This window comes from Prionailurus viverrinus, chromosome A2, assembly GCF_022837055.1.
Source record: "Prionailurus viverrinus isolate Anna chromosome A2, UM_Priviv_1.0, whole genome shotgun sequence".
In the NCBI taxonomy this organism is placed as follows: domain Eukaryota; kingdom Metazoa; phylum Chordata; class Mammalia; order Carnivora; family Felidae; genus Prionailurus; species Prionailurus viverrinus.
This window is the reverse complement of record NC_062562.1, coordinates 13,761,042-13,880,483: the sequence shown is the minus strand read 5'-3', so window position 1 is coordinate 13,880,483 and position 119,442 is coordinate 13,761,042. Positions and strand designations below refer to the sequence as shown.

Below are 119,442 nucleotides of genomic sequence, written 5' to 3'. Positions count from 1 at the left end.
GCAATGAGATTACTGAGTTTAGTGACAGCAGCTGTCTCTCATTTGCGGTGTGTGGAGATGTCTCCCTAAGCCCTAATCCTGCTTGCCTCCATCGGAGCTCCACGCATTTCCCACGGAGGCCGATCATCTTGTGGGTCTGCCCATGCCCTGCTCCTGCTCACTCACCCTTCGTGGCTCTCAGGTGCCCTGGGCGTTAACTACCAGCTCTTCCCTAACCCCCTTAAAGAGACAGCTGAAGCAATTGAGGCTAAGAGAGGGGAAAGTGCCTTGCCTCTAGTCTTGGCTGGTTCACATCTGAGCTGAGAGAAAACCCACCCCCTCTGGTTTGCGCTAGAAAAGCGTCTCTTCTGGTCTGGACCATACCTTGGAAAATGGAAGTGGGAACAACCTCCAGGTTGTTGGGAAGGGCTGTGGGTTATTGAAGGATGGCATCCTGAGCCTTCTTAAGGGTCCCACCACTCTCAGAATGAAACCCACTTCATCCTTTTGCCCCGTGGTCCAGCCACACTGCCTTCCTTGTCCTTGACTCTCCAGGTTTGGTCTCACCTCTGAGCCTTTGCATTGGCTGTTGCCATTCCCTACCACTTTTCCCTCTGTCTTCATTCCAGACTTGGCCTAACAAGTCACTTCTTCCCTGACACCCCATTCTTTCCCTCCTTGCTCTTGTCACAAGGTGGGGTTCTAGTGCCTGGGGTATGGCATGTGCCTTAATCTGTGTGAGCAATGGGGCCTGGGGCTCCTCCTACCCCATAGCCACAGACCTGTGTGGCTCAGTTCAGAGGGGACAAGGCCTCAGGGAACAGGGCAATTGTCCCATTTGTTGGCTGGAGAAGCTGCTTGAGACTCACCCCTGAACAATTGAGGAGCCTGTGCTTGCCTCAGTGAAAACTCACTTGAGGGCTGAATTTTGAGCCCCCAAGAAAATGCCCCATAAATGTGCTTCTTGCAGCCAGTGTTGAGGCATGCGGCACCAGTCAGGATGTCACAGGTGGACTGGGACAGGTTTGGGCTTAATTTCTCTAATGTCAGTGTTAGCAGTTCTGTGTCTTACCCATATGAAGCCTAGCCAGTTGTGGTGGTTGGAGAGGACAACCAACACCCCCAGGCCAGAGGCAGGAAGGTCTTAACAACAACAACAACAACAACAACAACAACAACAACAAACTGCAAAAAATAAAAGCAGCTAGGAAAACAGGCTTATATTTTATGTACATTAGAATTTACCAGTGATCACAAGTCTCACTTTATGCGTAACTTTTGAAACTGTGTCAATATCTGATAACAAATATTGATGAACACCTGAAATTGTTCATTTCAGAGCTGGCAGGGCAGCTCTGTCTGTGCTAGAACTCACATCTTTAATAATGTCCTGCAGCAAAGACACCCAATGTAGACGCCAAGCTTGAAAATTCCAGAAAAACCTACCACTCCAGGGTGGAGGCTGGAAGGGGCTAAGAACCAGTGGATGGGCAAAACTCACTGGACCCTCACCCTGCTCCCTCAGCTCTGTGGGTAAGTAGGCCACAAAGCCACAGGTTCTGGTGAAGATGGGAGGCCCAGAGGCAAAGCCACAGTGCCCAGTTTGGGGAGATACTCCACCCACTTTTGGAAATGAAGTCTGAAAGAAGCCCAAGAATCAGGTGTCTCATTGTTTCCCCATTAACAAGGGATCACCCTACTACACCTTCCCCAGTCTCCAAGCTGCCCCAAAGCTGGGACAAAAATAATGCAGGGAAACCAGGACTGGGGGGACAAAAGAAAAATACAGCCAACACATTGTCCATTTCTTTATTTTCCTTCAGATTCTAAGACTTCCTCATGACACAATGTATAGCCATTGATTCCAGCCTCTGTTCATTGGAACTTCTATTCCGGTTTGGTGGTCAACTTTTTACATTTATTATCAAAGATTTAGAGTCACAATAAATACAAGTGACAACCTCTCCACCCACCCCCCAAAACCCCACTTTCCAAATACCCTGCACTAGTGTAACTGTCTATTACACTTTCATTGTTAAGTATTATAAAACTTCAGCTGTCCTTTAAAAAAAAAAAGCTCAGTCCGAGTTTTTTAGGCAACCATCATGTGCAGCATAGCTCAGCATCAAATAAAAACCCTATGGTGGAGCAGCAACAACTGTCTTTTTCATGATCTACACCCCTGTGACGAGAATGTTTAAATTATATAGAAAATCCCTCCCCATGACTGTCCACAGGAAAATGACATGTAGGACACAGGAGCCGCAATACAGCAGGGCTGTACTCAGTTGCCTTTCATTCCCTCTGCGCTGGGGCCAAGCCTTGCTTCATGAAGGTCTCAGGGTACAGACAGGACCAGAGGCTACCCCTGGAAGGAGGGCAACTGTCGGCCTTGTCAAAGGTGTGGGTCCCAACATCACGGTTGGGATACTGGGAACCAGGGCCCCATGACATGGGCAGGATGGCCAGAGAAATGGGTGGCTCCAAGTGGACACACAGGTATCTATGTGCACATGCATGTATACACATATGGCCATTTCAAATATGCAAACCTTCACCCTTCCAGAGGTGGCCAGCATCTTGAACAGTTTCCCAGTTGCCATTGGGAGTTCATGTCACAGATAACTCTGGACCTTTATCGTTTGGGATTGAGGGCTCCCAAATTCTCACTGCTCCTAGGAACCAGGTCTTCTTGGTCTGAGGCCCCAGGGGCCAGGGAGAGACCAGAACCCCAGCACTGTGGCCAATTTTGAGGGATGAGCTTTGCTGCTGGGAAAACACCCTTAACATTAATATCCTTTCTGAGTATGTCCAAACCCCACATGCAGAGAGATTTAATATGCCTTTCCTGTAACATCGTAAGTCTCATCAAAGAACTTATTTGGGTCTTATCAGAGAAGTTATACCACAAAGGGAGAAACTAAAAAAAAAGGGGGGGGGGAGTAGGAGTTTTGATACAGTAGAAATGAACAAAAGGTTAAGGCATCTCACGTTCTTGTCCCCTTTAAAGAAAAGTTACATGTCACAGTAAGTGGCCCCTGATGGGATTATTCCCAGGAACCCTGGGCTGGAGGAGGCAGAGCCAGGGCTTGTAGCCCTATCCTCCACCAGTGGTGGTCGGATTTGTACTGAATTCATGAGGCTCCCTTAATAGCTCAGAGGCTGGTAGAAGTCCAGCCAGGCAAGGTGAGCAGAGGTGGTTCCTGAGCACAGTGATGAGCGAGGTTCTAATGGGCTGGGGTTGAGGCCCAACCTGTGCAGCACAGCTCAACTCAGGCCCTTGAGTCACAGACCCATTCAACTCCAGCTGGAGTGTGACAATCTTGGCACACCCCTCCAGTGCAGAGGTGACTCTCGCCTGGATGCCTGATCCCAAGTTACTGCATAGAACTGAGGTCTGTTTGCCCACGTAAGAGGCCAGACCAGGTGCTCCTTCTTGAAGGATTTGGAAAACCTGGCCCATGTCATTGAACAGAGAGGGCTAACAGCTCAGGGTAGTATAAGACAAGTATTTATTTGCCAGGCACACAGAAAAATGTGAGGAATAGAAATGCTTGCATACTCTTAATTTTTTGGTGTAAAAACACCTCCCCCCCTAATGTCAATATCCCTCCTATCCTCCAAATCCCTGGATCTTGGAATGAAAGCCACTCTTCCCCACCCTCCCCTCCTTCAGCCCATGTAAGTTATGCACTCAAAACAAAAATCAATGAGCAATATAGGGTTTTACACAACAAAAAATTAGAATATTGCAAAACTAAGTCTTCTACCGCAGGTCAAAATGTTGCTAAACATGGATATTCACACAACATGAGAGAGGGGGTTAAATGAGCCTTTATTAGAATGTTGTAGCAGTGTGTTTTGAAGGCGGCGGCCCTACAAAATAAGGATTTTAAATTAAGTCCCTAACTGCATGGATAGGAAAACTAGGGCTGGGGCTGAAGTGGGGAGCAGTGTACCCCATCTCCACATCGACACACGTGTGTGCATGCACACAGGACACCCTTGCACCTGCACAGAGACAGCCCCGTGCACAGCACACTCACGACGGCTTCTGTCTATCCTCATGGAACTGATTTTTAAAGAGTGGGAGAAACCAAAATTAAACTAAGAGCAGACCTGATCCTTTGAAAGACATTTCTGTAGACTCGAAAGAGGGTTTAAAAAAAAAAAAAAAAGTCTGAAGGCGAACCCTGGCAGCATGGCCCCGCTTTAAGGAAAGGTTCTAAACTAGACCCAAACAGAAACCCTGACGTCTTGACACACCTGACAGGAGCATAGGCCAGGGTACCTTAGGATGTTGTCCATCAAAATAAGTAGGAAAAGAAAAATTTAATAAAATAAAAACCACAACAACAACAAAAAACACAATAGCCTGCCCCTCTAATTTCCCACTCAGGCTCCAGATGTTGCTGCCAGTTCTCTCCTCCCTCCACTGGCGGTACGTGGCTTCCGGGATTCCAGGCTCTCTGTCTGGGTCAGGGTTGCAGTTTGTTCTTCTGCTAAGTGTGGGAGGTCCGGGGTCTCCGGGATGAGCAGCAGCAGAGGCCTTCTGCTAGACTGAGAGCTGGGCAGTCAGTGGCCCACCCTCTGGGGTGTGGGGGCCGTGCTCGGCAGGGACCCCTGTGTCTGCACGGTTTACTTTAAACTCCATCATCATGAGGTGATTAAAAAAAAAAAAATCTGTCAACCTAGAGATTGCCATGAAGGAAGGCAGTCAAAGACTTGGAGGGCTAAGATGGGGAGAAGCAAAAACAAAACAGAACGCTCCGCTCGACTTCAGAAGCCCCGGGCGCCGGTCTCGCCGAGCGTGTCACAGTGTCCAGGGTGAGCCGTCCATGCACCCTGCCGGGCTTGGGGGGATTGGGGGGAGAGGGGGGCTGAAAGGAAGGGCCGGAAGCAGAACCAGCCCCTGAGGTCCACTTTTCTGCTGGTGTTGGGCAAACTAAAGGCAAAGAAAGGAAAAAAGCCCAAGGGAAAGGTCCCCCAGTGATATTCCTCGTCCACCTGTGAAGCAGCCCCTCAGCTGCGACGAGATTTTGCAGCCAAGAATGGAGCCCTTGCTTCTGCAGCATGGCCGGCGCTCGCTCACTCATTCTCTCGGGGAGCATGATGTCTTCCCGAGTGGAGGGTGGCAGGGCCAGGTGGGAGGGAGGAGGGAGCCTGTTCTCCACCGGGCCCGGCTCGCACTATTTCCACGTGGCTGACTGGGGGATGGAGCGTGGCGGGATCATGTCCAGGAGGTACTCCCGCTGGCGGTCCACAGCTGAGGAGGTCTTGTGCACTGCCAAGCTCGGGCTGACAAACGCAAGGGCCCCACCTGCAAAAGAACAGAGTGACAGTTTTAATGGTGTGGTAATAATCTCATGACATTAAAGGGAACACGGAATGGTGAAAAGAGCAGGATACCTCTGTAGGGCACTCAGTTACACACAAGTGACACACCAGTGGAGATGCAGAATAGGGGAAAAGCCCCGAAACACAGCATTTGTTCTCTTGGGGTAGAAACACCGTTATATTTGTTTTGTATTCTCGAAATTTCCACAATGAACAAGCCATCTCTTTTACAACTGAAAAATGAAGAAATGACCCCCAATCTCCCAAACACAAATAGGTTTTTGGCTGGCCTGGGGGTAAAGACTGCCCCATTCCATTCCCCCTATCACTGTGTTACCCCAAGAGTGCTTTTGGTGGAGGTTAATGTACTTTGTGGAACAAGTGTTTTGAGGTCAAATGCAATTGGGAAACCTCTATACATTCTAAAGAGAAACATGACTGAGTCCTGCCAAGAAACCAAGGGTTAACTAGGAATGCTGGGAGAACTCTTTTGGGAAATGCTGTTTTTAAAACTATTACACACTTACCTCTAGTCCTACTGCTGAACACAGCAACTATTTATTCCTTCATATTCCCTTTCAAATATTACCTTAAATATGCAGTTGTACATGGCTCCTACCACTGTGTACACATGCACACACCTGCATTGGACTTTTCCCACTGATTTCATATACTTTCAAAATTTTCCACAAAAGGAATTTCCAAACTGCTCTGAGTTCTTAGCTGCATCTTAAACATGACACACAAAAGTATCTCTGCCCGCTTTATGTTTACAAGTGCTCTCTCTCTGCTCTACAGAATAGGTTCTTCGGCAATCAGACCAATGTCCTCCCTTTCCTGAGCTACATCCTGTGGAAGTCTGATATTTGGCCGTATTTCTAACTCTATGGTCAGCTGCATGCACAGCAGACTCCTGTGTTTTGTTTGCAGACAGCCTGGCTTTCCCAGTTCTGCCTAGGGAGACAGATCTCATGATGGTGCCTCCTCTTTTGACAGGGATGCAGCGAGCTCAGGTGGGGGGCAGGGCACTCACTCCCACAGTGAAAGCACTCACCTGTCTCTCTCAGCCCTCTGTGTCTTTTTCACTTTCCTGTTTTTAATGGAAATATTTAACTGCCACCTTAATGACAGCACATAAATAAAAAATGGGGCAAGTGGTGTGGGGGATGACTCAAGGATAATGGGGGCTGTGGCAGACTAGGGAATGCTCACCTAAGTGTATCCCTCCTCCCTTGAGTTGTTTCTCAAATGTGGTCTCCTCAGAGTCCTCTGATGCCCACCGTGGTCTTGCCCCTGCTCCAGGGATTTCCCTCCTCCTCCCCCAATGTTTTTGGGGTTTTTTTTTTGAGTTTTTTCTTTTTTTTTTTTGGAGTTTTTTATTTATTTTAGAGAGTGACAGACAGACAGAACATGAGCAGGGGAGGGGCAGAGAGAGGGGGAGGCACAGAAGCACAGAATCCAAAGCAGGCCTCCAGGCTCCGAGCTGTCAGCACAGAACCTGGTGCAGGGTTCGAACCCATGAACCGTGAGATCATGACCTATGCCGAAGTCAACACTTAACTGACTGAGCCCACCAAGGCGCCCTACCACATTCTCATTCTAGCTTGCAACTTTGCACCACCTGACCTGTCCAAGCCAGAGGGTGGGAAGAGTGAACCACAAAGCAGGGAATGAAGAATGCTGCCTGGCTCAACAATAAATTAATTACTGCACCAGAGAAGGTAAAACATAACAGCAAAAGCAGGCATTCCCTATGGCAGGAAGGTGGGGGAGTGGGGAGGAGGCACGGCACCCAGAGTTGGCAAGATTGAGTGTTTGTGCTGACAGATGCCCACTGGCTGGATGGTGTGTGCGTGTGTGTGTGAGACACACTACCTAAACTGGGTCTGCTCCACGTTTTGGGTCAAGAGCTAGAGTCTGAGTATAGAGCAAGCAAACAAGGTCAATTAGTTATCCACCCAGGGCTACCAGCTGTTCAGGGCATCTTATTTAGTGAACAGAGATTAAGCTGAAGAGTCAGAAGCAGGTGTTCTCAGGGGACAGGTCTGGGGTCTCAGGGCTCTTTCTATCATTTCTGTTCACCTGTATGTGTGCATGTTTTTCTTTTCTTTTTGAGGTTTATTTCCTTTGAGAGAGGAGAGCACAAGCTGGGGAAGGGGAGAGACAGAGGGAGAGAGAGGATCCTGAGCAGTCTCGGAACTGCCAGCATGGAGCCTAAAGCAGGGCTTGAATGCACGAACTGTGAGATCATGACTTGAGCAAGATCAAGAATTGGATGCTTAACCAACTGAGCTACCCAGGTGCCCCTGTGGACCTCATCATGACAAGGTCCCCACTCTAAGCCCTGTGGGGGCCACCCACCTGTACTCAGGGGTGCCTTCTTCCAGTTGGTGGTGGCATTGCCCTTGCCGGTGCTCACAGCTCTCTCGGAATGTCTGCCGGTCCTACTGACAAGGGCTGTGGCCGAGGCTGCATTCTGCAGTTTGGGTGACTGGCTGAATGTGTGCAGGACACCTCGGGGCGTTGTGGCTGAGCCCCGGGACAGCTGGCTGGAGGCCTACAGCAGAGAGAAGGTATGATGGCTCATGTAGGGAAGGGGATGACAGAGGGCAAGACGCTCAGCGCAGCCTCTCCGTGCTCTGGCCGACCTCTTCCCACCCACACAGGGTCCCTAAAGTCCAAAATCAGGAGACCAGGTAAGTTACACCGGGGGAGAGGGGAAGGAGGCAGGGAGAGACAGACAGACGCAGGCAGCGTGACAGTCGGCGACTGACGTGGTCACGGTCTGGGGCGTGAGGGCTGGTTGGTGGCGCGGTGCAGGGGCTCCCGGCACCGCAGTTCTGACCTGTAGCACAGCCCCGTTACTCCAGTCGCGGGCCTCTCCTGAGCGGAACGCCAACTTACGCCGGGGTTTTATGACCTACACAAACGGGGGGGAGGGGGGGGGTTGAAACCGAGGTCAGCACCATCCACAGGCCGGCCTAGGGTGACCTAGAGTGACCAAAGGGCAGCAGCTGTGGCCGCATGAGGCCCAGTCCCCATGGGACAGGCTGTTTCCCGAGGGCAGCACAGCCACCCACTACATAGGGATCTTGAGAAGATGTATTTATTAGTGAATTACAAATGACTTCCAAGGACACAAAAAGTTGCCAACGGGGTGCTTTGGGTCTATAAGGGGTGGGAAAGCAAAGCATTAAAAAAAAAAGCAGCCAAAAAACTTGATTTCAAACTTGCTTCTCTCCTTAATTTAGCTAGAACATTTCTTCCAAATGCCCCTTTTGCATCTCAATGTGGCTTTCAGAAAAGTCGTTTTAGACAAGAAGTACTTGTCAGCTGGAACACTGCAAGTGAAAGCTACAAAATCTAAAGAAACTGCAAATTAGTATTTTCACCACCAAAGGCCACCATTAAATGCAATTTAGACACACAGTTAACAACCAGGCAGATGACTGCCCAGTGTGAGACAGAATGTCGGAACATCTTGCTTGCTAGCAACAACTCCCAGCCAAGGGAACAAGGCCCCTCTCCTAGAGGCAAGGCCGCCCAGCCCATGATCCCAGGCCTCAGGGCCGCAGCTCTGGCTCCCTAAGGACTCTCACCTGCTTTAGTGCGGGGTGTGGGGCAGTGGCAGGCTCAGCCTTGGCCTGTGCGGGGGCGGCACCCTGCTGTAGGAGGCGCTGCTCGATCTCCTGCTCCTGCTGCAGCGCCTTCACAAAGGCAGCCTTCAGCCGGCTGGTGTGCTCTACCTTGAGTGCCTTCTTCTGGTTGGATGCCATGCAGTTCTCACACATAATGGCACCACCCTTCTCCTCCCGCCAGCGGCACGTGAAGTCCGTCTTGCACTGCGCACACATGTAGGGCTCCCGGGACAGAACAACAGCGGCTGACATCCTGCCTGCTGCAGGGAGAGACAGGTGGGTTCATGTCAGAGGAACAGGATGCCAGAGTCAGAGCCCCTACCATCCCAGGGCAGAATGAGGACACATGACAGATCTAGAGCAGTGCCCTGGGCTGCATGGCCCAGCTGGCATCAGGAACCAAAATCCCAAGTCGACAATGTCTGTTTGGCACACACATACCGGGTGCTGTGTGTGGACACTAGGCCAGCCCTGGGGAAGGTTTGCCAATAGAAGGGAATTTGAGAAGCTTTGGAAAATGCCATGGATCAGGTACACTGGGTACCAATTCTCAAGAACATCAATGCTCTCAGATTGGTTCCTTCCAGTTGCCTTTCCCACCCTCAGTGCAACATTAAATTTCAGGGATGGAGGTTTTTCCAACCCTCCCACACCTCATCAGTGAAAAGGAAATGGTAACCCCCTCCAGGTCCCACCTCGCTGTGATGGGCAAGTCAAATAAGGACCAATCATCCAGCAAGTACTCATGCTGACAAGTATCCTACCCAGTGTCTTGTGCATATACAAAGGTGTTCAATTCTCACAATAACCTCCTAACAGAGCACCCTAGTCCACTAAAGGTTTTTCTGAGGAGAAAACCGAGGCTGAGGAGATGAAGTGACTTGCAGAGTCACACACCAGTCAGCAGCAGGGCCAGGACTCATACCTGCTGCCCAGGTGAGAGCACACAACTGCTCTGGGTCCTTGGCCCCCTTTTCTGAGATGGGAACGTGGCATCCCCTCGGTTGGCCATAGGAAGGGTGACTGGGGAAAGCCAGGTAAAGTGCATGCTCAGGCATGGGATCAAAATTATTTTTGCCATCCAAAGTGAAGGGGTACTTTTGGCATTTTACAACTATCTTTTTGTGTCTAGTACTCAAGGGCTTAACTTTCTTTTAACATCAGAGACCATGCTGCTGAGAGACCCTTGGCCTGCCCAAACTGCCCCAAATGCTGAGGGGCTGTGCAGGATCAGACTGGGGAAGCCCCTCACCCCACAGAGCAGATGAGATGTCACCAGATCCAGCCACCCAGGGTCTACTTCAGGCCCCCAGCCCCAGGCCCTCACCTGCAGCTAACATGCTCTGGTGAAAAGAGCACATCCCCTTCCAAACATCCAAGCCTGGAGGACAAGGTACCTTCTCCTAGGCAGCTGTGGTGGGCATGAATGGCACCAGAGTGGAGACGCCGGTATGAGGCTGCACACAGCCAACCAGACGGAGGCTCTGTGAGGTATCAGGAGACACCTCAAATAGGGCTCAGAGCTTCCTCCCACACTTAGGACCAGTTTTGGGCAATACGAGAGGGATACTGACTCCTGATGAGAGAACAGGTAGAGAAAAGTCTGATCTGGGAGAGGAGGTCCCCAGGGCAGATGGCTGCAGATGGACGGGCATTGTGTCCTGACTTGGGTCTCCCACCCACCCATCCTGCACTGGCCTCGCAGCAGCTCTTTTGCCAATAACACTCCATCATAAAGACATCAAAGGGATCCAAACACATCCAAGCCATGTGACAGCTCATACCTTTCCCTGCTGAGCCTGGCTCTGGGGCCCCTTGACAAGTAGAGTCTACCACCCCCATTTTACAGAAGCCAATGTTGGTTGGGCCTTTGTGGTCTCCTACTCTCAACCTGACTCATGGTCAATCCTTGATATGGCCCTGTGGTTGGGGACTGTTTTAAGAGCAATGGGGTTGGGCAGGTGGGTGGGGTGTAGTAAGGAGGCTACAAGTAAATCTGAGGTGGCCGCCTGGGTGTTCTCTGCCCTGGGTCTGGTCCTGCCTACATATGGAGGGCTCTGCCTCTCAAAGGCACTGAATACAACACCTGAGGAGGAAATTCTGTGATATGCTGACTAATGAGGGAGAAGAAAGCACTCCCGCCAACACCCAGACAGCAAGCAGGCACTACGGGGGTCACAGCTCCCTGTTATACACACCTGCCTCCCTCCCTCTCTGCAGAAGCAAGCAGGCAGAAGGTGCTTTTCCTCTGTACGGGCCCCAATTACGGTCGCCCCAGAGTCTGTGCCCTGGGAGCAGTCGGCATGTACTAAGGGACAATTCAAGGTATGTGGTCTAAAGCCTACTGAGCCCTTCCTTGCCCTGGACTGGTTATGGCTCCACCTTCTCCTCAGCTCTGAGCATTTGCTGAGATCACATAGGGAGAGGATTCAGGCTGGCTGCCCAAATAAAGTTACCACAAATCAATCTCAGAACAAGAACATCTTCACATCAGCATCTGGTAGAGGCCTCCCAAGGGCCAATATCTGGTTTCCCACCTCCATTTCCAGTGTTACTTTTGATCACTAACTGATATATGCCCTTTTATCCCTAAAACCTAACATGCAAGTGGTGCTTTCCAAACTGTTTCCAAGGAGGATGTTCAAGGGAATCTGGCCCAGACATAGGTGTCCCTCTCCCACCTTGGGGGCTCAGAGCACTCAAGGCTCTGGAAAGTTCTAGCCTGAGAGCCCTATCTGGAAGCAAAGCCTGTCAACTTCCTGCAGACGTTTCTCCTCACCCTCTTCTGCCTGCCCCAACGTCACAGAGATGTTGGGGAATGATTCTCACCCCCCTCAGACCATGTGTGCAGGGCCTCAGGCTTCCTCAGGGCCCAGCTCTCAGAGGCAGCCTCAACAAGAGAAGAAAGGTGACTGTCATGTGTTTAAGAAGTTATCTAAGGTGACAAATGGTGGCTTCATTTATTGTGGTGAACACTGATTAATGCACAAAACTATTAAATCACTATAATGTATACCTGAAACTAATGTAACACTGTATGTCAAGTATACTTCAAAAATAAGTATTTTTAAAAATGCAAGAACTAAAACAAGCAAAAAAGTAATCTAAGCCTCGCAGCAAGCAGAACTGATACTCTAACACGTGCTGTGCATTCAAAACAACCTACGTAAGAGAAACTTCAGTGGCAAGAGATGAAAATGGCCCCAAAGCCCACTCACCTTGCGTCTCCAGCAGGTTCTGCACCACTTCCTCCAGGCCGACCAAGTAGATGAATTCGTTATTGGCAGCGCTGGGCAGGAAGTTCATCTCTGGGGCAGGGGGCTTGGGAGGGGGGATTTCAAGCAGCGTCTTCTCTAGCTGTTTGCGCAGCGCAAGCTTGGCAGCTGCCTGACGACTGGCTGGAGAATCCGCAGAGGTGACCACAGAGGCCACGCTGGTGGGGGTGGAGTTCGCCTGAGCAGAGGTGACTGTTGTCCCTTTCAGCGATGCTGGGGAAGGCTTTGGGAGATAACAACCTGATCAGTGTGCTGGGGGTGCCTGACCCCACAGCCCAGGATGGCATCATTAGCTGCACTGTCTTTAAGACAATAACTCTGAGCTTCCTGACATCGGCAAGCAACAGGCAAAGCAGCGTTAAACTCATCACTCTATGAGATTGACCAATCCTGCAAACATACTTGAGGTTTAGCTGATATCCAATAAACTACATGCATTTAAAGTCTGTAATTTGCTGTGTTTTGCCATGAGGACACCCATGAAACCAAAACCACGACTAGGGCAGTGGGCACCCCCACTCAGGCAACACAGTCACTGTCCTGTCACTATGGCCTAGCAGCCCTCCTCCCAGCACAGGGCTAGGTGACCTCCTTCATTGCAGCAGTACGGCAGTGGATCACTAGAACACTGGTGGCATTTCCTTCATGAGCATCTTTGTGTGTGCTTATCTGGAGACTAATGTTTTACTCAGCTCATGTATCCTCATTGGGGTTTCAGGGGAGACCGGCTTCTGGACCAATCCCTGCCCCTTCCCCCTCTTGATCTTTGGTGCTCCTGCACTACTTTTCTTGCCTTCATCTGGATCCCAGTGGCCAATGCTCCGTTTTCTCCTTGCTCTAGTTCACCCAGCCCCCAACCTTGTCGAGCGCTTTCCTCAAAACTCTGAGTTGACCTCATCAGTGCCCTTCTGGAAATCTAAGGAAAGCAGCATACACCACCCCCAGGAAAATAGACATACCCAACAACTTGCACACAACACATCACAGGACCCAGTGAGCCTACGATGCTATCCCAGGACCACTCTCACAGAGTTGAGCAAGCCTCCCAACAGAGAGGAAGCCAGCCATCATAGCACACTGGCCTGGCCTGACTTCAGAGAAGGCAGGGATGCTGCCCAGAGCTCTGTTGGCCGGGGTCTTATTTGAGGGAGGCAGACAAAGATGCACCACACCATAGGAGGAAGAGAAGCTAACACACCCATCAGCAAAAGCCACTGTAGACCCAGTAATTTATCTGTCAATAAAGTTCTTGCTTCCAGCCTGCCCACCCACCCTGATCCCATCTTCTTGGCTCTGCTGGGTGGAAACAGACCCACCCCATCTCAGAGGCTCTGTACAAGAGGTGAAGGGACTCATGGCTAAGAATAGATGTGCCGGTGCTGTGAGGACATTTGTAGACATGCTCCCCTCGTGCTCATGCTGACAGGGAGGAGGGTGGGGAAGGCTATGGTGCTCCGCATCTATCTCCAGGCCTATCAGATTCTTCACCTGGCCTCATCCATCCCCCAAAACATGCTGAGTCCCATACGCAACCTGAATCTTCCCCCCACCACTCAGCTCTGCACCTCTCCCCCTCTCAATTGCTACCCACCTCTGCTAGACCACAGTTCTGAACACAGGACTCCTGCTCGTGACTTTCATACTGTGACAGGTCCCAAGGAACTCTAGTCTAAACCTCCATGGGGTATACAAGGCCTTGCCTGGTTCTGAGTGGGCAGGCCACACCATACCACTCCAGTGACAAGACTATGCCCCAGGACTGTGGGCCCTTGATGTGTTGTGTCTGTAGGGCATGTGCCCCATCCTGACTCAGCACAGCCCTCACCTGTGGGATGTTGACGAGCAGACTGGTGTTGGGGACATTGGCGACACGGATGAGGCCCTGCTGGATGATCCTCTGTCCCTGAATTTGCACACTGGGCACAGAGGCCCGAGGGGCCAGGAGGAGCGGTGGCGGCCCCGTGCTGGAATGTTGTCTGATGTTGTGGATTTGCTGTGGGGTGGGATAGGGGATAAGATGGTAAGAGGGACGATGGAGGGAGGGAAGATTTGGGCCCCAGAGCCCCCAACCTGATGACTGGGAAGGGTTGTTCTTGTGAGGTGGTTGGTTGGTTGGAGCTGCTTGGACACTCTTGCATCCTAAAAGCACGCCCTGCTCACCTGAGCCCCCCTGACGAGTGGGGGCATGACGACCTGTGAGCTCGCCTGTGGCCCCAGCTTGGAGGACACCTGCTGTCCGCCGCGGACCAGGGGTGGTGGGATGACACTGCCAGGCATTCTTGTCGAAGAGGTCTGTCAACGGCACCGAACCCCAGTTTTACATGTTTTTTTTTTTTTTTTTTTTAAACAGGTTTGCTGTTTTGTAAAAGTACACACTTGTTTTAAAAGGCAGGGGGGGAAGCACTAAAATGTCTATTCTAGGCACAAGAAAACAAGGACCATGGACTCTGACAAGAGCTGTGCAGACTGGGCTCACTCAAAAGTGAATTGCACCAACAAGGTAGCATATTTTCACACACAGCAGGTGTCCAGCCAACCCAGGCTGGGTGTCACTTGCATGCTGGTCTGAGCTGGGGGCTCAGGCCTGTTTGAGGGAAGGTGGGCCCCTGTCTAGACCTAGATCTCATGTCTGAGAGTAGGAGCTCTACCCATTTCATCCTATGGACAGAGGAGGTCCTGCTGCATCCCACAACCACCCTTGGGAGTGTCAAAATGAAAGGAGCCTGCTCTGCCTAAATCTTGGTTCTTCTCCAGTTTTGCTAGGAGTCCTCCTAGCAGTGACTATTTATTCATGATGTCAACAGTGGCCTAAGTTTGGGCCTCACTCAAATCTAATCAGAAGGAATGGGCAGCCTTTCACAGGAACTGGATCAGGACTGCCCAGGATCACAGAGGGAACACTGACCTGAAGGGATGGCTTGCCAGAAGGAATGTTCTGGGTGCCCCGCACAAGCGGGGGAGGGGTGGTCACGGCACTCCCAGCAGAGCCTGTGGGCTGCAAGAGAGCAGGACATGTGAGAGATGAGGGAGTCGTCAGTCCTGCTCCCCTCACACATAATCCAGACAGAGGAAAATTGGTTTTCTTCCTCTTCCAAAAGCATCAGTCTCTCAAAGGTTCTGCTTCCAGTCTGTTTACGTCTGTAGCAGGAACTGACATGTCTGAAATGGGCAGGGGAGAAATGTTCCAGCCCCCCTCACCCCTGGGGACGCTTGGCATCTTTTGTGGTTCAAGAGCAGGTTCTGGCTTCCTGGGGATATAAGGGCTGGCAGTGGTGACTGAGCCAAAGGGCCCAGGCCTAGATAGACTAATCCCAACCTCGGTGAGAAAACACTGAGTCCAGGCACTTCTTAAAGTAACATATTCCACTAGAGAAGGGACAGTGACAGACTTGGTTCACTTCATCGAGACTTAAACAGCTGACAAGAAAACAAGTAATAAGCAGGGCTCTGTCCACTGGGAGATTAACAGATGTCAGGCCATGTCCACTAATTGACTATGTGCAAGTGGGAGCTCAAGCAAAGCCTTAAGTCAGACCAATGAGTATCCTCCTGTCCTGTTCCCTTAAGAAGACATGTGTTCCACATACTGTCAGCTCATAATGCCCAAGACACATTTACTTTCTAGCTTACTGATAAAGTGGTTGAAGTAAATAGAAGGGTAGCTTAAAAAAAACCCAAGAATACAAACTTGACCTTGGCCTACACAGTAAGCTGCATTAAGAAGCAGCATAAGGATGGGGAACCTGGGTGGCTCAGTCAGTTAAGCGTCCGACTTCAGCTCAGGTCATGATCTCCCAAGTTTGTGAGTTCAAGCCCCATGTCGGGCTCTGTGCTGACAGCTCAGAAACTGGAGCCTGCTTCCAATTCTGTGTCTCCGTCTCTCTCTGCCCCTCCCTGACTCACGCTGTATCTCTCTCTGCTTCAAAAATTAATAAACATTAAAAAAAATTTTTTTAAGAGGCAGCATAAGGAACCTCAGACCCCAGGGGAGATAGCAAGAGCAGAAGCCCTAGGACCGAAACTCTGGGGCCTGGGCAGCACTTGGCATGCCCCTGTAGCATTAGGGAATCTGTCCACAAAACCATGGTAGCCACTGATGCCCAGCATGGCCATCCACAGGGCAGAAGGCCTCTCTGTAAATGGGCTTGTGACAGTTCTCAATCCAGAAATGTTCTTCTAACAGCTTCAAAGACATCTGTTTTCTTAAGGCTTATAATCTATAAGGAGTAAGTTTTACATACTCAGATTGAGAATATTCTAGACCAAAATGCACTGTAATATCCTTTTACTCTGACATCGTTTTCGCTAAATCCAAAATTCAAACTTGAGACTGCAAATTTCCACTTCAGATCTTGACCCTCACACCCCTGAGAAAACCTGTTCACCCATGACCAGCCGCTCCAGCTCCTGGTACTGAGGTGGGCCAAGGTAATGATTGTGAACTTCTGTCCCCTGTTCTAAATGGCTCTTGTTGGCCTTGAGGAGAGAACAGATGCACACACACCTTCTGGGTGGTGGTTTCCTTTTGTATTTGACTCTGCCGCAACTTTTTTAATAAAACAAGTTTTGCTTCTTCTAATCTTAACTCTTCTTTCAGTTGCTTAATCATCCTTTCTCGTTCTTCAGGACTGCTTTTCTGTAAGGGCAAGAGAACAAGGGTTGAGGGGGAGGGCCACAGCCAGGGAGCACAAGCCCCATGTCACCAGGTCCGTTTCAGGGTGTTGTCAGGCAGGGTCATCCCCCAATACAGGGACAAGCTCACCATGAGGGCCTCAGTACTGGTCTCCTTCAAGGCCTCCTTCGTCAGCCCGTTCACCCTTGGGCTTGCGGGCTGCTCATTGTCGGAGAGCACGATCACATCAGGAGAGGGGGCTCTCCTCTCAGACTTCATGTCACTGTGAAGCAGGGATAGCAGGTTGTTACCAGATTGCCTGGATGCTGCCAGACACCGTTCCCCAGAGCCCAGAACCTATACACCACAGATGCACAAATTTAGTCACAGCATAGAGGTGGAGAGCATGGCTGTCCTGCTCACCTTCCCAAGTCTCTTCTCCTTGGGTGTCCTCCCTACTGTACACCCAAATTGACTTCTCTCACTGCACTCACCATAAGGCACCCAAGCCCACAGCTAGGCCTCTAGCTAGGACCATTCTTGGTTGCCCACCTCTGTGTACCCAGAGCCAAGGACAAGCTGGTGTGTTCAAGGGTGATACGGCCATTTTGGAAAACACCAAAGCTTCCTTCTCTACCATGTGGTTCAGTGTTGGATAAAAACACTCAGCTCTTGATCCTGGGGCTGAGGCAGGGTCTTGGCCTATTGTTGGGGCTCCTGTGTGTTGGTGTGACAGTGTCTAAGCCTCTACTGTGTCGCAGAGTCCACACACAAGGTCCCAGAGACAGTGCTTGCCCCCCACCAAGCATCTCCGTTTTGGCCAAATGTGAACTTTCCCTTAAAACCTGGCCTCCACTTGTGATGAAAAGGATCTGATCCTTCCTTTCGTCAGTGGGAAAACCAGTGGAGGACCAAACACACCCACTAGGTGGCACTGTGACCCAGAGAACAAACTGATGAAGTTAATTGGGAAGAAGAGCTCTAAGTTGTCCCACTCCTCCTACCAGACCCCCAAGGAGAGACAGAGTTATAGAAGGAGAATTAGTACTTTAATAGCCCAATGAGCTGCCTTTTTCATTCCTGGAATGAGCTGTCTTTAGGGATGGACGGGCTCAGAGGACCAAATCCCAAGGGTTCATGTCTACCTCTGGACCCTTATCCCCATCCCCTAGAGTTCTCCCCCTGTTCCTCCTAAAGGGTCACATGGTGGTTACACCTCAATACTCCTAACCTTGATCGGATTTAACCAGTGTAGCTGTTGACTGAACTCTCACAAGAGATCAGGGGAGTGGACTAAAAGGTGCTATTTCAAGGTATACAGTCTCCTCATTGGGGTTATCAACCCACATTCTCAAGTCCAGAAACTGGTTGGCTGTTTATAAAGTAACTCAGAACATCACATTGGACCTCACCAAACCAAAGACCAATGCAATTTGGGAACCACCACTCATCTGTGTGTCTGCGGACTCCCCAATCTGCCCAAGATCAACTCTCAAGGTGACCTCGGGACTCCAGTTCCATTTTCTCTGGATGCATCCACAGATATTGAGGGGCAGTGCAAGGCCCTAGCATAGGAGCTGTGGCCACTGGTCCCAGCTCAGGTGGGCTCCCAGGTGCCTTTGTGCAGACAGAGCAGCAACCCAGACAGAACCATGTTTAGAGTTGCAGAGTGCAGGCAATTCTTCCAGAGCAAGAGTGCACAGAGATCATGGCAATCACTTTTTATCATCTTATTGGGGGCATGCAGTTTTCTAAAGGTGAGAGGTCCAATAAAACTCAAATTTGCCTAAGGGAAGAGGGCAGGGTGAGGGACCAAGACCATCTGGAGGCTGAAGCTCCCTGAGATGGCCACTCTGACCACAGCACTCCCAGGTCTCATATTGGCCTGAGACTAATCAATAACTCATCCAAGAGATGACGTCACCCCACCCCCATCAATGATCACTCAGCATCCCAGCAGCCAGCAGGGAGTGAACTTCCTGTATGCTAATCATCCACCAAAAAGTCATGTGACAAAGGCATTTCCCTCCTTGGTCATGTGACCCTTTTAACTGTGCCTTCCAACATGAAAACCATGGCAACAGCCAGTTCTAACCGGTTCGTGACACGCAGCCTTCATTTTGAGAAGTGAGGTAGGGTTCAGGTGCTGTCAGAAAATGGAGGCAACCCAGCTCACCCCGGGGCTGCCCAGCTGCAGGAACTTCATATGTGGCACCAGCCCACAGGGAGCTGTTGGTGTATTACAGGGATCAGGGTTACCTCTTCCAAACACAGAGAGGCCACCAGCCCCTCTGGTTTCCAACATGGAAAACTTTGCTGAACTCAATTTTTAAAGTAAAGGTGTTTCAAAAGTCTCAGTACTTTATCAGAGTGTGCTTTTAATTCAGGAAAAAGAACACCCCTTTGACACAGGCTGAAAATTACTATGGCCATTCTTTAAAAAAAAAATTGTTTTAAATTACAAAAACATTTAGGCAGAAGAACAAAAGCAGAGGAAATCTAGCCCAACATTGCCAGGGAAATGGCATTGTGGCCAGGTACGCTGTTCTACTGCTTTTAGTCCACGGTAGCCGCCTGAGCACGAAATTTATTTGGGAGCCATATGATTTCTGGGCAAATCTAATAAGCCCATTCTGCCCATCTTGGGAGTCATGATCAAAAGAGATTTTATGTGACCTATGAAAATCCCTGGAAGCAGACCAGGCTATTATCAGCAAAAACAGTCTCACCACCTTCTCCTCTATATGTCAGCCCTGGCTAAAGAAACACAAAAGTTCTGTTACTTACTTGAATCTTCCATCAAGTTTCCTAGAGAGAAGGCAAGGATTATAATCTTATCTCAAGACAGACCCCATGTCCTCAGCACCAGGGTACCATCCCAGTAGTCAGCACAAGGTTAATATTTAGTGTCCCCCTTAGCCTGTGCCAGGGGAAGCAGTCTCATCAAAAGAACACAGAAACTGTGCTTGGCAGCTCTGACCTTTGTTATTCTCTGAACAGGCATGCCTGATGTAGGGTCTGACTGTGGGAAAGGGGACACTTCATTCATTCATCCACTCGTATTTACTGAAAACCCACCTAAGAAAGCAGATGCTATGCCAAGCAATGAGGATAAATCCCCGGATAAAAGGTAGTTTTATCCTCAGGATCCACCAGGAGGAACAGAACCCCCAGGAGGAGGAAGGGCAAGCAGGGCCCAAGAAATGGACCACCACTTGCCTAGGCTCACTGAACAGCAGGGACAGCTTCACTGGAGCTCGAAGAAATACAGTATCTTGTTACCCCAAAGACCTGCTCCATCACAGCCTACATTTCACAAGATCCCCAAGATTCTTGCACACACTAGAGAAGCTGGGGAGGACTGTAAACAAAACAAGGCCTCAGGACAACAAACTCCTCCTCAGTGCCCACTTGAAGAGACAGGTATAGTCAGCTACAACCATTCCCTACCAGAACTCTCCCCTACTCTCCTCATCTTTTGGGCCTGGCTAGGTGGGGAAAGGCAGGTAACTATTAGCTGTGTTTAAGAGCTGGGTAGGGGGCTTTGCTAGACCTAGCACCAGCCTCACTCACTCTTGCAAATATTCACTTTGGCTCCACCTGACCCTCCTTCAGTTGTGTTCCTCCACTGGAGCCCATTCACACCTCCCAGGCCAAACTTATCCACTGCCTTTTCCAGCTCCCAGCCCCTATAAACCCCAGCTCCTACTCACAGATACATGGTGCTATGGGTTCTTCCTGCCTTCACGATCAGTCCCTTCATGGAATGTCCCTCCACCAAACTCCTGAGGCCCCCTTGTGAGCCTCAATGCACACTTCAACACACATTTCAAACCATGTACCCTCCGAAAGGTCCCTGGCTGGCCCAATCCTCCAACATGCCAGCCCTGGGAGCATGATCAGCACTCCCCTAGTCCACTCATGCATGCCTGGGGAAGCCTTAGCTATGCTTGGTACTATTCATCCTGGGGGCAGAGCCCAGGACAGAATTCTGGGGTTCCACTGAAAGGCAGCACAGGCCTGAGCAGAGGCTTCCTTGCTGGTAGCCAGCTTACTCACCCTCACTCCAGCAAATTAGTCCAAGGAAAGTGACTTCACCTTTCTACTAGGTCAACTCACCATCCTACAGCCTCCCAGGGTGACAATGTTACTGTCTGACAAGCAGGTTTCCCCACTGCTAGCTGGGACTGGAAGCCATCATAGGCACAGTAGCCATGGCCCCCCAGCCCCACTTGGAGCCTGTCTCCACGAGGCCGAGGCACTTCAGCTCCCAATGAGGACCAAGATATTCCCAGGGTGACCCAACACGCAAAGGGCAAGAGTGAGGGAGGACTCCAGCCCTGATGTGACACCATGGCCCCAGGAAAGGGGGTGATGCCCCCTACCTCCACAGAGCCAGAGGGGCAGGAACCTCTCTCTCTAGTGCCACACTGGCTGGGAGTTGGGGACAGGCAACAGGGCCTCCTCCAAAGCCTGTGGCTGCACTCATGAAAGCTCACCATAAATAGGCACTATGAACCAAGCCTGCACACTGGGGACTTCCCCCACAAAGCCACCCGAGTTTCACTTGGTTCTACCTCTTGTAAGTGAAGACCCGGGGCAGGACATTTCCCTCCCTGTGCCTCCTAAAAGGACCAGGACAGGAATTCCTGCCCTGCTGACCCTCAGGATTGCTGGTGAGGTGAGATCTCATTGCCGAGGCTCGGACACCCTATGAACCCATCAGGGAGGTTCAGGCTCCAATCTTTCCTAAACAGTAAGGAGCTGCTTGCCATGAATGCAAGCTTGGCACACAGCAGACAACTAGCCATTGAGGGTTAACACTCAAATATTCTCAAACCCAGAAAGGGCAGCAATGTGTCTGTTCTGTGAATTGCTCTGTCACAGCAGCTGGTGCAGGGCCTGGCACAGTAGGTGCTCAGGCAACGCGGCTGGTGGGCATGCCCACCTTACTCTTCCTTAGCACCTGGTTCCAGGATGAAGTCTGTGAGCTCATGAGGAATCCAGTGATGCCTGTAGACTGACTGATGTGGGCGGCTCTTTCCACATGCACAGATGCCACGTTGCTAAAGGATGTGCAAATTCACTTAAAAGGATTTCTGAATTCTGTGTCGTCATGTCTTTTCAAGCAACAGGTCTTGGAAGTCCAACTCCTAACTTGTGAGTCAGGACTTTGGTGACTGTTAAGAAGGAGCCTTACTACTCACAGTCAACAAAACCATGTACAGAAGACCACACCTCTCCATGCTCACACACCCTTCCAGTCCTATCTCTAGGATCTGGGCTGGTTTTGTGGCTCACTCTCTGACCTACAGGAATGCAGAGGAAACAATGCTACAAGCTTTTGTGGCAAGGACACAGAAGCCTTGCAGTTTCCGCTTAGCCCCTCAGAATGCATGCTCCAGTAGGATCTGACCGTACTGAGGATGCCAACCTAGCTGTATGGATGGAGGGTCAACAGACACACAGAGATGGGGCCAGCTATCCTAATGAGTGACAATGCCACTGGGGACATCCAGTCTGGTTGACACAGGACTGCAAGGAGGAGAGCCCAAGAAGCAGTACCTAGCTAGGACCAACCAACAAGCAGACATGACAAGACAATGCTACACTAATGCATCTATACCTTAAACAATTAAGCTAACGGGGCTGATAGCCCAGCTCTGCCCTCCCCAGGGAACCAGCCCACACCATTATAACTCCATATTCTTTCTCAGACTGTCCCCAACAAGGAGACCCATTCTAGAAATTACCCTGGGACAAAGCAGGGAGAAAGAAGGTGGAAAAGAAAAGGTTTACCTAAGCAGTCACCCCTGCTGAACTTTAAAGCACTCCCAAAAGTTGGGGGCGGGGGGCAGTTCTCTGAACATGGAAGACCATGGCAGATGCAGACTTGAGATGATATGGAAGCACAGCTCCAGAAAGACCTAAGACACCAGAGTGGCTCAAAAAAGGAAATCAACAGAGTGTCCCATAGGAGAGGAGAGGGCCATCTGTGGGTCTGGGAGCCACCATAGCTTAAGCACTGCATTGAGTGGTGTGAATCAAAGCCAGAAAGCAATTCCACATGCTTAATCTAATGAGTATCCCCTTTCCAGAAACACTTCTAGAAAAATCCTACGAGAGAAAGATGGTTACCACAAGTTCCCAGGTTAGTCCTACCACCTCAAAACATTTCACTGGCAGATCCTGCACATGCCTCTGGGATCTTTCATGGCCATCTGGACATGGGACTGCTCATTAGGACCCCACAACACCCCACCCTGCTTTCCCAAGGGGCACAGTTCACTAAGGGACACTTGATGCGATTAAAGAGGGAACTCTGTTGCACACAGATACGGGCTGTGCCCCAAAGCTAAGGACTTGCCTGCCCAAGGGATGGTAGGCGCTGACGGGTGCCTGGTCCCCTCCCCAGACCCTCAGGGCCCTGGAGCCCACCTGCTTCCTGCCTGCCCTGGCCCCTCTTCAACTCCCTGGACTCCCTTTTTGGCATCCATTACCATTTCTTCCAGCCCTGTAACTTGACACTCTGTTGGCTGGGATGTCAAGAGAAAAGCCCAGAGTCTGCTTTATAGGGGCTGGGAAGTCAGAACATATTTTGCTTCTTGGCCACAGAGGCCATGGAGGTGAGCAGCTGGGGATGAGAGTTTTGAAATCCAGCCATCATTCTTCCTGGAGATTTCAGGTCCAGTTACCACTCTGGGAATCCATTATGGTGCACCCTGCAACAGCTACAGCTGAGCATCTCAGGAGAAAGAGAAGGAGCTCCTGGAATCGGGCTCTGGCCCTGCAAGCCCAACCCCCCTCCAGGACCCCCAGCACAGAGGAGAGCAGTCCCAAGGTGCATGGCCAGAGCAGAGGAGTGTTGTGCTGTTATGTTAGCAAGGCCAGGAAGCATTCAGCCTGTCCTGCTGGGGCTCCTTCTAGGAACATACGAGCCCCCGAAGTCACAGCCTGGCCAGAGAGGCCCAGATGACTTCACTATAACTGGAGTTAGCAATAGGGGCCAGTTTTAGGGGCGTGGAGAGTCACTAAGGGCTATAGACACAGGGCAAGGATGGGTTAAAGAAAGCACTCCTTGGGGAGAGAAGCTAATAGTGGCTCCACATAAAGACCCCAACACCAAATGGCAATGGGGCAGCCTGGAGGGTTGGCATCCACCCAAGGAGGTCACTGCAGCCTAACTCTGCCAGCAGCCACATGTCTAGCCAGGATCTGACACCACTAGAAGTCTAAATCCAATTCAGTATGCTTTGCTCAGAAATTTGGGAAGGGGCACTTCTTACAAATGACCAGTCATAGAACTGAAAGGCTGACCTATGTTAGGTTTGGAAAATCACCCAGGACATTTGCTGACCCTCTACAATGGCCATCTCCGTGCCAACCACCAAGATGTAATCTTGTAATCTGTGTACTCCTCTCAACTGACTGACTGTCACCCCATTCAGGCAAGTCTGAAAGGTGTGACTTCTTGAGGTCACACACCTATGGCGGCAGATAACCTGGGCCCACACTAGGCCCAGGTTTCTGTGGACCCTTGGTAATCCTGCCCAATTCTGGGACACCGAAGGCTGTGCATTGCACAGGGACCGAGGCCCCCACCACGGATCAGAACAGTTGTATGCCCGTGGCCTAAAGGGCTCAATGACACCCCAGAAAAAGAAGCAGTCACAGCATGGGAGAGGATGGGTTTCACATGACTGTCAACTCTGACACCTCTAACTCGGATTATCAAATATCATTTTTGGACTAGTTTAAAGAAGGAAATGTTTTTATTTATACTTAGGATCCTGGACAAGCCAGCAGCATCCACATGCTGAGTCTCTGAGGTGAGAAAGAGAGAACAGTGTGACAACATGGATGTAGCCCTTAGACTGACTGGGCTACAACTCTTACCTGCCTAGGAAATGAGCCGGGGGGGGAGGTGGATGCAGCACTCAGGCATCCAGACTCCCAAAGGGCCCAGGGCCTGGGAGAATGAGGAAAAAAGGAACAGGGGACCCTAGACGCCACAGCACCAACACTGGCGTTCCCTCCTTCCTCCAGTCACTGGACCCACATGCCAGACCAACCTTCCTCCAGGTACGAACACAAAGAAAACCTAGGAGCACTCTGCAGCATGGAGGGAATCCCTACATCACATAAACCCAAACACATCTCCTGGCATGCCAGCTCCTTCACCACCTCACAGCAAGAGAAAACTCACCTGTGTGCAGATGAAAACCACCCCTGAGAAATAAACATTGCTTTCCAGCTTGGAGCAACTACAAATTTTTGTGATAAATGGAAAGTGCTTGCTTTTGCCTGAAAGTTTATTGCCCCCTTAAAAAATCTGTGTTTCAAACAGCTGGATCCTCCCCCACCTTTCCCTGGCAAATCTCAACTTGTTCTCTCAGCACAGCTCTGGTGCTTCCCACACCCCACCAGATCTGCTCCAGCTGCTGTAAGTGCAGCAGGACCATGGGAGGCTGGGCTTACCTCTGCAGCTATGGGGGCTCCACTCAATCACCAAACCTCAATGACCCTCAGTTCCTTCATTTGCAGAATGGGATTCTGTTGACCTCCAGGGAATGTTGTAAAATGTAAAAGGCACAAAAAGTGCACCTAGTCCACAAATGACAGCCCCACTTCTCTTCCCCATCCTTGCTGAATGTGACGTGGACAGACAGAACAGTTCCCATCACCTTTGCAGCTATAATTTAGCTCTGAATTGACTCATCAGGTCACCTGCCTGCAGTCAGAAGTCCCTGGGAACAAGGTTCCACACTGAGGGCTTCTCTTCCTTCTACTGTCTGACTCCAGCAGGCCATTAACCACTGCTGCCTGAGATGTGAGCACACTGCTCTGGTGGATGTCCTGGGCTCTGCCCATGCCAGATGACCTATCCCCAGCCCACCTAAGCAACTCTGCATTGAACTGGGCTCTGCCAGGTCGTTTTCATTGTAACACTGAGACAACTGCCTTTTTCACCAAATTAGGACAGTAGAGCCAAATTGCCAGGATTCAGTGACACCATACTGTAGGCAAAGCCCTGAATGAAGTACAAGCTATTGACTTTATTTAACTTCAACCCTGGAGTATGTACCTTTTCAATTTTTTTTTTTTTTTTTTGAGAGAGCATGAGTGAGTGAGAGGCAGAGGGAGGGAGAAGGGAGTGAGCGAGCACGGGGTGTGAAGCCCAGAGTGGGGCTCGAGCTCACCAGAAGTGGGACTTGAGCTCACCCCAGGTGGGGCTCAAACTCATGAACCGTGAGATCATGACCTGAGCCGAAGTCGGACACTTAATCGACCGAGCCACCCAGGTGCCCAAGTACGTACCTTTTTAATACTCTGTGTCAAGATAAAGCACTCCTGCTGTGTACCAAATGACAGCCATCCAGAAGAAAAGCATGTGTATGAGCACTCACAATGCATGAAGGAAAGACTGACAGACACATTGTGGTTATTTAGACTTTTGAGTGTTTGGCAGACATTTCCCCCAAAATGGTTAAAGCAAAGCCTGTTTCTTCTAGGAAACAACCGACAGCATTTGTTGCCAATGATAAAAGTCCAAGCTTCCAACAAACAAAATGTAGAATTTTGGAAAATTTGTGTTTGCTTCCATGAGCCCAAGAAGTCAGATATTAGCTAATCTGATTTTGTGATATTGAATAATGCAATGTATTATTTCAAAGGTCTCTATAACTCTGTAAACTACTATTTTCTAATGTTTCATGGTATTACAAACTCAAACATGAGTAAAAGATCACTCGGGGAGAAGTCACAAATCACCGAGGCAGAAGAATCCCGAATAATTTGTGCAGCTGCTCTGCTCTTCGGGAGGTGTGTGTATGTGTGACTCTTCACCCCTCAGGTGTGAGCTGCACCTGGTGACTTCCTTCCAAGGAGTCCAACATAGAAAGAGAGAAGAGAGTAACTTTACAGTGGAGATACCTGACAGATGCCATGTCAACCAGGTGATTAAGGTCAACATCACAGTGAAAAGTCAAGATGATGGCATGTGCTGTAGAGACAATATGGCAAGAAGAGTACTGCACCTCTGTGGTCCTCTCCAAACCCATCAACCCAGGCCAACAATGAAAAAACACCAGACATATCACAACTAAAGGATTTCCCACAACACACCTGACCAGTCCTCTTCAAAACTGTTGAGGTCATCAAAAATAAGAAAGTCTGAGAAACTCTCAGCCCAGATGAGTCTAAGGAGACATGATGACCAAATCCAGGACACGATTAATAAATATTTTCAAATTTCCAACACAGCAAATGGCCAAGAGATATTTTTCACATAACCAAGATGGAAAGGGGGTTGCACCAATGCTTTCAGCAAGGCATTGCCAAGGTTTCCCATGGCAAGGGCTAGTGTGAGCAAAGGCTCCTGAGTGGAGTCCTCCTGACACATCATGGCCCATATGGCTGTCACTTGCTGCCAAAGTTGTGTTCTGAAAAGTGAGACACGCTAAAAATTTCACAGAACTCACCCAACAGATTCGCCATAATTTCCCTATAAAATCTATTCAATTATAAGCCAACAAAATTTGGCCCTGTTTATGGCCTTAAAAGCAGCAACTGTAGGAGCGCCTGGCTGGTTTAGTAGGTGGAGCATGCGACTCTTGGTCTTGGGATTGTGAGTTCTAGACCCACACTGACTTTTGAGATTGCTCAAAAATAAAATCTTAAAAAAAAAAAAAAAAAAAAAAAGGTGGGGGGTAGTGGTAACTGTACAGGCTCTGCAGTTACCCAATTCACAGTGAACTTGGCACCATTTAGGGCAGCCTAGACACCCTGCATATGCAGATGGGGAGGCCAAGCCCAGACTTCCCTCGGAGGTCAGTCAGGTGCCCCAGGCTCCTAATGCCAGGACACTAGGGGTGGTGTCCATTCTCATACCCCATTCCCTTCCTACCTCCATTCTCCAGGTAAAGGCATTTCCCTCCCTCCCTCCTCCAGACATGTTTACCTCCACCATCACAATCAGGTGTCCCACAAGCTTCTGGGCTATACCCAGGCCCAGAGCACATCAACTCTCTCCCCTCCAGAAGGTGTGTCCCATGGCTCATCGTTCCCACCAGACAACCTGGCCCTGCTCCCACTGCCACTGTGGGCCTTCTCAGGCCCTCTCACCAAACCCAGTGCCTCCAAGGACTTGGAGCCCCTAAGCACCCCAATTTCTGGTGTGTGAGCTCCATAAAATGTGCTACCCAGACCACTCTTTCCCACACTGCCCACGGACACTGCAAGTCCTCTTGAAGGAGGGAACAGTGGATACCTGGACTTGTTCCCTTTAGAGAGTGTGGCTGTGTTAAAGTTGCTTCTGAATGCTATCAAGGCCCTGCACTAGGGAACTCTGCATGTCACCAGGTCTTAGTCCCACTAAGATCCAAATAAAGCTTTTCAATGTGGTTATTTACATCAGGACTATTTTTATGATTTAAGCTCTAAAAATAAGCAGTCTTATGGCTTGGGACCCAAGGAAAGGGATTAGTAACGTCTGGTATGTCTCCTCTCCACCCAACAGACACTCCCTACCTCCTCTCCCATCCCACCCCCAGGCAGGCCCCTCTCACCAACATCTAGGCTGCTTTGGCCACTTCAGTGTCTCTGAAGGCAACTGACCTTGCCTAGCCACTGTGTCACCACCTTTTTCCCACAGAGGTCTGTGACCATTCACCTGCCTTCCTTTCCCTCATTATTGGACAACTGTAAGTCCCAAGACGTCTTCCTATCAGCACTGTGACACACCTTACTAGACCACACTGGGAGCTTCCGAAGCTTAAGAACGACCAGCCTCACATCAGAGAAGACAGTGAGCTTCACCAGGGTAGAGTGAATGGTCCCGGGCCACATGGGGATGTGAATGGAATGAAACTGCTGGACGCCAATTCTTTTTCCACCACCTGCTACTCCCCTTGGGCTCACAAATTATAATTCACATGCTCATCTCTTTGACAGAAAGAAAACCACCCTGGAAATCTCTTACCACTGGGTCAGCTCTCCTTTTCTTCCAGGCGCTTTCTGCTGAGAAAAGTCTTCTCAAGGTGGACTCCTGGTTGCCCCACCTGGAGTCACACAGGCCCTTGGGAGGTCCCAGGCATTTACCCCTGTTTTTTACCTATTCTACACAGGGCCCTCTTCATCCCACTGTTTCACCAGGCTAGGTGGCTGCAAGGGACAGGACAGGATCCCTCAGGCCAGTGTGCTTGCCACCCCCACCATCTAGGTTTGTTATGGTTTTGGTACAAACAGTTCTCAATACAGCACAGAATTGGCTGCAAGATACAAAACAAAGCACATGAAAGCAGTTTTAAGTGGCATAGTGGAGGGCTGGTAAGAGCCCTCACATATCTGCCCAGGTAAAACATTTAAATGACCTGCTACAGCAGCTAAGGCACCAGTTAAAGGATGAGGAATCTGTCAGGTGACAAACAAAGCACTAGCAGGAATATGTGCTGAAGAGGTATCAGAAACTTCAACTGCAGAATTAAACCAAATAATTTCAAAATAAAATGACCTGCTTAATCTATAATCCTGCTTAACTCACATGTCTGAAGAGCCCCTGATTGCTAAAGGAGGAGTCTTGACAGGCGTTTACCTCACTGACTGTACACAGTGGCCTTCTGGTTCCTGTCAGGACCATCACATCCCTAAGAAGGCAGGCACCGTCCAGTGAGAAAGGGACAGCCCTTCATTACTAGAGGAAGGTATTGTATATGTGCTGCCAAAGCGAGCACTAGAGGAAGGTATTGTAAAGGCAAGGGGCAGGTGGCTCCTTACCTCTTATCAGGCTGGCTTACACTAGGCCCCATGTGAACTAAGTCTCTTTGGGAGTTAGAAAGAGGACATCCAGAGTCTGTCACTCTGATACCCCAGCATTATTACCTAATGATTTTTAGAAGTACAGGTGAACCCCTCAAATTTCAATAATTTCAAACCTAAGATAAGATATAGTCCAGAATAAAGGCATGTGGACAAAAAGACAGAACTGGGATGAAGAGCCTGGAGGGAAGGGATAAGGCAGAGAATGAGGAGATAAGAGAGGCCACAGCTTACGCAGGGAAGGAAGCACAGAATCAGAACCAGATTTCCAAAGGAATATACCTCTCAGTTCCCAAGCTAAGAAAAGCAAGCTAAGAAAAGCAAGCAGGCTATGGAGAGTTCTAGTCTGAGTTGATGGAGCTGCTCCTTGAGACTGCCCAGCCCCTCCTAGAAGTCACCTAGCAGTAGAGAATTAGAAAGTAAAAGGCAGCAGCCAGCCCACAACAGGTGCTGGGGCTGGGCTGGACTCCAGAGAACCTTCCAGAAGAGTGCAGGAGGCCCCAGACTCAGGGGAAGTGATGGTCACACAGTAGATAGGCTTCTGGCTGAGAGACTTCCAAAGCTTTCACACAAAAGGGGAGGGGGAGGGAGAGATGGTCATTCCCTATGAGGAAGACTGTCAGAGAGTCAAGAGTGAGGGTTGCAACCACACCTGCCCAGGCAGTGCAAAAACCCAAGCCATCACACCCACAGCTGTGTTAGATCCACCCAATTCCCTCAAGGATGCACATTCCAGCAGACAGCTGGCCAGACCAGGCACAGCTATGATGGGGCACGGTCCTGAAAAGAGAATAGATGGGGGCTCGGGTCAGTACATAGCTGGTGAGAACTGCCTTTCTATCCTCAAACAGCCCATGTGGCAACGACCACCCTTTTATCATCACGGGGTAAAGGTGAAAGTCACACAAGAAGGCTAGGACCTGGACCCAGACCTCTTTGTAGACCCCATGGCTAAAACTGTAAAGAATGACAATACCAAATTGAGTATGAAGCAGCTGAATCCCCACACCTGTGAGAGCAAAACAGCCCAGGTATTTTTGGGGAAAGGCCTAGTAGGTTTTTTTTTTCTTTTTTTAATAACAATTCAACATGCACCTATTCTGTGACCCTGCAATTCATCCCCTACGTATTTACCAAGAGAGAGAAATGAGAATTGATGCCCATGTGCAGCCCTATAGGAATAATCATAGCAGTTGTACTCACACCAGCCCCAAACTGCAGACTGCCAGGTGTCTATGGACAGGTGAGTGGATACACTGTGCATACCCACATAGGAGTCATTCAGGAAAATACTGGTACAACAGGGATGAATCCCAAAGCACATGGAATGAGGGAAGTCAGGCCCCACTGAGCACACGCATGATTCCATTTCTAGAATCCATTTTTGAGAAGAGGCAAGATTAGTCTAGGGTGAGAGAGTACACCCAGTCAAGGATGACAGGAAATGTATAAATGGCCCCTTCTTATGGTGATGACTAGGTTCTGTATCCTGATAAGGCTTTGGACTACACAGGTGAAAAACACACCAGGAGAGGCTCACTGCGCTTTACCTCCTTGCAAGGCAGGCAACCCAAGTGTTTACTTTATCTTTCCTCTCCCAAGAGGCTGCTTGTAAAGAGCATCCACCCAAACAACAAGAACTCTACCTATGACCTAGAATGTCATCTTGGAAAAGTTAAGGAATACACACCTTTTCCTGCAGGCCCCATTTCTATATAGAACAGAAGAAGACTGTCCACATAATCCCATGTTATAGACAACAGGCAGCTGTGGCTGCACTATCATGTTACTTTCAGATTCATTTTCGCTTTGGAAGAGACATCAGACGTTAATGTGAGTGTAGATGATTGTGCCCTCACACAACACACCACTGCAGGACACCCAACTCCTGTTTCAATACCAAATGATGAGTAGTGACATCCCTAGGCACAAAAGAGGTGACTAGTTTATTTACAGATGTGTCACCTCCTTGGTGAATGCCAAAGTCTCTAAAGAAAGATGGAGCAGGGGTTCTGTCATCAAGAACACCAGCTTTAACAAAAGAGCCCTGCTTTGCAGGCTTGGTAAAACAGAGAGTACTTTTATGCATTTTTAGTATGCTCAAGTTCACGAGTGTCTGACAAGGGAGTGTGGAAAGCCAGAAAAACAAAAGTCAGGGACAGCTCTAACACCTCAGGTGCTACTGCCAGTCCCCAACAGGCCAAGGGCCCCTCAGTGCCAGATAGGAGCCCCTTCTACCCACAGCACAGGGCAAGCCCTTGGTTTGAATGAAGCCCCATCCTGTGGGTGAGATGCATGATGAGAAGAGAGGAGGGAGACATGCAGTTACCCAAAGGCCACACACCCCAAGAGAACCCGACAGGAAGTCATCAGTACATCTGCCCCACATCCACTGAGGCCCATGTAGCAGGCTACTGAGAAGTGGAAGTTGGCCTACTAGTCTGCCACTACCCCGCCCCCCCACCCGCCCCCGTGGGACCCAGGGAGCCCCAACGAGGTAAAATGAAGAAGTATAGATGATCTGCTTCAATGCCCATTGACTTCCATCCCCAATGAGCCATACCCCTTAACTTCTAGTCTTTCTCCCCAAGACCTCTGTACATTCTTTCATATTACAGCACACCAGAAAGTAGCTGTAGTCAGATCTTGTCCTATCATGTCTACCTCCAGGGACCACCACGGTGCCTATCACAGTAAGCCTGGTCCTGGCGTGTTAACAATCCTGGGAGGGCTGATGTCTCAGAAAAAGGCATATATAAACACGTTTTCAGTAAAGCATGGGGGTGGCCATTCATGGAGTTCCCACCCTACAAAGGCCCAGAGCAACAAGACACCTAGTCCTTACCTTTCAGGTGCAGGACATCTAGAGAAGAGGCTCATATTTTATTGAGTTAAATGCTCCTCCACCCAAAACGAGGGGGGAAAAAAGTTGTTCTCATCTATGCATGGCCCAGATTATTTCTAAAGATCAACAATTTGTGACAGAAAGAGATTTTCTATAGCAAAGTACAGGAGTAGAATCTACTTATCACAGAAACAAAACAAAGAACTCAACATAGCTTCCACTGCCTGCCCCAGCTCTAGCCTCCTCCAATAGTCCTGACTTGGGGGGAGGGGGGGAGGGGGGAGGGTAGGCATGTGCCCATGACCTTTGGGCTGGTCTCACAAGGCCAGCAGGCTCAACTTCCACCTCTGTGGATTTCTGTTTTCTTGTAAGCACATTTATGGATGCCAGAACAGAAACCAAACTATTTTAACCTCATTAGTTTTTTTAAACATCCATATTGAGATCTAATTTACATACCACAAACTTCATTCACTGTAGGAGTACAATTCAATGATTTTTAATAAACTTATTGTGCAACCATTACCACAATCCAATTTTGGAATACTTCCACCACCCCCCAAATTTCCCTTTTGCCTGTGAGATGTTAATCACTGCACCCCCCCCTGCCCTCAGGCAACCACTGATCAGTCTCTACAGTAAGTTTGCTTTGGACATTCCCTGTAGATGAAATTATACAACAAGCAGTCTCTGGATCTGTTGTCTTCCCACCAGCATAGGAAGTGTGAGGTTTATCCACGCTGCAGCATAAATCCGTAGTTCACTTTTTTATTGCTAAATAGTAATCCGCTGCATGGATATAACATTTTATTTAATCGTGGCTATATGGACTGTTTCCACTTTTTGATTATTATGAATCATGCTGCTATGAACATCCATGTACCTGTCTTTGTGTGGACACATGTTTTCATTTCTCTTGAGTACCATCCTTGGATAGAATACTGGGTCATGTTGAATGTTCATGTCTAACTTTATAATAAACTGCCAACTGTTATGCATTTTACATTCTCACCAGCAAAGTATGAGAGTTCCACTTTCTCCACATCCTCACCAACACTTGTTACTGTCTTTAAAAAAAACAAACAAACAAAAAAACCCACAACCATCTTTGAGACTTGTTTTATGGCCCAGCATCTGATCTCCCCTGGAGAATGATCCATGAGAATGTAAAAAGATATATTCTGTTTTCTGTAGTCACCAGGTCTTCTATAGATTCCTGTTAGACCAAATGAGTCAACAATGCTCTTTGAGTCTTCTAGAATCTTACCAATTTTCTGTTTAGCTGTTCTACCAATTATTGAGTGGAGTACTTAATTCTCTATAACTGATGAATTGTCTATTTCTACTCTCAATCCTAGCAATTTATTCCTAAGGTATTTGGGGGTTGTTGTTAGGCGCATATACATTTATAACTGTTATGTCTCCCTGACATATTGTTATAAAATGCTGCCCTTTGGCTACAGTAATATTTTTTGTCTTAAAGTTGATTTTATCTGACATCGATAGTCACTCTAGCTTTCCTATGGTTACTTATGGTATAGCTTTTCCCATCACTTTACCAAAGGATTTTAAGCATCCTTAAATCTAAGGGGTGTCTCTTACAGATAACATATAATTAAGCTGGATCTTGCTTTTTCATCTAGTCTGAAAATCTCTGCCTTTATAATTGGGGTGTTTAAACCACCTTTTTTTTTTTTTTTTTTTTTTTTTTGAGAGAGAGCGAGAGCGAGCAAGTGCATGTGAGAGCACAGGAGGGGCAGTGGGAGACAGAGAATGTTACGTAGGCTCCACATCCAGCACGGAGCCTAACAAAGATGATGCAGGGCTCCCTCTCACAGCTGTGAGACCATGACCTGAGCCGAAATCAAGAGTCAGACACTTAACCAACTGAGCCACCCAGTACCCCTAGACTACTCACATTTAACACAATAATTGATATGATTGGGTTTACAGGTGTCATATTGCTATTTGTATTCTACACCCATTCTTACTTTTATGTTCCTCTGTTCCTTGCTGATGATCTCCTTTGGTGTTAAACATTTTTTAGTGTACCGTTATATTATTTTGTTGATTTTTTAAGTCATATTTTAAAGCTATTTTGTTAATCATTGCTCTAGATATTATAATAATTTTATTAATTTACCACAACATACTTCAGATTAATATTAACTCGACTCTGGTAAAATGTAGATACTTAACCCCAACAGAGCTCCATTTCATTCCTCCTGTTTTATACTATCATTGTCTGACAGATCTATAAACATATAAACACAAGAGATTTTTGTATACCTTGGTCAATTTCCAGAGAGCTGAAATGGTTATTTTTGTCTATGCTGACCAGTGTTAGTTACAGTTAATGCTTTACATGATATGTGTTATAAGAAGAAATGAGAATAAAGTATTTTATATTAGACCATGTATTTACCATTTCCAATGCTCTTTATTTCTTCCTGGGAACTTAAGTTACCAACATGTCATTTTCTTTCAGTCTGAAGAACTGGCTGGTCTGACCGTGACAGATTCTCTTGGTCTTTATCTGAAAATGTCTTTTTTCCCTTTGTTTCTGAAGGAGTTTTGCTGGACACAGAATTCCAGGTTGACAGTTTTTGTCTTTGAGTACTCTGAATGTCACTCAACTCCTTTTTCGTTTCCATGGTCTTGGATGAGAAGCTGGCTGTTAATCATATTAATGCTCCCGTGTATGTGAGGGGTCCTTTTCCTCTTGCCACTTTCAAGATTTTCTTTTTCTCTGACTTATTAACAATTTGACTATGATGTGTCTAGTTATAGATCGCTTTGTATTTAAGCTCCCTGAGGTTTGTTGAGCTTCTCCTCACAAATTTTTGATCATTATTTCTTCAAGTAGTTTTTCTGTCTTGCTCCAACTATGACTACAGCCTGGGGCTAATACAGCAATCATCCTTCCCCATTTGCCCATCTCCAAGACTGTCACTTCAACCAACAAGGCCATGGGCCCAGGGTTGCTATCCACCACTCTCTTAAATTGAATGAGTCCCTTCTCACCCCTACAGAAAAGAGGTTGGTCTTCACAGCCTAGGCAGAACTTCCCTACCAATAGAACTGGGGAGATGGTATGGAAGGAGTCCCAGGCTAAATGCTACAGATTCTCACTATTCTTACCTGAAGTTTGGCAGTTTCTTAAGCACAAACACTTCTCAGATTGCTGTATGCCTCTGGTCAATTTCTAGAGTGCTCAAACGATGGGCTTTTTTTGGGCCAATTCTGTCCTGTTTTATGGGTTTTTTGGGGGGGACTGGAGGGGGGGAGGAAATTATTCCCCAGCTTTGATTTATTTTGAAAATAAAACATACACAAATTGGGGGAGCTTGGGTGTCTCAGCTAGTTAAGCGTCCGACTTCGGCTCAGGTCATGATCTCGCGGTTTTTGAGTTCAAGCCCCGCATGAGGCTCTGTGCTGACAGCTCAGAGCCTGGAGCCTGCTTCAGATTCTGTGCCTCCTTCTCTCTCTGCTCTTCCCCTGTTCATGCTCTGTCTCTCTCTCAAAAATAAATAAATACTAAAAAAAAATTTTTTTTAATACACAAATTGAGGGGCATCTGGGTGGCTCAGTTGGTTAAAACCTCTGACTTAGGCTCAGGTCATGATCTCACAGTTCGTGGCTTCGAGCCCTGTCTCGGGCTCTGTGCTGACAGCTGGAGCCTGGAGCTTGCTTCAGATTCTGCTTCTTTTTCTCTGCCCCTCCCCTGCTCATACTGTCTCTCAAAAATAAATAAACATTAAAAAAATTTTTTTGAAGCACTATCAACAATTGCCAAAGTATGGAAAAAGCCCAAATGTCCACCGATGGATGAATGGATAAAGAAGATGCGGTATATATTATACACATACACACACACACACACACACACACACACACACACACACACACACTGGAGTATTACTCGGCAATCAAAAAGAATGAACTCTTGCCATTTGCAACTACGTGGATGGAACTGGAGGGTTATTATGCTAAGTGAAATTAGTCAGATAAAGACAAATATCATATGACTTCACTCATATGAGGACTTTAAGACATAGAACAGATAAACATAAGGGAAGGGAAGCAAAAATAATATAAAAACAGGGAGGGGAACAAAACATAAGAGACCCTTAAATATGGAGATCAGAGGGTTACTGGAGGGGTTGTGGGAGGGGGGAATGGGCTACATGGGTAAGGGGTAATAAGGAATCTACTCCTGAAAACACTGTTGCACTATATGCTAATTTGGATGTAAATTTAAAAAATAAAATTAATTAAAAAAAATTTTTTAATATACACAAATTGGGAGCCTAAGTCAGAAAAACTGTCAGAGATAGAGAGGGGAACTGTAGAGAGGGAAAGAACGGACTTTACCCCTTTGTCTGCCTATGTATGCTACATATCACCCCAATGTAGTAAAAAAAGGTTTTATCTTGGTGATTTCAATTCACCAGCCACTCACTGCCTTGAAGAAAAAGAAAATTATCTCTCCTAGAAGCCACCAAAAACTCCCTCCAGTCTTCAACAGCCCAATTAGAGTCATAAGACAGCATGAAAGAAAATGAGGCAGTTTTGAAACAGAGCCAAACAAATTCTAGACGCAGAATACTATACAATAGTGAAAATGAATTAACTACTGCTCAATTCAACAACATGGGTAAATCTCACAAACATTATATTGAATGAAAGCAAGCAAAGGGTACAGACTGCACAATTCCATTTATTTAAAGTACAAAAACAGAAAATTATCTATGCTGTTAGAAGAAACTGGTTACCCTCAGAGGGTAGTGATAAGTGGAATAAAGGGGGCCTCAAGGTTGTTTCTTGATTCTACTTTACAAGGATGTATTCAGTTTGTGAAAATTGGCACCCATCTGTACTTTTCAGTATGTGTACTACATCTCAATTAAAAAACAAAAATGAAATTCTCTCAGCACAACAATCTAAAATTGGCACGTTAGAGGCATCTGGGTGGCTCAGTCAGTTAAACATCAGACTCAGTTTTAGCTCAGGTCTTGATCTCACAGTTCATGCGTTTGAGCCCTACAGTGGGCTCTGCACTGAACCTGCTTGGGATTCTCTATCTCCCTCTCTCTGCCTCTCCCATGCACGCATGCATCCTCTCTCTTTTCAAAAATAAATAAATATTTAACGTTTATTTATTTTTTATTGTTAAATGTTTATAAACAATAAACATTTAATGTTTATTTATTTTTGAGAAGAGAGAGACAGAGCATGAGTGGGGGAGGAGAGAGAAAGAGGGAGACACAGAATTTGAAACAGGCTCCAGGCTCTGAGCTGTCAGCACAGAGCCCGAAGCAGGGCTTGAACTCACAGACAGCAAGATCATGACCTGAGCTGAAGTCGGACGCTTAACAAACTGAGCCACCCAGGTGCCCCAATAAACAAACATTTAAAATAAATGAGTAAAAATAAAACTGGCATGTTAATCTTACACGATTCAGTGAACCTGAAGCCAAAGAGCTTCAGCTAACCTAAACTATGGCCAAATACAGCCGTGCCGTGCCACCTTTTGATCTGGCCAGTGAGGGATCTCACACTAACCTGGGAACCAAGAACAACCACATTGTGCTATAGGAAGGTCCTTAAAGGGATGTTCTTGAGCCACATGCTCTCAACAAGGATCCAAAGACTGCCTGTTTCTAACAGAAACTGGGGCCATACACTCCAGAACAGATTACAGTTTGGAAAGGCTTTGGGGTACTTGTTCCTGTAATTTTTGTCAAAATGCACAAGTGTACTTCTCCAATGAATTAAACAGAACATTCTACGTGGGAACTTGGGGAGATACTAGCTCTACATATGGACATCTTATTTTGAGCAAAGATTGAAGGGCAGTTGTTACCAACACTTGCTCTCCACCCTAGGACCAATTCTGGGTACACGTCTGTCACCCATCAACCTATAAGCCAGAGATTATCACCCATTTTACTATTGAAGAAACAAAGACTAAGATCATATGCTCAAGATCAGCCAGGGAGTATGATGTGACCCCAACTATGCCTGTTGGCCACCAAGGCCAAACTCTGTCCACATTCTCATACTGCTTTATAAGTGTCTTGAGGTGTTTCTAGTCCTGGAGTACTGATCACCCAATGCCCTGTGTGCCTAAATTAATCTCTGATCCCTGCTCCTTTGCATCCTTTATGTGTTGTAACGATATCATTCTCCATCAACTTCAGAAAACATGGTCTAAGTGACCTTGGGTTGGAAGCCAATGGGCATAGTGGGAAAAGTCTGGAAGCAAGAGGCCCAGAGGCCAAATGTAGCCCCAGGCTGTATCAACAGAAAGATCTGGTAACCTCTCCCTCACAATCCACTGGGCTGCCCTGCAGGGCAGCAAGGTGATAACATGAGAAAATGCACACCAGGAGCCCAGGATCACGAGAAATATCCAGCAGATGGAGTGCCTGGGTGGCTCAGTTGGTTAAGGGTCTCACTTTGGCTCAGGTCATGATCTCACAGTCTGGTCCATCGGGGGTTCGAGCCCTACTTCCGGCTCTGTGCTGACAGCTCAAGCCTGGAGCCTGCTTCAGATTCTGTGTCTCCCTCTCTCTCTGTCCTTCCCCGACTCATGCTTTCTCTCTCTCTCTCAAAAATAAACATTAAAAAAATTAAAGAAAGAAACAAACAAACATCCAGCAGATCTTCACAAACAGCAGGAGGCTCTTTCTCCTCCTCAGCTACCTGATATAGTACCTGAGACACTACTGAAGACCAAGTCAGAGGGAGAGAAAGAAGAACCAGACTTACAATTTTATTTCTGGAACTTTAAAAGAGGCCTCTGGGACAGGAACAGCAAAAAGCACAGCCAGACAGAAAAAGGCCTTTTTGGGTAGTAGAAACACAGAGCACACACCCCCTCAAACTAAGATGCTTCCCCAGTAGAAAGGGTTGGATTTTCCCATTTATCTCAAAGAGGTAAAAATTGTAAAGCTGAGAAATACCAGGCCAGATAATCTCTGAAGTTCTTAGGATTCCAAAAGTCTGAGCTCCAAAATGATTTTAACATGAAGACTACAGGGTGGAGTCCCTGTGCGGGGTTAGTCAACACTCATGAGAAGGCAAAACGTTCCCAGCTTCCCTAGCTCTGCACCTGCCACCCTCACCCCCACTCTGGGCAAACAGACATGGAAGGGAGTCTGCAGGGGAGGATTAGGGGGTTGGTGAGGGGTGGCCAGGAGACTGTGGCCATACCAACACACCCACTGTGGCGTATCTGGCTCATAGGACATCTAAGCGTAAACGTGCTAGAATGGTTCCCACCAGAGCTCCAAGGGGAGCGGTGACAGCAGAAGTTAGGCCCAGATTTCTCTTTATAGAAAGAAAAGAATGTTTCTGAGTGAAGAAATGAGGGAGGTAGGGAAAGGGGGTAAAGTGAGTCTTAATTCTTTCAAGTTTTTTCCTTAAGAACCTCACAAAACTGAGGATCTGAATACTCTTGAAGTAATCAGTACTGACTAACGAAAAATCAACAGACCACACCACAGACTTGAATAGTGACCTCCTCCTTCACAACGTGCTGCCTAAGAGGAGTGGTGGCGCATGTGAGAGGCATCTCTGAGCTGGACTCCAGACTCTGCCCCCAGCCTAGTTACCCAGATCCAGTATAGAATCCCTGGCCTCCAGAACCCCAGATCTGTAAAGCAGGGACATATACTGAAATGAAAAACTCCCAACTTTTTCCACAAGCCAAAAGCACCAGCTGAAGAAACAAATGGTATCAGTTTAATGAAGACTCACTGCCTTGCAGGGCAGCCAATGGAGGAGGATACTGCCCCTTCCTCCTGTGAGACCCACACCCCTTGCCATTGATGTCCAGGCCCCAGTGAGGAGATCCCTTGTCCAGGACAGCACAGCAATGCCAGGACTAGAACCCGTAACTCACCAAGGGATGCTTCCTCAGGCCCATCTCCCCACCGCCTTCTCACACCCACAAGACCTGGTTCCAGGTCCCTCCTGCTCACCTGTATGAGGTACGCATGTCCACGGGCCCGTCGCCCGCCTGCCCTTCACATCTGCCCATGGCTGTCACCTCTGCCCCCCTCAGCAACCCTTGGGCTGGGCCTGCTCCTGGCTCAGGCGTCACTCTCATGTCTCCGTCAGTGTTTAAATCTGAAGACAACAATCCTCTCTCCATTTTTATTTTCTTGCTTTCCACATCATCCTCTGCTGGGTCCCGTTCAAGCGCTCGTTTCTGACTCCGTGTTCGGCATGCTTCTTCAGTCATTCTGAACTTTGGAAGGAGAAAACATGACATTTAAACTTGGCACAACCAAGTTGCTACCTTCTTAGAAACTTCAGTGTGTCAGCTTGAAGAGTTTTCCTTGCCCCATGATGATAGTAGAAGTCGGTACAACAAATGCAGGCCTCACAAAGTGTGCCCAGGACCTTTCTTAACTGACATGGGAAGGCTGGGCAAGATCCATGGAGCATCTGGGGAGCTGAGACCTGCAGGGACCTGGACAGGAACAATGGAAAGTGGCTGATTATTAGAAGGAAGAGGAATTCTCTGTGCTCCAAATTCAAAAGCAAAGAGAGGAAAACTGTTCTAGATCTGAACTTCCTGCCTATGGAATTCTGAGTACCTGCCCTAGGTTGGAGATTTCTGGAATCCGGGAAGGGGAGACACTGCTGTACCAGAAGCAGGGTCACTGCCCAGGTCCAGAACTGCACTGCACTGACTCGGGTTGACCATTCTCCCCTTTAGTGAGGGGCGGCCTCCTTACTCCCTGCTCACCTCAGGGGAGTGAGAAGTGGGGGTCACCTTTAACCCTTTGACTGCCAGCAAGGTAAACTTTGAGTGGGGTGAGAGCTGGCCCGTCACCATGCCAGCACCCTGTACCTGCAGCACACACATATCTTGATTTAAAGAAAGAAAAGAAGAAAAAAACAGCTGAGTCAGTTTTTGATCCCATGACATCACTGGGCTCCACATGACCCTTCCCAGGATTCAGTCTGAGAGACAAAGCACTTTCCAGAAAACCAGTCTGAACCGGTTCCAGACAACAAGCTGAAGTGTTGTTAACCCTCACAGAGACAGGACGGAGGACAGCGCAATGATGTCTGTCTGCAGGGAGGCTGCTGGCATTCCACAACAGAGTCTGGGACACAGGCGCTCGCTCTTAAAGGAGCCACTCCAGCCCCGATGTCCCAACAAGGCAGGACGCAGGAAATAAGACTGCAAGAGTCAGGGTCTAAAAAAGCCAAGCCAGAGTTCATGAGGGACAAAAAAGAATTTAGCTGCCAGGCTCTAGGAGGATTCCCAAAATGCCAGTTCTACACAGGATGGTAGGTGCCTATGTCTACCAACACAGGGTCCACAGAGGAACACACTACAAGCCCCTTGAGAATCTCAATTCATACCTGTGGTGTGCCTACACTGAAGGCCTCCTGGCTCTGTGTCCACACAGGCAGGGCATCTGGCACCCCAGTTTCCTCACCACCAATACCCTGAGAAGCCTGTCCTGGAGCCAACCTTCTGGGAGACTAGGGGCAACACAGAGCAATGAAGGGGCAACATCATCATACATGGGATGCATTCCTAAGATGACTCACTCACAACCTTGTTAAGGAGCCGATTTCTCAAATGAGCAACAGTGCAGGACCATGTCCTAGTGGCCTCTTCGGTGGACTTAGAGTTAAAGGAAAGAAATTGACTGCTGTTTCATGCTCCTGGCTCAGGAGGCAGAGCAGTCCACATGCACACGTGTCGGGCCACTGTGGCCTGGCCAGGGCACTCAAATATCTACTCCTACAGGCAGTCCAAAAGGGTCAAAATGAGCAAGTCTCCCGGTGGTCATATTACCCCCAGAATGCTCTCCACCCATGTTGACAGAAGGTGGGGCTGGAGAACTCTGAAGCCCAAGGGCATGGGCTACTGACAAGACTTCCATCTGCCCCCAACCCCTCCTGGCACACTAGCCTGTGCCTGCTGCCCACCCTGTACCAACTGCTCAGTCCTAGTCACCCCCCCAAACATCCCCTCATCTCGTCCTCCCACACTCTGTATGGATATGGTCTCCTAACTGCCCCAGAGAAAAGCAAAGGATACCCCATGTCCCTCTTAGCCTAAAGCTCTATGGCTTCTGTCCTTCTCTGATATGTCTTGACAACAAACCCTGTCAGCCTGCTCAGTGAATCTATCAGTCCTCTCTGTGAGATTGCAGATAAGTCATTGCCCTGAGATGAGTGTCAGTCAACCTCCCCTCCCTCATTGTGGGAGGCATGGGTCATCTTTCCTTTGAGGGCTGCCTAAAAGAGAAGCTCCTTAAACATTTGGGGAATTGGACAAGAGTAACAATTTCAGTAGCTGCCTTGGACAGCAGGTAGCTGTGTTCCCAGGGCAAGAGAGGAGCCTGTCAGGATCAAAAAGGAGAAGAGACAAGACCAGGAAAGAGGCAAAAAGGCATGCCCACTAGAGTCAGAAGAAATTCTGTCCCTAAGGGAGAAGTTCCCAGTCTGGGCTGGTACAGACCAGGGAAGAATGGGACTGAGGTGGAGGAGGAGGATGCCCCCACCTCAGTCCTGTACTTAAACTCCCCCATGCTTCCCCACTCTGCCTCTGTTCCAGCCTGGCACACCCACCTAGTACAGTCTCTGGCCTTATAAGCTCCAGGCTCCAATCCAGGAAAGTCATCCAAACCCAGACCCTGCATGAAGTCCTTCCTCTCAAATACCCACACAGATTGGGCGGGTGGGGACCAACAACCAGTTCACCGTGTGCCAGGTCACCAGACTGACAAAGTAGTACCCAAGTGACCTCACTTCATTGTCACTAATATAAAATAAGCAAGCATAAAGGGCCAGAGCAGAGCCTCATACCCACACAGGGCTGCTCCTCTTCTAGCTCCAGTGACCACTCTGGGCCACAGGGCCCCAACAACACCCTAGTTCAGGTAGCTGATCAGGGTCCCCAGCAGAGGGCCTGGAATACAGCCTGTTTATGTTCTGTGTGCAGTGTCAAGCAAGGTAGCTCACTCTAAAGCCGAGGGACTGGAAATCTGCCAACCCTGGACCCAGAACCAATGGCCAGCCTGGCAGTACATGCATGCCCTGCCCTCTGGCTCCAGCAGGGCATTCTCGGGAGGGGTGGCCAGCTGCATCCCTCCCCCACCACAAAAAGGAACAGCACAGCTGGAGGGGGCAGGGCTGACTATGGCAGAGGGTGCGTCCAGCTCTGCACCACCTGCCCCGTGCCCCCCTCCATCTTGGGTAGGGCCTACTCCACAGCAAGATGGTTGCCTTAGAAGCCAGAGGAAGCATTTGCTCCTGGGGAGTACAGGTGCTAATAAAGAATACTCCTCCCTCCTCTCAGCAGGAAGGACCAGTGCCCTAGCACATTAGGGCTAGTGTCCATCACCCTGCAGGCACAAACCCAAGATCAATGACAAAGCTATAGGGAAGAAACCAGCCTTGAGGAATGAAGCATGACCTACAATTTCTGCAAAAAAGCAGTGAGGAGTTACCTCAGAATACTTTCTAAAGAGCAGGTAAAGGGGCGCCTCGGTGGCTTAGTCAGTTGAGCATCTGACTTCAGCTCAGATCATGATCTCACGGTTTTTGAGTTTGAGCCCCACACTGGGCTTGCTGCTGTCAGTGCAGAGCCCACTTAAGATCCTCTGCCCCCCTCTCGCTGCCCCTCCCCCACTTATGCACCCACACTTTCTCTCAAAAATAAACAAACATTAAAAATAAAAAAGAACAGGTAAAGAGGCTGGATTATTGTGATGGAAAGTTAGGATTTGCTTCAAAACCCCTAGCCAGTGAGGGTTCTACCACAGGCCCATTCAGGAACTGCCAGCCCACAAAGAGCAACCCCCTCTTACTTAAGGGGGATCCTGTCCTGGCTGTTGCCTGAAGACAGGGGCAGATCCTGACAACAGCAGCCCATTGTAAAGATGAGGCTCCCAGGACTGCAAGGCTGCCTGAGGCACAGGCTGCTACCCAGGAAGCAGGGCTGGAACCCAGATGGCCTCAGTCCTTTCTTCTCACTCTCACAAACACAATTAAGTCACGCAGAGCCTGCTCTAATGCATCCTCAGACAGGGCTGGGCGGGCAGAGAGGTGGCAGGAAGCAACCCAGGTCTTCCTTGCCCCAAGAAGGGAGGTTCCAGTCACTCTAGCGGCTACATAGGCACAGCACAGAACGACCGACCTCAGGTCGAAGAGGCAACCAAATAACAGGTGGAATGTGGACAAGGGGCTTTGGGTCAATGCAAATTGTAAATGCCTCTACCAAAAGATACTTTATTTTTTAGTAAAATGCCACTGTCTAACTGATCTGAGAACCTCAGGTGGAAAACCTCTTCTTCTTTTTTTTTTTTTTTAATTTTTTTTTCAACGTTTTTATTTATTTTTGGGACAGAGAGAGACAGAGCATGAACGGGGGAGGGGCAGAGAGAGAGGGAGACACAGAATCGGAAACAGGCTCCAGGCTCTGAGCCATCAGCCCAGAGCCCGACGCGGGGCTCGAACTCACGGACCGCAAGATCGTGACCTGGCTGAAGTCGGACGCTTAACCGACTGCGCCACCCAGGCGCCCCTTGGAAAACCTCTTCTAAAGCAACTCCAAAGAGGTGAATGATGCAGGAACCAGAATTTTTAAACAAGACTCAGGAAACCAACAGAAAGCACCTGGCACAAGTTGAGCACATAATGCCAGTAAACATATTTTTTATCATAAAAAAAGTTAACTTAAAAAAAAGTAAACAAACACAAGTCATGGAGCCATAACTCTGAAGCATTATCATTATCTGTACCAGGAAATGCTATTTATATTACTCTGTTACTAACATACCAGCAGGAATACTATCAATAACACTCCTGTTTCAGGCATGAGAAAAGTGGACTTGGGGTGCTCTTTCCAGAGCACAGAAGAGTGAGCATGAGGAGGTGGAAGAAAAGAGGGTACTAAGTGTGGACTGTCCTCAGGGGGAACGTGGAGGGGTGGGGATGAGGGGAGATCCAATTTGTTCTAAAGGATCATCTGGTTGATATGGGTATAGACTGGAGTAGGAGATGGCAGGGAGAGCAGTTTGGGGGAGACTTCTGTATCTTGTGGCTCAGGATGGGAAAGAGACTGAGAAGTGGGGAGATATGACCAAACCCTAAGTATACTTTAGACAACACAACATACCAACAGCTGGACAGGAGGCAAGAAAAGATTGCTTTGTTTTATTTTTGCCTGAGCAACTGGATGGAATTGGTTTTCTGAAATGAGGTAAGAGGAGATCTGGGAGAAGAAGGTTGGAAGCAGGGAAATTTGGACATGGTGAGTAGGAGTCTACCAGACCCACACAGAGAGGCCGAGGAGTGTCTACTGACAGGTGGAAGCCTGCACATGGGGCAGCCACTGTTTTCGGCAGCACAGAGCACCCCTCCCTGTCAGGAAAGAAGGGCCAGTGAAGCGTCCAATGCCAAGTTGGGTGACGATGAGGTCCAGACACTGGTTTCACTTGGCACTGGCCAACCTCCACACTGCGACACACAGGCCCTGCCAGGTGTGCAGTTCCAGCAGGCCTGCAGCCAGGCACCCACCGCCAGAGTGCCCCTCAGCAGATGCACAGTGCAGGTGGATCTTTGTGCCCTGGTGGTCCTGAGGCTGGGGCTATCTATGATGCCCTTCTGCATGATTTCTCTCGTCTCCTGCCTGGACCCAGGAATCCCATTGACCCTCCCAGACACAACAGCCTGCAGAAGCTGCAGAAGAGAAGTCCCAGACCTGTACACCCTCTGCTCACCCTCTGGAGGCTCCCTACATTCTTGAGAGTCAAAGCCAGGTACCTGGGGAGGGGACGGGGAGAGAACAACTAAGCTATACTGTGGTGTCAGCAGCCTCTGGTTGACAGGCACTTATCTTCTCTTCCAGAACAGAGAGTTCACTCTGCTCAAGTCCTGAGCCACTTCCTGATGCCTCTCTCTGAACGATAGTAGCAGGGATGCAGTGGCTGTGTTCTGGAAGGAACGCACGATAAAAATGCCAGCTCTCAGGTTTTAAACGTCAAACCCTGTTAAGGCTGAGTACAAGGGATGCAACTTAACCTGGGGAACAGAAGGACGATCCCAACAGCCAGCCTCTACTACCAGACACAGGAGAGAACAGAGGCCAAATCTCAGGCAACAATGGGCTGAGAGAACTTGTTAGTCTTTCAGCCTCAGTTTCCCTACCCACACCTCACAGACATGCTATGTGAAGAAACAGAGTGATATTAGAAATAATTTGAATGAGGGTCGCCTGGGTGGCTCAGTCATCTGCGCATCCGACTCTTGATTTCAGCTCAAGTCATGATTCCACGGTCGTGGGATCAAGCCTCCATGCAGAGCATGGAGCCTGCTCGAGAGTCTCTCCCTCTCTGCCCCTCTCCCCCATTCACACGCACTCTAAAATTATAAATTAAATTTTTTTTTTTTTAAAATGACTTGAATGAGGGGTGCCTGGGAGGCTCAGTTGGTTAAACATCCAACTTCGGCTCAGGTCATGATCTCACAGTTTGTGAGTTTGAGCCCTGCATTGGGCTCTGTGCTAACAGCTTAGAGCCTGGAGCCTGCTTTGGATTCTGTGTCTTCCCCTCTTTCTGCCTCTCTCATGCTCATGCTCTGTTCTCTGTCTCCCAATAAATGTTAAAAAAAAAATGACTTGAATGAGAAAATCAATGTGTAGAACAGTATAATACCATTCACATGGCTTAAAAATGCTTATAATCTTCAGAAAAAACTACTGAAAAAGCTTAATAAAATTAAAAGTGAAAGAAATTAGGCTAAAAGCCACAGCACTCATTTCTGAAGAATTCAGAAACTTTCACTTTCTGTATTAAATTATTTCTCCTAACAGTGACTTTCTATCAGTCTTGTATTCAAAGAACACAAAGATAAAAAGGAGAGCTAGCTAGATAAAATAACACTCCCACATGCAGATGCTGAAAACTTTTTAAAAGGATAAGTGTATAGGGATGAGACAAGGGGAGAGGGCCCTTTGGAGGGAAATGCTCCCAGGCCAGAGGGAGAGTGCTTTATAATGTAGGAAAATCAGGAGGCTGGCTCCTCCAACAGGCAGAACCAAGAACATAAGACAAATATGCAACCTTCAGTGGACTGAGAGGTGCCACTGCTGTGACTTTCCCACTCATTATTATTAGCAAGTGTCTCAGCAGCTTAAAAGTCCATCCCCTGTGTTACTTACTAAAGCAAATCTCAAGCTCTACACAGTAAACTCAAACCCCTCAGCTCATCCCCGCAACCCACCTTCTACCTGGGCCATCAGTTGTGCGGAATGGCTGCCAGGCCACAGCATCAGTGTGGGCTCGCTCTGAGGGAGCCCATGTCTCACACAGTTCCACAACAACAATCCCCATACTATTCAGCAGCTTCATCTCTTCTCCCAGCTTGTTGCTAGACTCCTCCATGGCAGCAGCTTTTTTCTTTCCATTCACCTCCATATTCAGTGTGGAGCAAAACAATATGGGTTCGGTACGTGCTACTGAGTTAAACCTGCATTTCTGTAGATTATCCTCATGAAACGTACGATTCCTGGGGTTTGCCTTATAGGTCAAAATGAAGCAAACAAGTACTTTCATTAAAAACTCTGCCATTTGGACTTTCTGAAAGGCGAATATATAGAGTCCCACAGACTGAGGCTGAGACAAGGAACAGGAATCTGGGGAGATGGTCCAGGCATGGGTATAGACATCAAGGGCCAAGCCGCTGAGCAGGGATGGTCTCAGACAGAGGAAAGGAGCCACCCTGAGTCCTGTGCTACAGGTTTGTTCAAAAGAAGAACTAAGTCTTACTTACTCACTGACTGAAGCTGGGTTCTTAACCCTTAGTGGTCTGAAAACCTAAGATACTCCAAAAATATAGGCACTTTCTCTCTCATACACCATTAGGAAGGCACTTGGTTTACCTGCCTGGCCAGGAGCTCCATGGGCCCTCAAAGACCTGGACTAAAAAGATGCTAGGGAGACCCCCTCCTGCAACAGTCCAGTGACCAGGGCAGTACACAACATCCCAAAACTTAATCATGAGATTAAAAAAAAAAAAAAAAAAAAGACAAAAACCTGATTTTTAAATGGTAGCAAGTTAAACAGTTAAAAAATACACAAATTCTACCTGAAGCCTAACCCCTCACCTGAGGGAAGACCTGGCATTTGCTGTGGCTGTTTTCTGAGTTACTGTGACATGCTGGAATGAGGCTGTCTGACCCCAGGAGAAAATGGTATGGCCTGGAGAGGGCTTGGTGCATATCTGAGGTGTGTGCATTTTAATTTTATGTATGGTCAAGTGCTCTTTTACTGAGAGCAATCTTCTGGATTTATCTAGTGAAGGAGTTGGCAAACTTTTTCTTAAAGGGACACAGTAAATATATTCAGCTCTGCAGGTCTTTCTGTCTCTGTCCTGATTACTCAGCTCTGCAGTTTTAACAATATGTCCTCAAATGGGTATAGCTCTGTCCCATTCAAACTTTATTTACCAAAACAGACCACCAGCCTGTGGGACATAGCTTCCCAACCCATAACCTAGCACTTTCCTGGACAAAATTTCACACAACCACATACAACGTGTATGTATCATGCTCCAATTGTGCCCTAATACATCAATAGTGTTGAAACAAATCTGCTTTTCCAAAATGAGCATTATCACAGAACTGACTGCAAAGAAAAACAGGTTTCAAAAAACAACTTGGACATGTAAATTCAATCTGAGCCCAGGAATCAAGGTTAACCCTTTTTAAAAGTCAGAAGAAATTTAGTTTCGAAAAGTGCAGAGGGAAGAGCACTCACTGAAGGGTCAGTCTGTCTCACTACGTGGGTCAATTTTATTCCATCCTAAAAGCCCTACACACTCTCAAGATAAATAGGTCCCTCGTATAAGGAAATTATGTGCTATAAACTTGATTACTGCAGTGAACAAACTTTAACCCAGTTACAGAAACAAGCAGTTCCTCAGCACTCATGCCTGAGCATCAGACCAAAGCTCTAAGGAAGAGCATAGGGAGATGTGAATAACCTTGATGGGCACAGGGCTGGGAGGGGGTGGGGTGAGCCCTTCTTGAAATAGGGTTGTTTGGGATGCCAGTATGGCTCAGTAGGTTGAGCATCCAACTCTTGATTTCAGCTCAGGTTATAACCTCATAGTTCGTGGGTTCCAGCCCCGAGTCAGGTTCTATGCTGAAAGCACAGAGCCTGCTTGGGATTCTCTCGCTCGCTCGCTGCCACTCCCATGCTGGTGTTCTCTCTCCCTGCCTCTCAAAATAAATAAATAAACTTAAAAAAAGAAAAAGAAAAAGAAAGCAAGAAAGCAAGAATAGGGATGTTTGAGCTGGGATACAAAGTATGACCTGAGGGGCACCTGGGTGGCTCAGTTGGTTAAGACCTGACTCTTGATCTTGGCTCAGGTCATGATCTCAGTTCCTGAGTTCCAGCCTCACACTGGGCTCTACACTGACAGCTCAGAGCCTGCTTTGGATTCTCCCCAACCCCTCTCTGCCCCTCCCCCACTCATTCTCCACCCCCCACCCCCCCGTCAAAATGAATAAACTTAACAGTAACAACAACAACAAACAGTGTGACTTGAGCACACTGGGGCTGGTTTGCTAGAGACTTGGGGGTCCCTGGGAATGTTGTGCAGTAGGAAGGGAGGTGCAGGGCCCAACTTCTCCAGGTAAGCAGGACTTCACCCTTTGAGGACTGGGAAGAAAGGGGTCATCTGTGCCAGGGAAACTCTTGAGAAGGGGACGGGGGAACAAACAGGGGGATGATGCAGGTCCATACCACAATACCCCCAACTGTCCCACTCTAGGAAAGGTCCTGGGCAGAAGGCTGCACTGTCACAGCATCCTGTCCCACTGAGATCTCTTAACAACGACAATCCTCACTTGGTGCATTCTGCCTGTGGCTGCAGCTCCATAGCCTACTGCAGCCCGGGGACAGCAAGAGAGCCCCAGGAACCTTCCTGGGACCTTTCAGGGGCTCAGCCTCCATCTGGTCACTGCCTTGGTCCTTCAATTCTTCTGACCTTTATATGGACACTGGGCCTGACTAGTGGGCATATCACTTCACCCCCCAATCTGGTGGTGCCCTGTCAATCCTACACTGGGGCTGTCTGGACCTGGAGTCTCAATGCAGGTTTTCCTAGCCTTCTGCTTCATGTTAAGAGAAACCAACACAACTCACCAGGTGGACAATCACTTTATTAAAATGAGACACATGACCAACAAATTCTTCTATCCTACTGAAGGGACTCACTCACTCTTTCAAAGGCTTCTCACAAGGTAGACAATCTTACTGTCAGCCTCCAATGGCCATGGCGCCTGGGCTCCAGTTTCTGGGGAAGCTGAGGCAGTGAGAAGAGAGGGAAAGGGACAAGGAACACACAGCACCCCAGACTTGGGATCATTTGACCCCACTCAATGCATACCCTATTGGTAGAAGAAGCACATGGGAAACTGGGGCATTGACAAGACAGCTCCCCATATCCCAAGGCTGCAGTGCCCCAGGCTAGTTGCACACCACACAACCTTGCACCACAAATATACATATATGTACACCCACATTCATGCATACTCAGACACAAGTGCCCACACATGCACACCACATGCACTCACACACGTGCACAGTTTTCCTCTCCTCTTCCCACTTCCAAATCTTGCCCAATTGTGTCAGAAAAGGTCTTTCTCTGTTCAATTCTGAGCAAAAGATCAGCAGTTCTTATGTGTGATCAGTATTCATTCCACTCCTGATCCACCTGTCCCGAAAAGGAAAACCCTAAAGTACAAAAATTAGATTAGAATCATCAACTTCTAAAACCCATGAAAAAACCCAGAGCCCTGAGGGACCTCAGGTGGATCCCCATGCACCTCAGCCACTTCAGCCCACACCTTCCCAAGCCCTATCCAAGACAAACAATTTCACACCTGGCTGGAGCAGCAGAGTTTTCAAATCACTAGCACTGAAACCATGCTCATTGCTACTACTTTGTGCACACAGTAATTTAAGCTTCCAGAGAAGGCAAAGAACCAACTGCTGCTTACAGTTGTTTATCTGAGTAATGCCTTAACCCAGAAGGGAATTTCTGCAGCACAGGAGGCTGGTCAGTTACTAACCACCTAGGACACCCCATCTTCTAGTTCACAGCCTGTGTGACCCAGCAGGATGCGGATGCTGTCAGACTCCTAACAAATACTGCTAATGCACCAGACTAGTGACCCAGGGGGTGCCTCATATGTAGAGAGCAGAAGAGTAGCTCAGGGTCCCCACCTTCATGGGAGCATAAACCCAGTAAGGGCTGTGAGATGCATGTGCTCATCACCATGTTATTACAAGTCTACACCAGAAAGTAGTTCACCCTGCTAGTCCAAAAGAAGAGGGGGAAAAATATAGAAATGCTTCATTTGAGCTGGGCCCCAAGGGCAGAATCTGGACTTACAGAGATTGAGGAGGGAGGAAAAAATGCCAGAAAAGATGAAGTGACAGAAATACATAAACACGTGAAAATCCATCTCCAAGAAAAGTAAATGAAACCAAATAAAAGGAGATCCAAACTTTAAACAAGGATTTTTTACATGAGAGGAGATCGTGTAGAAGAAAAAAACATCCTTGTTGGAAAGACCACTTATATTCAGTGTGAAAAGGCTCAAGTGATGACAGGGCCTCCCATGGACTTCCTTGGGCACCAGATGCCCTCCAGGACTCCAGGGACTGGGGGTAGGGTGGAGGTCAGGACCAGCCATCAGCCTGTGAGAGTGAGAAAGGCTGGAACCAGCAATTGGGTCCTAAAGGATGGGTGTGGAGGGAAGCACTGAGAGCTGTGAAATGGCACAGAGTACACTCCAGACACATACACACAACTTAAATGAATGCCTCCAGTCACTCCATCAAAAAAATCAATCTGAGCACCAGCACTACCTTCAGAGGACCTCCCTGTTCCCAGTCCCTATAAGTGCTCTCCACTTAACCCTTCCAGGAAAAGACACCATTTGTAAATGTAGCGCTCAGCATGGACCAGGAGCCAAAAGGGAAGGTTAAGTTCAGGAGCATCTCAGCCTCCTAACAGGGAACTTTAAACATCTCAGGCATGCCCACACACCACACTCCATCTGAATGCTAATGACCCATTCAAATATAAGCCTGTTACCACCAACAGGGTGGAGGAGTCATGCAAGGTAAAGTCAGACCAAGACCAAGAAGTCCATCCTATCTGGTCACCTTCAGTCCTTGGTTCAAGAACCAAAAAGAGAAACAGGTTGTTAAGTGAAAAGAATAAAAAGAATCAGCACCACATTTACAAATAAGCACACATTTACAATCTTGATTGTTTTTAAAGATTTTATCTTTCTTTTTTGTTTTGTTTTTTGAGAGAGAGAGAGAGAGAGAGAGAGAGAGAAAATATATGCACACGAGCAAGCAGGGGAAGGACAGAGAGAGAGACGCAGAATCTGAAGACAGGCTCCAGGCTCTGAGCTAGCTGTCAGCACAGAGCCTGACACGGGGGTTCGAACTCCCAAACTGTGAGATCATGACCTGAGCAGAAAGAAGTTGGATGCTTAACCAACTGAGCCACCCAGGCGCCCCAAGATTTTATCTTTAAGTAATCTCTACACCCAACATGGAGCTCGAACTCACAACCCTGAGATCAAGAGTGGCATGCTCACTGACTGAGCCAGCCAGGAGCCCCTACAATATTGTTGTTTTTTTAAAGTGGAGGACTTGTAATTGAGGTCTCTGAATTAATGTTTTGGGATATATTTAACAAAGTTAACCTGGAGAGCAGAAACTAACATACTTAAGTGGTGGCCATCAACATTTTAAAGACAAAACCTTAATGGTCTTCAGATTCCTAAACACAAATCACAGACTGCCCAGTAAAAGAACACAGCACCGGTAGTATCTCACTCCAGCATTGTGTGTGGGAACAAAGCAGGTTTTGGGACAAGTCGTCTCCAGAAAATAGACAGTCACGAGGCCGGCCTGCTGACAGTTCTCTGGGCTGTTCAAACTCACCCCAGGGATGTACAGGGCCAGGCCTGGGACATTAGGTCCTCAGGCCTCAACCTCCATCCCTAGAGTCATGGGAGAATGGGGGGGCACAGGGAATGGGTACTAGAGAAAGCACAGATCCTATCCTGGGAAGATAATGTAGGGAATATATTTTTATCTTCTCTCAGACACAGCTGATCTCCTGCAAACTTCTGAAAATAGGGAACAATGTGGACCACACAGATCCCACTCAACTCCGCCTGCACTCCGGCCCCATGCCTTGGCTTCTAAGCACCTTTTCCCAAAGACATGAGATCGAAAGCCCATCTTCATCTCCAAGTCTTAGCACACAATAGGAGAAGGTGCACTTATACTGATCACAAGTTAAGAGTGGGGAAAGACTGGTAACAAGTGTCTTTAAAACTATCAGTAGCTCCCCTAGGCTCACACTGGAGATAAGGACTTGGCTTTTGTGTTTGCTCTCTCAAAAGTGCCCAGTGAGCACCCAACACCAACCACCTGGAAGTGGACCGACATGAGCATCTGAACTGCCAGCAGCCAGGGCCACTGGGCCAAAGCCCAACCCTGCAGCCAGAGAGGAACAGATGCTGTTGGAGAAGCACATAACGCAGAAACAAAGGTACTGCCTGTGAAGGGGAGTCTGAGCAATATTAAATGTCCACAGGGAAATAGCAACCAGGAGTCCCCCTGGTGCGGGATGTCACTGTGAGGGCGAGCTGGCTACATTTGCCTCCCATGGGAAAGGAACAGCCTCTGTTCCTTCCCAGCTGCCTCCTGGGCCATGTGCCTCCATGGCCTACAAAGGGTTACACCTGCCATTTCCATGCCATCTGCAATGTGCCCATCGGGTGTCACATCACAAAATTGGAAGTCTTAACCCTTCCAGTGCCAACTCCCTCAGGGCCTGGCCAAGACACAGCTCTAACCACCAGCTCCATTGAGGCCCATGGCTGGAAATGGCAGGGAGGTTTTGCACAGACAATTGCAGGAAGGGCCAGAAAAGCTACCTCCATTCCTAGGAGGAGACAGGAGTAGAAAGTAGGGGAACCAAGGGTGCTTCTTTGGTCATTTTCATCAGGGGGCCCAGCAATGTGGGAAAGCCTGGAGGCTCTTCCTGGGCTTCCTTTGTCAAGCTCCTCCCTGCACATATTCTGTGGTGTCAGAGCACACTGGCAGCTGCCCCAGGAGGATCAGAGCCAGCAGGGAAACTTACTTCTAAGACTAATGTAAGTTTCTGGTCTCAATAAAGCCCATGGGCCTAAGAAACAGTTCCTACCAGCGAAAAGTTCTCTTAGCACTTTCTGTACAGCTGTAAGAGCTGAACCAGAAATCCCACATTTAGCTTCTACCCTGTAAGTGGAAATCTTCCTCTTGGGCAGGGAGCTGTTCAGATACCTACAATAAGCTCTGGGAAACAGCAGAACTGGACTTGTATGTATCATATTAGTGGCCCTTCTGTAAAAGATACTGTTTAAGATAAAAACAAGGCCCTCACCACATCCTTGAGGTCTGGTCAGCCTCTCTGACCTCATCTGCCATCTGTGCCCCACCAACCCTGGACCCCATTCTCTTACGTCACACTGACAGTCTGGCTGCTCCTCTGACGGTTAGCTCACTCCCACCCCAGGGCCTTTGCACATCCTGCTTTCTCTGCCTTGAAGTCTCCTCCCTCCAGGTCTCTGAACTACCCTCTTTTATACGTCTCACCTGAGAAACCAAAATGGCACGTAGCTCCCTTGCTGGACCTCTAACCTCTTTTCCACTTCATCACCACTTAACATTCTATTTATTTGTCTATGTGGCCTCCTAACCCCATCTCCCATAAGAACATGGAACACCTCTTTGTTCACTGCTACCATCCTAGGGCCCAGGATAGAATAAGGGCTCAATACATAGGTGTTTAACACACAAGAAAAAGCATTTTCAGAATTCCCAGGTATCATTCTCCCTTCCTAAAAAAAACCAAAATGTCTTCAGGCCAATTAAAAAAATAAGGATCAAAAACAAAACCCTTACCTCATAACAAAAATTAACTCAAAATAGGTCAGAGACCTATTAAAAACTAAACTTATAAAAACTCTTAGAGAAAAGCTGAAGGGTAAATTATGACCTTGGATTCAGCAACAGATTATTAAATGTGACACCAAAAGCACAATGAAAGAAAAAAAAAAAGAAATTGGACTTCAACAAAATTAAAATCTAATGTGCAAAGGACACTAATAAGAGAATGAGGGGTGCCTGGCTGGTTCAGTCAATACAGCAGACGACTCTCGATCTTAGGGCTTTAAGTTCAAGCCCCACATTTGGTGTAGAAATTACTTAAAATACAATCTTAAAGGGACCCCTGGGTGGCTCAGTCAGTTAAGGGTCTGACTTTGGCTTAGGTCATGATCTCGCAGTACACAAGTTCGAGCCCCAGATCGTGCTCTGTGCTAAGAGCTCGGAGCCTGAATCCTGCTTCAGATTCTTTGTCTCTCTCTCTCTCTCTTAAAAATAAATATTTAAAAAATTAAATAAAAAAAATAAAATCTTTAAAAAAGTGAAAAAACAACCCATGAAATAGGAGAAAATATGTGCAAATTATTTATCTGATAAGGGTGTAGTGACCAAAATATACGAAGAACTCTTATAATTAAACAACAAATCCAATTAAAAAACAGGCAAAGGACTTAAATAGACATTTCTCCAAAGAAGATACTCAAGTGGCCAATAAACACATGAAAAGATGTTCAACATCATTTATCATCAGATAAACCCAAATCAAAATCACGAGATACTACCTCAAACTCACGAGGATGGTTGTTAACAAAAAAAGAAAAAAAAAACAAGCGTTGTCAATGATGTGGAGAAAGTGGAACCCTCATACACTGCTGACAGGACTATAAAATGGCGTGATGACATGGTTAACAGTCTGGCAGTCTCTCAAAAAGTTAAATACAGCATTACATATGACCCAGCAATTCTGCTAGGTACACAAGCTAAGAGATGTGAAAACATATTCACACAAAAATCTATACACAAATGTTAAAAGCAGCACTATTTACAATAGCCAACAAGTAGAAACAACCCAAATGTCCATCAACAGATGAACAAATGAACAAAATGTGATATATCCATACAATGAAGTATTATTCACTCATAAAAAGGAATGAAGTTCTGATTCATGTCACAATGTGGATGAACAGTGAAAATACTACGTTGAGCAACTGAAGCCAGATAAAAAAAAAGGCCACATAGTATATGATTCCATTTATATGAAATGCCTAGAACAGGCAAATCCATGGAAACAGAAAGCAGACTAGTGGTTCCTAGGGCCCTGAAGGACACAGAGATGAAAGAGGGGATAGTGACTGCTAATGGGTACAGGCTTCTTTTGGGGATAAAAACGTTCTGGTATTTGATAGTATTTGATAGAGATGATGAGTGTACAATATCATGGATGCATTAAATGCCAATGAATTACACACTTTAAAATGGTTAAATTGGGGGGAGTTTTTTTTTAGGTTCTGTGAGTCAACCATCCAGTTCTCACAGAGTCTGAGGCCACAACAAGCCCACCCCACAGGTGGGAACTAAGAACCACCTCCAAGCAAAGGAAAGCTGATGCCTGGTTGTGTGGCCATGTGGTACACACAAGAACCAATCTAGCAATGGGGAACCAAGGCAGAAAGAGGGTAAGGCCTCAGACAACTGGGGTCACACAAACCACCACCATCAGAATACAATTTAAGTCAGGCTCATCGTAGGCTTCATACTGTCTAAAACCAAAACAACACATGCTACGGTTTTACATTAACACATTACTGGGAATGTGCCACCCACCTCAGTCTCACAGGTGTTTTATTCATCTGTCCAAATACCGGCTTAGTTTCTACCAAGAACAAGGGGCTGACTGGGCCCCTGGGACACCCTGGGGCCTCCTCCCTGGAAACCCTGGGAAGATATGCAAGGAGGCAGGTGCATGGGCAGTGGACATCAGGCGGAGAGACACACAGTGAGGTCCCTATCACTCTGAGAGTTGCAGTGATCCCTAGATCACACATGGAATCAAACCATCTACTTTATCCACTGGCTATAGCTGCTATGGACAAATGACACCAAGAGGGAAGTGAGACTGGTCTCTAATCAAAATTATATTATGTCAGAAAACAAAGTATGGGATATCACAGAGTCAGTACTGAAGTGAAGAAGCACATGCAGGGGTAAGGTGAGCTCCAAGCACTGGGCAGGGAAGCCAGGGGCTCAGAGATAGGAAGGTGCTATCAGCATTGCAGTGCATCAGGTAGAAACCAGAATGCCTGGTTCACCTCAGTTTTCCTCACCTGTGAAATGGGAAATGCTCTGACGGCTCCGTGAAGGGTAGCTGTGAGTATTATTATTATTGAAAATAAGACTGCTGGAAACGGAAGTTGTTCCACCTGACAGGCCACCAGCCACAGCCCCTTCGCAATTCCAGAATCTCTGCTGAAAGTATTCTGCTTAAATTTAACCACAGTGGCCGCCACCCTTTTGTAACAGAGGACTCCCCTGCCCTGGGTGATGTATGTGATAAAGCTCCCTGAGGAATATATATGCCTGGGTCAAGCCCATTTTTCAAATATTTGATTACGGAAAATTGCAGAAGTAGCAATGCCTTCAGAAGTAGCACAAACAACAGGATTCACAGCGCACATGCACCACCCAGGCTGCAGGTCTTCCATACACTGCTCCTTTCCCCCATACCCCACTAGCTCCTGTGAAGCAAATCCTACACAACATTCATTTATGAATGCACTGGTCAGTATTTGTATCTACAAACCACTACAATTCCATGACCTGACCTCCAACAATTTAACAAGCATTTCTTAGTCTTTGTCGGAGTCACACTTGGTTGAAATCTATAGGTCCTCCCAAAACCTTTCCTTTCAATCATTTATTTATCTTATTTCCCCACAGTCAGGTTTGCTGGTGGCATCCCCGTGGCATAATGCAACATGCCCCTGATTTACTATAAACTAGATTCTGCGGCCAAAACAAGCATACATCCTTCGAGTAGCACATGTACCCTTCTTGGGTGCAAGGCGGCCACTGAGGATCACTGTCTGGACTCACCATTTCATTAGGTGTCTGAAAACTTATAAACTTCTAATTCCATCATTTCATTTTAATTAGCCAGAATATGTCAATAGCAGCACTGTCCACTAGCCACATGTGGCTATTTAAAAAGACTAAAATTAAATAAAATTAAAAGTTGACTTCTTCAAACTATTCCAGGTGCATTGGACAGTGAGGGTACAGAGAGTTCCAGAAAGTTTTGTAGGGCAGCACTGATCTTGTTCTCACCCACTATTTTGTTCCTCGAGAGTTCAGTCCATCGAAAAGAGGATAAATGCTTGTTTCTCTCCCTTTATTTACCAATTTTCAAAATGAGTTGGTTCCCTAGCACCCCCCAAAGAGGACCAGCAAGATTCTTCCTTTCCTTTGAGTACCAATATAAATGAACCTGTTGATTTTTAACACATTTGACACTCCAAATTGGGAATCTGTTCTTATTCATACTCCCCTGTCTCACCCTTAGTAGTCTTACACATGTTCCCAATGCAGATTTAGAATTAAAACATTTTAACTTAAGTGCCTTGATTTTATACTTGCATTTTTCTTTGGTGCTGACAATTCTGGTTCTTAAAGACATTAATTACTACTTATTTGTTATCTCCTATAATACAGTCGTCCCCACTTATCCACGGTTTTGCTTTCCACGGTTTCAGGTACCTGTGGTCAATCACGGCCCAGGAGCAGATGATTCTCTGACATATCATAAGGTCAGTAGTAGCCTAATGCTATGTCACAATGCCTGCGTCATTCACCTCACTTTGTCTCATAACACAGGCATTTTATCATCTCACATCATTACAAGGGTGAGTACAGTACTAAGATTTTTGAGAGAGAGGCCAAATTCACACAACTTTTACTATAGCATAGCTATGATTGTTCTACTATTAGTTAGTTATTGTTGTTAATCTCTTATTGTGCCTAACTTATAAACTATACTTTATCATAGGTCTGCATGTATATAGGAACAAATCACAGTATATATAGGGTTTGATATTATCTGCGGTTTCAGGCATCCCACAGTGGTCTTGGAAAGTGTTCTAGTGGGTAAGGGGGCACTACTGAAACAGTAGTGAGTATTGGTATTATTAAGCTAAAACCAAAAATAATTCTTAAAGATAGTTACTGATTTTTTTAAAAAAGTTTTTGCCCTTACGGCATATCTCACTAAAACATTTATAGTCTACTATGTTTAAAAGTTGAGCAAAGGAAATCCTGAAACATTAGTTAAGTCACAACTTGAATCACAACTGACATACACCTAGATTCATATTAATTTCCTTTTGCTTTTTAGGGTTTGCTTCTCTCCACCCGCCTCACAACTTGCCATACTTTTGTTTCATAATTATGTAAAACACCCATCTGGTGCTACACAGAAAAGAAAACCAGAGACATCTCCTGGTAACCCTGTCCTCTCTCATCCTCCTCCTAGAAATAACCATATTGTTCGTTTATGGTTTGTATTTCCATATTTAAAAATAAAATAGAAGCAAATACACATACATCCATGTCCCTCCACCTTTCCTTGGAGAGGTAAGCATACTGTATCTCTTTATCTTCCACCTTGCTTCTTCCACTTCTCATTTCACCCTAGAAATCCCATCACCGTGACATAAGGACGTCCCTTCTTCCTTTGCTCAGGGGGCTTGATGCCATCCCCACCCAGGAGATCCATCCCCATAAGTCTCCAGCCCCAACTGACAAACATCTAAGTCATTTCCAGCTTTGTTACTTCAGAATGTTAGAATGAACATCTTTGTCACAATTCTTATGTTTGACAGTGTATCTTTGTGATACATTTTTCTAGAAGCGGAATTTCTGAAGCAAAGGGTAAACAAATCTCTCTCTGAAGAGCTGTGAGCCTCCAAAAGCAATATATGGCAGTGCTTAATTCCCATCAATAGACTGGTATCCACCTCTGGGGACAAAAGGTCAGAAATGTTGTCTTGAAACTCCAATGAGCATTATTCTTAGTATCAGAAAGACTTGAGCATCTTCTATACCTTTGGTAAGAGCCATCTGCACTCACTTTTTCTGTGAACTGTTTTTCTCTAAGTCACACCCATTTTTAATCCTTAACACCCAACATAAGGCAAAGTCATTCAGCACATGAGCAGTGTGTATCTGCTGAATAAACAGGACCCCTGACAGGCAAAAATTGAGGGGCAGATGCCACATCCATTAGCCCAAGCAGGCAGTCTGACCCAAAGTATCCACACCTACAACTGTGTACAGTGTGGGGCACTGTGTGGGGGCTGTGTGCGTATGTCAGGCTCACCAGGAGCCAACCCTCCTCCTGTCTTGCTCCTCTTCTATGCTTACTAAGTCCTGGGTGGCAGAAATGGGGAGACCCGAGGTGACCACAGGCCACGGTTCAACTGAAAGGGGGTGCCGGGCTGGTGTTAAACAGAGAAAACAGAAGGGGTGCCTGGGTGGCTCAGTCAGTTGAGCGTCTGACTTTGGCTTAGGTCATGATCTCATGGTTCATGGGTTCCAGCCCCCCCGTCAGGCTCTGTGCTGACAGCTCAGAGCTTGGAGCCTGCTTCAGATTCTGTGTCTCCTTCTCTCACTGCCCCTTGCCTGCTCATGCTCTGTATCTCTCTCTCAAAATAAATAATAAAAACAACTTAAAAAATTAAAAAAAGAAAATACAAAAGCAATTTGTTGAAATGACTTACACCCCACAACAAAGAGTACACAAGCTGACATATTTATAAATCTTTAAAAAATAATTACTCAAGGGTATTTTTTTTGCCCGTTTGACATTAGCCATCACATGCCATGACTATTCACAGACTGTCCTTTCCCATCAAACCCCTTCATGCAATGGGTGTCTTCCCTCCTGGACAGGGAAGGAGGAGGTCTTTTTTTTTCTTTTTCTTCCCTTCTCTCCATCTTTTCTTTCTCTTTCCTTCTTTTCTTTCCCTCTCTTTCTTTTCTTTCTTTCTTTCTTTCTTCATTCATTCATTCTGCAAGTACTTACTGCTCTGATCATGGTTTTTTTTTTTAACTATTTTTTTTTTTTTATTTTTTAAAATTTTTTAACGGTTTATTTATTTTTGAGACAGAGAGAGACAGAGCATGAACGGGGGAGGGGCAGAGAGAGAGGGAGACACAGAATCGGAAGCAGGCTCCAGGCTCTGAGCCATCAGCCCAGAGCCCAACGCAGGGCTTGAACTCACGGACGCGAGATCGTGACCTGAGCTGAAGTCGGACACTTAACCAACTGAGCCACCCAGGCGCCCCTATTTTTTAAATGTTTTATTTTTGAGAGAGAGAGAATATGAGCGAGGGAGGGGCAGAAAGAGAGGGAGACAGAAGATCAGAAGCCAGCTTTAAGCTGACAGCAGTGAGACCAATGTGGGGTTTGAACTCAAGAACCATGAGAGTATAACCTGAGCTGAAGTAAGATGCTCAACCAACTGAGCCACCCAGGATCCTCTGACCATGTACTTTTGAGTTAACAAAGGACTAGGCAGAAGCAGGAGCACCTAGCCTAGGACCTCAGAGAACCCTAAGCTAGCCTACTGCCTTCAGACAACAACCGGGACTGCAGGACAAGGGCAGTCACTCACCACACTGGGCTGAGCTTCAGGTGAGACCTTTTCCAGATGTAAAGTTCCATGATTTTTAAATGCTAATGTCTAAAGATAGCCTGATGACAGTCAAGTGCCAGACCCATCCTCTAAGGATGCCCCACTATGCTACCAACACCAGGTAAGAAGCCATTAGGACCAGGTATCAAGCATCATCAACACTGGTGATCCTCAGCTAGCTCTAGGAAACCAGCATAGACTTTAGGTCACTTCTTGTCTCCAGAGGGCTCTGAGGGTCTCAGGTAGAGCTAGGGCAGGGGGCGTGTAAAATGGTAGAGCTGCCATGACAACAGTCTGGCAAGTCCTCAAAATGTTCACCAGTTACCATATGATCCAGCAATTCCACTCCTAGGTATATACCCAAAGGAACCAAAAACATATCCACACAAATTATGTTCACAAATGTTCATAGCAGCAGTATTTGCAAATGCCAAAAGGTGGAAACCACCCAAATTTATCCTGATGAATAAATAAGTGGTCCATCCATGCGATGGAATTACTCAGCCATAAAAGCATATGAAGCACTGAATCATGCTACAATGTAGATGAACCTCAAAAACATTACTCTGAGAAAAGCCAGACACACACGTTATATAGTCTATGACTCTGTTGATATAAAATGTCCAGAACAGGCAAATGTATAGAAACAGAAAGCAGATAGATTAGTGGGAGACGGAGGAATAAGGAGATAAGGAATGACAGCTAATGAGGATGGAGTTTCTTTTGGGGGTGATAAGTGTTCTGGAACTAGACAGAGATGATGGTTGCACAACTCTTGAATATACCAAATAAATAAACAAACACTGAATTTTAAATCATAAATCGGTGAACTGTATGGTAAGCAAATTATATCCCGATTGTAAAAAAAACAAACAAACAAAACTAAAGCACTGCTAAAGCTTTCGTTAGAACATTCTGGAAATGTTTTCCTGCTAACAGGAATACTTGACCATACTCTTTTTTTTTTTTTTTTTGCTATATGCAAGTAAGAGCTGAAACCTCACAAAACCAACCCCAACTCTCGTCTTGAAGCAGGCAAATCCAGGCAGCCAGTTCTCACCCCATACAGCTATGCTGTTAGAGAGACATGCACCCCTCAGCAAGTCACCTGCTGGCTAGCCTGTAAAAGCAGCTGACCAACTCAGGAGGTCCTCCAAGCTGTCTTAGAGTTCTAAGACAATTCCCAGTTCTACCTTCTTCTCTAGGTAGGTAGTTCTGGGCCGAAACATGGCTGGCCAGACTCTGATGGTAACAAGATAAAAATTCCACCCAGGTCTCAGGCTCTGCCCTGCTGGGTCCTTTCAGCCCTTGAGAGTCCTAAGCAAGGGGTGAGGCCGGCTCAGTTTCCTCATAGGTGTGAGTTGGGGTAAGGGCAACCAGTTCCAAGCACCAGTGCAGGGCCCTGCACTACTGACAGAGGTGAGGGAAAAATTCTACTCATTTTGGTTAGTGTTGGGAAATCACAAAAGTGGCCAGAGGGCAAAGGCCACCTGGCTAGGATTAATTATCCTCTTCCTGATCTTCCCAGGAAGGTTTATCCCATTTAGGCCTGGGCTTTTCAAGTGAGTGAACCCTGAGATAGGAGGGGTGAGCAAACAGCCTCCCTGGAAGCAACAGGCAGGGCCTGGGTGATCCTGTGGTGACAGCCCAGTACACAATTCTGGAGGAACTTGACTCTCTATTTCCTCTAGGAGGTAGCTGTAAGCTTCTGAAGCAGTGCTCAGTTTCAAATGTCCAAGGAGCTGAATGAGGTTCACTGGACAAGTCAGAGCCTTCATTCCAGACACCAGACCTCAACCACTCACCTGGCTTCTGGGCATGGGATGCTGGTCCTACCAGCTGGCCATGGCGGCAGCTACGTCAAAAGGCAACTTGTGTCAACGTGCTGACCAACCTAAAAAAAGGACAGAAAGAGAAATACTGAGTTTGCAAGGAAAGTTCTGGAATGTATGGACAATTTTCAATGTCTCTGACCCCTGGAATTAGTAAAAATTTAGATTAAAGTAAAATTTAGATTTCAGAGCTCTGCCTCTACTACCTTCCACAGGGAGGCAGGCTGAGGAAATAAATTTCAATCACTCTCTGACCTATTACCTGATGCAGTGCTAACCAATAAACACTAGCATCCCAGACACTAACTTCAGCAATATGGACACAGATATGAGGTGGTAACATGCAGCCACACACCAACATACTGAACACACAGAAAATGGCTCAACATTTCAGTTATGACAGTAATAACATTAATAGCAGAAACAGTAATACTTAGAATTTAACAGGTGCTTAGTAGCAAATTCCAGTTACTATGCTAAAACTCTGTATCTCTTTGAATCCCCAGGACAACCTTGGGGTTACATGATCATCCCCATTTTCAGATAAGTGATCTAATGTGTCTAATATTCAGGAATTTGCCCAGGGTCACCCAGGTCTCCCTCTACAGACATGACTTCTTTGCTCCCCGGTCCACACACCAGGGAAACCACTCACCATTCCAGGCAGTGCAGGGTTTGCCCTCAAGACGCTGAGGGTGCAATGTGCCTGGGGCCCAGGCAGACTTTACCTCCATAGGGCAACTCGAAGTTTTACCCCAGGGATCATCTCCACAGGGATTACAAAACTGCCCAGGGAGGAAGGAAGTACCTGTTTTACAGACAGGAAAATTAAGGAACAAGAATGTTCAGAATTCCCCCAAGGTCACAGAGACAGTGTGGCTCCAGGACTTCTCCCTCCTTTATGACATCAGACACGCAGGGCTCCAGGCACAGAGGCTAAACCTAGAGAACCAGCCAAATCCCAGACTCCTAGGCAGTGCTATCAGTTGTAGCTTGCCGAATATTGTCAGCATCACCTCTGTTGTCATTCTTTGAGCCCACATGACTACCAGGAGGCCTGGCTCTAATATGAAACCTTTATTTTTAAACTGGGTTCACAACAATTCACAGTTCATGGATAGCGAGAAACACTCCCATGGGAGAACTTGCAAAATAAGCAAATATCAATGAACTCTATGCAAAGACCTTTGGGCACCAAGGAGCACACATGGCATCCTCCTCAGTGAGGCCCAGGGCCAGATGTAGCCACCACCAGGGCTAGTTCCTGGGGAGGGGAGCGCTTTCTGCCACTCCTTTTTGGCCCCATTCAGGCCAAAAAACACAGTGGACACCATTAATCCTAGTTCTTTCATATCTCTTGAACCATGGCCTCACTCTGCCATGGAGGGGGAAGCCCAGAAGGAGAGGCTTTCTGAGCACCTACCCTCTTCAGAAACAAAGTCAATACACACAAGTCAGCAGTATTTTCCACACAGATTTTTAAAAATCCATTTACAATAACATATATATGAAATACTTAAGGATAAATTTAATTTTTAAAAAGATGTTCAGGGTGCCTGGGTGGCTCAGTTGGTTGAGTGTCCGACTTTGGCTCAGGTCATGGTATCACAATTAGTGAGTTCAAGCCCTGTGTCAGGCTCTGTACTGACAGTTCAGTCTGGAACCTGCTTCAGATTCTGTGTCTCCCTCTCTCTCTGCCCCTCCCCCACTCGTGCCCTGTCTCCCTCCCTCCCTCTCTCTCAAAATAAGCATTAAAAAAATATATATGTTCAAGACGTATCAAGTAGAACCACAATAACACATCACTGAGAGAAATAAAAGAAAACATAAAGGAAGATATGCCTTGTCCATGGATCAGAAGATATCAATTATCTCCCAAACTGATCCACAGATTCAATGCAGATCCAATCAAAAACTCCCAACATGTTTCTTTTTTTTGGTAGAAAAAACAATCTGATTCTAAAATGTATACGGAAATGCAAAGGAACTAGAATAGTGAAAACTGAAAAAGGCAAACAAATTTGGAGGACTTATCCTACCTGATTTCAAGATTTATCATAAAACTACAATAACCAAGACAGTGTGATAAAGACAGACAAGAGATAGAATAGAATACACCCATGCACCTGTGTACAACTGATTTTTGACAAAGATCCAGTATCCTACTCTGCAAGACTGCAAGGCCACAAGACACACTGGACAAAATTTTCCTGGAGGGTTAACCCAGCAAGGAAGAAGGCCTTCTTAATATGTTATCACAACACACACAATGCGTGGATGGAATGCAATGTGCAAGAAATTTTAAGGTAAACTCAGACTTTCATACTCAAACATGGCTTTTCCCCATCTCAGCTCATGACAGATCCAGTCTTTCGGCTGCTCAGATTAAAACCTTGGGCTGCCCTCTTGATAAGACTACCCCACCTTCCAGTCCATCAGGAAATCCTTTTGTTTCTGCCATTAAACACATCTGGAGTCCAACAGCTTCTCACACCAGTGGACACCATGTTTGGTGTTTGCCCAGAGTGAAGCCCTACCGTCTCCTGGCCTGAGGCATGCCTCCTGCTATCCTACCCTAGCCATGCTGGCTTCCCGGCCACGCCTCCAACACACCAGGAACTCTCCCTCCCTTTTTATGTTTTAAACAAAATTCCAGATACTTTATCATTTTAACAATCACTTCTCCAACTGGCATCCCAAATTGAAAATGATCTTTGAAAACATAACTACCATACAATAATCCCTAAATGTCAGCAAAAGTCCAGTTCATATTCAGCTTCACACAATTTCTCAGAAATGTCTTGGGGCGCCTGGGTGGCGCAGTCGGTTAAGCGTCCGACTTCAGCCAGGTCACGATCTCGCGGTTCGTGAGTTCGAGCCCCGCGTCAGGCTCTGGGCTAATGGCTCAGAGCCTGGAGCCTGTTTCCGATTCTGTGTCTCCCTCTCTCTCTGCCCCTGCCCCGTTCATGCTCTGTCTCTCTCTGTCCCAAAAATAAATAAACGTTGAAAAAAAAAATTAAAAAAAAAAAAAAAAAGAAATGTCTGTATACGGCCTCTTACAACAGTAGCTGTTCGAGTTTTTAATACTATACCTGCTCCCTCAGCCTCAATCACTCTCATGCCCAGATGGCAGACCCTTCCATGCCCTCCCCCATGTTACCGCTCAAAATGTCTCCTTTGCGGAGGTCCACCCTGCTCCTCTCCCACAGGCCTGACCTCTCTGCATATTCCATATAATGTGGTACTGTATGGACTTTCTCACCCAATAAGAACATAAATGCCACAAGTAAAGGGGTGTCTTGTCTGCCTGATGTGATTGTATTTCAAACACCTAGAACAGTGTCGGACACACACCAGTGCTTGATAAATATTTATGGAATGAATGAGCTGGGATGATTTAACACTGAAGGAGAAGGAACCTATCTGAGAAGCCCACACAGCAGCAGCCCCTCCATACAATTAGTGCAAAATTCACAAAGGAGCTGAAACCAAGCAGAGATCACTTAGCACCATCAGAACTAGGGACATTTCTCTAAAATAAACTGTAGTTGCTTTTTACTGATATATCATGTGGACTATTTTGCCATCTACCCGCACTGGCTGGATTTAGAGAGCTTTTACTGTTTTTATTTCCAACCCATACATTTAAAATAGTATCAAGTAACCCTTAAGTACACAATTACCAACTCATAAGAGACTCTTCCACTCCCTTGATAAATGATTATGGCTTGGCTTTGACCCCACACCTGGGTACTGTGGCGCGCACACACACACACACACACACACACACACTGCAACCCACCCAAACACAATGATTTCCTAGTCTAAAGGAGATCATACTTGGTAAGAAGGCAGTCATAGTAATTTACATGAAATCAAGTCACTGCACTTTGGGCAACAGAAGTCCTTTGTTGCCATTTCATCCTCTCTAGCTTAGACAAGTGAGATTGGCTCCCTTTAAACTTGAGGGGAGGAGCACTGGGCAAAACCTGGCTGCTATCTGGGGAACTCCAGTTCTGAGGATACACTCGGGTTGCAGCACCCATGGTCAGCACAGGGATGAGTCTCTGGGGCCATAGGCATCTGACGGGGAAGCCTAAGCTCTCCAAGGCACCCCTGGAGGGCCCCATCATCCCTTCTGAGGCCCTGCTCTATAGAAGCTGCACACCTCTGGTCTCCTTCTACCACCATCTGCACTCACCAAACAACTGTGCTGTGTAAAAATTTTTCAACTGTGTCTATAACTAAACATTTACCACCCTGGCTCTAATCCAGTCCTGGAAACATGACATAAGGCCAAAAAACTCCAAGAAGAAACCCAACAATATCCCTCACCTTCTCCCACCTCTAAGTCCACTAAGTCTATTAGCTCCATGAAAACTGAGTGCCCCTGAAGAATTACCTAGACCCTGTTTGGCAAAGGTCTTAGTGACTGCACCACCAAATTGTCAAGGAGGGGACTCCCTGGCCAGCCCTATCAGAAAGGGAGAAACTGAGGCAGCACAGTAGTAAAGCATCTCAAGGAAGCCTAGAGGTCACACCATGTGCTGGCTGGTTCCATGTGCTGGCTGGCTGGAGAATGATTAACTTGGGCCGAAGATTCCATTTTCTAATCCAGGGTCAGCAAACTTCCCTAAGTTGTCCTGGTGAACGGTATTCCTGGAACACAGCCACACCCACCGGGATATGCACTGTGTACAGCTGCTTCCACCCATAAGGCAGAACTGAGTAATAGAAACAGAGACAGTACAGCCCCAGAGGCTGAAAACATGGACTACCTGGTTCTTGAAAGCAGGAGGAAACTGCAGCCCTGGTAGGCTGTGCTGAGTATCAAAGGGACAGAGGTGACCCAGACACAGTGGCACAACCACGACAAAAAGTCAGGGCACAGGCACACCAAGGAGATGCTCCAGCTCTGTATCAGCCCCAGGGCACAAAGCAGTACCTACTCTCTCCAAAGCATGGAGCCTCATTAACCCTATGTCCCCATGGACTAGGGGCGGGGGCGGGGAGAATGACTTGGCATACTAGAGAGGCAAAGAACCAGCCCCATGAGGGCCAAGGAGCCAACGGTAAGGCCAGCTACACAGGCCCATCCTTGGCAACCAGAACTGGCCTCTCTCCGCTGTCAAGGGGAGAAGGCATCCACTGGGGTAACAGCCAGTTTGTGCCCTCCAAGCCCCTGATCTATCCCTGCCCTCCTTCCCTTGGCCACGGTAACCATGGCCTCACTGAGGGATGATGGGTCATCCAACTCCTCACACTGTGCCAGTGCACAGTGCAGCCTTTCCTAAGGCCCTCAATACCCCCCAATGCTTGTAACATCTTACCGTGACCTTTGAGGCCCTTCCTGCTTTAGGCCAAAGTGACTCTATGAAGTCATCTGGCATGCATGTATATATGTGTACACACACACACATTCTTGGCTCTGACCACACTGGCCTTGTCTCAATTCTTCATACCACCACATCTTGCCTCCACCACTGGGCCTTTACACATAGTGTTCCCACCACTGGGAAACCCCTTCCCTCCTCCCACTCATCCTTCAAAACTCAAGCACCTGTTACTCAAGCATGCTCTCCCTAATCAGTCCCTCCCCATTCCCCCTTCTATTACTGAGGACTACAGCCCCACCACGGCACAGCTGATCTTGACATTTGACATACAGCATCCCATTAGGTTCTCTTCCCCAAACACTCTTGAGAAAGACTCTTATTCACCTCTTTATCCAATTCCTAATGAAGCACACAGGAGGAAATAGCATCCTCCATGAGTTATAAATACTCAAAACATCATAGACTAGAGGCAAAAACATAGCAACATAAATATAAACCCTACCCTTAATTAGAATAGCAAGTCAACACCAGGAAGAAGCAACATGGAGATAGGCAAGGCCACAGCACCACACTTCCCCTCTGGGAAGCTCTCCCCACCTCCCTTACACTACTATTTGGAGAAAGGCAAAGAGCCTGAAGAAAGGCACTCAGAGGTTCCAGAGGCCTCTACGGCCTTGTATCTGGGAAGGCCTCCTCTGCCACTGCTGAGAAGTGTGAGTTACCCCAGCATCTACGCACCCACATCTTGTACTCCCCTTCTCCTTTCCTAGCCTATCCTAAAACAGCCAGCACAGTCCTTCCAACAGATCTCCTTCCTCTCCAAGGCTTGGCTCCAACATACCCCTTTACCCTGGGCACTCCAGGAATCCCTCCCTTTCACACCACCAAAACCATCCTGAATGTTATAGCACATCCTCCTGATGAATCATGACTAGCTGCAGGAGCCCACCTGACCCTTGGGCAGACCATGCTGAGGACCAAATGACAGGCCCTGGCACTAGGCAGGCTCTCAGAAGTAACTAGTTCTCACTTTGACTAGTATGATTAATGTTGTCCCTCAAAATATTTCAACTTCTATCTAGAGTTTCCACACTCACCCCCCAGCAGCTGCCCTGGCAAGTCCACAAGATCATCAAAACTTTAGGGGTGCCTGGGTGGCTCAGTTAAGCATCTGACTTCACCTCAGGTCATGATCTCAAGGTTAGTGAGTTCGAGCCCCACACTGGGCTCTCTGCTGTCAGTGCAGAGCCCACTTCAAATCCTCTGTCCCCCTCTTTCTCTGCCCCTCCCCAGCTTGCACGTGCTCTCTCTCAAAAATAAACAAACACTGAAAGGTTCAAAACTTTAGGGGCGCCTGGGTGGCTCAGTCGGTTGAGCGTCCGACTTCAGTTCAGGTCATGATCTCACAGCTCATGGGGTCGAGCCCCGCGTTGGGCTCTGTGCTGACAGCTCAGAGCCTGGAGCCTGCTTCAGATTCTGTGTCTCCCTCTCTCTCTGCCCCTCCCCAGCTCATGCTCTGTCTCTCCTCTCTCTCAAAAATAAATAAAGATTAAAAGAAATTTTTTTAAAGGTTCAAAACTCCCATATTTTAAATGCTCAGGAATCAGAGGCACCTGGCTGGCTCTGTCAGAAGAGCAGGCAACTCTTTATCTTGGGGTCCTGAATCTGAGCCCCAAGCTGGGTACAGAGATGACATAAATAAATAAACTTAAAAAATAAAAATAAAAAGCTCAGGAATCAAATGTCTCCATCTATCTATCTAGACAGGTCTGAAACTTTGGGAAGTATCTTAAGTGTTAATGTTTATCACTGAGGCTGCTTGAAAGGACATCTTGAAGAAGAAAATGTCACAAGAACAAAAGAGATAACTTCTTTGTTAACAATGAGGACCTAAGAATTGGTGTCTCCCATTCTGTGTACATGCACCAATATGTGCTATATTAAGGAAATTCTCTGAAAAATAGCCATAGGAAAACAAGGAATACCTTCTATCTCTAAGCCAAGCACTGGAGCAGAAAAGACCTCAGATTGTTTCTGGACTCTGTTCTCTTAAGTCCCCTGCAGACTCCAAGAGTCCTGTGTCACCCCAGACAGCTGGAGAAAGTGCATCCAGGCCCCATCCCTATGGGGACCAAAGAACACCTACAGAATCTCTGCTCCAGCACTCCCAAGATGATGCTACAATGGGCCTTCTAGAACCACACATCTATTTTTTTTTTTCTTTAACCTCATAACATCCAGCACAAGCTAGCCCATCAAAATATGAGTGCCTTTGTTCCTTTCTCCCTAAGCTAACTCTTGGGAGGGTAAAACACATGCTCATAAGGATGCAGGATATTTCTGAATTCAGAAAGGTTCCATTTTTCCTTACTGTACTAAAATATAGGTAACATCAAATTTACCATCTTAACCATTAAATGTACAGTTCAGTGGTGTTAAGTCCATTCACACTGTTGGGCAACTATCACCAGCACCATCCATTTCCAGAACTTTGTCACCTTGCAAAACTGAATTTCTGTCACCAGTTAAACACTAACTCCCCATTACCACCACACCAGCCCCTAGCATCCACCATTCTACTCTTCTAGCTCCATGAATTTGACTGCTCTAGTGACCTCATATAAGTGGAATCATACGGTATTTGTCTTTTTGTGTCTGGCTTATTTCATTCAGCACAATGTCTCTTAAAGTAAAACCACACAGATTATTTTAGCCCTTTGGGGCCAATGTGTGTACAGAAAAAAGCCCAAGGGCCTGGTATACCTATAGCCAAAAATGACTCTAACACCCTGATTCCCAGACTAGGCATGTACCTGACATCCTCCACTATCAATCCTGCCTTCCACTCGCCAAACTATACAAAATGGCACTGGAAAAACTTAGAATAGTAAGGTTAGAGCAGTGGTAAACATTATGCCTCAGATGGACTTTAAGTATGCTTAGGTCACCTCAGCTCTGACTTCCCAATGTACCCCATCTCCCTGAGATACAGCTTTCCCAGCCCCATCTCATAGCTATGAACCAAGACAATCAAGAAATGCCTCATGAGTGAATGGTAAAAATGACTAGCTCATCTTGGATATAAGCATTCCTTAAAATGGAAGCCAGAAGACATCACAGCCCAACTCAAACATATTCCCTGGAGCACCTGGGCTCGATGTGGGAACACTTACACAGGCCACCAGGGGTGCAAGCTCCTGACACAAAAAACTCTACACAAGAGAGACCCACACAACTAGCCCAAAGAGCTTAACCACCAATCATTGTCACCAAAAAGGAAAACACTGTATCCCCCCTCAAGTTCTGAGCACCAAGCTCCCCTATCTTGTGGGGCAGAGCCAGGCCCAGGGGATTCACCACTGACATCTAACATCCTGTGTGGCTCAGCAGTTGAGTGTCCAACTTTGGCTCAGGTCACAATCTCACGGTTCTTGAGTCTGAGCCCCGCATCAGACTCGCTGCTATCAGCACAAAGCCCACTGCAAATCCTCTGTTCCCTCTCTCTGCCCCTACCCCTGCTTGTGCACTCTCAAAAATATTTAAAACAAAAAACAAGAAAAAAAAAAACCCAGTAACCTCAAGTAACCCCAACATGAGGTATCCAACTCGCACAGAGGGAGGGCATTTCATTGCCTGTCATTTCAAATAGGAATACCCAGAGCACCCCAATTATCTCTTGGTCAACTGCTCCAGAATGAATTAAGACTAAGAGCAAAAAATTACTGTCTGGGGTTCCCCACCTAGTACCTCTGCCTAGGGCAAGCAGGCAGTCAGTCTCCTTTGAAAACACATATATCCCTGTGTGACCTATGACTAAAACATGCAAAGAATCCTCTTGAGATGACAAAGAGTGGTCCTGAGTCTCCAGATCAGTCAAGACAGAAACATTTGGGAGTGAGGATCACAAAAAGCCCCACCTGCAGAAGACATCAGCTCCATCTATGAGGTGGCCAACAGAAAGTTCTAATGGCAGCCAGCCTTGTTCCCAAGAATGTACCATCCAGGCTGCCTCCATGTCTTACACACCAGCATCTCAATCAGCTGTATTAACTTTATAGCTGGCTAAAGGGTTATGTTTATTTTCACGTCAAGAAATAAAACCTCCAGCTCTTCTGCTATTCTATTATTTTTTATTTATTTTGAGAGAGAGAGAGAGAAGGAGGGAGGAAGGAAGGGAGGGGGAGAGGGAACATGGGGGAGGGGCAGAGAGAGAGAATCCTAAACAGACTGTAAGCACAGACACAGGGCTCAATTTCACAAACCCTGACATCATGACCTGAGCCGAAATCAAGAATCAGACACTTAACCAAATGAGCCACCCAGGCATCCCCCAGCTATTCTATTCTAATGGCAAGTTTTCTTGAGTTTGTTTTTTATTTTTTTAAATGTTTCTTTATTTTTAGAGAGAGAGACAGAGAGAGAAAGACAGAGCATGAGCAGGGGAGGGACAGAGAGAGAGGGAGACACAGAATCCAAAGCAGGCTCCAGGCTCTGAGCTGTCAGCACAGAGCCTGACATGGGGCTTGAACCCACAAACCAAACCATGAGATGACGACCTGAGCTGAAGTCAATTAATTACCAGACTGAGCCACCCAAGCAGCCCTCTTGAGTTTGTTTTTAAAGAAGCAACACCTTACTTATCACAAAGGCAACCTCCTGGACGAATCCTTCCACCAATGGACAAAGTTATCTTCCACTACCACTAAGGCATCCTGGGCCCTAGCTACAGGTACCATGTGCTCCCTCATCCAGGTCTGGGTGGCCTGGAGCCTACATGCGCCAAGCTAGCAGGAGCAAAGCCACCAGCTGAGCACCTTCTCCAAGCTGTGAAGACAGCCCCTAAGTCAACAGCCCACTCACTCTCTCATTTGGTGATCCTAACACAGGCACCAACCCTGATCTGCATATTCACGAGCAGCGCAAGACCAGCAAATTAAACCAAGTCTCTCTAAGGAACAGCATAAAGGCTATCTCTCCTGAGTTAACATCCCCAACAAACCATCTTCCAATAGGTGGTCCTGATGAATAAGCCGCTACACTAGTACATCTGAAAACTAATACAACATTATGTGCCAACCTTTTTCAAATTTAAGGGGAGGCGGGGTAGGAAGGGCAGCCAGACTGGCACAATCGCCTAATCTTCTGCAAGTACTCCCCAAAAGCTTAAGAACCGTATCTTATTTTTCAGAATATTGTTCTTTGGAAGGGTGAAGGGAATACTTTTGTTTTTCAAGAGCAGGATTCTAAAGATGGCTCCATTGTATAAAAATGAAAACCTGAGCCTAGAAGAAAAGAACTTCACAATCCTGAAATCCAAACAAAATCTACCCACAGTAGTCATGTAACTTTTCTTTGAAAGGTCCAAGACAAGACGAACTATTTTGGTCAGTTACCAGAAGCTGGTAAGATAGCAGAAATCTCACTAAAGAAATGTAAGTGGGGGAGGATCTCCAGTTTTCACCTCTAAACCCCACCCCACTTCCAGCCACCTTCTCACTGTTGAGGAAAGTATCCACCAGCCATCCTACTACATCTGGATGGATTTGGAACCTCAGGTGGCCTTTGCCACCTTGATTCCCAAGAAGGGTACCATCTTCCAGGCTGGCAATGGGAGACCAGGAAGGAGTGATTCAGGTCTATTTAAGCTAGTAGTTTCCAGAACACTAAAGGGTCTACCTAGATCCAAATCCAGAGGGGCTAGTGAGTACCCAGGCAGGCAGCAGAGTTAGTGTCGTCCACCCACAAACCTTCCAGATCCCCCGAGCCGAGATTCAGGCAGGAGAGTAGACTTGATAGAATTCTAGAAATCCAGTCTGACACTAGGTCTTCAAATACAAAACAAACTACAACCATCTGACCAACCAAGCTTCCCTAAGTAGCAGAATTGTTTCTTTGACCATCAAGGTCCAGGTCAAATAGTCAATACCATCTGGTAACTTCTCAGAAGTGGCTGGAACTGTCCACCAACCACACCATGGCATTGATAGCCCTGACTGAAGCCACACAGCTAGCCCAGAAGTCCTGAGGCCTTGCCACAAGGTCCAGGCCAATGAAATGATCCTTGGCCCCAGATGCTTCATCACTGCTACACATTCTGACGATGTACCACAGCAATCACAAAAATCACAAGACTGACTAAAACGCTGCAAAGTGAGAAGAGATAAACTATAACGACGGCAACATCTATCAGTAAAAAGTGGCTTACACTACACACACCAATTAAGAACAAATTGGTGGGGGGGGGGGGCAGCGCCTGGGTGACTCAGTCGGTTGAGCGTCCGACTTCGGCTCAGGTCATGATCTCACAGTTGATGAGTTCGAGCCCCACGTCAGGCTCCGTGATGACAGCTCAGAGTCTGAAGCCTGCTTTGGACTCTGTGTGTGTGTCTCTCTCTGCCCTTCCCCTGCTCATACTCTGTCTCTGTCTCAAAAGTAAAATAAACATTAAAAAAATTAAAAAAAAAAAATTGGGAAATGATGTCAACAGATGCTACACCTTCCTGACAATGTATCCAACAAAAGTATAAGACGATGTCAGGAACAAAGGGGATCCCCAAGGAAGATGTTCACAGAACCATCAACTGTCCTCACCGTCACCAGCCCTAAGGGTAAACTGAGGCTAAGATGGAGGTGAGGATGGGCTACACCTGGCTTCTCTCAATCATCAGAGCTCACCAGTGGACTGCATGGACACTTCCCATCACTTATCCTCACAGAAGGGTCGTGAGAATGAGGAAGAGAAGGGACGAAGTAGACACAGGGCCCCACTTGCTAGTTCTCCTGACATGACTGGCATCTAAAGGAGAAGGAAGGAAACTGCACTGAAGATCAGACACCTGGAGAACCCTGCTCCAAGAGGAGCAAAGCAGCCAAGGCCAAACTGCCCCCACAAAAGGACAGTTCTTAATCTTAAGAATAGTTAAGGGCCTACCTCCCAAGGTGCAATGGTGAGGAGACCAGAGTCTTACAATTTACTTGCTGCTTCTGTCTCCAGTCAGAGTATTCCTTGCTGGTAAGAAGTTTTAGTACTAAAACTCTGAGGTATTAAGAGGTACAATGCAAATGTCACATGAAATCTCTGCCTTAAAAGGCATAAAGAAATCTGCAAACACCACACAGGCTCAAATTGTGCCCTCACTGGGACATTGCCTACACCTGAGACTAACCCCAGAGTAAGCTGGAGGCCCCACAAAAGGCAGAACTCTGCCACACAAAGTCCATGTCGAACATGGACTGGTGTGTCTTTCTTCCATTTGCACATGCCAGAGTAACCGCACATGTCAGGCTCTATTCCAGCAAGCAGGGCCAGCAGACACAAACATATGCATGTATATGGCCACCCTAAACACACATGTACAAGTACACATGCACATATGCATACATACACCCAGGATCAGCACATGTGCACACAAAGGACCAATACACTTAGGCCACCATTCTGGGCCAACACACTTTGTCCTCCAGGCAAAGGCATCAATTGTTGAAAACATAGACCACACATCCCCAAGAAATACTGTCCTAAGCTGGGCCAGGTCCAAAGTGACCTACAACGTCCACCTCACTCCACTGTCTCTGAAGCACAGTCTTGCCAAGACAATCCAACCCCCAAGCAAGACATTCCCTGGTAAGTCAGGGTCCCAGGCCATCAGCCTCCCTGTAAAGGACGTTGCAAGGCCAGCAAAGGTACAAAGGGGCAGGTCTACAAGGGTGGTGGTATTCACTTACCTAAGTCTTTACTGTGTCAGCCTTGCAGCGGAACCTCCTGCCTCCACCAAGGCCCACTCTACTGCCCTGCTCTGCCTCCAGCTGCTTCACACAGACCCAGGTACTATCAAACCATTCAGCACCAAGATCCAGCCTGAGACCCAGGCCCTGCAGATCTGTCCCCAAAACCACAGTGACTCTACTGTCCCCATGGTCCAGGCCTCCTCCTGAGGTTTAGGCAGGTGAGGGCCTAACTCTTCATTGAGAAAGTGACCATTAGGCACACAGAATCAAAGTGCTACAGAAAAGCCCACTGACAACAACTTCTGAGACACGGAGAGAATCACCTTTAACATACTGACAAGAGATTTTATTACTAAAGGAGAAAAGAAAAGTATAATAGTGGCTAACGGGGCACCTGGGTGGCTCAGTCGGTTGAGTGTCCGACTTCAGCTCAGGTCATGATCTCACGGTCCATGAGTTCGAGCCCCACATCAGGCTCTGTGCTGTCAGTTCAGAGCCTGGAGCCTGCTTCGGATTCTGTGTCTCCCTCTCTCTCTGCCCCTCCCCCACTCATGCTTGGTCTCTCAAAAAATGAATAAATATTAAAAAAAATTTTTTTAAATAAAAGTGGCTAACAATTATTGAATTCTTGGGGCACGTGGGTGGCACAGTCGGTTAAGTGTCCGACTTTGGCTCAGGTCATAATCTCACAGTCTGTGAGTTCGAGCCCCGCATCAGGCTCTGCACTGACATTGCAGAGTCTGGAGCCTGCTACAGATTCTGTCTCCCTCTCTCTCTGCCCCTCCTCTGCTCACACTCTCTCAAAAATAAATAAACATTAAAAAAATTAAAAAAAAAACAATTATTGAATTCTTTATTTGATGCAGAGTGCCAGCACTTTACATGCCTGATTTCATTTAATCCTCATAACATCAGAATGAGGTCCTGCCAATGCTACCCACTTCACATGGGGTACTGCCAATGTTACACTTTACACAGGGTATTGCCATTACTACCCCTCCTTCACATGAGGTAATACCATTGATGTTCACACTTCACACAGGGTACTGCCACTGATGCCCACACTTGACAGGTGAGAAAACTTGGGCTGAGAGAGAAGTCAAGGTGATTGGCCAGGGTCAGAGGGCTAAGAAGTCAAAGATCCAAACCCAGGTCAGCCATCTCTAAGGCCCAGGCTCAAATATGAACCACTTTACTATCAGGGACAGTCTGACTTTGAAACCATCCTGGGGCTGGATCCTTCCCAAGGCTCTGGGAAAACTTCCTAGAGCAAAGATCAGCACACCCACAATTCCTCCTCTAAGAGCACACTAACTTAACCCTTTACTAAACTGCTGGAAACCTCATGGAGGAGTGAGCCTCAACTGTGCAAGCTGTATGCTGTGGACCGTGCAACAAATTCACTGACTCATGTGCATCCTCCATTTTTGTAAAAGGCACAAAACCCCTCAGAGATTGACAAAGCACATAATTTCTGAGCCTCTACCTACCAAAGTACAAGCCAAAAGAAGGGGCTTAAAGGAACTGATCAACACTGCCAGCCTGGGTCACAAAGCAGGACCAAATTCCATCTTCATTTCCAGTAAGATGTACACACACACCAACCACACTCTAGCACACTATGGGAAACCAGGGTCCCTTAGCAGGAAGATGTGTGCAGATTTCTCTCCTTTCCGTAAAAACAGCACAGGACTCACAAGTGTGAAGCAGTAAACAGAGCAAACAGACTAGTGGGAAGAAGATTGATCCCCTGGCCACTGACACAACAGAGTGAGAGGACATAGGGCTCAGGGACAACCCAGGCCCTATAGAGAGGGCTTCCCAGGGTGGGCAGGGGCCAAGACACACGCCAGCCCTCCCAGCTCTGTACATATGGCACCAGGCTGCTGCCCTCACTTAACTCATCTGATTCTCACTCCCATCCTCAACCCCAAAATCAGGACCCCGACAGTATCTTGTTCATCGCCAACCAGGTGCCACTCTGGAACCCAAGTCATTCTTTTCCAAGTGCCAAATCCCCAAGGCCCCTTTCCTTCCTGCAACTACAAGCCCCCTCCCCCCCAATACTAGTGTTGTCACTCTGTGGGACGCCCACCTGTCTTCTCTCCTGGACTCTGCCAAAAGAGCCATGATTTGAAAACATTTCAGCAATGCGTGAAACAAGGAAACTTTCTCAAACCAGGAAGCAGCAGCTGTTGGAATAATTCATGTGAATGTTTCAGAGAAGCATCAATTGCTCTGGGTCTTTCTGGAAAAGTGTTGAAGACCTCAAGTTGGAAAATCCTCAGAATCTAGAAAATGCAGGTTCCTAGGCCACTGGAATCACATCAAGCCTCTTCCTGGTTCCTCTAATTGCTACAAGTTCTTAGATTACAGGCTGTGTCCCTCTAATTTTCATCCATCTGTCACTACTTCACAAACTTTTCCTACAATGTACAAGATGGCCCCTCTTATATTTTATTCCTTCACCTATTATTTATTGCACTTTCTTCTAACACAAAGCACTATCAGTTGGGAAAGAGGAGACATAAGAACAGATCAAGTTCTGTACCTTCCCCCACCAACAGAGGTGGCCACCAACCTACCAGATTCACAGACATGCTCCTTGAGGGTTCTAGAGGTCACACAGGGCCTTCATGCTTCAACACTATATCCTCCCATCCTGGCCATGTAAAACAAAGAGGAGCCATCCAGTACCATGGGCCAAGCTGTCTAATACCCAGCTTCTCCCAGGCAGTAGCTACTACCACAGATCACCTTCTCCAGGACCCAGCTCACCTCACCTTTGCTCAAACTCAGCATCCTTAAAACCAAAGACCCACAATCTTGGGCCCCATGTCACCTTCCAGTCTTCATGCTGCTGCTACCTCTTGGACAGGCTCCTACCCACTCTTCCCTCTCTCTCAGGGTTCCTATCCTATCTCGCTTCTGTGGCCATAAGACCCTAGAGGGCAGGAAAAGACCATCACCAGACCCCAGGGGCATAGCACAGACTGAGCAGGGGAAGGAACCCCAGTTGTCAAATGGACAGATGACTTGTTCTCAGCCCCTGGTATCCAGCTAATCCCCACCCAATCTCCTTGCACAGTGTCTCTGGCACCTGTCCCTGTTTTTTATTCCCCACCAGGCAAATCCAAGACTGTATTAGCATGAGCTAATGCCTGCCTTTTCTCAACCTCCCTTTTTCCTGACTTCTCTGCTCAATTCAAGTGAACATTCTCCTCCTCACAAATCTGAGGGCTCTCGATGCTTTTCAGATGAAGTGTAAACAGTCTTCCATTTAAGGTCATCAATAATAATTGGAACAACCTGCATTTTTTTTTTTTTTTTAAACCTTACTTCCCACTTTGACTTTCTATAAACCCTGACGTCCGGGAGGGTTATCTGCCAACTCCATTCATCCTTGATGCTCCAATGCAAGGGAACACTCCTTGTAAATGGTCTAGTCCAACATCACCAACCTTCTTCACAAGAGCTGTAGACCTCCTGAGACCAAGAAAACCATCGCTTCTCAGAATAATATGCTGAAGGATGGAGGGAGATAAATCAGATGTCCCATCTTTTTCACATCATGGCATACAACAACAATTACATTGGCACAGCGCACTGGAGTAAAATAAGGGCTACTCACAGCCCGGGGCTAGGGCCACCTGGCTGCAAGGACATCTCTGTATCCCTGTCACCCATCCCAGCCAGCCTACTAAGAAGCTCTTCTTAGATAATCCTACAGTCAGCAACACATCTCCTGCTCTGTTCATTCCACTATGTGGTGATAAGAAGCCTGTACTTCATTTCACTCCATGGGGCACCTTCCAGAGCAGTTTAGGCTCTCAAATGTTGATGGTTAACTTTTTAAAGTAACTTTTAAAAAAAAAGGCCAACAGTGGCTCATAGACTCAGAAGGCTGGTTAAACAGACCAAAGTTACCCTAATTGTTCCAAGCAATTTAAGTTTCCTTTTTCCCTTAAGCAATAAACCAAGGCAACAGAGTAGACAAGCTCTCCCACCATCTTAACCTTCACAAAAGATAGGTGCATGCCTGAAATGCTCATCCAATGCTAAGCCCCTTCCCCAGGTGGTGACCTGTCCACTCTCACTGCCTTTTTTTGGCAGGCTCACCTGACCTTACCTCTAAAAAAGCAAAAACAAAAACAAAAACCCCAACCATACCCTCTGAGGGGGTGAGTATGTGCCCACTGGCACCATAAGTAGAAAAGGCCTCTGTCAGATGACTCACAGGGCATCCTGGAATCCCTCATGACCACCACCCCCAATCTTCTCTCTTCCAAACAAAACATGTTCAATCTCTCTAACCAGTTCTGTGATACAGTTTAAAGACCATTCCAGCACAGGTTGTGCTGTTCTAGAATCATCTAGCACCCTTAGCTGGGTATTAAGCCCCTACTCCCCCTAGCACAGCCAACCACTAAATGTCAGCATCTGACATTTAGCCCATTCCACCTTATTTCCATGGTTGCTTTTTTTGATCTTGAAATGGTCATCCACATATCACCTGAAGAATTTCTGCAAGAAGTGCCATTACTTTTTTTTTTTAATAGACCAGGAGAAATAGTTTTATGCTCTTAAAATTGGAAGTCTTCATACAGTCAATTCCAGAACAGGAAACACTGCTTCAGTTTTTTTGGTTTTGTTTTTTTAAAGGCAGCCCTAAGATTCCAAAAGCAGCCCTGAGATCTTCCTCTCTATGTCCTGTCCCATCCTTACACTGTAGACACCATGATGACCTCAGGGCTCAAAAAACAAGGCCCTTTGGGAATTAAGTTGTGTACCTGTATTGATGAGCACTGGGTGATGTATGGAATTGAATTACTATATTATACACCTAAAACCAGTATAACATTGTATTAACTATAATTAAAATAAAAACTTAAAAAAAAAAGATGAGGCCATGAGGAAGGAAACCTGCCAAACGACCTCCTGATTAGGGAGGAGGAACAAAGGAGAAAACAAAATTGAGCAAACCATAAAGAAATAAGGATGACATAGGGTGCCTAGCTGACTTGGTCGGTAGAGCGTGCAACTTTTGATTTCAGGGTTGTAAGTTCGAGCCCCATGTTGGGTGTAGAGATCACTTAAAAATAAAATCTTTCAGGGGCACCTGGGTGGCTCAGTCAGTTAAGTGTCCGCCTTCCACTTGGGTCATGATCTCACCGTTTGTGAGTTCGAGCCCTGCACTGGGCTCTGTGCTGAAAGCTCGGAGCCTGGAGCCTGTTCGGATTCTGTGTCTCCATCTGTCTCTGCTCCTTCCCCACTCGTTCGTGTGTGTGCTCTCTCTTTCTCAAAACTAAATAAACATTAAAAAAAAAAATTAATAATAAATAAATAAATAAATAATAAAATCTTTCAAAAGGAAAGAAAAAAGAAATAAGGATGACAGAAATCAGATCAAGGAACCTGCAGTAGAGAACAGAGAGCTACATTCTCCTCCCTTTTGCAAATTAAACCCGGGGCAGGTCACTCCCCTCAGGCCTCAGTTTCCAGTTTCTAACATCAAGAGCTGCCCTACCCATCTTGAAGTCTGTGCTGTGTTCAGTAAAACTAAAACGGCACACAGAAGCAACATAGTCCCAGGTGAATCCTAAACTTGTCTGGGGCCCAAGGACCAAACATAGTTACATTTCTAATGCTCTGCCTGACAAATATAAATTGACTATAAGGCTGCAATTACATTTCCATCCAGACTTACTATGTAAAATCTTTCCCTAAGAAAACTTCAAAAGCAGACCAGACATAACTCCTACACTACTGACAGCTGAGGTTCCCACCTCCTCAGACCTCAGCAGAGACAAAAGCCTCAACAATAGAAACTAAAGTTTGGGAAGGGGAAGCAGGAGACAGATGACCCACATACAAACTACTGAGAAGATCAATTAATCAAACAAAAATGTTAAGGAAAACACTAATCAAACCCTGGAAATCTCCCAGGGTTCCAATGCATATTAGAGAATCCCAAGGAGGGCACAGATTCAGAATCCTCTGAAAAAAACCACTGCCATTGAAGGGGTAGGTATGAACCCTTTACATGCACAGAAATAACACATGAGACAACAAAAAATGAAGTTCAGGCATTCTGTCAACGATACAGAAGTCCTGGGGCACGCGGGTAGCTCAGTCAGATAAGCCTCCGACTCCTGATTTCAGCTCCGGTCATGATCTCACAGTTCATAAATTGGAGCCCCGAGTAGGGCTCTGTACCGACAGTGTGGAGCCTGCTTGGGGATTCTCTCTCTCCCCCGCCCCTTCTCTGCTCCTCCCTGCTCTTGCTCTCTCTCAAAATAAATGAATTAAAAAAAAAAAAAAAAAAAAAAAAAAAAGGATACATAAATCCTGAGAATATCACAGGTCCGGAGTAACTTGACCAATTCAATTAATGCCTTTGAACCAAGATTTCAGTTTGCTACACTCCTACTTTCCCCAAACCACTGAGCAACTGGAAAAAATAGGTTTCCTCTGTGGATGCAAATAAGGTTGTAGTGGCAAAGTTTTCAGAACTTGCTGAGTAAGCTTGTCCAAAACACACAAGAAAACTCTCTTATCAATGCCACAAAAATCCACCAGCTACAAACTCAAAGTGAAGAGAATACTGGCCTGAAACCTGCTCACCTCCAAGGTCATGTTGAGCTACTGTCTCTAAAGTAAGAATGAGGTGAGTACAGTTTAACAGCCACTGACTCAGATGCTAATTGCACAGAACAACCAGGATTAGAGTACATGTTATGCTGGGATTATGTGCAGGTTTAAGGCCACAGGGTTGTTTGTTTTTGTTTTTTCCCTTTTCTTTTCCCACTTCCCTTCCAAATAATTTGGCCACCTTTTTAGGTGAGAGAGAGCTAGCTCCCTACAATGAGCTCTGAAGACCACTAAATTATGGTGGGATTTTGTTATAAACAAAATACAGCTCCTTAATCTGAGTGTTTCATTGTTTGTGATAATTTGAGATGTGAGACCTTATAGAGATCATCATGTAGTTGTCATCTGAGGGGAGGATTTTGTCTCAGAGGTGAATGGAGGAGCAGGAACTGGGCTACCTCTTACTTGTGAACGTTTCCCACTTGTCCTTAGAGCCATCCTATGAGATCAAAGGTATGTTCCCTGTCTATAGATGGAAAAGCTGAGGCCAGCCAGGTAGCCAGGCAACCCGCCCAAAGCTGAAAAGCAGTAGACTGTAGTCAGTGATGATACCAGATCTGTCCATTCCCAAGCCAGTTTGAGAACTGTAAGTTTGGAAGAAGACTAGGATTCAGGTCTGGGCTCTCCAATTTGCCACTGCATGTACTTCAAGGAGACCCACTTCCCATCCCTGACCAGAATCTACTCAGGGATAAAGCCAGAAGTGCAAGAGCCGTGTCTTGGTTCTTAAAGGCAAGGCCCCCCATGACAGATAGGCCTGGCAAACAACTTCCCACCTCCCAGATACAGGGACTGTTCCTGAAAATCAGAACATGGGATTTAGCAAAGTCAGGAAAGGTGCTATCTCCTTTACCCTAGTAGGCCTCCACCAACCCAGCTATTCTGTATCTCTAGGGAGGTGCTGAGGCTAGTGGAAAAAACAAGCAAAATCTGAAATCAGAAAAGCTGATGCCCACTCCCGGTTGTAAAATAATCAGCAAGGTGGCCCTTAGAAAGCATCACCCTCAAGGCCTCTAGGTGGCTCAGTCGATTAAGCATCCAACTTCAGCTCAGGTCACAATCTCACGGTTCCTGAGTTCAAGTTCCATGTGGGGCTCTGTGCTGACAGCTCAGAGCCTGGAACCTGCTTCAGATTCTGTCTCCCTCTCTCTCTGCTTCTCCCCCACTCATACTTGGTCTCTGTCTCTCAAAAATAAATCTTAAAAATAAAGAAAAAAATCACCCTCTATAGGGGACTTCACCTTCTTCCATCTGGAATATGGGGATAGGCTATGGCTCCAAGGGGAACAGAGCAGACAGTGACAGGCTTTGTCCCTGAAAGTTGTGAAGGTGCAAAGCAGCACCTTTGTGCTCTGCCTTGTCCATTCTAATTGTTAACAATACTCACTAAACCGTACATGCACCAGGCCTTGTGCTAAGCCACTTGCATTTCTTATATCATTCCCAACTCAGTTGTTCAAGGTAGACATGACCTCCCTTTTAGAAGGGGAAATGGGGCACCTGGGTGGCTCGCTAAGTTGGTTAAGTGTCCAACTCTTCATTTCGGCTCAGGTCATGATCTCAGTTTCATGACTTCGAGCCCCATGTCTGGCTCTGCACACTGACCTTGAAGAGCCTGATATTGGGATTCTCCCTCTCCTTGCTCTCTGACCCTCCTCCGCTCATGCTCTGTATCTCTCAAAATAAGCAAATAAATAAAAACTAGAAAGAAAGAAAGAAAGAAAGAAAGAAAGAAAGAAAGAAAGAGAAAGAAAGGAAGGAAGAGGAAACAGAGGGCAAGGTTCAGCAAAGTGACATCACTAGGAAGTGGCAAGTGAAGCTTACACCCAACCTGTTTGAGGCAAAGCCAGGGCTGGTCCATGACACTACTGCAGGGACCTGCTGCCTAAGAATAGGCACACTAAGAAGTCTCACTTCTCACCCAGCAAACAGCAAGCAGCCCCGAATGAGGAGCTGGTTGGCCACTATAGTATGGCAGTATTTTTTAAAGTGTGCTCAAAGGCAGGGGCGCCTGGGTGGCTCAGTCAGTTAAATGTCTGACTTTGGCTCAGGTCATGATCTCACAGTTCATGAGTTCAAGCCCCACGTTGGACCCTGTGCTAACAGCTCAGAGTCTGGAGCCTGCTTCAGATTCTGTGTCTCCCTCTCTCCCTGCCCCTCCCCTGCTCTCTCTCTCAAAAATACACATTAAAAAAAAAAAAAAAAAAAAAAGATTCAGCAGCTTTTCCTGCCCACAGGTCCTGTCCCTATGCTTTAATAAAATCACCCTTTTGCACCAAAAAAACCCCTATATGTATATATTCTTCAACCTTCAACAAGTAGAGACTTTCTCACTGCCTCTACCCTCTCCCTAACCACTGCCACTGCCACCCACCCCCAGCTGCAGCTTTTAAGGCCAAGCAGCCTCAAAGGCCTACCATCTCAAACCTACCCCAAAACACCTGAAAGCCCACTTTCAGGTACTGTCCATATCCTGTCAGCACATTCTATCTCAGATGTTGAAGGTCTCTCTGATTCTCAGACAGATACTGTCTTCAGTCCTTTCATATAAGGAACCAAGAAACAAGGCAGAAAGACCCCTGACAAACTTGCCTGGGAAATAGAGTTACCTTTCTGAAGATCAAGACAAAGTGGGTGCAGGGCACTGAGAAGCTCCACAGGCCCTTTTCCCTGACACCCTAGAGGGTTCCAGAGGATTCCCAGTCACTTCCTAAGGCTACCTGCAGGTATTCAATTAGAGTAAGTTCCTTTGTCTTCTTAAAGAATAACCTACATTTTCATCAGACAAAAAGAGGTCACAAATACAGCCTAGAAAACGAGAGGAGGGGCAATAAGCCCATGGTATGACATTCCTCTTGACTAAAAAGTCCTGGATCAACGTTTACCAGCATCTACAAGTATGCAGTATCTGTCCCCAGCTGGTACTTTTGTTTCTAAGAACACAGACTCACTACTTCTACTTTGCTGCCACCACTTCTGGTCCCCTGTCTCTTATCTCAACCTTCTTAACACGTGGCCTTCCTAATTCAATGCAAAGATACTAGTACATCACTGGAATAGCAACCTGAAGCCAGACTAACTCATCTTCTTAAAACAGCTCACAAAACTCAAGAGCATCCATTCTAACAACCAACCACACTAAGCAGGCAGCACAGTTCTGTGAGCCTCAAACTATGACATTGCCAACTTGTTCTTCTGGTTTTGCCACACTTCCAACCCAACAACTGTTACAAGGAAATCCCAGAGATGCTCTATTACCCCAAGACGACTACTCATAAAGACCTCACCTAATCACCTGTTTCATAATCTTTCCAGTTTTCTACAATGAGCATAAATTAACTCAATTATCAGGGGGAAAAAAGTCTAGGGAAAATAGCCTTGTTCATTCCATGTAATGGCACACATATATCACAAGTCTAAGCAAGTAGTTCTCCAGACAAGCATTTGAACTGCCCATGCTTTTAGAGGTTAGCACACCAACAGTCCGTAATTGAACTCCGTTACATTTTGGTTTCTGTTGAGAATTGACATGTCCAAGGCTCTGAGGGTTATTCTTAATTGTCCCCCATGAGAACAAACATCAGAAAATGCCAATATCTGGGGGGCCTAGCTGCTCAATTGATAGAACATGTTACTCTTGGCCTCAGGGTTCTGAGTTCGAGCCCCATGTTATGGGTAGAGGTTACTTAAATAAAATAGGGGTGTCTGGGTGGCTCAGTCAGTTAAGCATCTAACTCTTGATTTTAGCTCAGGTCATGATCTCACATCATGGTTGTGAGATCAAACCCTGCATCCAGCTCTGTGATAACAGGGAGGAACCTGCTTGGGATTCTCTCTCTCTGCCCCTCCCCTCTTCATGTGCTTGAGCTCTCACACTCACACACTCTCTCTCAAAATAAACATTTAAGATTTTTTTAATGTTTACTTATTTTTGAGAGAAAGAGAAAGAGTGCAAACACAGGCATGAGTGGGAGAGAGGCAAAGAGAGAAGGGAGACACAAAAACTGAAGCAGGCTGCAGGCTCTGAGCTGTCAGCACAGAGCCCAATGCAGGGCTCAAACCCATGAACTGCGAGATCATGACCCAAGCCAAAGTCAGACACTTAACCAACTGAGCCACTCAGGTGCCCCTAACCACGTAAAAATAAATAAAATAAATAGCTCTTTTAAAAAAAAGAAAGAGGGGCGCCTGGGTGGCGCAGTCGGTTAAGCGTCTGACTTCAGCCAGGTCACGATCTCGCGGTCCGTGAGTTCGAGCCCCACGTCAGGCTCTGGGCTGATGGCTCAGAGCCTGGAGCCTGTTTCAGATTCTGTGTCTCCCTCTCTCTCTGCCCCTCCCCTGTTCATGCTCTGTCTCTGTCCCAAAAATAAATAAAACGTTGAAAAAAAAATTTTTTTTTTAAATAAAAAAAAGAAAGAAAGAAAGAAAATGCTAGCATTTCAGAATGGCTTTGCTGCTTTCCCACCCATCAGAAGCATCCTTCAGTGGTCTGCTAAGGCCCAAGGAAGTCCTAGCTGTGAACCTCATCACACCAGTCCCTGCCTTGTCCTCTCTGAAAGGGGTCCCACTGCTCTCAAGGTAAATCCCAGACCCTCTTATGTCTCCATATCTCTCTGTTCCAACCACCCCAATCTTCCTTCAGTCTCACTCTACAAGAAATGCCATTCTTTTTCTCTTTACCTACTTAGCTCCCACTCATCCTCCAATCCCAGTTGGAGAAAGGCCCCCTTGAGTCTTGTTCACCAAGTCATGGTATCCTTTTCTCCTTGGCCCTTATAAATTTCCCCACGTTTATGAGATTAATTATGATTTCTCTCTCACTAATCTCATGGTAAACTCCACTGAGCAGGAATTCCTAGCACAGTGCCCGAGGCACAGTGTGCACTCCGATATTTATTGAATAAATCAATCCAGAAATCATTCCTTGCCATGCCAGAAATTCACAAAATAAATGATGCAAAACAAGTGAGAGCTACTAGAGAATTGAAAATTGGAGCTTTTAAAATGTGTTTTATTAGTCAAATAAATATTTCTTGGAGTGCCTGGCTGGTTCAATCAGTTGAGCACACAACTCTCGATCTCAGGGTCATGAGTTTGAGCCCCATGTTGGGCATAGAGATTACTTAAGAATAATGATTTTAAAAATATTTAATGCTTCTAATTTTTAAAATAATCACAAAGTACAGAGATACCAAAAAGGTTAAGGAGGAAAAACCCACTCCTAACCCTAATCCAGAGATTTTGTTGTTGACATTCTGATACAAATCCTTCCAGGATTTTTTCTACCAAAAGTAGCATTATTTCTTTCCTCACTACCAAAATATACAATTAGAGGATCTGCCAAATGATACTGCATTAATAGAGATGACTTGACATTAAAAAAAAAAAAAAAAAGTGATGTCATCTGAATAGAAATAACAATGCATCCAAATCGGTAATACAGGACCTATCCCAATTTCTACATCACATCCCAGATGAGAGGCAATCCTCTGTAAAAATCAGCTTCAGAATTTGTGGGGAGGAATAAGGGATGAAAAATCAAGAATGGGGGACTACATGAGGAAAGAATCTTGCAAAATGCTCTCAAAACCTCCGTTGTAAACTATTTTTTCTAGAAAAGGACCAACTTTTCTGAGTTGGAAGCTGAAGAAGCAAATGCAAAGGGGCAACTCTATGGCCTGGCTCCTTCAAGGCCAGCTGGTAACTCTGCTCTGAGGACAATGCTGGGCTACAATGGTGTCCCCAAGTCACAGGTCATCCCCCAACTCCCAGTAGAAGTGGACTGGAACCTGGACAAGTAAATGGCTTCTTGTTTTAGGAGGGCCCAGGAAATGTTCACACAGTGGATTGCAAACAGGAGCATTCCTGGACTCTGGTGCCCAAAACATCAGGCTCAGTCAAGCCCAGCTCTGCCCCTCCACCACTCAGCAGCCTCGGACAAGCAGCCTGGCCTCCAAGAGCTTCAGTTCCCTCACCCATGATGTAGGGATTATATCCTCCACCCCACTGGAGTGTTATGGGCATGGAAGATGTCTGTGCACAACAGGCACTCAAATCTGGGGATTGGTATGGTCTATCAGCCCTCCTCCACAGCTTGCTGTCAGGTGTAACATGCTACTAATCTTAGCATCCTTATCTGGTGCCAGCAAACATGATTTCACCTAATCTAACTTAAAAGAAAACTTGTAACCACTACCAGAAAGAAAAAGAACATCAAAGGACAGTCAGTACAGGTCTGAAGCAATTACACAGAAGGCTGTCTATCCCTCAGTTTCTGTGCTGCCACAGCCAGAAGGTGTCACTGTACGAAATGGACACACAGAACCAGTGACTTAACAAGCACTGTGTACTCAAGAAAACTGAAAGAAGTAAAAGGGTGAGGAAGAGAGAAAAAATTAAAGGCCCAAGTGACTCACCCGGACTTTGATCTAAAGAATCCAAAGCTCTCAAGATAAGGATGAACTACACAGCTAAAGACGCTGGGTCAAATACACAAAATTAAACAGCCCCTGCAAAGTTCCCAAGGCAGGGCAGAAACGCGCACCCAAGGTTGATATTCAGTTCCTAAGAGAGGGATCCCCATTCATTTCTGGGTCCCAAAGTGTGCACACACACCAGTGTCAATCACGTTCCGGGCTGGGGCCCTGCCCATAAGCCTCTCCTTGTTGAAGTGATCAATTCCGATTCTTGGCAATAATCCCTTTAAAAGGCCAGCTGCTGCTGTCTAGTCACCGATGCCGACCCATTCCAGGTGGGAAAAAAAGAAATCAATACAGCCACCGCCTAAATAGGGAGGCAAACTTAAAGTGTAGGTCCCTGTGACGGGCTCGAGCCCAGATGGGGAGGAAGGGTCCCCCGAACCCTGGGGTCAGGCAGTAAGGGCGCGAGCGGGTAGAGGGACGGCCCTGCAGGCGTGGGCGCGCGGGGACTCTTATTCTGACACGGGATCCTCCGCCGCCGCCGTCGCCGCCGCCGCGGGGTTCAGAGCAGCGGCCAGGCCCGCCCGGGACCCCCGCCCCCCGGCCTGGGACCCCCCGCCCCGCGCGTCCACGTGCCGTCCGCCCGCCGCCCCCTCCCCCGCCCGTCCCAGCCGCTCGCAAGCGACCCCTGGAGGCCCAGCCCCTCCTCCAGCCCCGGAGGAAGCGCAGAAGGAAGGGGGGCGACGCCGAGACTTTCCGGGACCCCCACCCGGCCCGGCCCCCACGTGCCTGGGCGGCGTCGGAGCGCGGAACTTTCCAGGGTAGCGCTAGGAAGACGCTCCCAGAATACAAGGAGTAGATACAACTCACTCGCTCGCGCTCACTTTTCTATGCTCACGCGGGGTCCCTCAGAGCCCAGTGACCCCCCTACCCTGCCCGACCCTCGCCGCCTCCGCCGCTTCGGGCTCCACCTCACGACCCCAGCCCCGACCCCAGCCCCGACCCCAGCCCCCGGCCCCTGCTCCCCGCCAAGTTTGGTCCAGAACTTACCGGGCCGCGGGCCGGCCGGGCCCTAGGGCAGCGCGCAGGTTCGCGGCGCCGTGGGGCCGGGGTCGCCTGCGGGTCCGGGCGGCCGAGGGGCCGGGGGCGCCGGGCCGCGCGCGCTTGCTCCGCCTGTGGGGCCGCCCGGGCCCGCGGCGCTCGCTCCGCCGGTCCGCCCTCCCGCCCGCGCCGCCGGCCAGATAATGCGCCCCTCGGCCGCACACATGGAGCCCGGCGCCGGCGTCACCGCCCGGGACATGCGCACCAGGTCAGCGCGCCCGGCCCGCGGCCCCCAAAACACCGGGGAGCTCTTAAAGGCGACGCCGCCCGCCCGCGCCTGGCTGGGCGGGGACAGATGGTCGGTGGGCGTGGCCTTATTGTAGGGGCGGGGCAATTATGAGGGGAGGGCGGGGCAAAGCAGGCCGGCACCGCCCCGGAAATACAGCCTCGGCCGACCGCGCTCCACGCGCCTCCCTACTTTGCCAGTTGGTTTCCCACGCGGGCTCCCCGCCCCCCCGCCCCCCCCCCCCCCGCGCCGAGTCCCAGCGCCTTCCGCAGGGCCGAGGGGTCGTCGCCAGCTCACCGGCAGCAGAGCCGGGCGGACCGCGCCCAGGGCTGACTCACAACGCGCTCACTGCTGACCTCGCTCAGGCTGAGCTACAAGACCTGGAGCAGCTCAGCTGCTTCCGAAAACGGAGGTTAGAGTGCCACCCCCGCGGGGGTCGTCGGCTAAACCATCACTTCTGTGAAGTGAAGAGAGTTCTAAGTAAGCTCCATACCCACCCACTTCAAGACACTTGAGGATGCCGGCTCTCCCTCTCCAGTTACCTCCCAATCGGCACCACCCCTACCCCGTGCCTCTGGGAGAAGGTGAACCCCCCCCCCCACACACACACACACAACACACACACCAAGACAGCAAATCTGCACCCTTCCTTTCTCTGTGACATAGAGGAAACACGGGAAACACAGTTTAACCTGAGAGAGAATGATGGGCTTTGGATATATTAAACTATATATAGGGAAACACAATTTCAATAGAAACACAAAATATCTAATATTACAAGAAGGCTCGCAATATTAAGACTGTTTTGAAGAATCAACAGAAAAGGCCCTTTTCATGTTCTTTTTCCAGAGTTAAAACAATTCGTGATAAGACACCTAGACTCCTGAATAGTGGCTTTTAATTTGTTTTATAACACATCTTAATACATATTCATACTACTGAAACAAGTTTTACCAAGTATACTTTCACTACTTGCAGTGTATTCTGATATTAACTATTCTATTTCATTTTTTAAGAGATTCAATGTAATTTCAACCCACCATTGGTCTTGCCTCCAAACCTGAAAAACAATGTAGAACAAGTTTTACAAATTGTTTTTCTGCTATATGCTACCCACAATAAGAAGTTCAAAAAAAAGCCCATTTTAATTGTGTTGAGTTTCACGCATAACTGGCAACTTTTTGTCCTTGATTCCACCCCCACCCCACTCCCCAAATCTTCCAACTGCTTAATGCAACATCTGGCACAACCTCCCCTGGGCCAAAAGCAAGCATTCCTCAAGCTAAAAATGATACAAAATACAAACTGTTGACCCCAAACGCCTTCCCTGACCCAATTTTGTCAGCAATTTGTTTTGCTACAAAGAATTTCAATTGTTCAAATTCAAAAATAGTCTTATTCTCAAACAGGTGACTTGGTATAGGAATGCAGGAACTCCCTGATCCCAGTGCAAGAATAGGTTAAAAGCAAATATCCAAATTTTCACTGTAATTCAGCAGCTGTATATTTTGAGAACTGCTTTACTGTAGGACCATTAATCAGATGATGTATATTAAAGCAATACAAGCAAAATATTACCTCACAGCTCCTCACCTGGGTCTTGATTAATGCCAACTTAATTAACTACAGACACAGCAAAGTGTGGTCAGGTGGGAGACCCAAGACTTGAGATAGATGTAGAGATTCCAGTGTCTGAGCTGGCAAGCCCTGTGTGAGTCACCAAGGTGACAACCACCCTATTTTAAAGAGAGAGGCATCAGCTGCAACATATTAATGACACACCCCTGTGGGCTGAGGTGTGCACTAGTGACAGGTGGGCTGCTCCAGAGGGCAGTGCCAACATCTCCAGCTGGGAAAGCAGGGGTGGGGGTAGGGTGAAGTAGTTAAAGCGTTTATTTTTGTGATAGAAAGAGAGGGGCCAGGTGTGTAGATGGAAAAAGCGACAGTAAATCCAGACCTGTTTAGAGTCCTCGAAGCTCAGGCAGGCAGCTCAGGCTGTTCAGACTAAAGACCTTGCTACCTCAATGCCTAGTGCTGGACTAAACGGCAAATAGTTCAGCTGGGTGATTATGAAATATGATGCAATCGCCTTTAGATTCCATTCTAAAGCTGAAGAAACTAATTAAAAGACATATAGGGCTAGAACCATGTTTTTCTCAGTTTCCCCTTGGCCATAAAAACAAGGCAGTCAATTAATACTGACAGATACCAGTTAATATAATACTTTTAAAAACACTTCTGTTCTAAAATAAAAAAACTTGTTATTTAAACAGAATTTTCTTACAAATTCATTTTAAATTTAATATCCTTCAAAGATCAGATCCTTACTAATAACAGCCAGGCTTCCTTCTGCCCTAACCACTGCAAAAATATTCTAATTATCTTTCTAATGTACTGTTAGATAAACTTCTACTAAATACCATCTGAGCCTATTCCTGCACAAAAGAGAGACTGAAGAAAAGAAATTTGGGCCAAATTCCATATTCCTGTCCTCTTTCATGGCAGAAAATTGGTCAAAGGCACCACAGTAGCATGAAACTGAAAAGGAGTAGCATCACCTACTGAATGTTTAAGGTACTGTATTTTTTTGTTTTTAATTGGGAGACTTCTTTAAAGTTTCTGGTGGAGGGGTGCCTGGGTGGCTCAGTAGGTTAAGCGTCAGACTCTTGATTTCGGCTTAAGTCATGATCTAACTGTTCATGAGTTCCAGCCCTGTCGGGCTCTGCACTGATAGTGCAGAGCCTGCTTGGGATTCTCTCTGCCCTCCCCCACCTCAAAATAAATAAATAAACATTAAAAAAAAAAAAGTTTCTGGGTGGACAAAATTCAAGATATCTTATGTGATAAACACTGATGGAGAAAAACTAAGAGACCACTCACCCCAAAGGTTTTGCAAGCACCATCCCCAGAAGTTCACAGGCTGGTGGCACAGAAAGAAGATTTCAGTGCAAAAAATGCATTCATAGGAAAGACAGGAATCACAGAGGAAGGGGCTACTGCCTGCCTGGGGAGGAATCAGGGAAATCTTTCTGGATGTGACATGTGGGCCAGTTCTTAACACATGGGACATCCCAGGCATCCAGAAGAGCAGAGGCAGAGGCCAGAGCTGGCCACACCTGGAGTGTGGGGCTTTGGAGACAGAAAGGGCTGAAAAGGGATGGATTCATTATCCTTTAAACTTTCTAGATGCCTGTCTCAAAACACAGAATGTATTGTCACTTAATTACTTAAATTTGCAGGCTAAGCAGACCTAGTTCTGTAGGCTTTAACCAATTTTGAGATTACTGCTATCAGTGACCCTAGGCTCCCACTTGTATTCTGAGTTCTCTAAAGAATAAACAGGTTGTTTATTCAAAAGTGTACCAAATCTCTTTTAAAGTATTTTATGAAAAGATCACTGACCGCTTTCCACACTTTGCATTTTTATAACTCAAGTCTAAAACTGTCTTCACTGAGTTTAGGGACAATCATAAGCACAATCTCTCAGGATTGTTTTATAGTTTCTTATTTCACCCTAAATTCACATTCACTTGGTGAGATTAGAATGCAATTTGTTGTGAAAGGGAAGGAACATTTCTATGTTAATGTGATTTCCTTAGTACTTTGATAGTTTTGGTACTTTTTTCAAGGACCAGAAAACAGTTAAAGGAACTATTACAGTGATGCTTTATGAAAAACAAGACACTCCCAGTGCATTATAACTGCTATAACAGGGGCGCCTGTGTGGCTCAGTCGGTTAAGTGTCTGACTTCGGCTCAGGTCATGACCTCACAGTCCCGTCCATGGGTTCGAGCCCCGCATCTGGCTCTGTGCCGACAGCTCAGAGCCTGGAGCCTGCTTCACATTCTGTGTCTCCCTCTCTCTCTGCCATTCCCCTGGCTCGCTCTCTCTCTCTCTCTCTCTCTCTCTCTCTCTCTCAAAAATAAATAAGCATTAAAAAATTTAAGTAACTGATACAACAAATGTCATTTTTTTTTTACTTTTATTTTTAAGTTTATTTATTTTGAAAGAGAGAGAGCGAGCATGTACGCACAAGCACGAGCGGATGAGGGGCAGAGAGAGAGAATCCCAAGCAGGCTTGCACTGTCAGAGCAGAGGCCAGCGAGGCAGAGCCAGATCCGGGGCTCAAACTCATGAACAGTGAGATAGAGACCTGAGCTGAAATTAAGAATTGGATGCTTAACTGACTGAGCCACCCAGGTGCCCCACAAATGTCCTTTTTTATTTTTTTTTAAATTTTTTTTCAACGTTTATTTATTTTTGGGGGGACAGAGAGAGACAGAGCATGAACGGGGGAGGGGCAGAGAGAGAGGGAGACACAGAATCAGAAACAGGCTCCAGGTTCTGAGCCATCAGCCCAGAGCCCGACGCGGGGCTCGAACTCACGTACAAATGTCCTTTTTTAAATCACAGCATTCTTACGCTAGATTAGGAGTTTGTGGGAGACATATCTGCACCTGTTTGCCTCATCCCTGTCATATATATGCTGAAAAGCTCTCTAAAACACAGCTCTCTAGAGACGGGCCACTTTGTCAGCATGTGTTTGTTTTGTTTTGAATGCTGTTTCTAACCGTTTCTAACCACAATTCCGTATACTTAGTGGCTGGGCAACATGGAGTTCAGGCTCCATCTGTACTTAGTCTCTGTGTGGCCATGAGGAAGTCCCAACACTACAGAGTTCTGCTTACAAATGCTCCCCTGAAGGGTTAAAAACAAACTGCTGGATGTATTACTGTGAACCCAGAAGTATATCTCCCACTCTGTCTTCACCTGCGTGTGTCACCAGTTGGCAAGGATTCTCTCTTTTGTGTCTATACGTGGCTTACAAAAAAAAATGCCCACCTATTTTAGCAATTTTAAGTCTTTGAAAAGTGAGTAAGTGAACTATGTTTTCTATGAATTAAAGAATTAAAAGGAAAAACATCTGGGGCGCCTGGGTGGTTCAGTAGGTTAAGCTTCTGACTTCGGCTCAGGTCATGATCTCACAATTCGTGAGTTCAAGTCCCGCACTGGGCTCTGTGCTTTCAGAGCCTGAAGCCTGCTTTGGATTATGTGTCTCCCTCTCTCTCTGCCCCTCCCTCGCTGTCTCTCTCTCAAAAATAAAATTTAAGGGGCGCCTGGGTGGCGCAGTCGGTTAAGCGTCCGACTTCAGCCAGGTCACGTTCTCGCGGTCCGTGAGTTCGAGCCCCGCGTCGGGCTCTGGGCTGATGGCTCAGAGCCTGGAGCCTGTTTCCGATTCTGTGTCTCCCTCTCTCTCTGCCCCTCCCCCGTTCGTGCTCTGTCTCTCTCTGTCCCAAAAATAAATAAACGTTGAAAAAAAAAATTAAAAAAAAAATAATAAAATAAAATTTAAAAAAAATTTTAAGGAAAAATCAAAAAGCTACCAGAAAAAAGAAAAAAAAAAGTTTATGTTAGTCTTAGGTCTAGAGATGAACCTATTCAAACGTATTTAGCAAAGAAAGAGTGTTAGTCATATCACTGGTCTGTTAATAAACATCCCATCCATGATTTAGACATGAAAAAAAATATTTTAACACTTGGTATCCAATTCATACCCCATTCCCTGATTGTTAAATAGCAGATCTTCCAACCTGACATAGGAAGGAGGTAAAACATTTTTCCCAAAAGTTTTCCTGACAGGATAGGTATCCCCCACCCTTTCCTACCCTGGTGTCTAGCATTTCCTATTAAAAATACAGAGGAGCAGGGGGCGGTGCCTGGGTGGCTCAGTTGGTTAAGCGTCCGTCGGCTCAGGTCATGATCTCATGGTTTGGTTTGTGGGTTCGAGCCCCTTGTCAGGCTCTGTGCTGACAGCTCGGAGCCTGGAGTCTGCTTCTGATTCTGTGTCTCCCTCTCTCTCTGCCCCTCCCCCACTCACACTCTGTCTCTTTTTCTAAGATAAATAAACATTAAAATATATATATACAGGGGATGGGTCTTTCTGGTTTTCTCCTTCACAGCTTGATAACAAAACACCCATGCCTTTTTGCATGCTGACTTGATCAGGCCTACATTTTACCAACTCCTTGTTTAACAGAAGAATAAGATATTTATTTCAAATTTAAGTCAAAAGTCAACCTTCAAAAGAGATACATTGAGAGATTAAATATAAACCTTGGAAGTTTCAGGGTGCCTGGGTGGTTCAGTTGGTTAAGCATCCAACTCTTTTTTTTTTTTTTTTTTAAGGTTTATTTATTCTTGAGAGAGAAAGAGAGACAGAGTGCGAGTAGGGGAGAGGCAAAGAGAGAGGGAGACACAGAATCTGAAGCAGGTTCTAGGCTCTGAGCTGTCAGCATAGAGCCTGATGTAGGGCTCAAACTCAGACTGCAAGATCATGACCTGAGCCGAAGTCAGTCATTTAACTGAGCCACCCAAGAACCCCTATCATCTGACTCTTGATTTTAGCTCAGGTCATGATCTCACAGTTCAGTTCATGAGATCGAGCCCCACATCCCCACACGGGCCTCTGGGCTGACAACACGGAGCCTGCTTGAGATCCTCTCTCTCCCTCTCTCTCTGTCCCTCCCCCATCAGCACACATGGGTACACGTGCCCTCTCTCTCCCACTCTCTCAAAGTAAATAAATAAACTTAAAAAAAAAAAAAAAAAAAAAAAACTTGAGGAGAGCCTGGGTGGCTCAGTGGATTGAGCATCTGACTTCAGCTCAGGTCATGATCTTGTGGTTTGCAAGTTCAAGCCCCAGAGCGGGCTCTGTGCTGACATCTCAGAGCCTAGAACCTGCTTCAGATTCTGTGTCTCCTCTCTCTGCCAGTTCCTCACTCGTACTCTGTCTCTCTCAAAAATAAATATTAAAAAAAATTTTTTAAATAAATAAATCAGTAACTTGAAAGTTTCCTAAGTATAAAACCTAAACCTTGAAAATGCCATGCAAGTTAAAAATTTGTTTTGCTGTGTTAAGAATTTTAGACCAGCTTAAATGATAACAATTCTCAAAAAAAAAAAAAAATAATAATAATAATAATTCAGAAGCAGCCCCCAAATCTGTTTTCTTGAAGCTCTTTAGGAGATTAAACTTCATGTAGACTACATACCAGTACAAAGAGAGTCCAGATGGTCTGATTTCACTGGACATCATTGATTTCTGATTGAAAATGTTTATTAAGAATTCAATTTAAATATTATTTTAATCTGAGTTCAATTTTGAATTGAACTTTCCTACTATGGACATTTTATAAAACTTTCTACACCTTTAAAGGTAAACTTTAGACTTTTCTTGCCAAAGGTGCTCAGTTCAAACTCTTGACTTTCCAATGTTCATAACCTCCTCAGGTCAAGAGAACTCACCTTTTTTTTTTTTTTTTACCTCCAGGTCCCTGCCCATGCCTATGCTGTTCTTCTCCCCAGAATGCCTAGCCACCTAACAAGTAGCTCTATCACCCTTCCTTTACCCACCCTCCAGTTTGAGCCCTTTTCCCAGTCACCCTATCCATGCTTCAGGAGGCACCGAAAGTCTATATAGTAAGTACACCAAAGTGATACACAGCAGCACAAAGCCATAGTGAACTGAGAGAACTCACTGGGAAAAAAATCAACCAATCTGGGAACCTCTAGATACCGGTCCTCAGCTGCACCCAGCTTGTGGCCCCAACATGGACTGATTTACTCTCAGACAGTATTAACTGGCATAAGTAGTTAGTTATCCAAACTTGAGTGCCAACTTTAAGAGGGCCATTCAGCTTTGATATGATTCCATAATAACTACCTTTATCGGGCGCCTACAACAATCCGGCCACCTGCTTCATGCTTACCATCCCTACCCCACAAATGAGGAAACTGAGACTCAAAGAAGTTAGGCCACTTGGAGTTAAACCACTTCCCTGAGGTCGCAGAGCCAGCAAGTGCCAGAATCTGGATACAAACCCAAGTCTTTCTGGCTCTAAAGTTTCTACTGCACAGAGGGTACTTTTACAAAGTAATAAAGACAAATAATAGTAAACCATTCTTCAAGAACACACTCTTGCAGAAGGACGTTGCTAATGTCTGTCTGCTTCCTTGAGTTCTATACACATCTCCAGAGCAGCCCTCTACAGGCAACCTCCTGCAGGGAACACTGTGATAATGCAACAGAAAACCATCCTGTTGGCTACCCTGCCAGATAGTCCTAAGTTTGTAGGTACATTAGCTGAGCCCCCAAAACTGCCAAGTGCAAGTCCACTGGTGGATCGCAGCTCTAACAAAGCAGCTTACCAAGAAAAAAAAAGTGAGAATTTGAATGTATTTTCTATACTCAAGTTGGGGCCCAAGAACTCTGCTGGAGGGCAAGGGAACAGGAAGTGAGGAGGGAGCAAGCATCCACTTCCCAAGGGCAGCAAAGCCCAGAGGTGGGAGCCTGGTCACATGCAGTTGCATTACTTGTCCACGCCCACTTCCGGCCAGAGCCTGCCTCTTCACCTCTAAGTCAATACTTTGAAGGAAAGCAAAACACTACCAGAAACTCTCCTTATAATCTCTCTCTCCTCTTGAAGCATGTGTCTTGAATGAATTTCCACCCCTGCTCTCCGGCTCCACCCCTCACAAACACACTTAAGAAAAGCATCTGTCACATAATTGACCTGTGTGGCTTAACATCAAATCTGACATCATGGAAAGGTTAAGGTTAGTGCTTCTCCAACCCCAGTATAAGAGGGAACCCTAGGGCAGAGGGAACTGTGCACCAACAACCTACTAATGCACAACAAAGTAGTCTATCTATTTGAAAGCTCACTACTCTTTCCCATACCATAAACAACAGTCAAGCACTCTGCTTGTCTGAATTTTCTTTTAAGATTTCAAACAAGGTGAGAGGGCTTTTAGAGCTGTTTATCTCTGTGCATAACATGCACTGCCATGAAGAAATGCCACAGGATTCCAAAAACACACTGCCACTGACTTCAAGAAAAGCGAAGCTGAAAATGCTCCTGCCAGTGACCATCCCAGATTCTCTTTTTTCTCAGATTATAGTCACAGTCATCCTGAATCAACTAGTGCCAACAGCCAACAATCACCCAGGAAAATGCCATGATTTTTGCCTCCTTTAAGATGGAGGAACAGAAGCAGAGTCCAGTGAGTAAATTAGAGTAGTAGTGAGGTTTCACTTCTAAACCTCCAAGAAACTCCACCCCAAACTCCCAACATCCAGGGATATTCCCAAAGAAGCTCTGCAATAGTCTTTCATTTGATTGTTTTCTTCTCTGTGACTGGGATTAAGTTCCTTGAGAGCTGACTTCATCTATCCTACTCACTGTTAGGCTGCCAGCACCCAGCATGGTAAACCTGGTGCAACGTCGTCACACAAACACTTACTGCTGGATTATTTGCTGATATAGGAAGTTACATGAGCCAAAATATTTAACACTATTTTTCAATCCAATTTAAGTTGCGTTAAAAAAAAAAAAAAATGCCCTGGGGCCCTGGGTGGCTCAGTGGGTTCGTGATCTTGCAGTCCATGGGTTCGGGCCCCGCGTCAGCCTCTGTGCAGACAGCTCGGAGCCTGGAGCCTGCTTCTGATTCTGTGTCTCCCTCTCTCTCTGCCCCTCCCCCACTCATGCTCTGTCTCTCAAAAGTGAATAAATGTTAAAAAAAAATTTTTTTTAATGCCCTACCTTATGGCCACACAAGAAAAGTCGTGTTTAGTTGAGTGCTCAAACTGTCCCTTATAGGCCAGTTTGAAGAGAGAAATTATTATCCTAACAATGCACCACAATAAACAAAAGCAGCCAGGCTACAGACAGGAAAAAGCCAAATTTAATACTAGAAATAAAAAATAACACCTTCCATGCATTTGGATGGAACAACTTCATACAGTAGTTATTTCCCAATTCCAGAAGAGGTCAGTCTCTTTCTTATCATTAAGATCCTACAGGGATTTAATGCCCCCAGTGCTGTCTCCAACAGGAAGGAAACCCTGACTTCCCTAGCTATTTCAGTAATATAAATCAACAGTTTATCGTCCAGAGTTAGAAGCTGGGCAGTATTGGGACCCATATGCCTTTTAGAGCTCCCCACCAACAGATAACCATGTTACATTACGTCTAATAAATGTACCTAGATCAATATCATTTCTAACTATCCAAGGGTTTTTACTGCTGTAAGGATCTTTCAAATTAAAAAAAAAAAAAAAGTTTAAAAAACTTCCTGTTAGATAAGAGAGTTGGTGGTGACGCCACCATCCACCAGAGTGAAGTCTGTGACACAAAAAGACACGGAACAATTTCAAAAGGGATAGTGAGCCCTTTAGGGTTATTTACTTTATTTTTTATATCTTAAAAATAATAAAGCTTTGTTCTTTTTTCTTTAATGGAATAACTGTCTTTAAAAGAATTAGGAGGGGGCACCTGCACCTGCGTGGCTCAGTCAGTTAGTTCGGCTCAGGTCATGATCTCATGGTTTGTGAGTTTGAGCCCCAAACTGGGCTCTCTGCTATCAGCAATGAGGAGCTGGCTTTGGACCATCTGTCCCCTTCTCTCTCTGCCCCTTCCCCCCTTGCACTCTCTCTCGCAAAAATAAAACATTTTTTAAAAAAATTTTTTAAAAAGAGAGAAATTTAAGATTGTTGGATTCTTTGCCTCAATAGCGAGGGAGGCAGAGGAAGGGAGAGAAGAAAGTAAAGAGGGGAAGAGGGAGGGAGAGGGAGTAATTTCAAAGGCAGGTGGGGAATCCTTCAAACCTGGGAGTAGCCCAGTGGAGGCCTAGCTCAGATTTTCACCCATTATTTCACCCATATTTGTGTGCCATCTGTCCCCACACTAGTAAGTGAAAAAGGCTAGGCCCAACTCTCTGGCCATGATTTCAGGGCTTTCAGTAATTGCTAAGAAAGAATCCTCCCCCACCCCCCAAAAAAGTGTCCTGCCCACCCCAGCCCCTACCTCCACCCCCACCCTAAGTTACCATCTTCCACAGCTCTCTAGATCCTGGGAGCTCAAGGTGAACTCTGATCTCCTCATGGGCACTAAGCCACACACTGGCCCTCTCAATGTACTATTATTATGGGACAGCAAATGCCTTTGTACATCACTTTCCCAGTCTTTTGTCCCCAAATCTGATCCATTACCCTAAAAGAACATTCTTCTTTCAAGGTTCTATTGTGTAAGAAGAAGAGATCACTCACCAGGTAACTGCTGTATATTGCTCACTCAAGCAGTCCCAAAATATGAATATGATCCTTTAGGTTTATAGTTCACCTATTTTTTTCTTCCCACAACTCTTAAAGTTCATTATAGTCTTCTACTTTGCCGACAGTCTAATTATAGTACATCTCCCTACTTGCCCTCCATTTACAAATTACCCCATTTTACAGAAGCAGAAGACAAGGCCAAATGCCTTCTACACAGCAAATGCCTGCTACGCAGCAAGTCCATCTCATAGCTGCTATCTGAACACAGAAAAATGCTACAAGACCCAGGGTGATAGTGGGTTTTGCAAGAAACATACCACATTTCTTTCTCTACGGGCATATTTAGCCTTGGCAGAATGTCAAAAGCTTCCTGGTCTGGAACCCTGATCTCATAAGCACAACAGACAACCTTTATTGCACACCAATCATGTGCTAGGTGCTATGCTGACTGCCTCCCCTTCATTCATTCATTCACTCATTCATTCATATGTCTATACTGACTGCCTCCCCTCAGATTCATTCATTCGTATGTCTAGGAAGCACTTCCCATCTGTGGACATCTTCACACACATTCATAGAGATGTGGCCCTCAAATATTTAGTAACGTGCTGATTTTGCATTTTAACTTGTGCAAGGCCACACAACTAGGAAGGACAGACCAAAACCTGAATCAGGTCCTTCTGGCTTCAAAGCTCCCCCTTCTCTTTCCAACACCCCATCCTGTTGGTCCTATGGGTTTCATTTAAAATAAATATGTGCCAGCTCTTCTCTGCCCTGTCTCAGGAAACCCTAACCCCCAAGCTCCCCACCATCCGTACCCTTCCCCTCAGGGCAGTGCCTGCAACTGACCAGGAAGAGGCAGTAAGAGAGCAACCAGGTCTGCAGCACCTTCCTGCCTGGACTTGACTACCCCAGGAGCAGAGGGCCCAGGAAACTCTCCAAGCGCTTCTCCACAGAAGAAAATAGCTCGAGTTGAAACTTGTGTCCACATGGTCCCCCGACGAATTTAGAACTCAAATTATAGCCTCGGCAGGAATCTTCACAAAGGACTCAAATTAAGCAAGACCCAGATGGAAACGAACAGGAGAAAGACAGCTTTAAGTCACACTGTAAAGTGAACTACAGTTCTAGCAGAGTCAGAGAGAAGAACTTGTTGAAACGCTAAACCAAACAGTTCAGCCTACATTTCAGAACTCCACTTCAAGAACATTCTCCCCCATGTTTTTAGCCTGAGACTTGTGCATGGACACGAAGTGGTTACAAGTTACTCAGGTTTCAAACTGAGTTCATTCCTGTCCTTTGGACCATCTCTCAATGCCAGCATTCATCTACTTGGGCTCCAGAGAGCTCGGCGTTTGGCAAAGCAGATAAAATTAGCTACTGGAGTGAATTTGGAATCCAGGGTGGGCCATTAAAAAAAGTACACATGAGATTTGTAAAAGCCATGTAAAAACTTCCTTTGGGCCAGGCTGAAGTTACCTAAAACTTAGAGAAATACTGTCCTTTGCCTCCCTTCCACCCTTCCTGGATCTAAGGTGACCCATTTCCTGCTTCTTGCCCTGCCTTTCAAACCAGAGTGGCCCACAAACCAGGGATCCTCTAGAGATCAAGGGGTGAATCAGAAGGCCCAAGGAGAGAGAAAACACAGCAGGAAGACCTGAAGGACTGTTTTTGCTTCTCCTTTTTTGTTTGGGGGCGGGAGTGGGGGGTGTGGGGAGGAGGGGGGAGTTATACTATGCAGAGGGAGGATTGAGGGATGGGACAGGAAATGGGTCAGTCTCACAGCCTGACAGTGTGATAATGGGGGAAAACGGGAGGACAACGCTCCAACCCTGTCCCTCCAGCCTTCACATGGGCCTCACAACACTGTGGTGGCCCAAGGCTCAAAATTAGAGCGAACCACGGTGGTCACCTGGCAAGCGGCTCCTGCTCCCCCTCAAATCTAGCAGGTCTCAGAAGGACAAGAGAAAACAACGCTTTTTGACTCTGTCTCCCAAATTCCTTTCCAGCCACAAAATTCTCCAGGTCCCTGGACGCTGAGGTAAAAGTTCAAAGAACTCCTCCTCCAATCTGGCAAGAAAGAAGACAAGAGGGGGCACATTTCTGGTCTCTCCTTCCAGAAAGGAGGAAGAGGGTGCCATAAACAGAAACAGGGGAGGCTTGGAGTTGGGGGATCCAAGGGAAATGAAGGAAGAGTTTCTCCCTTAGAGAATCAGGAGGGAAACCTCAGGAAAGGGGAAAATGTCCTCTGGCAAGTGGGAGGGGAAGGCCTCAGAATGCGGGGGCACCCATTCAGAGAAGTGAAAAAGTCCATGGTGTTTCCCACCAGCAGAAGTGATCTTGGAAAAGTGGAGGCACACTTAAGGGACGTGAGGATCCCCTAGGAATGGGGACATTAGGGGCAGAACCTCTGGAGGAGCCAGAGACCCTCAGAAAATTGTGGCTTCCATAGATTAATGGAGAACCCAAAAGAACACATTTTGGAAGAGGGGGGAACTCTTCCTCAGACAACTAAGGCTCCAGTCTGATGAATGGGCATCTCGGGGTAGTGGGGACCCCTCGGGAAAGAGGAGGCACTCGCTAAAAAGGAGGGGGTCGCATCAAGAATGGGAACAGTTCAGAAAAGTGGGGACCACCTCCAAGAAGGATTGTGACAGCAGCAACAGCAGCACCTCAGGCGGGGGAGGGACGCTTGGGAAAGGGATGTCACCAGCTGAAGTGGGGACCGAGAGCAGGGAGAGCGTCTCAGAAAGGCGGGGGGGGGGGGGGGGGGGGGACCCGTAGAAAGCGGGAGGCACCTTAGAAAAGCAAGGGCAAAAGGGGAACACGTCAGAGAAGAGGGCCAACAGCTCAGAGAAGCAGGGGCCTCCTCACAGACCATGGGAGGGGGGAGGGGCGGGGGGGGGTGGTCCCTGGAAAGGCAGGGAGGTCTGGGTCCCCCAGAGAAGTGGGAGTTCCCCTAGAATCAAGTCGTCTCCTGAGAGAAGCAAGGGTCCCCAGGGAATCAGGGGGCCCCGCAGAGACAGAACATCGCGTCGTCTCCTCAGAGAAGTTGCGGGGGGGGGGGGGGGGGAGGGGGGTTCTCAGAGGGGCGAGGGTCCCTCAGTGAAGCTGGCGGTTCCTCAAAGACATGGGGGAAGGAAGGCTCCCCCGCAGAGGCAGGGGGTCCCTCAGAAAAGTGGAACGTCCATCCGGGAAGAAGCGCTCCCCTCAGAAAAGTGGGGGTTCCTCAGAGGACTTGGCATTTCTCCGAGGGGTGGAGTATCTCAGAGAGGTGGAGCCCCTCAGAAAACGGGGGGGTCACTCAGAGAGATGGGGGTCCCTCAGAGAAGGGGGTCTCCCCTCAGAGAGGCGGGGTTCCCCTCAGACAAGGGGGTCCGCGCACCGGAGGCGGTCCCCTCAGAGAAGCGGAAGCCCCAGAGAAGCCCGGGGCACCGGAAGCCGGGGACCAGCCACCAGCGGCGCCGGCCCCTCACTCACCGAAGTTGCTCGGCGCCTCCGCGGGTGGCTGCTGGGCCCCGGGCGGCCTCGGGAGGCGGGGTCCGGTCCGGTCCGCTCAGGTCCCGCGGCGACGGCTCCCTCAGGTGGCGCCCGCGGCGGCGGCGGCGGCGGCGGCGGCGACAGGACGACAGACGGCCGACCGACCGACTGCGCGGGCGGCGCGGAGCGCGCTCGGGTGGCGGGGGTGCGCGTGCGCGCGCCGGGGCGCTGACCCCGGGCGGGAGGAGCCGCCGCGCCGCGCTCGGAGCCGCCGCTCGGTCTCGCCGCTCCTTCTCACACTGAAATTGCCCGCTTCGCAGCCCGGCTTCCCCGGTTGCTAGGCAGATTTCGCCTCGCACACTTCCGGGTTGAGGCGCGTCTCGTCGAGTGGCGGCGCCGCAGGCCAATGAGGTCCGGCCGAGGCTCTCGGGGTCCGCGCCCCACCGTGGGCGTGGCCAGCCTCACGACGGACAGTGCCGGACAGCCAATGAGTGCGCGAGCCGGCTGGCCCTCGGGATCGCGCCGGCGGCCTGGGCGGGCCCGAGGGGGTGGGACGGCGTGACTGACAGGCAACCTGCCAATGGGAGAGTGGAGCGGGCCTCAGGGCCAGTCGCTGTTTTTCGGGGGCGGGGCTTCGGCTTCGGGGCGGGAACGCCAAGAGGGGCGGGGACTTGGGGACGCGTCAATTCTTGGCCGGCTCGCTCGGACCCCGGAGGGCGTTTCGGCTGGGCCGCCCGGCGGCCGACAACTGGCTGGGCAGGGGGTTCCCCGCAGTGCTCAGCAGGGGCGCCCCACCCACAATGCACCGGAGAGGGCCTGGGCAGGGCGGGTGTGGGGCGGTTACGCCGGGCGGTGGGCGGGGCCGCGTGAGGCGCGCTCGGAGGAGACTGGACGACCAGTGGCTCGGCCTTGTTCCCGAGGGGATTCTTTCCCCCTCTGCGCTCTTTCCTGACAAGAGTTGTGGGTTCGACTTCTTCTGAGAAGAATCCTGGAAATTCTTGTCCTTGGCCCCCGTTCCGAAGAGAATCTTCAGAATTCGTTTGCTAGCCCCCATTCTGAGGAGAATCCAGGAATCTTGCTCCTGGCCCCTCTTCTAAAGAGAATCTTGGAGGTTCTTGCTCTGGCCCTCTTCTGAGAAAAGTTTTGGCGATTTTTGCCTTGCCGACTTTTCTGCCAGGATGAGGATGACTTTGTAGATTCGCGACCCCCAGCTCTGTTTTCTCAGAAAATGTGTCGAGGTTAGGGCCCTTGACCCTTTGACTGAAGGGAATTTGGGGCACTCGGCCCACTGCCTTTCTTGGACAGTATTTGGGGGGCATACTCTGCCTCTTTTCTGAGCACTACTCGGGGCCACCGCCCTCTCCCTCCCTGACCCTCATCTCTGAAGATAACTTGGGAAATTCCTCCCTTGTATGTCCACACACAGTCCACCCCCACCCCCCACCCCCACCGCCACGCACGCACCAGAGGAGAAATTTGCAACTTCAAGCACCTCTTTCTCCAGAGCGGAATTGCAGGAGATTTTTGCCCCCTCATCCCTTTCACTAAAGAAATGTCAGGCAGTTGTGCTCCCTGGGGTTTTTCTAAGCAGTGTCCTTGGTGCAGTAACCGTTCCCCTTTTCCTGAGAAATGTGACCATCAGACTCTTCTTTCCTAGAAAATTTTGGGGAATTAAATACTTCCTTTTTGGAAAAGCTACCCATTTAGCCCTCTTCTCTCTCTCTCTCTCTCTCTCTCTCTCTCTCTCTCTCTCTTTGAGAATATTTTTTCTGTGCTGCTCTTTTATTCTTTCCCAAGGGTCAAATTCGTGGCCATTCCTGATTCTGTCCCCTGTTGAGCTCTTTGGGCCATTTCCTTCTCTGCTGGGTGGGGCCCTTCCAGGAAGCATTCCTGCTTCCCACCCACCCCCCAGACAAAATTTATCAGTCACTCAAACTGCAGTGTTTGCACCCCTGCTGTAGCCTGTACCATGGCCCACCAGGCATCTTCCCGCTGTTAATCTGAACTCACTCGTTGGCTGATTTCCCCCTCAAAGAACCTATCTTTAGGGAACCTGGCTGGCTCGGTTGGTAGAGCATGCCAGTCTTGATCTCACGGTATTGAGTTCAAACCCACGTTGGGTATAGAGATCACTTAAAAATAAAATCTTTTAAAGAACCCAGCTTTGGGGCACCTGGCTGGCTCAGTCGGGAAAGCATGCAACTCTTGATCTCGGCGTCATGAGTTTGACGTCCCACTGTGGGTGTGGAGATTACTTACTTGTAAATAAACAACAACAACAACAAAGAACCCAGCTTTGCTCTTAGTAGACAACCAAAACGACCCTTGAATCAAAGGGGTGAAGAAGGCAGCAACGAGAAAGACCCACAAACACTGTGAGGAGTCAACATGGCAAACTCTGATCTCCCCCACGTTGTGCACACAAATGCGCAAGGTACCGAGATACCTGAATCATATATAGCGTGGAACTTGTGAGCCAAGATGAATGCAGTAAAGGGAAACAAGCCTGTCAGGCAAGACAGAATGTTGTACTAAAGATGTACCAAGATGTAGGAATGTGATTAAATGAGATAATGATGTAAAACTGTTTGTAAACCATGAAGCAGCAGTGGAAAGGATTATTGTGTGGACTGACATTCCTGAAAGAAAAGTAAAGGATAAATTCTGAGAGTCACAGGAATGGGTCTTGTGGAGCCTGATTCCCTGACTGAGCTCAGCCTGGACCCAAGTGGCAAGGGTGACAGAGTCCTTGGCTAGGGAAGGAAGTCACTGGAAACAAGATAATGTGTTCCCAGATCCCCTTGTTTGCACCTCTGTTGTAACAGTTCCCATATTCTGGAAGTGTCTGAGGCAGTCTGGGTGGACAATAAACACTCAGAACTTGGTGGCCAGCAGAGCTGCTGTTGAACCCCCAGGAGCTAGGCCAGTTACTTTCCTCAGCCATATCAGAAATGAGAGCGCCAGTCTCTAAAGGTCACCCTGAGGAGTGTGAGCTCAAAATGCCTTGTACCGTGCGTGGTGCCCAATAGGACTCAGGAGCTTTTCCTTTCATTCCAGCCACTAAGCAAGATGCTTCCTGAGAGCGGGGCTGCAGACTTATTCCTTTAAGTAACCCCTCAGTGTTATTATAGTTACTGAATTGAACTGGGATCAAAGAGCAGTTCAGCCTAGAAGGTAACTGTGACTTGTTCACCTCCCACTGCTACTTTATGGCCGGATCCTAAACGTGCATCGCCTTAATCTCACTTTGGGCCCATGTGCAGGAAAGGGGAGAAGAAGGGGGACCTATGAGTCCTTCTGTCAAGCAGAGACATGTTGAGAACCAAAAACTTCCTGAGCCTTACTTCTCTCTGAGGCAAGCTGTGAGAAGGTTCTGGATACAGGTCTAGTAAGAGCAAAGGGCAAGTGAGGGACCATAATCAGGGTCAAGGCCACCGAAATTAACTTTGTCAAAGGGAGATTGCAAATGAAGTAAGGTTATTTCAGCGAAATCTGGTGTGATTTCCAGACCAATCCTTAGAAATGTCAGGACCTAGGGGTGCCTGAGGGGCTCAGTCGGTTAAGCGTCCACCTTCAGCTCGGGTCTTGATCTCGTAATCCGTGAGCTCAAGCCCCACATCAGGCTCTGTGCTGACAGCTCGGAGCCTGGAGCCTGCTTTGGATTCTGTGTCTCCCTTTCTCTCTCTGCCCCTCCCCCACTCATTCTCTCTGTCTCTGTCTCTCTCTCAAAAATAATAAATAAACATTAAAAAAATTTTTTTAAATGTCAGGGCCTATAATTATGTTTCACCTTTTTATTTTAAGAATGTACAGAATTTCTTTACTCTCTGGAAAAAGGCATTGCCTAGAGGCAGAGATGTTGGATTAAGGGATGTCCGTGAAGTCTGGAATCCTAAACGTAAAACGAAAACCTCATTTGGCTGGAAAATTGTATCCTGGAAGAGCCCAAGGCAAATGGACATTGATCAGAGGGAGCGAAATGCCCCACCAAAATGGATGACGTGAGCACAGCTTCTGACATAAAAAATGGAGAGAACATGTGATCCATACCAAGGATGGCTTTCCTTTCCACAGTGGTAACAGCGATTACATCTCTCTGCCTTGGATTGCATCTCTCTGCATCAAGGCGTGTCCCTTCCTAGGTCTGGGAAATCATGTGGGCAAACTGGCTAAGTGACATTCACATCCAAATAGGGAAACAGGAAGTGAGCCAGGTGACTTCACAGGCAGCAAGGAAGGCAGGGCCTCAGTGGTAGTTAGAAAAATGAGGGCCTGGTGGTGCCAGCCTACAGAGACCCCCTATTGGTGTCATGGTCTCGGACAAGGTAGAGTGGCCGCTAACAATGAAGAATGACAGCTGGTTAATTCCAGTGGGAAGGGACCTAAGCGCAAATGTTAAAGTCCTCTGATGGCACTCGATGACAGTGGCAGTTCAGGTGCCCAGAGCAAAGTGCCCTTCCATTATTGCCTTCTAAGATTGTTGGACTGCAAAATCCATTTGGGTTTGCCAAGCACTATGAGGTTCACATATGTGAGTTGTTAATCTACTGAAACCTACATCCTTTAGCAGATCCATTGGAATTCACCTTGGCTCTCCCAGGGAAAAGATGATAAAAAGTCAGTGTCTGGTTCCAGAGAGAAATAGACACTACCAATTCAAGAGGTTGACCTGTCACCCTCCTGCTTCCCAAGAGAAAGTCAGGTAGCACCTGAACTATCCAGGCTAGAAAATCTGGAATTAAGTCCAGATGGAGCCCAGGAGCCCTTTCTGCCTGGCTTTTTTAGTCTCTAGATCAAAAACCTGGACTCTAGTAACAAATCTTACCTGATTCTTATTGACGTAATTAAATGGGATTAGTGATAACCCTTTGCTGAAGCAAAAAGTATTGTCTACACCTACATGCCTACAGCCTAGAAGACTACTAACCCAAAAGGGTAACTTTCCCAACCAGGAATCAAAGTATTTCTGAGCAGGAGCAAGTTCATTTTAGACATGTGTGGCCACTTTGCATGCAAAGGGAGAAGCCAACTGCTGTGCTAGATGGAAAAGAGTTGCTTTACTGCCACCAGTGGAGAATTCCCCTTGAGGTTCTGCGGAATCTGAAGGCCTTTAGCATCCCAGACAAGCAGTTACATCTGAGCCTAAAACCCAGGTCAGGGGTTTCACTCGGCTGCATTTCAGAGCCTTCCCTTAACCTCTCTCTTCCTTGAGACAAAACAGTCCTGCGCCCTAGAACTGAAGTGACTCCCTGTCTGCCTCCAAGTGGCACGCATATCACACCTGTAGACCTGGCCTAAATGCTTTCATTCCCTTGCCATTCCTTCCTCCTGTCAGGCTGGTATCTAATCCTGCCACTAAAACCCTTCTCTCAAATTACTGAGAAGTCAGTGATTCCCCTCTTCTTGGTCCGCCTTTTCGCCAACCTCCAGCGTCTAGAGGACACTCCGAACTCCTTGAAATGTCTTTCATGGCTTCTGGGGACCTTGCCTCTTCTGGTCTCCTGCTCAGTCTTCGTGCCAATTTACCTGGAAATTCTGCCAGGCTGCTCCTGTCTTGCTACTCCTCTGTGCCCTCTGTGTTTCTTCAGAGAACGAATCCCTTTGAGGAGTGGAACTCTTAGGAGCTCCCAGATGTGTATTTCCAGTCAGCTTGACTTCCTATCTAGGATCTCCTTCCTTTCTACATGGGATGTGACTCAACCCCAACATCTGAACGTGTTCCAGACAAAATTTGATGTCTTTCTCTTTGATCCATTCTCCATTCTGTTTTTTCCCCCCAAACAAAAGTTCTCATATATTTATTACCGAACCAACCTACTAGTGCAGAAGCGCAAAGAGGAAAAACATTATTTTCCTAATAAAAACATGTCCACCTGCCCAGAAAGAGTAGTGACCTTTTCAAATGACATGGTAAGATGTTAGTGACCTTGAGACAGTATAACGATGTGTGCCGTCTCACAAGTGACTTATAGATTCAGTTTGGTTCTTCTCCAATGTCTCTTCTTAGAGTTATACCTGATTTTATCACTAATTGTCATCGAAACCCACTTGGGAATGGGATGAGTCTGCTTTTGTTTCTCAACCAGGAATCCCTTGATCCTGAAAGTCATGTAAGAAGACATGGCGAGGCACAGAGTCAATTACACACACCATAATGGCAGAGAAAAGGGAGAGGGAGCCCTATCCTTTAAGCTAGTTAGCCTTTATCACTCTTTTCTTTTGCACTAACATCACTTTCCAGTGTCCTAGGCTGAAAGCTCTTAAATCTCTGGAGAGTTCTTTTTTTATTTTAAATTTACTTATTTATTTTGAGAGAGAGACAGAGAGAGTGGGTGGGGGAGAGGCAGAGAGGGAGAGAGAGACTCCGAAACAGGCTCCAGGCTCCGAGCTGTCAGCACAGAGCCTGACGCGGGGCTCGAACCCACGGACCGCGAGATCGTGACCTGAGCCGGAGTCGGCCGCTCAACCGACTGAGCCATCCAGGCGCCCCCCCCCCAAAACTTCCATTTTTAAGGAGGCTGGTATTGTATTGCTTTTGTGATTAAGAAGAAGATGTTTCTGAAACTTTCAGCACCGAAGGTTGAATCTTAGCTTGGCATTCAAAGTCCTCCTGTGGCCCTCCCTTCACTCCAGTTTCTCCCTGGGATGCGTCATTCTGGAATGATGCCTCACAGCAGTATCACCTTATCCACACCTTTTCCGTGGTTTCAGTTACTCGTGGGCTAATGATGGTCTGGACGTAGACGATCCTCCTTCTGAGGTATTGTCAGAAGGTCAACAGTAACCCAATGCTGTGTCACAGCCCCTACGTCCTTCACCTCACTTCATCTCATTGTGTATGAATTTTATCGTCTCACATCATCACAAGAGGAAGGGTTAAGTACAATACAATAAAATATTTTGAGAGAATGTGAAAGAGGCGCCACATTCACTTAACTTTTATTACATTGTATTGTTATAATTATTCTATTAGTTATTGTGCCTTGCTGTGCCTAACTTATAAATTAAACTTTATCATAGGTATGTATATAGAGCAAAATCCATAGTATATATAGGGTTCAGTACTATCTGTGGTTTCAGGCATCCATTGGGTGTCTTGGGATGTATCCCCCATGGGGATACATTAATCGGCACAAAATGCCCCTCTCTGGACTCCATGGGACATTAGAATGCCTCAAGATATCAATAGGGATTCTACGATTAATTTCTCTGTCAAATTATTTAGTCAGCTACAGGATTTCGCTAAACCTTCACTATTGATAATGGATGTTATTGTGGTATATTGCAAACTTCCTTGACCATGTGATCTGTTTTCTTTTATTCTAAGAACACCACCCATCAACATCTTGGCGAACTCACAGTCAGTAGAACGTTGTTTATGATTTGAAAAGGGCTGGTTCAGCGTGCTGCCCTTGGCTAAGCCAGCTTTTGCCTCCCTCACCACATCTCCCTCTCTTAGTAGTTGTATGGGGTCAAGGAATGGTGCCCCTTTGGGAGGGGATACAGCTGAGGTTCAGGGTTTTTTATTCGGCCGGGGTCACAAATAAACAAAACCAGAACCTAGGTCTGAATTCCCATCCTGAAATCTTTGCAATTGTCTGCTGTCTCCCCAAAGTCCTCCCGGCCACCTCAAACTAGAGCCGGGCGTGGTCACAGCTCTTTGGGCTGCAGCATGGAGAGGCAGGAAGGTCCAGAGTGAAGGACGAAATCCCCAACTCCAGCCAGGGCTTTCCACCTGCGGAGGCCATGAGTGTGTTGGTGACTAACGTTTTCTGTTCATAATCCTTTAGTTTTTGTGCATTTAAAAAAAAAAAATTTTTTTAACATTTATTTATTTTTGAGACAATGCGAGAGACAGAGTGCAAGCAGCGGAGGGGCAGACAGAGGGGGACACAGAATCTGAAGCTGGCTCCAGGCTCTGAGCTATCAGCCCAGAGCCCGACGCGGGGCTCGAACCAACGAACCATGAGATCATGACCTGAGCCGAAGTCGGACGCTTAATGGACTGAGCCACCCAGGCCTCCCTGTTTCTTTCTTTTTTATCTCTAGTACATAATATATTCCCAGAGAATAGAACCACATTCCTCAATATACACATAATAAATACACACACACAGTTAATCTACCCATGGTCAATTACCTATAAACATTAAATTCTTGAGTCACCCACAATTTCTTAATGCCTCTTCATTTCTCTCCTCTGTGTCCCCTCTTCGCGTAGATAATCCTATGTTGGATATCCCAGAGAAGAAGTTAAGAAATCAGCTAGTCCACCTCCCACATTTCCCAAGTGAGGAGTACGCAGAGAGGGTACAACTTAGCTCGACAACAAAGCAAGGACCAAGCCGCTCTCTGGGCTGAGCCTGACTGAGTCTTAAAGGCCAGAAATCCACTGTACCTTCATGGTCGTTTAAACTCCAGGAGCAGAACCGGCAGCTTGGGGATCCGGGGTTTGGACTCCTGTCTTGGGCGGAATTCGGCAGTCCCCAAGGAGCTCTGAGCACTCAGGAATCATGCCCTAAAGGTCTCACGTGTGCCTTAGCGAAAGAAGTTTCCCTGTCACTGCTGAGCTGCCCCCGTCCTCCATGTTAAGGCCTTTGGGCCAGTCTGTGGGGAAGCAGCCGGCCATCAGGGCTCCCTGCCTTGGCTTCCACCCAGACTGGGCCAGGCTTGTCCTTCCTGTTGCTCAGCCTCTGACACATCTGATCACCAAGGCTCTGGGCTTCTTCATGAGAATTTCCTTCTGGATTGTTGCCGAAGCATAGACAAGAGAGCCGGGAGAAAGAGATTTCCCCCCAGACATGTAAATACTATAGAAACAGATCTGTGCAGCACAGAGTCTCCTCTCTTTCCCCTGCAGACCTACATGGGGCTGGCAGTGGACAGATGGCAAGGTGAGCATTTCAAGGATGGCCTGGCATGAAAGAGGACACGTAGTGCCTCCACCTTAGTTTGTCCTTTTGGTTTTAGTCTTTCAAAAGTTCACTCATTTGTTCAAGGACAAAGGCACCAGGAGGAGGCATCTCTCTCTCTCACTCCAAATTTCAGGCCTCCTGTCTCCTTGCCCACAGGCTGTGACATCAGGCTCTTTCATGTCCCTCCAGGGGGGTTCCAGTCCATATGCAGACATATGAGGCCCACTTTTGATTTTGTGCACACACAGAGGTACAGTCAGTCCATAGGCTCTGATCTCTTAAATTGAAAGCAAGTGGTCTGGCGAGTGATGCTTCTCACCACAGACTCAAGTAACCAACCTCAATTAGTGATTCAGAACTGTCCTGGGGGTGGGGGGTTGGTTCCAGCCTCTAGAATGTTCCTGAAAACGAAGCAGCTTGCTGTCCGCCAGAGAAAGCCCTAGAGGTCCCTGCACTGGGGCCTTCCAAGGAGGGGAGAATTGCTAGGATACTTGGAGCAGGGGTATTTATTTCTACATGTCCTGGGTTGGGAAAGCCTGAACCACAGCTTTTGCCTAGCTTTAGAGACTAACTTACCTTCTTACTAATTTTACTAATCTTACTAATCTAGGAGTTCCCTGGAACCACCTGGTCTTGGAAACCTTCATTCCTGCTCCAGGCGATGCCGAGAGCCAGGAGCTAGGAGCATAGGGAGAGATGGGGTTGGGGTAGGAGCTTCAGTATAAGGCCCAGGTTCCCGATTGGAGTTGTCACCCATCGCTACTCAGAGGCCTGTGATCACCTGTCTGGATGCTGGGGTGAGCGAGTCGAGTGGGAAGGGACAGACTGACAGAGAAGCGAGCGAGGTAATTTCAACTACCGATGATGAGGATGAAAAGTAGTCAAGGGTGTGACACAGTGACTGGCCAAGGCAGGAGCCATGGGCTTGCAAGCAGGTGGATTTGAGCGGAGACCCGGGAAACGAGCCTTCTGGGCAGAGGGGAATAATAGGTGCCGCCGTCCTGAGGTGGCACCAAGTACGGGACAGAGAGTGGCCGGCATGCCTGTGTGCAGGGATGAGGTGGGAGAGGCTGGGAGGAGGTGAGCTTTTACTCTGATGGGAAGAAGGAACCATCCTGCAAGGCACCGTGAGCTCTGTTTCCCACCAGTAAAATTCTCGTTATTTGGATTCCGTAATCTTCCAGCTCTCTGGTTTCAGGCTTACACTCCCTTTATTCAAAGATCTTATTGAGCCTCCAGGGTGGCCAGACCTAACAAATGAAAACATATGACGCCCAGTTAGATTTGAATGGCAGATCAGTGATGGACAGTCCTTTAGTATAAATCTGAGAATGGGGGCGCCTGGGTGGCGCAGTCGGTTAAGCGTCCGACTTCAGCCAGGTCACGATCTCGCGGTCCGGGAGTTCGAGCCCCGCGTCGGGCTCTGTGCTGACAGCTCAGAGCCTGGAGCCTGTTTCCGATTCTGTGTCTCCCTCTCTCTCTGCCCCTCCCCCGTTCATGCTCTGTCTCTCTCTGTCCCCAAAATAAATAAACGTTGAAAAAAAAAAATTAAATCTGAGAATGGCAGAAATCTGCCATGTGCCAGGCCACCGCTAGGAGTCAGTCCGGGTTCGCGTAGTCCACGCCACGTGACCCCACAGCCTGGTGCCTTTGGGGGAACTGGTCAGATATAAAGGTGAGAATCTGGCGTGCCTTGGGAGAGAGGGATGAACGAGCTTCAAAAATCCACGTTGGCCCCAAGCTGTGAACCTGAATTGCTGATTCTTTTGGGTCCCCCGACTCTTGTTAAATGGCCACACAGCATTCATCGGAATGCCTCTGGTGTTCCCTGCATCACAAACGCGTATCGTGTTGTCTCCCGTGTCTCCGATGGATCTAGGTTCTGGCCTTTTTCGCGAGAGTTAAGAGACGGAACGGGAGTGTGTTCAGCGCTCACCCACTGTCCTCACTGGCTGTGATCACCAAGGTAAGGTGTGGGTGTCCTGTAACTGGGCCAACCACAAGTGTGGCCCGTGACCATTTCAGGACACGGTCGGGGAGGGGTAAATAATCCCTGGAAAATAATCTCCTTAAGGTTTTGGGTCCGAGGAGAACTAGATGCCGAGAGGGAGAAACAGATCCTGTGAATGAGGGATTTGGGTGTGGCCCAGCTGGGACTTCCTTCTGTTGGCACCAGAAGGCAGAGGAATGTTCTGGAGGCAGGAAGAACTTCTTCAAGAGATGAATTCCCTTTCCCTTGGGAGGGGGCAGCTCAGGAAACAGTGTGGTAGCTGCTGGGCTGGGTGTTAGGAGCACTTGGATAAGGAACTTGGCACTGAGGCATCTGCTCTGGTTGGTTTGTGGTGATGTCCGGAATGCCCTGACCCCCATCACCTGCTGTTGGCGTCCGCATTATACAAGGGGGGGAGGAGGGTCAGCGACCCCATCTTTGTTATTGTCACTATCCGACCACCCCCCCATGCACATTTGGCCCCGTCTGCGTCATCCCCACCCCCCGTTTGTTTCTGGGAGATAGGTGTAAGTGTGGTGGGGGGGGGGGGAGAAGGACCTGAGGGGACCCAGGGACTTGATCTTTCTTCTGGAAATGGGGGCTCGGCCGCTTTCTCCATCCATCAGTGTCCTCCTGGAGATGGCCCAGCGTCAGCTGTACTCAGGGTGCTGTGGGCGGCAGCCTCTGCTCTTCAGAGTGCCCTAGGAGGGCTGGCAGCCCCAGTGCCCACCCAGTACCCTCTTCTGAGTAGCCGGGCAGGAGGGCCGGTCCACGCCCGCTCCAAGACAGTCCTGGTGTCTGCGTCGCAGAAGTTGAAACGTCAGCCGGCTCTGACTGGCTGGTTGAGGGAGGTCTCCCCTCTGTCCCGTCACTGTGCCTCCCACCTGTCCCCTGGTTTACCATCCTACAGGGTGCTGCTCTCCTCTCTCAAGTGGGACGAGGCTCACTCCTACTTGAGGCCCATTGTTAGACTCCTGGCAGAATGGCCACTCCCTGAGGACGGGGACTTTGCCTGATATGGCTCCTGCTGTGGCCCCAGCACCCAGCAGCGAGTAGATACCAAATAAATGTTTGGCAAGTAAATGAGGGAATGGTGTAGCCCTAATACCTGGAGAACCCTGGGGGTCAGCATCCCCGATCCCACAAGATACAGGAGAGGAACTGAGAGCCCCTGTGGAGGAGGCTATTCCACATCCCCGCAAACGAGGACAAGGCCTGGCCTCGCCGGGGACTGGTAACCTCCAGCCCATCCTTCCCAGCTGCAGCCAGACTCCAGTCGGCCCTACCAGGTGGGAACACTGCTCAGGCCGCCATGCCCCCTGGTGGCAGAGGATGGAGCAGCCCGAGCTGCCCACAGCAACTGGTGACACATGCAGATGAAGACAGAGTGGGAGATACACTTCCGGTTCAAAGTGATACTTCTGAGCAGTTTGTACTTAACCCTTTAGGGGAGCATGTGCGAGCAGAGCTCTACGGCAGCAGAACTTGTTCGGGACCACACACTCGCTCTGGACCGAGTCTGCCTGATTCCATGGATGCACACGGAGCTTGGATTCCATGTGGCACAGACGCTACGTGTACGGATTCGTGGTTAGGAAGGACACTCAAAGCAAAACAAACACACGCTGACGAAGTGGCCCGTCTCTAGAGAGCTGTGTTTCGGACAGCTTTTCAGCGTCTCTGAGACGGGGATGGGGCAGACGGTGCTCTCTCGCTCACAAACTCCTAATCTAGCGTAAGAACACTGTGATTTAAAAAAAATGACGTTCGTTGTAGCAGCTGTTAATGTACTGGGAGTCTTGTATTTCTCACACAGCAACGCTACAATAGTCTTTTGAACTCTTTTCTGATCCTTGAAAAAGTACCCAAAATATCAAAGGTGGTAAGGAAGTCAAAATAACACGGAATTTTCTCGTCCAATTGCGTTGTAGGCTCACTTCGTGAGCATGACTTTGGGGTGAAGTAAGCTTTTAAACTCTTCGGCAATGCTCCTCCTCCCCTTCCCCTGGCCCTCTGGGGCTCGGAAGCAGCACTTAGAGGGGATGGGGGATGAGGGAGTGGAGCTCCCTCGCCCCCCAGCCCATCCCTTGACCCAGGTGGAGTGGACAGCCCACCCTCCTCTGAACCCAGTAGCACTTTGGCCTCTTGTATCCGGTTGACAACTTTGAGCTGACTGGGGTTTACCAACATCGTTCAAATCAAGGAAGCCATGTCAGATGCTGGACAGACGGGACCATAGACGCAGGGCTGCCTGCCTCTCCTTGAAGAGCCTTCTTTGTAGGGGAACGTCAACCTGACACACTCAGCTAGGTCAAAGGGGGAAGCCAACATACACCGTGAACGTTTCAATTCCCAGAACCCCCAGTGCGCATTGGCCTGGGGGTGTGAAGTTCATACCCCCTGCCGTATAGTAGGGTCCTGTTGGCATTTCTGGGGGGTGGGGGCGAC

The 119,442-nt window shown here is 47.5% G+C and overlaps 2 protein-coding genes and 1 long non-coding RNA gene across 9 annotated transcripts; 1 reads left to right on the top strand and 2 right to left on the bottom strand.

The window, feature by feature from the left end:
• Positions 1-3,795: 3,795 nt before the first annotated feature.
• Positions 3,796-106,436, bottom strand: GATAD2A (GATA zinc finger domain containing 2A). Of its 6 annotated transcripts, none has more exons than XM_047835285.1 (13): positions 106,090-106,436; positions 64,009-64,097; positions 40,491-40,759; positions 16,992-17,124; positions 16,734-16,865; positions 15,135-15,224; positions 14,390-14,521; positions 14,055-14,222; positions 12,173-12,452; positions 8,916-9,214; positions 8,162-8,236; positions 7,678-7,873; positions 3,796-5,299 (listed from the first exon to the last, which is right to left on the bottom strand). In XM_047835285.1, exons 2-13 carry the CDS (start codon positions 64,021-64,023, stop codon positions 5,169-5,171), a joined length of 1,920 nt encoding a protein of 639 aa, XP_047691241.1. In that variant the 5' UTR covers positions 64,024-64,097; positions 106,090-106,436; the 3' UTR covers positions 3,796-5,168. The 6 variants fall into 6 exon arrangements, with proteins under 6 accessions (XP_047691241.1, XP_047691250.1, XP_047691260.1 ...); XM_047835294.1 differs by lacking the exon at positions 106,090-106,436 and adding an exon at positions 91,220-91,338; XM_047835304.1 differs by lacking the exon at positions 106,090-106,436 and adding an exon at positions 71,357-71,454.
• LOC125152847 (uncharacterized) lies at positions 91,760-104,232 on the top strand. Of its 2 annotated transcripts, none has more exons than XR_007147341.1 (3): positions 91,760-91,908; positions 93,898-94,070; positions 103,440-104,232. It is a non-coding gene; the product is annotated as an uncharacterized LOC125152847 (long non-coding RNA). The 2 variants fall into 2 exon arrangements; XR_007147340.1 differs by having other exon boundaries at positions 91,760-91,976.
• A 5,619-nt stretch (positions 106,437-112,055) lies between the features above and the next one.
• On the bottom strand, positions 112,056-112,211 carry LOC125152841 (60S ribosomal protein L39-like). The gene has a single exon (XM_047835362.1). The coding sequence runs from the start codon at positions 112,209-112,211 to the stop codon at positions 112,056-112,058; it is 156 nt and encodes a 51-aa protein (XP_047691318.1).
• Positions 112,212-119,442: the final 7,231 nt, after the last annotated feature.

Bases quoted from the DNA above. Each gene is read 5' to 3' on its own strand.
- GATAD2A (XM_047835275.1), bottom strand. From the start codon at position 60,191: ATGAGAAGTGGAAGAAGCAAGGTGGAAGATAAAGAGATACAGTATGCT. The intron at 14,522-15,134 runs GTCAGTGTTCCC...TGCCGTTGACAG, and splicing joins CTGGCAAGCCATCCCTTCAG to ACCTCTTCGACAAGAATGCC. The intron at 9,215-12,172 runs GTGAGTGGGCTT...CTCTCCCTGCAG, and splicing joins GAACCTGCTGGAGACGCAAG to CAGGCAGGATGTCAGCCGCT.
- LOC125152841 (XM_047835362.1), bottom strand. From the start codon at position 112,211: ATGTCTTCTTACATGACTTTCAGGATCAAGGGATTCCTGGTTGAGAAA.